Source organism: Cottoperca gobio, chromosome 22 (genome assembly GCF_900634415.1).
Source record: "Cottoperca gobio chromosome 22, fCotGob3.1, whole genome shotgun sequence".
NCBI classification, from domain to species: Eukaryota; Metazoa; Chordata; class Actinopteri; order Perciformes; family Bovichtidae; genus Cottoperca; species Cottoperca gobio.
In genome coordinates this window covers 19,206,352-19,350,530 of record NC_041376.1, presented here as the reverse complement: position 1 = coordinate 19,350,530, position 144,179 = coordinate 19,206,352, and the positions used below count along the sequence as shown (strand labels likewise).

The window sequence follows — 144,179 nt, the reverse complement described above, 5'->3', positions numbered from 1 at the left end:
ATTATTCAATTTATTATTGAAATATGTTGGAGCAACCTTTGCTGCAGCTGGACCATCTACCACATCAGCTGACAGAGATTTCAGGGCATTATAAAGGCTATAAAAGCAACAAAGCAAGTGTTTTGCTTCTTTTTTTAATTATTATACATTGTTTTTAAATAAAGTAAGAGATTTGTTGTTGATTACTTTGTCCATCTCTAGTGTGTGTGTGTGTGTGTGTGTGTGTGTGTGTGTGTGTGTGTGTGTGTGTGTGTGTGTGTGTGTGTTTTCATTTAGTTGTGTTTAAACCTGTTGTGTGACTTGAGCTGTACAATATAACAATTACTGAATAAATGGTGTTATTTGGTTCATAGCTCCTGTGTTTTTACAAGCGATGCATCACGTCCACATGGCATAATAATACTAACCTCAAGATTAGTTTACCTGTCATGGAAAGTGCTACGCATCCTGTGATAACAGTTGCATAATGTCTTCTGTGGCTCTGGGGCTGCTTTGTCATGTAGCCCTAATAATTAACTGTATTGAGTTGTATTATGGGAAGTGTAGGATCCTGCAGTTATGAGCCAAACTAGGGACTAAAAGTTAAGATTTCCCTTCCAGGAGACTGGAACTTCATTGTCAACTCATATTGTCATAGCTGTTGTTCATATGACAATCAAATCCTTTGAATCCTTTGAATCCTTTGAATCCTCTACTGGATCAGTTTTAGAAATCTATCTTTTGCAAGTCCCCCAATTTAGGAGACCTGGGGTGTCCTGAAAGGCGCCTCTAAATAAAAAAATGAAAAACCCAGTCCTAACAGTAACATGTGACAGTATCTTTCAGACATACCTTGTTCAAAGCGTGCAGCACACTGCTCAGCTAGCTGCTGCATCGTTGTGGTGGGGAGGACACCCAGAGTTTTTAGGTTGCTTCCAATCACTGGACAACACACTGTCAGAAAGTCCTGTACAACAGAAGTGCACAAGTTACTCAATTATAACTTTATGGACACATCTTAGCTTCTCTGTGTTAGTCTGTGTGATCACAGAATGGGTTGGATACTTCTGTGGTTTGTGGTTTTCAGTTTTGTTTTTGCATTTGAATTATATTGTGCTTAGAGCCATATTACTAAAACAGGCAGTATCAAATAGCAATCCTCATGTCTCTTTCAGCATGTGAGTCCCTCTGACCCGTTCAGCTCACACAGTGGGTGCCATTGTTGATCATGTCTTCTGTGTGTGTGAATGTGTGTGTGTGTACCCGAACAGATCCTTGGGACATGCGTTCCTGGTTGAGTGTGCGGCGTCTCTCCCAGCGGTGGATGGAGTCCTGAACCTCTCTGCTGAGCTGCCGTGTTGCTGACCTCTGCTGGTCAAACGTCTTAATGTGCTCCAGAGCCCCGTAGGTGGTGGTCAGATAATAGGAACCTACGGACACACGATCAATAATGTGATAAACATATAGATACAGACACAGAACAGGAAAAAGTGTTCAAGTATTTGCTGGGTACCTTCTCCTAGTGCTAATGATGGGTCCATCAACTCCATCATGTATTCAACATCCAGCTGCAGGCCGGACAGATTGCATCTAGCCAGGACATACATCATTACAGGCAGGAAGTCATCAGCGCCATGGGCCCGCCCTAAACACACACACATGTATAAATATTTTGACAGGGTACTCTCCAGAGAGGAAACTGTTTTTGATTTGAAATGGAGAAGTGTATGAACTTATTCATGTTAGTCTAAAAACATGTTTGTTGCCAATGGGTAGTATTTCTAAATATGACCAGTCGAAAAATGTTTTTCAGGGTAGAAAGGTTTAATTATTTTGAGACCCCAACATGCACACAGGAACAGCATTGGCCTGTGAGGTGACTTTGGTATAGTTGCCATAGTTGTAACTGCATGACTTGATGCCCACTGGCCTAAAAAATCATCATTATAAAAGAAATGCGCCCAGTGGGCAAAATGTATTGCCATGAATGGAGTGCCATCTTGAAGAAGTATATTAATATAACACAAGCAGGAAGCAGCAAACATGTCTCCTGGCAAATTTACTTCTTTTTTTATAAAAAAAAACCCAATAGTGATATTAGAATAGCATTAGGGGTTAGAGGTTAAAGGGCTGTTCTGACCTGGACAGCTGACAGACATGGAGTCATAAATGATCTTGCAGGCTTTTAGCATAAGCTCAATCTTTTTCTGTGGAGAATACTCCAGATGGAGGTTGTTCATTTTGATGCTGATCTTCTCCATAGCAGAGGCTTCTGGGACGGCGGTGGTTATTCCTAATGCTGTGGTGGTGCTGCCTAGGACGATAGACTGACACACATAACAAACACACACCATCAGCATCAACTGCTCCAGCTGCTACCTACAGTATGAATATAAATGTACTGTACATCACTGTATGTAGCCTCTTGCAGCTATAGCACGACATGCTCATGTCCCGTCCTACCTGGTTCTGTGCCAGTTGTTTTAGGCTGCTGTCGTTGTTATGCAGTTTCTCCAGACTCTGATAAATTGGCTCCCTCAGTGGCTTCAGTACACTCTTACACAGAGCAGCCTCCGCTATGTTATCTGCATGGACACACACATGTATAAATACTTCAATATGTTTATAATTTTCCGTCTTGCTGAATGGACAGCAACCCGGCAAACTGCACTGTTTTGAATTACCATAGCCTATAGTTGAATCAACACCTCTCTGAGAACAACAACTAAACACTATTGTATTGGCTTCACAAAACCAGACTTATTTCAATTATTAAAAAATGTATTAAAGTAATGTGAAAGAGATTTATGTCTAACAGGACAGGTCCCCAGTTAGCAGTTAGTTCGAATTGAGCCAGTGTGCTGGGATATAATAATGCGTTGAAAATAAATATAGTAACTAAAACACAGCATAGTTTTGAAGTTACCCAGTTTCTCTTGTGTATACTGATGTTGTGGCTCCAGCATAGCTTGCAGCTCTGTACTCTGCAGAAGGTAACTCTTCAGTTGAGTTATCATCTGTCTAATCTCCTGTAGCAGCTCAGTGGAGGTGGAGTGCTTCGACATGGTCTCCAAGGTGAATGCACGGTGCTCTTTTACCTAAATGCAAAATATGAAAGCTAAACGTGACTCCATATGTATTTTAGACTTATGTTTGATGTTGTTATCCAGATCAATTCAAATATCTCAGCTGATTGTTGAACTCAAAAACCTATTAGGATCTTTCTCCTTCAGTGCACTCACCAGGTTACCAAAGTAGCTCAGAGGGTCCCTTGCCAGCTCTACGATGCGCTGTGTGAGGCGGCGGTCGTGGCTGATGAGGCCGGTGATGACAGTGGACAGGCGGTAGCGAGCTCGGTCCAACATCACAGTGGGGGTTCTTCTTACAGCTACCTTAGGGCTGCGGCTCTCTGCTGGGTGACTGGAAAGAAATATTCGGTAAGTCTTTTTCTTTAGTTTTTTCCCATCTATTATAGGCTATGTCTTACATTGACTGGCTATGCCTCTCCACCACACTGTTTGAGTTGTCCTTGTGACACATGACACACTTTCAGAAACATTCAAATATAGAAACTTTCTGTAAAGCATGACTCTTTGGCCAATACATTGGTACCAATTGATTTTGAGGTCCAGTCTTCACCTGTCAGAGACCTTCTGTGCAGGGAAGTGTCATATAGAGAAGAATGTGTATGCAAAGCTCAAAACGTTCTGATGATTTAATCACTGTACACAGATTATTATATATATATAACCTGTCTGTGTTAATAAATATTCTGATATTTAACATGCCTAATCTATACATGAGAATGTAGCATGCATGTAGAGGAATCTTTTGATTTAACTTAACATATAACTGTGCTTCCAATAACAATCATACACTTTTGTATACAAAAACATATACTGTGATACTGCGATACTGTGATACGTTACTATTAGACACAACTACTGTGACTTTTATTGATTTGATTTAGTATTAGAGAAATATTTATTCTCCATTTACTACATAGATATTTTAAACTATAAACTGCAAATGTCTGGCTTACCATCTTACTACCCGGAGTAGTAATCAAATGTTACTTCCAAATCCAAGGAGCATTCCACAGTGCATTATTTCTGTACTTGCAGTTTATCTAAAAAACAGCCCTAGTCAGGATAACACATTTATTGTGCAGTATTCCCTGACTGTGTGGAAGCGGGTCTCTTGGTTGCTATCAGAGTTTTAGCTAGCATTAGAGGCTCTGATCTTACATTTTCCCTTATCATACTTATAATACAAAGACTAACTGACAAAAAAACTAACTAGCTAAAGAGACAGTTGTCATTTCAGCTGGTAAAATCCTTGTTTGAACGAGAAGCTGCTTTGCTCTGTCTAGTCAGACAGAACCCATTGTTTTAAAACACACTTTTTGAGTAGTACATTTGCCACTACTATAATATATAAATGTGTTGAGTGTGAGTCAAGATAAACCAGCTCCTGATAATCACATAACGCTAGTGGATCGCACATTAACTCACATTGTTGTTTGCTGATTCTCTTTGAATTTGGTCCGACTTTGTGCTACACTGGGACAGAAACCTGGCTATTTAAAACTTAAAATATTGCCGCGCAAGGATGGACAGCTCGACAGGCGTAGCAACAGTAACTAAGGGAGGCGGGGCTTAGCGAACATTAAATTTACCATACTTAATCAGTCTGTTCTGCATACTGCCTACTAATTTAACAATTGAGCAGTGGCGGGTCGTGCATTTCACACCTAGTCCTTCAGTGATGTCATACACAGTCCTACCGGAATTATTCCCCCTCTTAATACCATCATTATGACGCCATGGCTCTAGAAACTATACATTTAGACAGAAACGCAGTATAACCGGGCGTTGCATCACCATAACATAGTCAAGTACAACAGAGTTATATTAATATTTCCGAAACATTTAATTGTAAATAGCAGGCATTCCCAGCAGTACAATGTGCAGTGCCTCTCGGAGGCTATGAGCCATGGGTACCGCTCGTAGTTAGTGATTTGAAAGTGGCGGACAAACCCTTTTCCCGGCTGTGATAGGCTTGCTAATGTCGGGTATGGCCGTTCTCTTCTCACGATGTCTAGCTTTTCTTGAAAGGTTTGTCTTGAAAATGGCGTTGTAATTATATCTGCGACCAAATCGATCTCTTCTCCTCCTTCAGCCATTGTGGGTTGACAAAAAACAGCGTGTAGAAATCTACACAAATTAGCTCGTTCAAGTTCAGTTTGCTAGCTCTGCATAGCTCTGCCTCTCAATAGTGCTATCCAATCAAAATACGTGCGCATGCTGACGTTATCGTACGCATGCTGCTGACGTTATCGTACGCATGCTGACATTATCGTACGCATGCGTACGTTATCGTACGCCTGATAGCTGGCACCGGTCTCGCCAACTCGAAATCTGATTGGTTAATGCCACAGTTTTGTCTCCATTCACTTTAAGCTATAGGTGCCCTCACTGTTGATTCTAAAGGCCTATGGGCAGATTTCTTGGACCCTGGCAACACATTATGGCTGAAATATGATTGGATAAAAGCACTAACATAAAGGCCATCCCTCCAAATCTCTATCTGAGGCTGGAAGCTGCGCAACCCAGAGGAAAGCTATGAAATGAAGAAAATAGACTATGGGGAATAATTTAATACATATTTGTGGAAGAAATATATCAAAATTAAATTTATATTCTGATGATGTTTAGGCCAGCAGAGAAGGCCTTGCTGGCCCTGATGGCCCACCACTGCAATTAAGTATATTGCCAGCAGACTGTTCATGCTGAAGTAAACTAAAGTAATAAATCACATGACTATATTGTCATGACATTACCGGTTCAAGCTACTGTTTGTGGAAATTTGTTTATCACAAGTGTAAATCAACATATCGTCATATGTTTTCTACAGTACATTATACTCTATATGTGAGCTCTCGCGTTTTTCACATTTCTACATGTTCTGTTGCTGGCTAGTGCCTGAACCGTTTGCCTCGTAGTCTGCCATTGGACAGAATGAAGAGCCACAATGCATTTTGGGGAGGTTGAGGACGACCAGTGAACTCACATCTCATACTCTAAAATTCTTGCTAATCTAGCATATATCCGAGCATTTTTCACGTACACAAAATCGACATTCTAAGCTGTTGGAAGTGCCACATATTTAATTTGACATCATACTTAGTATGAATAGTATAACAAGTATGTTAGTATGTGATTGTGAACGCGACCCAGTACCAGCCTCTCTGCACCAGCCAATCAAGACCTACTTGTGGTTTGGCTCCTGTTCCTGGTTTGGCTCTCCGTCTTCCTCTGTGCTACTGGTGGAGCAGGAGTCGGGATCGGTTACTAGCACTGCACCCCCTTGTGGTGAGTACAGCGACACATCCGGGCGCCGCGCTGGGGAGGGAGGGGGCACTCTCACCCCAGAAGTCTGATTGGTTAATCCTCCTGCAGCCTGGTTGGGGTTCACAGGTGTGTCTGGGGAACATGGTTTCCTCCTTGGTGGAGGGACAGGACGGGAGGGTTTCTTTAGTAATGGTGGACAGTGGGGGCTGGATTTCTGTTTTTCATCCTCTTTATCCATTTTCACCTCTTCTTCCTCCTTGTCATCTTCTTTCTCGCTCTTTTCCCTATCCTTTTTTCCCTCATCCTCTTGATTCTGGCTACTGTTCTCTTGTTCAACCCCCTCACCCAGCTGACCTGATTTACTTCCGTTTTTCTCCTCTCCTCTCTCTCCTCCCCCCTCTCTCTCAGTTTTCTTTGTAGGATTTTGTCCCTTCTCTCTCTCCGTCCCCTCTCCTACCTCTCGGTCAGTGCTTTTCCTCGAGGAGGTGCGACGGAGAGGAGCAGGAGGTAGTGGGGGAGCGGCTCGGCTCTGCAAGGGGACAGGAGGCCTCGATGGAGTAAGTGACATTGACATTGACTTCTTCTCTTCTCTCTCACCTACTCCACCCTTTCCTTCCTCTTTTCTCTCAGCTGCTGGAGTTGCAGAAGATGAAGTGTTAAGCGAGGGGGGATAGGAGAAGAGGAGGCCCATCCCAAACCCTGAGCCCAGGCTGGGGGGACGTGGTGGGGGACGCTTATATTTAATCTCTGGGTTTGGCATGGTTTTAGTCTGACCTTTGACTTCCGCGCTCTTCTTCTGTGCGGCTTCTCCATTCTGCAGGGAGGAGGTGATGTTTTGATTGGTGATGAAATGTGATGTGGTGATAGAGGAGTGGTTCAGGTCGTTGTTGGGGCTCTCCTCCACAGTGACTGGGTTAACATACAAGTACAGTCTACTGTGGTTCTCATCCAAAACCAGGTCCTGGTTCTTTGCCTGCTGGTTCAGATGGGACGTCCAGAAATCTGCAACACATGCAGTCAGTGTTAAACCTGATAAATGAGTACAAAGCGAGGCAACGAGGCCACCAGTGTAGACTGTACCTATGTACCAAGGTATTACTCTAACTCTCGGCTAGAAAGCAAATCACATATTTCCAAATGTCAAAACTATTCCTTTAAAGATATGTGTCTAGAAAATATAAAACAGTCTACGTCTAAGACGACATATTACTTCCTTTACAGTGCACCTAGGCAACTTTTTATGCCCACGAAGATCGGCAAATATGATATAATGCATAACTTACACATCACATATTGTATATTCACTGTTTTGTCTTTAGTTTTATTTTTCATTGCTTGTCTAAGTGCGTAATACTTTTCATATTCACTGAGTTTTTCAAAGTATACATTCATTCTGTGTCTATATATTTCCATGCTGCCATTGCTATATATTTTAGTTTCAACATGTCTTTCAACAGTAGTGGTATTAATGCAATTAATTTTATAATTGCTGTATCCTGCTCTTTGTTACAGTAATGACCCAACTTCAATGCACTAAGGATTTAGATTTATCTACCTGCACCCATAGCAGAGATGACCTCCAGATCCTCTCTCTTAGTTGCCGTGGTAATAGCCCAGGGTAACCTCAATGGGGTTTCCAGAATGTCCCTATTTGGTGGATTTAAAAATGAAAAGCCAGCATTGAGTGTAAGCAGAGAGTTTTAATAATATGACATACCACAGTCTTGCTATGGTGTGTGTGTGTGTGTGTGTGTGTGTGTGTGTGTGTGTGTGTGTGTGTGTGTGTGTGTGTGTATGTTTATGTCTATGTGTCTCATATGTTTTTATGGTGTAAATGTGTGTGCATATTGCATGCTAAGGATGTTTAGTGTATGTACTGCATATATGTATGTGTGTGTGTGTACATATGTGTATTGTATTTATATGTGTGTTTACTGTATACTGTATGTATGGCTTAAGTGTTTATGTGCATTTGTGTGTTCATGTGTATGTATGCACACAAGTCATGTTTGTGTTCACTATGTATGCGTTACCTGCTGACACAGTAAAAGGAGATCAATTTGAAGATGTCATCAAAAACCAGAGAGGAACCATCTAAGTGGAGAACTGGGACAGAAAACAATTTTGAAAAAAATGCTGCAAAAACTGCTTTTCTATCTGTGCTCTACCACTTAAATCTTGATTTTATATTTCAACACTCTGGAGCTTTGGTAGGAGCTCTTTGAGGCAGGAAGCTGCATCAGTGTAACACGTACATGTCTGGTGTTGTTTGACCATCAGGTTGTGTACGAGTGGCGGCCCCTGCTCATCAGGCACGCGTACTGACAGTGTCAGGCCCTTGCCCTCTGTGCTGTAAACCAGGAATGCCTGTAAATGTCAACATGTGGTTACAACTCTGGGGTCTGAATGGAAAACATGCACAGTAAAATGCTGAATCAAGACTCAGAAATACACTATGTACACAAACACCACAAACATAAATTTTATTTTGTTTAACAATTTCAAGATATATTATATCACATTTTCATATACCACAGGTTGAGCAACAGCAAAAACCCAAGCACTACTACAGCCTGCCTTAAAGTTGAACCAATATGGGTTTTAAAGCTTTTTTACATGTCCCATAGTTTCCTACAAAAAATATATATAACTGTAAATTCATAGGAAGAGTTTGACATTTTAGGTCATATGCTTTTATTTGCTTTCTCTCAGAGAGTGAGATAAGAGGATTTATAAAACTGAGATTTTACTGTTCTGTTTGTGTACGGATCAAACAAGTGAGATACAACGGGTTAATACCTGAACTTTAGTGGCGTGAAGTGTATTTTATTTTACTTTGGAGAGAGGAAGGCTAACAGTTTGACCTTGCTTTCAGTCGATATGCTAAACTAAGCTAAACATTTCCTTGCTCTACATACTTATGGTTTTTCTACATAGGAGGCGTTTTAGTTGTTTGTCTCACATGCTTCGGGGTATACGGATGTTACTGCAACCCGATGCGTATTTTTACACTTCAAGTTTACTTTCTTCCATTTTATGCACCTAACTATAGTGTAATCGTCAACTGCTTATAAACAAAACTAACTAAACTCCATTAGATTTTTCAGAACTTTGTCTGCATTTTTCCTATAATGATCAGCAAACTACATAGTTCTTTCCTGAAAACTTCCACGGCATTATTAGGAAATGATGGTATCGTAAAATAAAGTTAGACTTTAGACTTTTAAAACTTAACAGAGGTCTAATTCAAAGGTTTGAGGCAAGAAAAAAAAGTGTGTAAATGTGTGTGTGTCTCACCCCAGCCGTCTCTTTCTCCATTATACTAGTGGTTTGGTCTTGGCTGAGTCCTTTGAGCTGCCATACAGAGACACTCCCAACCAGCCCATCTATAGAACTCAGCAATGGAGGAGTTGGAGAAGATGGTGGGATAACAGGGGGAGTTGGAGGAGTTGGAGGAGGAGATGAGGAGGATAGGATTGTTGGTGATATTGGAGGAGGAGGTGAAAAAGAGGGAGTAAGATCAGAGGAGATGGTTGGCTGCAGAGAAAGCAGGGGAGAAGGAGAGACTGGAGTAGGGGAGAGCGGAGCAGGAAGAGATGGGGGAGGAGGGTTGGAGGAGAGAGGGGGAGGAACAGAGGGAGGAAGAGGATTGGATGAGGGTGGGGGGGGTGGTTTGGAGATAGGAGGAAGGGGAGGTGGAGGTTTGGAGACAGGAGGGAAAGATGGAGGAAGGGTTGGAGGAGTGAACGCAGGTAGAGGAGGACAAGAGGGGAGCTGGGAGGACTTCGCCGGAGGAAGTGGCTGTTTGGGACGACATGGCCGGACCGGAGGGTTGGAGGAGGGCAGGGAAGGTGGAGAAAGGGGAGAAGATGGAGGTGTGGAGGCAGGAGCGGGAATGGATGAGGTGTCAAGTGATCCTTTCAGAGGGTTTGTGTGGCTGTAAAGGAAACAAAAGGCTAAAGGTCAGGGATGGAAATAACAAGCAGAGGATTTGTTAAAATCTTGTCTCTGCTACAGTTTGACTCCAGAAACAAGCATCTGATCATTAGGATTTGACTCATTCTCTGCAGAAGCACTGACAGGAGTTAAAGTGTAGCCTGTGTAATGCTTGCAGTTTGTGACACATGATGTGTTTCATTCCTGTGAATAATTGAAACTGTTGTTGAGAGGACCAGAAACCATTTTTTATTTGCTTAAGGAATCTGCTGCATTGCAGTGCAGTTTCATTTACCATACGCTTAATGGATAAAGCTGATGTTATTCTATACTTTTCTTTTTGTCATCTATTTCCAAGAAAAGATCAAAACTAGCATGTTGGCATCTCTCAATACTTCTCAAGTCCCCACCTTGTCTGTGGCACTCAGCCCGTAGCCCACTGGGTACTACCTAACTCTTTAAAGCTGCACTAATAGATTTTCGGCCACATTAAACACTGTTTTGCCATACTATCACCTTGTAAAGTTGATATGGCGAGTATGCTAGCAAACATCCGCCTTTATTAACATTTACCCAATGAATATAGGGCCAAGGTATTAGTGGCAACAGGACGGTGTATATGCGACTGAGTCAAAAGGAATTACAGTGTGTGTTCATGCTAATGAAGGAACAAGTCACCCAGTGTGGCTGATTGATGTGTTTTAAACAGTCGCAAACAACCTCCTGTATATTAGTCAGCCACATAGAGTTCTGTGCAATGTTTTGTTTGGTCATCCTTTTTGACAGTTGTTTTCTTCCATTTCTTCTGCTCTTTTTGGTAGACAACATCCAATGCCATCCTCAACTCTGTCAAACCCATACACAGCATTGTCTATAAGTTTATTATTTATTGCAATACTTGGTCGTTTGTTAGCGATATTAACGTATTAGTGATGTTAGCATGTCAGCAGTGATATTAGCTGACTAGGCACCGGATACAATTTGGGATGAACTCGCAATGCATCGTTTCTAAGATTTGTGTATCGGTAAAATCATATTTATTTATATATACTTATTAGAAGAGGTTCTATGCCAGTATAATTTAGAATTTTGACCAATCATTTAATATTAATATTGATTCTTCTCTTCTCTCTTCTCTAAACTCTCTCTAAAAATAGCTAGTCAGTTTTGTGTCTATGGTTATCTCCCCTGCTTGCCTTGTGCCTCTTCATGACATTACATGTCATTTAGCTGACGCTCTTATCCAGAGAGACTTACAGTGAACTAACTACAGGGACAGTCTCCCTGGAGCAGCTCAGGGTTAAGTACCTTGCTCAGGGGCTCAATGGTGGCAGCCCTGGTATTGAACTCACAATCATCTTGTGTTGTATTTAAAAGCTGTACCACTAGATCACTAGGCCATCACCACCCTGCTGTTACAGCAACCATACAGTTGTTATCTCCTTGGTTGCGCTTTGAAAGGTCAGCGGCACTCGAGGGGCGCAGTGCTTAGTGGCAGTTTCGAGTGGTGCACCACGCCAAAGGTAGCGCTTCCAGCTAGTTGGGCATCACTGCTGTCTCTATAGGAAAACAACGGCACAGCCAGCGCAGAGCACTTTTACCGCTGATCATGTGAAAGTAGCTTTAGGCTACTACAGAGGCCGATGCGTGTCCGGCTTATTCCTGAGCATCCTTAAACTGTTAAACGAATACAAAAGAGTAACTGGAAACAGAGAACAGGAAAGAAGGACTGGTTTAAGGCAAGATCCAGGAGACTTCTTTTTTGCACTAGCAGGCTACTTGTGAAAAGGCTTGTTCCTTAAAGTATTTTTAAAGGTAAAACAAACCCAGCAAAATGAGATGCTTACTAAGTTGCAGTTCTAGAGATACAAATATGTGAAGTAAAAATGGCACTTTTTAATTAGTTATTTAATTTATAATTTATTGTTTGCTTTAAGAAAAAAACAAGAAATAAAATCAAACTCTCTCTGTCATATAGAATTGTATTGCATTACATTCTTCTTCACTAGCTAGATTAACTAATAGATAGGCTAGTGGCTGTTTGTGTATCTCATCCTAATTTCTGCTCTTCAAAAACAATGGGCTAACACCAAGAATGGAGAAGAAGGTCAAGTGCAACATTGCCATTGTTAGAGGAAGCAGTGTGGTATGTGGAACAAGTAAAATGTGGTTATAACTTTGAGCAATAACGCTATCAGCAGGAGAAAGATGCTACAATAAGGCTAGTTTGAAAAGGATGTCATATTACTGCAGCATTTCCTACATTTTGCTGCAGTAGCAGGCACGCTACAACTAAATGGACTGCTTTTATGTAGCGCTTTTGCAATCTTTGCGATCACTCAAAGCACTTTACACAACACATGTCAGCATTCACCCATTCACACACATACATACACATAGTCAGAGGCTCCATACAAGGTGCACATCAGCTCGTCAGTAGTGATAAACATTCACACACACACTGAGCAATTTGGGGTTCAGTATCTTGCCCAAGAGCACTTCGACATGCTGACTGCAACTGGCACCGACTAACTCTTCAGGTTAGGCCCATGGGTTAGCATCATACTTATGATCTGCCTCCTTTATACTATGTGTTACTTGAACCACTGCATATCTTTCATCCTTTTAAGATACATAGAATCCAGATTTGATTGAGATCACTTTTCTATGAATTTAAAAGGAATATCTGGTCAAATTGAGGAAATCACATGTCTACAGAACACCCCCCAAAAATCCTGTTTGTGCTACACACGTCATGCTCGCTCACATGTCATGCCTGCTCACAGGAAAAGGAAACCATTAGGTCAACTGAATCTTCCCTGGGATAGCTATTTATAATTGCAGTTGTCACCACAGTCATTGTAGATCATATTGTATTTGACTTTATCTTCATTTGGTTCATATGCTCATTTGGTTCATATGCTCATTTGGTTCATATGCTCATATTTACCACATTATAGTATAGTCTGGTTAGAAATAATATTCATATGGTTACAATGGGTCAAAGAGTAATTGTTTTAAATGTGTGATCTAAGCTTTCTTTGCAGTCCTTGGGATAGCACACCATCACTTTACTGAGTGGTGGAAAGTAACTAAGAACATCTACTCAAGTACTGTACTTAAGTACACATTTGGGATACAGCAGTTGTACTTAACTTGAGTATTTCCATTCCATGCTACTTTATACTTCTGCTCCACTACAACTTAAAGACAAATACGCCTATTGTACTTTGTACACCACTTCATTTATTTGGCTGCTTTAGTTGATAGTTACTTTCCAGATTAATCACAAAATATGATTGTTAAAAATTAAACTACCTAACAGTATAAAAAGCTTAAAATAAGCTCCACCTCGAGCAACAACAATAAAATGTTACTTAAAAATGAATGTATCATCAATAATAATTCAGTAATCAAATAGATCAGTATTACTCTCAAAGGTAAATGTTCTGCTTTACTTTTGATACATACTACTACTACTAAGTACATTTTGCTGATGTTCAATGCAGTACTTGGAGTATTTGTATACTGCAGTATTGATACTTAAGTAAGGGATCTGAATACCTCATGCCCCCCTGCCCTGACACTGCTTCACCTAACTTAACCTTCAGGATAGTCACATTCTCATGAAAGTATAAGAAAAAACAAACACAATTCTGGCACTACCTCTTTCACCAAATAAGTGGAATATATGTTTTACTTCGTCATAATATTTTTTTTACTAATCCTATTCCTAAAGAAAAAATATTATTAGCAAACGCAGCAGCCTCAACATGTTAACTGACGCAAAGTCTCACTCGTAATACTAAAAAGGATCCTACTGTAAATTACATCATCACCAACATTGTCTAAAGTTTAAAGTTGAGGTAGTTATACTGTAAAAACCGACATTTAAACTCTTGGCTTTGTTCATTAAAAATCAAACATAACAAACTCCCACATGTAACCTTGTAACGGTCTGATCTGCCTTTTTCAAGTGGTCAGTGGCAACTTTCAACTACTCATACATACAAGTGGGATGAAAGAAACTCCAAATGTCAGCATTTCTGTAACAAAATGGTTACCACTCTCCTCTCATATTCATGTATTAGAAATCTGATTTGACGAAACACCATGAAATCAGGATCTGGTATAATAAAAACTCCAAGAATCTTTTGATCTAAATATTAGTCGGTGAGTCATCACATCTGTTTTTCCTGCTTTGGCTGTCTAACTTTCAACCCCCAACTCCCTCCCCCTCCCCTAACAGTTACAACACCCCCTGTCTCGACTATAGACTATAGTTTCTGCTCTGTATTTTCACCCAGCTACTTTATCACAGACCCCTCACACACTCACCCTGTGTCCTTGGAAACAACGCTTGCTTCCATCATATTTCCACAGTTTGAGTGTTCGACTGCTCTCTGTCACTCTCTCTCAGCTCCATCGAAAACCCCGCCTTTTTTCTCAGCCCCCCTTTTTCTTCTTTCTGTTGATCGGTGCAAGACTGAATAAGGGAAAACTAAAAGGCAAAGGGAAAATATGTTTCTCAGTCAGCCCTCCCCTCCGTTTCTGCCTCAACTTCCTGAGCTGATCGTCAGGCAGGAAGAGGCTGAACACTTTGGTCAGACTTCCCCTGCTCTCTGTCTTTTTTGTCTATGTCAGACACTCTCACAACTTCTGTCTCATGCATTCATGCTTTCTGGCAGTACTGTTGACAGTCCCGTTTAGTGTTTGAGCAGTAAAGTTAACAAAGCATGCAACATATTTGATCAGATCTTTTCATTTAAACAGGATTACACACACCTTTAAACCTTAGAAGATATATAAAGAATCTTATATAGATACAACCCTGCTCAAATTCTGTATATGTGGCCTGAATATTCAGCAGATTCTCTGTTAGCCTCCTCCTCTCCTTCCTTTCTTCTCCCCTCCCCTCTCCTTTAAAGATTTCCAGATGCTTCCCTATTCAAACTGTGGAATGTACAACTTCATGTTTCCCATAAGCTTCCCTCTTTTTTGAGCCACCCCCACCCCTTGTTTCCTCTTTTCTCCCTGCCTCCTCACACCTCCCCCTTTTTTTACATTCTCAATTAAAACTTGCTGCCTTTAGTTGTCTTGTCTTTCAACATCTTCTAATTTGTAGTGCCTTTTTTTTAATTACCATCTCACTGTTGTTCTGCTAAGATCTGCATAGATAACTCTTGGGGTTTGACTGATATGTTGTTGAGCAGCTTTCAGTGTAAAGTCTTAGTGTCCGTGCACTTTTGGAAGCTTTTCTACCCTGAGAACAATCAAAATCAGGAGGAATGTCTGAATACTTTGAATGCATGAAAATACTCAAAACTCAAGACAAAATCTGAATATATGCACAAAATATTGATGTTAATCAGAAACTAACATCAATTCAATTCTAAAGCAATTTACAAAAGCATGGTGTTAAGGTCACTGTCTTCCGTTGTATAATTTACTTTTGCATTTACTGTGAAACCTACAAATGCTAAATTACATGGACGTGTGTATAGTCAAGGACACACACAGCCATGCATTCACAATTCAGCCAAGCGTGGTGACTGTGCAGCTGCTTCCTGTGCAAACATAGCTGGTCATACTTGATTCTGCAAACTGTACTCTATTGAGCCGAACGTGACGATTAGTTTTCACTAGCAGCAAGCAACCACTGGAGGGAGCTATGGTACAGAGCATTACACACCATAGTTACAGTAGCCATGGTGGTGGACTGTTATAGAATCAAGCCATTGCACACCAGGAAACATGGTCAGTGCTATTCCAGGCACTGTTTCCTTACCAATGATGCCACCAGTGGGGAACTTGGATTATTAAAATATCATTGTGATCACAATTGTTCACAGAAATGCTCATCTTCACAAGAAATCTGACCCAACCAAAAGCTGACTTAAATGATTAAAGGTGTCTTAATTGATTTTTCTTGGCCACTAAGGAGCAGTAAAACTAGCAGAAAACACTGACTGATATCATCCAAATATACAAATATGTATCAGTCACCTGCTACTAAGAAGAAGTGTGCATCATTCCAACTCTACAAACCGCAAATATGCACAATTCCACCACAGTGTTGAAATTCTGAGAGCAAAATAACACTGCTCTCTTATTTTCTTGAAATGTTTACTTTAACCATCTGTGTGTTTCCTGTGGCAGTAACCTGTGACTGTGAGGCAGACTGGTGCTAGTGACTGACTTTTGCCTCACGAGGAATAAGTGTTATTACAAAACAGGAAGGGCTGGGGCTAGTCAGTTAGCATGTATTACACATTGCACATTTAAAGCTGCAATTGTTTTTATTAGTCACTTGGGGCAGCATAACAAACCTTAAACACAACATTGACATTGACAATATTGACATTATTATCACCCTATGCAGTTCTTATGGTAAACGTGTGTTAGATGTTAGTTGCCTATTTTCACATCAAAGTTGAGTTGAGTGCTAATTCTCATTCACATAAATGTCATCCATTTGTAATATTAAAATGTGCATCTTTTCAGGTACACTACATAGGACAACATGACCACATTTTATCTTACAGTTCAGCAGGTATGTTGATCCGTACCCGTCATCGCAGAATAGGCTGGTAAAAATATAAATTGTTCTTAAAAGCTTTATTAATGTTCCCCTATAATGTATAGTTATTGTTCTATGTTTTTTACTAGACATTTCTGATACATGTACTTGGCAAGCTCTCTGCACTATGAAAATGTGATTTGTGGTATTTGTGTCAGTTACAGGCCACCATATGCTGTGCCTACTGTGGTGCTTTTGAATATATTCCTAGCCAGTACTTTGTCTTTTATCTTCTTTCTGAACACAGCTCTTTTCTGTTTTAGCTAGAATAGACATTGAGCATTTGGTTTAGGTCATTAATTAGTTTACCAGGAGCTGACTAAAGGATTTGACTGGCTTTCAAAATTCCTTAGAGATGATTATAAATTAGGAGCAATGAACGAGGAGAGCAGCTGTCTGTTCATCATCATTTCCTGACAGAGTAGACACGACTGATGGACATAATACTGTACCATTCACATGCACATACACAAAGTAACATACACTATTGAAACATATACGATACATACTGAAATGTGTTATGTTCAAAACAACTGAAACATAGACTATTGAACACCTTTGCCTTCTCACATGCACTAATACAACGTGTATTCCTTTTCTAGATCTTTCCTACTGGCATATCTAAGTGAGGACAGGGTGGTGCTTAGACTATTGATAGAATACAGAATATGAAAAAATAGATTTGTGGAAAACAAAGTTGTCCGTAGATATATAAAATGTACATTAAACAAGACTAGAGTCTGCAGGTATGTGAGGCTGCCCTTTGCAGTGCTTTGAGCTAAATGCAAACAACAACATGCTAACATGAGTGGAGGTTCTGGTATGGACAAATCTGGTAATTACCTAATATTAATGATAATTCATATTAATATAACTAATATTCATAAAACAGGGGTTGATAATAACTGGTAGTACAATGAAGGAGGTGCATTAACTCAAAAAGCTTTAAAATTGCTATCAGAAGGAGTTCATATTATAATGATTATTTATTATTGTAGTTAATATAATTATAATTATATTAATGAGAGTGTCTTCATTTGTTTCAAGTCAAGTCAAAACGATAGCCAGTTCATATAGTCTCATAAAAAAGTCTCATAAAATATACTAGACTATGAATTAGGAACTCTGATGAATAATTAAATAACAATAAACGAAATGCACATATCAATATTTATTAAAGGTTGAAGGAATTAGGAATCTTTTGATAGAAGAGGTTGGCAAAAATCACTTGTGTACAACATTAAAGGTTCAATGTGTATGATATGCTAGAATTCAAACTTAAAACATAAACCAATAAACTAACATTATCAACAGAGTGTGAAGAGGTAACAGTGTTGACGTTGTGTTAAAGACGTCTCTGTGTTGTGTTGCAGAGATATCTACTGAAGTTAGCATGCTAACAGCTAGCTGCGCTCCGTCCAGTCTGTAATACCACTTGTTCCTCTAGAGGTGATAGTGAGTCACTGTAGCTGCAGTCTGCCTCAGTACAGAGAGAGAAGAGGTACAGCTGTCTGACTCGGGCCGACTCAAGGCTTGTCAACATTACATCCATGATCCCTGCACGTTTTGATTGTTTGTTTTGATTCAATCCAAAGGGGCAAAAAACGAGAAAACAACTCACACCCTCGCCTCGTCCTCACCGGCCACGGAAAGGCTGGTTCGCCAGAAGTTGAGTGTGCGGTGGCTGGGAAATGGACATATCTTCCGTTAGCAGTGAGCAGTTAGCATCGACTATCCGATGGATCGTCAAACTTTCTGTTTCTGCCGTTACACAGATTAGACCCAGCGCTTCATCAGCCTGCTGTGACTCGCTGGCCGAATCCGAGCCGCCAGAGCCGCTGCACTCTCCCCTCCGGGGAAGTTGTACTATCTCGACTCTCTGCCACCCGGACCCAATCCAACATACAAACTATCAAAACATAACATTACACGGACCATACAGACCCCAGTGCAACAGTAAACACACAGATATCTAAACAACAAACGATCGTCAAGGATAATTGTGAAGCGATGTGTTGTATGGGGATGTGGGGCCGTCTCCAAATCTAGTTTTCTGTGGCCAAAAGATGATAAAATGTCGCGTTTATGAACAAGACAAGTGCGTTGATGAAACCGACGATTTGTGGGCAGCACTTTGAGAGATCGTGTTTCAAACAAACTATGCTCGAGATGCATTCGCCAAAAGGGAGAGAGCAAAGGTAAGCCGTGCTACTTGTTTACTGTATTTATTGTTTCAAGCATAAAGCCATAATACAATACAAATACATACATACAAATGTACACTGTAATGTAAATTTTTCCTAAATTTCCCTCGGGATGAATAAAGTACCTACCTACCTACCTACCTACATACCTACATATGTTATGTTATTGAGTCTATTTAACTTTTAACTATCACCCTATTATTACAGAGGTATTGAAACATTGGTGAATGAAGCCACTGACAGAACTGAGGATACCTGTATGATCAGCGACCATCTATTGGACATCCACACTGAGGAGGAAGCTGTGTGTACACCAGTAAGTATACAGACTGTACGTCATCTGTACATTACAGTTGCAGTACCAGTAGACCGGTACATTACGTGTTAAACATACAATCACCACATGCATGTACATAATTCATATATTTGTTTAATTTGATATCATTGCTCTCTCAATCAATTCAACCACATCTTTTATTATGAATGTTATTAGATATTTTCCTTACGCAGACATGTATAAACATGCAATACAATTTCAAGCTGGTTTGAAAGATTTATTAGTAAAGTTGTGTTTTGTACATTTCAGACATGTCAGAAAGAAATTGCTGTGCAGATGGATCCCCCTCCACGGACACACCACAAGTCCATGCAGGCGCGACCACGTGTCAGGTCAGCTGGACTGCAAGTTCCAATCCAAGTTGGTTGTTCCAAAGGTCAGCATCATAATATACATACATATATATATATATATATATATATATATATATACATACACATACACACATACATATATATATAATGCTTGATTATAAAACATCTTTTTTTGCAGAGTATGTTACTGAACTCTTGACCGAGACTCTACGCTTTGTGCCAAGACAATGTTGATGAGGAACCTTTCGAAGTCCCAGCTCCACTCAGCAGTCGGTGGACGAACCAAACAAGAGGGATGTTGTTGTGCTGTATAGAAGCAGATTCAATCACTGAACTGACATTGTGTTTTGTTATTGACTCTAATAAAGTGCTGATACTTGAACGACGTGTAGTTGTCAGATGGAAACGTAGCTACAGATCTTTTGAATGGCACATGATGGCATTCTGTGGTTCTTACCAAGTATTCCCCAACAAAATCTCACCGGCGGTACATTGGATTGGATACATTCTGTAACATACAAGATAATACATGTCAATGGTAATCACTTCAACCTTATTTGCTTATTTATCTATGTATTCTGTAACTTTGCCAGAGTGACCATTCGACTCCCCAAAAATACATCAAAGTTTCTGAGCTCTACACATTTGTGAACACAAGTAACTTACTCATTACGTGGCCGATCACCTGCTTGTTGTCTGTCCCTCTTCGAATACCTTTGGTAGGCTGTCTGCAACACCCAAACATCCAGACAATTTGATTTGAATCCTGGTTGATCTGTTATGCAGGTTATGTTTGCACCATGTCCCTCATATTCATTGAATTCCTCCATGACATCCTTTTCTTGGCAGCAGCTCTTCAATTGCTTGCATAATTGTACAGTTTTCACATGTACACCTAAATGTACAAAAGAAGAGTGGTAAGGACATGTACACAATATGCAATATCCAGAAAAAATGCCAATATTAACGTCATCTTAATTTCATACTTTTTATATGCCTGTGTTTAACAACAGGCTCGTAAGCACTATAGGTGAGACGGTCAGTATACAGACTATACTTTATAAAACATCGCTGTCCTCCGGTCTGTTTGTTAGCTAATAGCTAATGCTTTATATACAGCCTCGTAATATATGACGTTTGATATCAGACACAACGATAGAACCTCAACCCCAGAAACTTCGAGAAAGAATCAAGTTATCAAGCTTTACAGACGTCGATGTGTCCAAGTAGAGAAGTAATTGAATATTTAGGGATCGAGCAATTTGCGGACAACTAGTCGGGTTCATAACAATTCAAGGAAACCAAGCTATCGACTCGCTAGTAAGCTATCGATAGCTATCGATCTATTTACGATCGAGGATAATGTTACGTTTTATTATGATGTATTTACTATATATTGAGAAGTTCTATGAACTATAGTCAAATGTATATACCTGTCTGTGTTCTGTTGTCGCACAGGATCTCCGCCAAATCCAGGATCACCGTCACCATCATCCGCATGTTCGCTCCCGTCTGTGTCTCCATCTTGAATACTGTGTCTCGAGATGCTCTGTTTCTACCACGTTAAACTCACCCGCATGATCTAAATCCACGACACCGGCATCCTCTTCAATAAACTCCTCTTCTTGAAGGTGCAACGAGTCTATTGACAACTCACTGTCACTCGATTCTGTCGAAATATCTGAGCCAGAGTCCGACATCGCCACGTCTGCCGCTTCTGCCGTGCTGTCTGTGTATTCAACTGGTGGACTATTTTATACTTGTGACATCAAAACACGGCGTCGGGTGTTTCCGGTGGTCGACATGACTCAAACCTCTTAATCAATCCTAAACCTAAACTAAACTATAACTCTTTTGAAAGCATTGTTCTTACGCTCTCAAACCCAACATGGAAAACAATAAAGCCAGTTTTATTTGTTACTGTGTACCGCCCTCCTGGTCCGTATTCTGAATTTCTATCTGAATTCTCAGAATTTTTATCAAATTTAGTCCTTAAAACAGATAAAGTAATTATTGTAGGTGACTTTAATATTCATGTGGATGTTGATAGTGACAGCCTTAATAATGCATTTATCTCAATATTAGATTCAATTGGGTTCAGTCAAAATGTATATGAACCAACTCACTGTTTAAACCACACTCTGGACCTTGTTCTGGGATATGGTGTTGAAATTGAAAGTTTATTAGTGTGTCCACATAATCCTCTTTTATCAGACCATTTTTTAATAACTTTTGAAGTCCTGTTACTGGACTACAAGCCAGTAGGCAAAATATCCTACGCTCGATGTTTATCTGAAAGTGCTGTGACTAAATTTAAGGAAGTGATTCCATCAGCACTTAATTCAATACCAGGACTCAATATCAATATAACAGAGGACTCCAATGCTAACTTTAGTCCCTCCCAAATTAATCATCTTGTTGATAGCGCTGCAGCCTCACTGCGAATAACACTCGACTCTGTCGCTCCTCTAAAGAAGAAGATCATAAAACAGAAAAAGAAAGCTCCATGGCTTAATTTACAAATCCGCAAACTAAAACAAAAGTCGAGAAATCTTGAAAGTAAATGGCGTTCCACTAAATTGGAAGAATCTCGTTTAGTCTGGTTAGATCATCTTAAAACGTATAAGAAGGCTCTCCGTAATGCCAGAGCAGCTTATTACTCTTCCTTAATAGAAGAAAATAAGAACAACCCCAGGTTTCTTTTCAGCACTGTAGCCAGGCTGACAGAGAGCCACAGCTCTACAGAGCCTTCTGTTCCTATATCTCTCAGTAGTGACGACTTCATGAGTTTCTTTAACGATAAAATTATAATTATTAGAGACTAAATTAATCTCCTCTTGACCTCAATTGGTAATGACTTAACTTCAACTGTTGGAATTTTAAAAACATCTGTAACTCTTGAAATATATCTAGACTGTTTTACTCCAATCAACCTTAACCAACTAACTTCAACAATCTCATTGTCTAAACCATCAACCTGTCTTTTAGACCCGATTCCAACTAAACTGTTTAAAGAAGTTTTACCCTTAATTAACACTTCGTTATTAAATATGATCAACCTGTCTCTATTATCTGGCTACGTACCAAAATCCTTTAAAGTAGCTGTAATAAAACCACTTCTTAAAAAGCCTGGTCTTGATCCAGAGGTTTTAGCCAACTATAGGCCGATATCTAACCTTACCCTTTCTCGCTAAAATCCTTGAGAAAGCAGTCGCAAAACAGTTGTGTGACTTTTTACATAATAATAGTTTATTTGAGGTTTTTCAATCTGGATTTAGAGTTCATCATAGCACAGAGACGGCACTGGTGAAAGTTACCAATGACCTTCTATTGGCATCAGACAAAGGACTTGTCTCTGTTCTTGTCTTGTTAGACCTCAGTGCTGCTTTCGACACTGTTGATCATGACATTCTACTACAGAGACTGGAACATTGTGTTGGCATAAAAGGAACCGCACTAAGCTGGTTCAAGTCCTATTTATCTGAGCGATCTCAATTTGTACTTGTTAACGATAAATCCTCCATGACAGCCAAAGTCAGTCTTGGAGTTCCGCAGGGTTCTGTACTTGGACCGATTCTATTCACCTTATATATGCTTCCTTTGGGCAATATTATAAGGAACCACTCTATAAACTTTCATTGTTATGCGGATGATACCCAATTATATCTATCAATTAAACCAGATGAAACCAATCAATTGGCTAAACTTCAAGCATGCCTTAAGGACATAAAAACTTGGATGTCTAGCAACTTTTTGATGTTAAACACAGACAAAACTGAAGTTATTATACTTGGCCCTAAACGCCTCCGAAACGCATTTTCTAATGACATAGAAGCTCTGGATGGCATTAACTTGGCCTCCAGCACCACTGTAAGGAATCTTGGTGTCATCTTTGATCAAGATCTGTCGTTTAACTCCCACATAAAACAAATCTCAAGGACTGCCTTCTTTCATCTACGTAACATTGCAAAAATAAGACCCATCCTGTCTCAAAATGATGCAGAAAAACTAGTCCATGCATTTGTTACTTCAAGGCTGGATTACTGCAACTCATTGTTATCAGGTTGTCCCAAAAAGTCGCTTAAGACTCTTCAGTTGATCCAAAATGCAGCGGCACGTGTATTGACTAGAACAAGGAAACGGGATCATATTACTCCTGTATTAGCTGCACTGCACTGGCTCCCGGTAAAATACAGAATAGAATTCAAAATCCTTCTCCTGACTTACAAATCAATTAATGGTCAGGCTCCAGCATATCTTAAAGATCTCATAGTACCTTATAAACCAACTAGAGCATTACGCTCCCAGACTGCAGGGTTACTTGTGGTTCCTAGAGTCTCTAAGAGTACAATGGGAGCCAGAGCCTTCAGCTATCAAGCTCCTCTCCAGTGGAACCAGCTTCCAGTTTGTGTTCGGGAGGCAGACACACTCTCCACATTTAAGAGTAGGCTAAAGACTTTCCTTTTTGATAAAGCTTATAGTTAGGGCTGGCTCAGGTTTGCCCTGGATCAGCCCCTAGTTATGCTGCTATAGGCTTAGACTGCCGGGGGACACCTCCCTGCTCTCTTCCTTCTCTTCCTCTCTCTTCCCCTCCCTCTCTCTTCTTCTCCCTCTCTATCTGTATGCATTTATGTAAATGTATGTTACTAACTCACCATCCGGGGTATCATCCCCGGAGTGTCTGTCTCTCATGTGGCAGGTTGCCACTGATAAAGTTTATGTCAGGATCATGAATCGTGACAGCGCCTGCTGACCTGGTCCTGCTGGACACCGGGAAGCCTTATTGACATTTTCCTGGATTCATCCATACTTTCTATTTCTTTTTTTTTCCAACACAACATAATTTCTGTCAAATGTTGTATTTGTACTATGTTGTTTATCCTGTACACACGACATCTATTGCACGTCTGTCCATCCTGGGAGAGGGATCCCTCCTCAGTTGCTCTCCCTGAGGTTTCTTCCATTTTTTCCCCTTTAATTTTGGGGTTTCTTTTAGGAAGTTTTTCCTTGTGCGATGCGAGGGTCTAAGGACAGAGGATGTCGTAACCTGTACAGTCTGTAAAGCACACTGAGACAAATGTATAATTTGTGATATTGGGCTATACAAATAAATTTGATTTGATTTGATTTGATTTGACACTACTAAAATCATGATTTATTAAATACTGCGATCATTGTGTCATAAATAACACATCATTTTACACCACAAATAGCATTTACTATCATCAGTAGAAATTCATGTTTATCATTTCGTAGGCCATTTAAACGGTGGGCGGGACACCCGCTTTCCACTGGGATCATTCCCAATGGAAAACGGGTGTCCCGCCTATCGTATAGGACAGGGGTCGGGAACCTATTGCTCGTGATTCGATGATGCGATATGGCTCGCAGACAATTTTGAGCTGACATTTTAACAAGTAATAAATAATTATGCGGTGTCATTTTAAAGTAAAACATTTAGCAGAGGTTTTGGTTTTAGTTCTCCCCTCTCCTTTCCTCCACCCTGTCTCTGATTAACTGTGTGCGCCCGTGTGTGTGTGTGTGTGTGTGTGTGTGTGTAGGGGGCGGAGCCCTGCCCTTCGCAAAACATCTGAGGAGAAACTTTACAAAGCAATCAGTAGACCAGGGGTGTCAAACTCAATCACAGAGAAGGACAAAATTAAGGCATCGTTTCGGAGGTGAAGCTTGGAAACTGCAGCGCCCACAGAGTCACACTTTGCCTTGAGTGTGTCGTTACACTGGAGGTCAATCAGCTCCATTTGGATGTTCACATGTGTTGTTTCCACGTCAACTGCAAACGGATTGCTGAGCAGTTCATGCGCAGTCGGGAACACTGTGGTGGAGATGGTTTGTCAGTGTTTGGAAACACGTAGTGACAGACAATGGTAGGGGAAACACTGATACCGCTTTTAGTACTCAGATTTTATTAAATATATGGCTCTCAAGGAAATACATTTAAAATGATTTGACTTTTATGGCTCTCCCAGTCAAAAAGGTTCCCAACCCCAGATATAGGGCTTTAAAGTTTGGTTATGTTTAGGTACAAAAATAAATTGGTTAGGTCTGGAGAAGTAGTTTGGGTCAAAATAAGTACCTTCGGTTAGAAAAACATTGTGGTTTGGGTTTAAAGGTTTCTCACCACGGAATTCAGATCAGAGGAATTGCCTCCACATAGCTCTTTAAATCGTGGGGGTAGCCGGCAGCAATCAGCTAACAGTAAAAACAGTGTTAATAACGGCAAAAGTGCTGATAGAGATAACAGTGTTAACTTTAGAGAGGACTGGAGGAGGTCGCTACGTTTCTGCAACAACGCTGTGGGTCGCGACAACTTTATTAGCGGTAAACGTCGTATGAGGGAAGTGCAAAGCGGTGACCATTAGTTAACCACACAGGGACTCAAATGCACTAAATTGCACGAGTGGCCGGCCCGGTTACCAAAACAAAGAACAGAGAAGCTCAGAGGATTACAAGTGTTACAATATTATAATTACAGGTAATTTAGCCGACGCTCTTAACCAGAGTCACAGTGAAATAACTACAGGGACAGTCCCCCTGGAGCAACTCATGGCTAGGTGCCTCAGGGGCACAATGGTTGCAGCCCTGGTATTGAACTCACAACCATTCATATCTGATATCTTTACATAGGAAATATTGCTACTGCTGCTGTATTAATGCTCTGAATGAGGTTAAAACATTTTCACCGTAATGGCAAATAAGACCTCAGGAAACAGGAATAAACATGAGCTTAAACTTAATTACTGTCATGTTTCATGTTCTCACAGCTGTTGATCTTATCAAACACAACATGCACAGCTGTCCAATGTGGACACACCAGGCTGTGCAATCTAAAGAAAGAAAATCCACAGATTTTCAGACCAACTCACTGTTTTTCTTTTAGACAATGTACTTTCTACGGTGTTGACTAAGACTTCTCTCCCTGTCTCTGCTTGCCTCTCTTTATCTCCTGTCTGTCTTTCTTTCCAACACATACACACTCACAGAGTCAACACCACTTGAGCTCACATTTGAAAACAAGCATATTAAATGGGTGTGAGTTAGTCTTTGTCTCTGTCAATCACACACAACAGCATTGAAATGACAGACCAATAGTATTAAGATCCAGGTACAGCTTGGAGTTGAAACCCTGGAGTTTCAGAAATCTAATACACATTTCATGGTATTTTTCTGTGTCTATAATAATGTAATTTAACTCAATTTAATGCAAATTGACCTAGTGAACCACATGTATCCTCTATGTTGTTGTAACTCGGTCTACTGCCTTAGCTTTGAGTGAGCCTAATGTTTGTTGAAGGAATATTTGATTGAAGGACAAAAGTCAAACGTTTTTATAACCACTAACTGGCGACCAAGTATGCTTTGATAGTTTGTTTATTGAATTAAAAGTGGCAGAAAAGATAAAACGACCAGCACATTCGTCTCCGCATACAGGAGATCACCCCGCCAGGAGGAAAGCAATCGGCAGCTTTGGGAGACGGAGCCCCAGCCAGCAGCAGCAGCAACTCGATTTTAGCCAGCGCAAACCTCGGCTCTGGGACTCACAACAGGCTGGTGGATCACTGGGTCTAACCTGTGTTATAGCAGCAACAGAGAGTTTACTGATCCGACGGGGAGTCGGGATCAGACCCCTGTATTCGAACTAACTGCTAACAGTTAAGTAGGGAACCGTCTCCCGGAGCTGCACGCTGTTTTCCCGGGCAAAGTAGTCTCCTGGCGGCGGGAAGGAAGAGGCTGTGAGTCGTTCTCTTGTTTCTTACACTCTGGATTTAATCCAATAAACAAACTATCAATGCACACGTACCATGGATGTGTTATTGACAAGACCTTGGGGCAGTTGTACTTCTTTGTCCTCTCATGTTAGATTGAGTGCAGTCTAGACACTAGAGTTACTCACTATCACCTTTAGAGGAACAAGGAGTATTACAAGGACAGTCAGGCTTGTAGGTTAGCATGTTAACTTCAGTAGATATCTCTGCAACACATCACATAGATGTCTTTGACTTAACGTCAACACTGTAACCTCTTCACTTCTGTTGACAATATCAATTAAATGTTTCAGTGATTAATGATGTAAACTATAATTCTGGCATAACTTAACATGATAGGAAATGTTTAGAGGTAGGATGGCCTTGCTACTAAAAACAGTAGACTTGCTGTTAAAATCAGCTAGTTAGTTCTGTTTCTATGGTTACATCCCCTACTTGCATGTGCCACTGTATACAGTTAGTTATCTCATTGGTTGCTCGTTGAAAGGCAATCGAGGTCAAAGTTAAAATAATTAGAACTTTGAGTGCAGCGCTCTGTGGCACCGCTCTCTCCATAACGAAATAACGGCACAGCCAGCGCAGAGCTGTTTTACTGCTGATCATGTGAAAGCACCTTAACACATTGCACTATTTAACCAAGAGACATGGAAACAAATTAAACATAAATATACATATTTATTCTAGTCTACACTTAACCTCTTATGGGGTGGGGGACTTTACTCGAAAATACGAAAAATACCTACAAACGAAATACCCAAAGTAAATTGAAAGCTGATCTTCAACCATTTGCACCAGATGCATGATTTTGGTCTCATTCAAAAGATAACTCTCTTATTGTTCTTGCAAAACATTGATTAATCACTCCAAGTGATTCTGGCACTGAGTAATAGTCTGAATATACTGAATTTGAAGAAAATACACTCCGCCTGAAGTTTGTTGTTGAAAAAGATGCCTGAAGATGGGTATAGCTGGTAGGTATGGACTGGAAAACACAATAAAAACATAGCACCAAGTGTTATGAAGTAAAACTTCCAATTTCAGATAAAAGGGAATTTATTAGACATATTTTTCTAAGAGTAACACCAGGCGTACACAAATTTGTATTGCTCATAAATAACTATTATGTACCCAATTATCCTTGCCAGTAGTAATGACACAAAGTAAATGAAGTACAAATACATTTCTTGTAATATTTTTGTGTTTTTTTTGTATTTTGTAATTAATAAATTCAATTATGAAAAAGATTGCAACATTTGAAAAAATAAAAGCATGAGTGTCAGATGTGTAAAAATAGAGCAGTTCATTGCCTACACAATAAAAGCGTCACCGGAGGTTGAACTGCTGTAGGCTCCATCAATAAACAGAAGAAGAGGGCTGGCACTTTCTTATCAGGTGGACACTTATTGGCCTTGATGGCTTTAGGAATCTTAAGGAAGCTCCGATTGGCTCAGACCAAGTGTCAATCGAACAGCTGATGCCCGCGCTCCACGCGGGCATCAGCTGTTTGGCGGCGCATGCAGACACTGCTCAGTGTGCTCAGTGTGAAGAAAAACATCTCACAAATGATTAGCTGATTTCAAAGATTGCAACAGCTGTTCATGGGCTTTTATCAATGTGACTATGTTCAAGATGGAAATGTTTTGTACTGGAAACAATGTGTGGACATCGACAATGAACCCGGAAGTGTTTTGTTTTTTTAATCATTACTGCCGACAGGACAATAATGAGACCTAATAGGTAAGTTATGGGTTTGATTGAGAGTGTGCTTGCTTATGTGATATGCCTCCTGTACTTGCTGTTGTGATTTTGATCTCAAAACAGTTTATCTCACTAAATAGATTCGAAGCTTTCTAAATATATTCGACATTGCGCAATAGCTCCAACTACAGCTGACTGGGCACAGCAGTAGTGCCTCTTAACATGTGGACGGCTTGCCACCTGGTAAGAGGTTTTAATAGATGGTCTGGTTGTTTCACTGGATGCAGTTCCAAACATTATATAAATTATATAAATTGAGTTTACGAGAACCAGCTTGCGATCTACTTCTACAACCCATTACAGGAGGCTCTATTTAAGCATGGTGGCTATAAGAAGATCAGGGGGTAGATCTCGAATCACCTCTGCCTTCACTCCCATATGTGTATCTTGTCAGGTACAACAGACACTAGTTTCCAGATTTGGGCAACTAAAGACATTTCTAATCTATGTGATTTATTTGATGGACCCACTTTAATGTCTTATAGTCTGTTAACCAAAATGATCAATATTTAATAACGGAATTGTTTGCTCTAAGAGTACGATACAACAGGCACCCTTCACCTAAAGGAAACATGGGAATTGGAATTCAATATTAATATTATAGATGCCTGGGAGAGTGTGAGAGCGTTAAGCGTTTGCAATAGAAGCTATACAACTGAACATTTGAGCCCTCCCAATGCCATAAGTTTGATGTGGATTTCTCTCCTCTATGCCTCAAGTGCAAAATAGAGTCAGATAGTCTTACCCATTTTTTGTGGAGCTTCTGGCATAATATCGGGAGGCCTTGGCCGAGTTACAATAGGTAGTCTCTTATGCTTATTTTACTGCTATGGATTCCCAAGAGATCAATCTCTCAATGTGTCAATCAAACTAGCAGCATGGTGATACCGTCGAAGTTTGTGTTTCTGTACCCATACATGGTGGCTGCTGCTCAGGCAAACTACTCTGTTCTTCCTTTCTGTTTATTCGATTTATTACATATTAAAAAAACATCTGTGCACCAGTGTATTTCATTGTTTGGTACGGTAAATGTAATTGTAATCATTCAGAAAGGTAGGAGCAACAATTAATTATGATGATCATTACATTAACATCTCTTAATAAGCCTGTTTTTCCACACAGCTGTATATGGGCAAATGATGTTGCATATGACGACGCTTTTAAATTGCACTGTACAGTATGTGAGTACCCATTGTTGCGCTTTCTTTCTCTGCTCTCTCTCACTCTCCTTGCCGCCTCCACAGTGATGCGTGTTGCATTAACGCTGAGGTGAAGAGTGGGAGGTAGAGGGCAAACTGAGAGGGCTACAAGAGGGATGGAGAGAGCCAGAGAAGAAAAAGAGTGTGGGAGACTGAAACATGGAAATGTGGGATAGATAGATAGATAGACAGATAGATAGATAGACAGATAGATAGATATATAGATAGATAGATAGATAGATAGATAGATAGATAGATAGAGAGAGAGAGAGAGAGAGAGAGCGAGAGAGAGAGAGAGAGAGAGAGAGAGAGAGAGAGAGAGAGAGAGAGAGAGATAGATAGATAGATAGATAGATAGATAGATAGATAGATAGATAGATAGATAGATAGATAGATAGATAGATAGATAGATAGATAGATTCTAGAAGGGAATGAGAGAATGGGGGAGAGAGAAATATATCAATGATGAGTGAGAAATGAGAAAGAGAGAGATGAGATGAGATGGAGGAAGAGAGAAAAAAGAAGCAGCTGGAGAGGAGAAGTTGGTCTCTTTGCAGCTCCAAAGCTCTTAAAGCCCCAAAGCTGTGTGGAGTGTAAATGGGAGAAGAGAGAGAGATAGAAAGATAGATAGGGGAAGAGAAGGAGAGAGTGAGCGGTAGAGGCAGGCTGAATTAAGGAGAAGAAAAGGGAGAGAGAATGAAAAGGAGAGGAGGAGGATGGTTTGCGTTGGTGTGTTGGTTGGCAGAGAGAGCGCTTGTCAGAAAAACCTTCCTCTGACAGAAGGCATGATTCACAGCAGAGAGAGAGGGAGAGGGGAGAGAAAGAGGGGGAGAGAGAGTGAGACGAGCATCAGAATAAGCAAAAAACAGCAGAGATAAAGAGAGAGAGAGAGAAACGTCAGGGGCAGAGATGCCGGTAAGAAAAACAAATGAGGATGCTGATTTGAGGCAGAATGACAAGACATTAACAGGATGGGACTGAGATCGACGGACTGGATTGACTGATGCCTTTTAATGACTGTGACCATGTTGATAAGGTTCTGGCTTTTCTATTGATCGGGGGGAAATAGAGCAGGTGGCAGCGGCAGTGATGAAAGAGAAAGAGAGAAGGAGAGGATGCTTAAGAATGATGTGACACTGATAGACAAGATAATAGTGTGACTAGGAATGATTCAACTATCAATAGGCTCCTGTGATGGAGCTTAACACATTTGTCTGGAAGGCATCCCGAATACATGCAAATTGGATAGTTCTGACTCTTTACTATTACATTTAAAGGGATTAGTATGAATACTTCAAGACTACTGAAAGATTTTTTTTCGATTTGTGAATGTCAATCTGTTCTTTCTTTATGTGAGAAAAAGAAGTCTAAATTGAGTTTTTGAACAAGAGTATGATTATTCATTCCTCTATTAATTTTATTTCCCTCTGAACCAGTAAGTAGTAAGTGTGGTGAAATTAGTCAGTGTCGTCCCGAGGTTTCGAGATCTCTCGGTATGTGTGCTGGATGCCAAGCTTTTTTGGTCAAAATTTGGTATGAAATGTATTTTTCTTGTGATGATAGGTGACTTTCTGTAAGCTAATGTTTCGAGCTAATCATCAGACTAAGTTCTGTTGTCATCTCCTACAAAGCTGGACTTAGCTTGCTAGCTGCTGTAGATTAACCAGTTAGGTACATTCAAAGCTGAAACATCAACATCAAACTAAATTTTCACAATGTCGAATTTTGCTTCTCTCATATTGATGGATGGAACAGCTTTGAAGGAATACTGACGTCATCTTGGCTTTATTTTTGGCATCAAATTTGCATGGGGCTTTAAGGCTGCTTGGTGCCGGCTATCGCATTAACATTTCTCCAACTTCAAAATGCTTGACTTTTTATTATATTTTGTTGTGTTGGCTATGGACAGTTTTTTTCACATTTTAGATTGTCAGAACTGTTGGTATGTTATATGTTCTTAGATAACTTTTACAAAAAAAGGGGGATTCGCCAACAAGTGCTTCAGTATTTAGCTTGATGTTTGATCCTGAGGAGAAAAGTTCTACATAAAGTACATTTTAGTCATTTAAAAAAAAAATGTCTTGGCTCTGAACAGTTTTTCACTATTTAGGTTGGTAAGACTAAATTAGTATATGTCCTAATATATAACTTCTAAAAGGTCCAAAGGTAATATCTAAGCAGGACTTCAGTAGCTTAATTTTCTAGCCCAATTTTTAGGGGAAAAGTACATTTAAGGTTTTTTATCTTTTGTTGTCTTGCCTTAGAAGTGACAACCCTTGAGGTTATGAAGACTGTTGGTATATTACATGTTCCAACTAAAGCTACAGTTCCTAACGCAGTATTCAGGGTTATTGACATTATTGTTATTTTCTCTGACTTTATAAGGATCCATTCAGAGCCACAAAGGACATTAAACTATTTTCACAGGTTGAGTAATACTTCTTGTGGCAAGTAAAATGAGATTGGTGGAGTTCTCCTTTAATTGGACATGCAAGAATATCAGTGATTGTTAACTAATATCTTAATACTGTATATGCTAATATCCACAAACTTGGCATTTATGGAGAGACATTTTCATGCGGTCTTCCGTTCAAATCTTGTGCTGTTTGCTTTGTTTTCCACAGACAGACCATGGTAATCAACACACACAGTCGGAATGAAAGGTGAAGCTTTGACTGGATTCAACCCTCCATCTACTGTGCTCGGCCTTTCTGTCGCTTTGTGTCTGACTGACTAACGCTCCACTGGATAAAGATTTAATTGGCTCTAAACAGACAGCCAGAACTATAAACAACCAGAATAAACACAAATACAGACATGCTGGAAAGAGAGTTGGAGAGAAGATGAGCTAAGGACAGTAACCCTGTGGACATAAAAACTGCACATATTTTATTTTCATGTTTTTCTTTCAAATCCGTTTGGGATATTTCATTTGGCGATTTTATCTTGTTTACATTGTTTTTATGTGATGGATCTTTTGAGAAGCGGATTTTTTTTGCAGCAGTGCCATACTTTGATCATAAGAATGTCCTGACATGTCAATGTCATTTCAATGGAAGGAATATGCTTCAGTTTTTTATCATAAATGAAAAAGCAAAAAATTGGAAATTGAAATTTCTTCATTTTCTTTATTTTGGCCCTCTCAAAGCCAACAGCCATGCATCCTGCACATTCAGATTTTTTTTTTGCAAGTAACATTTTTCAGTATTAGTAAAATTAACAATTTCACAATTCACTCTTCAAACTACAAACGTGCCTCCCACCAACCCCTCCCACCATCAGCCATCCGACCAATCATGGGCAAGCCTCTTAGCCGTCCTGGGTGTTTCAGGAAGAGCTCCTGCTGCCTTGAGAAACATGGAGCTGGGGATGGGGGAGTGGGAGGGCGAGCCGCAACAGTTGAAGGGGGATACGGAGACGGCTACATACCCCAACGATCCATCTACGATACCATGTGTATCAATCAACAGATTGACAGCCATCACCATCACTCTGGAGGGTCCGTAAGGCGAGATGTTGGAAGTGAGGGGAGTTTTAGCTATTCTGCAAGCGGTTCCCTGAGGGTTAACAGGTCTCCTGCTGACATGTTCGATCCGCAGCCCCGCTCTCTAACTCCAAACCCCTCGTTTGTTCGCCGACTGGATGAAAGAGCCATCTATGATTCATTGAAGCTTGGGGGTCAGGATGTTGATGGTGGTGGCTGCCATTCGCCAGGATGTTTCACCCGATCAGTTTCTCCCTCCATGTCGTCATTCTCAGTGCCGGGAGTGTCGTCCTCCTCATCTAAAAAACATCACCATCACCCCCACCATCACCATGGAGACAGTACAAAGAGCAGAGATGGCCGACATTCCTGGAAAGTCTTGACGCCTCCAAAACACCTGGAGTGTCTGGAGCTTACTACAACTGAAATGATGGACAGAGGAGGGGGGTACCTAAACCCAGGGCACTACCCTCCCCCTGGGGGCCAGTCCTCCTCTCTTACCTCCCCCCTCATTTCCCCCTTCTCCGGCTCACCTCTCTCCTCCGGTTACCATACTCCGGTATTTTTCTCCCCTGCCAAACCTCGCCCCAGTCAGTCCCAGAGTTTGCGATGTTCCCCTCCCCATGCCATCCAGCCAAGGCATTACTCCCAAACCCAGAGCCTCAGGCTGTCGCCACCCCTCGAGCTTAGACGATCCCCCTACCGTGCCCCGCTGGTGCAACTGTCTGCTCATGACCTTGAGCAGGACATGAGGGATCGTGGAGGAGGGTGGGGCCGGAGTGAACGAGAAAGGGAGTGGGAGAGGGAGAGAGAAAGGGAGATGGAGCGAGGATGGGCCCAGCGAGAGTGGGAAAGAGAGAGGGAGAGGGGGAGGCTGGAGAGAGAGAGGGCAAGAGAAAGGGAGAGGAGGGAAACATCAACTTTTGGGACCTTCGGGTATGGTCGACCAGTTCCCCTGCGTACAGACAGAGACTCTGTCTTTTTGGAGCCCGACCAAGTTTTAGACACAACACCCCTGTTGCTCCCTCAGCCCTCACCTTCACCCTCCCCCAGTGCTGCCCCCAGAATGGGCACTGGCGCTGTGGGTAGGAATCGAGCAGGGTCAAAGGTTGGCTCTGAAAATGTAGGTGGAGGTATGGGTTCAAAGTTTGACAATGGGAGTGTAGGTTTAGTGTTAGTTGACAGCAAATCTGGATGTGGGCCGAGGTTAGTAAGTGAAGTTGGAGTTGGAAACATGTCAGAGGCTGAAATCAGGGCTGCAATACAAGAACACCATAGAGCTGAAAGTTGGAACAAATATGACAATGGATCCAGGGCTAGCATAAAAAATGGGTCTGAAACAAGAATGGGCTCCCAGGTGACAACACGACCAGGGGGACGGGATTTGGAAGGAAATGTGCAGTCTGGGGTGGGGATAGAAAATATAGCTCCAACTGTGAACAAGGAGGGATACAGGGGAGGGACAAGGAGTGGAGAAACAACTGTAAGGGGTGTGGCTAAACATGAACCTATTGCTGAGGCTATATCTTTATCTGTGATTGACATTAAGAACAGGATTGAGCCTGGAGATAAAGTTGATCTTCGACCTGGACATGGTATGGGGATGACACCAGAGATTGAGGCAAGGGTTGAGGCTAAAGCTAGTTTAAGTCAGGTGGAGAACAGGACTGGAACAGAAGCTGGAGGTGTAACTAAAGTTAACAATGAGGTTGGTTCGCCAGCAGAGTTCAAAGTAGAAGGTAAAGTTGAAACAGAAGTTAAGATTTCTCCTACATCTAAGCCTGAGGTAGTACCAGAGACTGGGGTTAGTAATGAGACAGGGACTAAAAGTAACACTGATACTGGGGTTGTCAGTAAAACCCAAAGCAGCAACAAGACTACAGATAAAGCTCAGATAAGTGTTGTGGCTAGGGATAAAACTGATATTGCCCCTGCAGATCAGGCTGAGAAAAAGCCTTTGGACATTAATAAAATTGAATCTAGCCATGTAGAGAAAGGTTCCAGGTCCCACAAGTCCAAATCATCCAAGTCCAGCTCTAGGACTCGACCTGGCACGGCCACAGGGCTCCGTCCAGGCCTTGTCAGCCCTCGCCTAAGCAGAGGATTTGAAGACCTTGAGTCAACAGGCCCTACTGAGGGCATCGAGTCCACCTGGCCTCGCCGAATCATTGTCAGAAAGAGGACTGTTCGGCAGGGTGGGGCACTCCACAACCTCCCTATTCTCCCCCCACTCCCGGCTGTCCTGTCAGCATTGGAGAAGAGGCGCCCGCATATTCACCTCCACCCATGTCCAGGCCACTTTTCAGAGAATCCGCTAACAACCATTATGAATGCCACAAGTATTGTTGGACGATGTTCCCTTAAAGAGCCCTCCCATCCAGAACCAGGACAGGGGGGCAGTTTGGTGGGTAGAGCTTCCTTGAAGGAGCAGAACTTGGAGCACTGGAGGGTCTGCAAAGAGCAGGAAGAACCCAAGAGATCCAAGAGCAAGGAGAAACAAGGAGAGCTGAGTAAGGAAAAGACTGAGATAGAGGAGAGGAAGGGGAAAGAAGAGAAGCGAGACAAGGAGAGGAGAGAAGAGAAAGACAAAAAGGAGGAGAAAGAGAGGACTATTGTCAGTGAGGGGCTGTCGGATAAAACCAGGAAACGAGAGAAGTCAGAGAGAAGGGTTGAAGGGAAAGTGCAAGAAGATGGAAACATAAAGGAACATGTGAAAAAGGAAAGGGATGTAGAATTAATTTGTGAAATGGTGCAGGAAAGAGGAATGAAGATTAAGGATGGAATACAAGAGCGAAGCGACGAGTTGAAGCAGTTTGTGGCTAAATCAAAGAAAGAAGAAATTGATGTGGCAGGCAGAGAAGGAGAAGGAGGTACATTTGGAGATGAAGGGGGAATAGAGAGTTGGGACACTGTCCTTGACATGGTCAACACATTGTGGGAGGATGGCTGGGAGAAAGGGGGAGCGGGTGGAGGTGGTGATACAGATTCCTTTTCTGGCTCCCTTCAGCGGTGGCCTCTTCTTCGGCCCCCAATTGGCTTTGGGGGCTCCCACCCCCCCTCCTCTGCAGCCTCGGAGCTCAGCCTCACAGAGTTGGAAAGGAGAGCCAGGGAGTTGGACTCTGACCTGGAACACCTAGACCTGTCCCAACCACAAAGGCACACGCAGGATTTATACCAAACATTGCTGGAGCCACAGAGAGAACGAGCTGACATGTACCAAACACACCCTGGGCCGCAGAGAGAGAAAGCTGCTCTCTTGACAGGTAGACATTATTTGGATTTTATGTTTATGTTTGTTTTAATTTTCCCCATATATATTTCCCATTCATTAACATCTTCAAGGGTCAACACAGGGTCCTCTATTGATTTTACTTATAGGGGTCAGTTTATTTGTCATGGAAATTGTGTCATGTCTGGGAATAAAGCCACTGATTATGTCATAGTGATGTCATGAAGAAAATTGAAAGCCCCATTGAAATACTTATCTGTGATCTATCTGTAAAACATCTTTACCAAAGTGCAAAGATTGAATCACTTGAATTGTTTGTACTGTGGTTACGAACCAAAAGTCAGTAAATATAACACAGTTCAGTCTGTCAATGTGGAGTGTATTAATATGTGAGCATAGAATATGTACAATGTTGATGTTTGGCATCTAGGCTCTGACCTAGTCACTCCCCACAAGGAAACACTGAGCTCAGCACAGTAGGGAGTGGGGACGAGAGTTTCATTGTTCCATCAAGGGAATTTAAAAGAGAAGTTTGGATTTGTGAAGGAAATTCTTAATGAGCAGAGTACTTGAAACCAAAGAAGCTGATGGAGACCAAAGGGATGTCTTACGCTGAATGTTTATTAGAATCTTGTACAAGAAGAACAGATCATAAACAGTACAAGCAAATACAGAGATGCAGTCACATTGTATGCTACCATCCATTCTGCTGACCAGCCGCTCTCCCTCCATATTAATCCTAAACAAGGCAATCCATCAATTGTTTACCTAAAGATGGATCCCCTAGATGGCTCCTGGAATCCCAGTCAACAGATTCTAAGTAAGACAGTCATAGATAGCATTAACAGTCTCATTTAGGGCAAGGGTCGTTATCTCCCTGACCTTGCCAGTCTGAACAGACAGGGCCCATCTTAACTCTTATCTTGCAACTGTGGGCTGTCAGCTCCCGTAGACTAAAAGCTGAGCTATATGTTTTGGAGAGCTGATCTGACGAGAAAAAGAGACACTCAAGACGTTAGTGTTTGACCTCAGGCCTACTTAAATATCCTCTAACATGAGAGGCATAGTCTAGGATCAAATTATGTATAGAGTCTTAAGGTATGAATATATATTAATGTATGTATGTATATACTAATAGATAGTAATTAGTCCAAAACTTTTCCTACCTCAGCTGTACCCACTCTCCACCATATTACTTAGATTTGGATTTGATGGCTTAAGTACAGCAGCTGGCAATATTATGCTTTCAGAAACCTATGTGTGTGTGTCACTTTTCTAATCCCACTGAAAGACCTCAGATAAAAAAAACAAAAACAAATAAATGAATGAACAAACAGCCACTAGATCAGTGGTTCTCAACCTTTTTTGGGCCAGCGCCCCCCTATCCATTATCCAGGTCCCTTACCGCCCCCCATCAAATAAAATGTAGGCTAATTGTATTTTAATGTTGAGTATTATTCTGTTTTTATTATTCTGATTATTATTCTTAGTATTATTATTTATATTACATATTCATTATATTAATTTTGTATTTAAACTCTAATAAAAAAAATCTTATTATTAGGCTGCTATATTATGTTATTATAAAAACTCAAATCCTGTGAGATTGAAGTTACATAATAACAATTCTAAATAATAATAAATATTATATTATTTTTAAAAATATGTTTTGGTTGTTGTTGTTTTTAGGTTCAACTGACTAATACGCCATGTACCCAGGGAACAAAAAAAGTATGACTGTAAACTGCTTCTTCAGGTCCAAATGCTCTGTAAAAGGGTCACATGGGGAGCGCCACGCCAAGCCCGTCAGAGGAACACCCCTCTTGTAAATCTGTAACCACGTCATGGTGTATCCTTGGAAAAACATTCATTCTTTCGAGCAGTGGCGGCTGAGGGGGGCGGCGCTATTTTTGTTCAAGCCACACTTTATCGCTCAGCAAAATAAAGTCTAAAAACAACTCAAAGTTGCCTGATCACTGGTCAGAATCAATTCAGAATTTGGTTTATTGCCAAGTAAAATTACACTTACAAGGACTTTGCCTCGCCCTTTTTTTCAAATCTCAGATTTAACAACATAGCATAGCGATAAAGCAAACACCCTCCAAAAACACGCAAATGCCTCCCTTTCAAAAATATTGCTACCCCCCCAGTTGAGAACCCCTGCACTATATGTAAAGGCTTGGCCTGGAGGGGATTTAATGGTGTCATTTCTTTATTATATCTCCCATTTCTCATGTTTAATTGTGTCGAATCTGTGATCTATTTCACAGGAGTGGGGAGCAGATCCCAGGTCAGTTTGGAGCTCAGTGCTATGGCCTCACCAGCTCCAGACACAGACAGACCTTCTGTTGACTGGTCGACCAAATCTGCTGGGACTTCCACTGTTGGTACAAGGTAAGTTCACGAAAATGGTTATTGTCAGCACTACCTCTGAAATGTTCTCTACCAGTTTACATACAGTAGATCCTGGGTGACTGAAGGTTCATCGCAAAGGGCAAAAATAAAATTCAGGTTTGATTCAGCCAAGATATACTCAATAAATGAATAACGTCACCTTTATATTTGTTTATAAATGCAGTGGGCCACAATACCATTGGATCTTCAATTCAAATCTAAGATAAAATAAGAATGAAATTCAAGCCATCATTTTTGAATTATACATTGATATTTACTGGCTTTTTGGGTTTGCATTTTAAGTTTTTGAGAATTTCAAAGCTGATTTAAACAACAATGTTTGAATTTCCTTTTTTATTTTATTTCTCTTTTTTTTTTTTTTTATATATTTTGATATAGGCTATACTAACAGAGCAATTAAATATATCAGCATCCAATTTTGACTTGCGGCTCTGTAGTGTAGCTGTAGCTCATGCAGTGTGGTGTCAAGATTTCTAACTGTATAAAATTAATCGTGTTTGGATTTTACATATAAAGTAAGTAAATGCAAATGAAATGCACACAATGTCTTGAGGTTTGGGATGATATAGATCAACTTAATTGTAGTGGTCCAACACTATAATCAGTAAATCAGAACAGTGAATGAATTAGACAAGAAAGATGGTAAAAAATCTTGGTCAGTCCTAAAATAGATTCTTAAATCTCACAAATAAAACAACATAAACAGTAGTACAAAGTTTCAAAAACCATTTCCAAATCTGGTTTAAGCAGATCAATATAACAATCAACTTGTTATGGTTAGTTATGTTGTTCCTGGCTAATAAAGACACCAAACCATGCCAAGTTGTCAGCTACATTAGAGACCTAATGTGTTCATAAATATGTCCATCACCCAAGACATCTGGGCTAGCATTCAAATAGAGGCATAACAAATGAAAGTCCTCTGTGGGGCTGAGAGACAAAAACATATCAATGGCCTTGATCTGAAAAAGTTGATGGAATTTGTGGTAACCAATGGTAGAGAGAGAGCATTAGTAGTCAACGGAGGCATATTGGGATGTAGCAGTCATTTGACTGCCTTATCTTTTTTCTAGCTCCATTAAGGAGGACAGCTCTCCAGACTCCAACCTTACGCTGGAGTCCGACTCCAGTGGCGTCTTCCTCTCCTTATCCAATCAAAGCCAGGAGGAGGCCGGCTCTGACAGCGACCAGCCAATCAGTGGCTCTGACCTAGGCAGCAGCAGCACGTCACTGGAGAAAGACGGGGAGGAAGGAGGGTCAAAGGAATGGGGGAGGGAGGAGAGTGCAGAGCTACTGTGGTGCTACCCTACACTTTTCAATAACTCCTTGCAAGAAGACATAGAAGGAGATAGTGGAAAAGAAGAAGCAGGGCATGGAAAGATTGGGAGATATGAAGAGAGAGGGAAAGATGAGAATGTAAGAAGGGTTGGTAAGATAGGCACGGTTTCAATCATTAAAAACCCACTCAACTATACAGACATTGAGGAGTCCACGGCTTTAACTGCCCCACAAAGTGAAGCTATACCACCCAGGAAAAAAGTGACCCTCATGGGAAGTGACTTCCCTCTTCCTCTGTCTCCCTCAAAACAACCATTCAAACACCTTCTAGATCCAAATCAGAAGCAATTAAGAAGCTCAGGACTGGACTGTGGTGACTTAGATCCCTTTGTTCAGTCGGACAGCTTTGTTTACCTTGCTGTGTCTGCAAGACCTGCATCCCAGGGTGACGTCACTACAATGACAGAAGTTCCCACCCATGGTATAAAACACGTCAGTGTACAGCAACATTCGGACATGAAAACACACTTTGATCAGTCAAATACAGAATGGAAGCCAACTCATCTTATCCCACAAAAACCAGAGGAAGGAGACTTTCTGTGTACTGACAGCTTTGTCTACCTGGCTGCTCCAGCCTGTCACCTACTGGGCCCTGCAGGAACCGCACCGTACAGCGGCAGGTAAGTGTATTTTTGTGTTCACTGTAGCTCTGCATTACATTGTTTGTAGTTCAGTGAGGGTCAGAGAAGCAATTATGTTAATTGAGCTACAAATCCATTTATCCTTTTTTTGCTCCGCGTATCCTAGTCCTGGTCGTAGTGGCAGTCGGCTATGTAAAGTAGCCCAGACATCTTCCTCCCTAGCCATGTATTCCAGCTCTCCCTGAAGGATACTAAGAGGGTTCAGCCCAGATAGGATGTGTGATTCCTACAGTGTGTTCTGGGTCTTCCACAGGCTCTCCTCCCAGCTAGATGTGTCTGGAATACCTTTATCTTAATCAGATGCCAAAAACCACCTCAACTGGCTCCTTTCAACACAGTGGAGCAGTTAATTCCTTCTAGCTGTCTTGGCTATTCCCCCCGTCTCTAAGGGTGACACCCACCACCCTTTATCAGTGGGGTCATTGGCTTTGTTTGGTCATTACCCAAAGCTCATGGCTATAGGTAAGGGTTGCACTGGAATTTAGATCGACCAATAAATTGTGTATAGGGCTCAGCCCGCTCTTCACCGTGACAGTCCAGTACAGCATCCAAATTACTGCTGATACAATCCATCTGTCAATCTCACATTCCATTTCCACTCTGGGAATGCCAGATTGAGATCCTTGTCTGCAACGATTCCAACTACCACTTCCAGAAGACTTTTTCCTGCATCCCAGTAAGGGTTAGGCATGTGAAATCCAAGTGGCCCTTGTTAAGAAAGGAGTCTTTTTTTTTTTTTTTTTGGATTAGGGGACTGAAGCAGTACAAGTATCAGGAAGCCAAAAGGACTGCAAATGCAAAAAGTTAATATGTTGGAGAAGTTCGGGAGGGCCCTGGAGAATGCAAACTTACAGACAATCTCAGGAAGGGCAGATAGGGTTTAGCCCAGACTGTTTTGAGCAGGGGAGAATAACTGCTGACCAGGACTGGGGGCACTCTCAGATGTGTTTAATCTGAATACAATGACTCCCAATTTAACATACTGTTAAATTGTCCATATATCCTGATTATATTTATATTTCCATATAAAAGCATGCTTTGATTCACAGCTATCATTCATCTCATTTCCATTACTAACTCAAAGAATGCTTTTAATTCAAATGTGAGTGTGTTTTCCCCTCCCCCTGTTTTAAAAATGTAGCACTAATAATAAAGCTTTGTTATTTCAATAATATAAAGAGTGCTTTGTTCAAAGTTCAATCACCGATTGGTGATAGCCTGTGAATGCCCGTGATTTCTTCAATAATACTGGAGTTCAATATTTAATCAGATTCTGTGTATTGTGTTTTTCCAGGGAGTCAGACTCAGAGAGTTCAGGATCTGGCCCTGTTGATATTTCAGTACTGGGTTGTGGCTCGGTGGCAGGAGACAGTGACTGGGATTCAGACCTGTCCGACTCCGATCCCAGTCACTCCTCCAAAATCTCTTCTGCTGGTAACAAATCTGGTGGTGTAGCACGGTCCAAGCGGCTGCCAGCTGAACCGCGCTGGGACTTGTTTAGCGATACCACCGAACATGAAGTGCTGAGTGAGCTCTTCGCGGAACAGGACAAAAACAACACTGGCATAGCAAGGAAAGTTACCGGGGTAACCACCAGCCTGGCAGATGCATCAGCTATTCCCATGGCAACTCAGCATGTCACTACACCAGTGAAACGGGCAGCAACAGTAGAGCAGTCGTCAACAACAAAGGTGACTTGGCAGTTTAGACCAGCCCAGAGGTCAGTCTGCACAGGAAGCAGAAAGGAGAAAGAGAAGGAAGTGACATCATCACCATTGGTAAGGTTCACAGAACTGAGAGGGGGCGACACCCACAGACCCTCCCCTTCATCGTCTTCATCATCGTCACCCTCTTCATCGTCTTCTGGTTGATTTGTAAAGGAAATTAATTTTGTGCAACCATTTGGGAGGGTGTGTGTTGCCAAAAGGTAGACAATATCTTCTATTTGATCTGTAGAGACTGATAGGCTGAAGGAACTACAGATTATTTGCTTGAATTTTGCATCTAGCTGCTGCCATTGCCTTCTGATGACCTACTAAAGGCTGCATAAAAGACTAGTTAATTGTTGCATTTACACAATATCAGTATAATCCATTTAAGTTTAAAATGATGTGAGACTCAGGCTGAACAGAAACCTTCAGGTTGGGAGTATGTGGAAATATGGTCACTGATAGAACACTAATGGGTAATCAACAGTCACATTTTGAAAAACAGGGTTGATTTAGTAGTTACATGTTTACATTACTCTCTATCTAAATAAGAAGCAAGAATAGTTCTATGGGTTTTTTATGCTATTGAATGTACTGTACAGGATAAACACAACTACAATGAAAATCCACCATAATACATATTTCACATATGAGGCATTCTCAATGATTTGGCTTGGTTACCTGTATTTAAACTTTATTTCAATGTTTGAATTCAGTTACAATAACACATACAAATGGTTACAGATGGAGAAAAAAATGTCTGTCAAACTCCACCGTTGTGTTAACCTTTTACAAAGATCAAACAATGTAAATGTGTCTCAGGCCTTATATCAAATTACACCTCCTTGCCCATGTAATGCCTCACTTTAACACCTGCTCATACTACTTCATATATATATACTGTATACTTTAAAAACTGAAAGAGGTCCAACTATACAGTGTACAATGTATTTTATAATCACATCCAGCTTTACAGTGTATTTAACAGTGTGTCAATAATATATTTTGAAAGACAATTATAGAGTGAAATATAGAATATAAAATATCTATACAGTATATGATGAATGTGCAACATGAAAAAATAATGGAAGGATTTAGTAATAACATTTAATTTAAATGTTTTATTTATCAATTAGATTTGAAATTGTGAATGTAATAATTGAGCAATATGCTTATAGATTGATGCTATACTATATGTTTCGTATGTGGAAAGTGTTGCCTGAGTGATGTGCATAATAATGGCTGAGTTTCATTTTATTTATAGGCCTACCGCCAAATACTAATTGTAAATGCAGTCTTTTAGAGGTTCCAAGTGTAACTTTTTTAAACATCAACTTATCATCAGGTATCTTGGTATACTTGCCATAAACAATGAGACCATGGTTGAGATGATTGACAGCCTTTGTCTCACACCAGTTGTATTTTTAGTGCTAGTGACTTCATCTTCCATAATGCTCTTTGCTTCCTGTCTCTCCTCACCTCTTTGGCTTTAGTGAAGAGGATAAACATGTTGGAGATGATATTTTTTACCATTTGCCTTTCATTCACATCCACCATTCGTCACAGTGAAAACATTTGAAAGTGTTAGCTCTGTTTTCGCTGAAAGTGAAGCAATCCAGAAGATTATCCTTCAAATCCATGTTGGTGGCACACAATGTAAAATGCAGTGTGGAGACTGGTAGAGCTGCCAATCATCCCAGCGGTGGTTAAGTTGTTAAGTAAGTATACTAATGTCACTGTGGTAATCATTTACTGATGTTAAAGGGTAACTTGTGTATTTTTAAACCTGGACCCTATTTTCCAATGTTTTTGTGTCCAAGTTACTAATGGGGACAGCAATTTTTTAAATAAGTCCAGTATAGAGTGAGAGCGCTGCAATGTAATCGTTTGTGGTAATTGTGCACAATAATACAAAGTTTTTCTTTACCGTTTTCTGGATATGGTCTGTTTGTTATTATGTCTAACCAGGTCTCGCTCAACGAGGAGTCTTGTTCTAAAATCTCACGAAAGGCGACTTGTTGCCTGAAGACAATGGTTCCCTGAAGAGTTTGTTCTGTCGGAGTACAGAGGGCATAGCTTAGTGTTATCTAAAATAATTTCAATGTCATGGTTGAATATTTAGCTGATTTTGACTATGTGTATGAGGCCTAACCCTTTTGCGAGATTCAAAACGAGACTTCTTCAACAGTCTTGATCCAGCAAAAGCTAAAGAAAAGCGTTTCTCTGTAGGGTCCTTTCGATAATGTTGTCAGTTACTTATGATAAAAACATGAGCCTGTCAGTGGCAAAAACAAGCACTTCTGTTGTGAACATACATTAAAGCTGGGCAATTACCCAGGATTACATTGCAGCCCATTGTGCGGCTGCCAGCTGCAGTGCTCATGTTAAGCTAAGTGTTGATACTGGACACTTTACTTTACTTACTTATCTTAGACCTGATTAAATTAACTTGAAAAATACAGAACTTCCCAGAGCACAGTGCTATCAGATATGTTATCCTATTATAAATGTGACAAAGGGAAAGTGGCAGGTTGACAAATTATTGTCAGTTAAACAATAATAATTCTTCTTGCAATGTGATGTGGTTATGAAAGACTATGTGGTAAGTTATGACCTGGTACAAATTGCTTCTTAAGCAGGTGTAGTCATGCTATTTTAAATATGCTCTTAAATTTCAAATTGGTCAGTGAGAGGTAACTGTTTGGATTATGACAAATTCCGAGTCAAGTAAATGTGTCTTAGTGTGTGTTTATTGTTGAGTGAAAGTGATGGCACTATAATTTGTGTGAATCTATTGTGGGGATGCTACAGCCATATTTCTTGATTGCGAATGATGGGGTAAAATGGGTGGGGTATTCTTTTTCAGTTTTTTACGCAAAATGAGAACTGTTGCCTTGTGCAGCTTTAACTGCCATTATGAACATTGAAATGCTCCCCCAGTCCTTATTCTTAATGATGATACTCTGTGTAAACCATTTGGTAGAGCCGTAAATGCATCCATCTGGTTTAGTGATAGATTTATTAATATTTATTATTTAATATCATCTGCTGATTTCGAGCACAGATTTACAAGCACATCCATGGATGAATAATGTGCTTCATTAGCATGCATCCGTATTTTTAAAGCTAGGAAGTGAATGTTAACCAGTACTGAGCTAATGACTGACGAAGGTTTAAAATGACCACAGTCTCTGACTACTTGTAACATGTCAAAATGCATTAAATATACATTATTAGATATTGTTATAACACCCAATAGCACCCCAAATTCCTGTTGAAAGTCAGCAGTTTCAAAATCTAAAAAGTGAGCTGTGAGGACATTTTGGCATGTCCGGATGTCTGTTAGAGGGTCCCCGGGGCACACATTTGCCCCTATTAAGCTCCCATTACAGGAGAAACCAAACAGTAACCCTGTGCTTTTTATTATTTCCAGTTTGTTTCATGTATATCAGTTTGGTGTAATTTAATTAAACACATTTATGCAGGAAGATGTACCAATACCAGATGTACACAATAGGATGTTGTTAGCCTTCGCCAAATCCATTACAACTTGTAAGTCACTTGAGACTGAATCATTACTCACTGAAAAAGTAATTGCAATACCTTTCTAGTTACTGAGCACCAAAAGTTAAATGTTACATTACTCATCAATGAAGTTAACGTCCACCAACAAGCAGAAATTGACACACCATCCCAGACACTCCAAAACCGATGCTAGAGGGTACCTAGAGCTTCATAGTGTGAAGCGTAGGGCCTTTTATGCTTTTATTGGCGAGTTGGTTGTGAGGATCTATTCGTCCCTCAGACCCACAGACTATCATCTTCACCAAAGCTAATGTCGCTAGTTTTAAAAGGCCTCTCTCCTCCACCTACATTGCCATTAGTTGATCACATACAGTGAACCTGAGTGCAATATTAAAATCAAGGAGTGTATCTTGTAGAAACATGACAGAATTAGCTCTTATTTGAAAGTAGTAAGTCTCTGTCTCACGTGTCATGATAAACATGATTTTCACTGATGAAATCTCATATCTCCTACTTTTTATTCTATATGAAAGATTGCATTGGAACATGGTTTTGTAGAGCCAGTTTCTTCCCTGCAGCTCAACATTGGGGCTCCAGGCAGTTTCTTGATGGTTCTCTGCCAGCTCTGGCATCTTGATCAGCTGTGCTGTTTATCTGAAGCTGACTGCTTCTTGTTGTAGAAATGGTGAAGCACATTTATTAAACTACTGAGATCTCATTCTAAAAAAGCCGTTTACATTAAATGTAACCTGTATAACCTGTCTCTATTACGCTGGCACTACGCTGTGTAGCACTTGGAAACCTGGTTTCTATTGGAATTTTCTAACCCTACTGCTTTATATGTCTGATGGAAGGAATGTTTGTCTTTAGCTCACAAACTGGACCAAAAGAGAGAATGAGCCAGTTATGTACAATTTCTTATCAATAAAATAATATTTGATTTCCGCTTGTATTAAACTGTGGCAAAGCATCTAGTTTCACTGTGATATATTAAGGATAATTACTTTACTGACTTGTAAAAGTCAGTAATATCAGGCCATACGTGTAATACTTTGCTGTTCATGTAAGCGCTGATCACTGTTAAACTTTAGTGGTGATTAAGAACTAAGACCTGAGAGGACTTTTTAGTATATAAAGATAATTTATGTGAAATCTTATTGTTTGCCATATTCCCAAGCCTTGTTGAAATGCATTAATGTACAAATAAAGACTAAACTTGATGTTGAATGTGACTCACTTTGGCCTGTTTGGTGTCTGTCTCAGCTATCTTAATTCTGTTCTACACATGCTTGGATGTTACTACACTACTATAGAGGCTACCATGTAATAATATACATGAATACAATCAAACGAAAGAAAAGAACCCTGAACAAAGCTTAAAGCTGCAGTAATCAATATTGTATATATTAACAATGGATACAATGACTTTGTGTAATGTGAAAGGGTTTTCTAGTACTCAGAAAACCACAGAAAATGACCACAAACTCTACAATCCGCCCCAGCAATACTGAAGTTTTATTGTCTTTTAATTAATTGGTTTGTTTTACACAGTTGGTGACCAGCTGGTGAACATAGTGGAGCATTTAGCAGCTAAAGAGCCAGAGATTTTTCTCAGGAGTTGGTGGAGACCAAAACAGAGCTAAAAGGAGAGAGAAAATTGGAAGTTCATTCATCAGGTAGCCAGAAACACAACTCCAAATGAATGCTAATGTTGCTCTGTGTGTGTTGAATTTGTACATAGGCCATGCCTGTCAACTCTCCCGTTTTTCCCGGGATTATCCCGTATTTTTACTTCTATCCCGTTTTCCTCCCGTTTAAATATTTTCCCGTAATTATCCCGTATTTTTAACCTTTCAAAAAAAAAGAAGGCCTAATTAAAGAAAGTGTAAAGTGTCCTCCGGTAGAGCAGGTGGCAGTATTATGTTTAACTTTAGCTGAAAAATGTTATACGCCAGTAAACACACAGAAGAAGACGAAAGCATATGGATGAGAGTCAAGGTGACCGGGAGATAGATGGAGACGCAGTTGTACCTGCCAAACAAGTTAAAACTTTATGCAAGTACCTGAACAAATGAGAGGAGACCTTCCCTTATTTATTAAAAAGCAGAGTTGGGCAAACTCGTGCTTTTTGTAAAGCGTGCCATTCAGATGTTAGCATCGCACACGGCGGAATAAGCGATGTTCGCCAGCATGAACAATCGTCCAAGAACAAGCACGCCAAGAGGCACAAAAATATTCACTGTCAATGACTTCATGTGTGACAAGAACTGTGTCGGAGGCAAACCATGTGACCAAAGCTGAGGGAAAGATGTCAATGCTTTATGCCAAAAATAATGTAGCCTTCAGCTTCTGCGATGATTTCAGTCGCAGTGTTGCGGACATGTTTCCCGACTCTGTCATCGCAAGGAAGTCCTCGTCGGGGGAAACAACAGCCACACAACTCATCAATGATCAAATAAATTGATGATATTAACTAATAAATAAAATAAATAAAATACATAAATCTTATAAACATGTCTGTACAAGTAATACATACTTTAAATAAACATGTATTTCCTGAATATATACCCGTCCCTTATGTGTTTACATTTACATTACATGGGTAGGGGCTGGGTGGCTGAGAGCTGTTAAAATGTGGGCGAAAAATACATTGAAAAAAATGTCCCTTATTTTGAAATTCCAATGTTGACAGGTATGACATAGGCAACTGTTGGCAAACATGTTAGCAATAACAACTTTACAAGGTATATGTCAATGTCGTGTTTAGAGCTTGTCCGGCTGCCCCCGAATGGCAAAATAAAATAAAAAAGCAGCTTTAATCTTTGCTCTCAATAGCAACATATGGGAATTATTTAAGGACCACATCGTTCCTACTGGTAGTAATAACATTGTACTTAACAAATAAATTGATAAGATCTTGTAAGATCGCTAAAAAGAAGTCAGGTCTATAAACACAAAGCCTGTAGTAGTTTTTCTGTTCAATTATAGCAACATTTCAGATGTGTGGACTTTCAATTTTTCCTTCAAATAAAGGAGAGCTAAATGGTTTCCTTGTTTAGAACCTGTATGAATGCTCATGTTTCTTTCCCTGTTGTAGTGATGAAATATTGTTCCCAGGTCTCAGCAATTGCTAAGGTTAGTAAAATGTTATCAATGTCATCATTACTGATGGCAAAAAAGTGTAAAACCAAAGTTGTTATCCTATCTATCCTAGATAAATGAAGAATCCAAAACCTGCTTTTTATTTGGAAAGTTAAACTCCAGTTTAAGGATTAACTTCTTTTAAAAGGTCATGCGTTTTCACTGATATCAAAAAATAATCTGTTTAACGCAAGTTAATTGCCCAGCCATGTTACAAAACTTCTATAACTACAACCTTTCCATCATGTATTTTATTTTTCTAAGATTACAGTACTTTTCTAAGACACACACACACACACACACACACACACACACACACACACACACACACACACACACACACACACACCAGTACATGCAGCCTGCGGTGCCATCTGTGTATTAAATAGTACATGGTGTATGAGTAGTTGTATTGAGTCAGTTATGTAGGTCTGTCCATCTATTTAAGGCTGATTAATTAGAACACTTTGAATAAGGCCAGAGAGAGAGAGAGAGAGAGAGAGAGAGAGAGAGAGAGAGAGAGAGAGAGAGAGAGAGAGAGAGAGAGAGAGAGAGAGAGAGAGAGAGACACACCACCATTATGAATAGTTAATCTATGTGCCAGTTCTACAGCCACCACAGGGATTGTGGTGATTTATTGGGCCAGATGACACAGTCTGTTTGTCTGTAAAAAATATGCATCCAGATTTACTGTAATTTCTTGAACTAATTTGAACAAATGTTGCAGGATCAGTGCACTCTGTGAAAGATGTGAGACTAAATCTTTAGACCTTTTCTGGTTAAATATAAATGCACAGGGTACTTTATTTGTGTCATTTGTCACTCTCGTCACATGGACATAATATGTCTGCAGGGAAGAAGCCGTAAGTGCATGTCATTATTTTTCTCGTCTTATATGACATAAAGTAGACAAGAATAAGTATGTTATACCATTAGTATATGTGTATACTCTAACATCTCAATGACACCAGAGACAGATGTAAAGTGTAAAATAACATACTTTACTTGCAAAAAAGGTAGCACAAACTCAAAACGCTCACAAGGAGGATATACCAAAAAATTTTAAAATACTGCTAAAACACTGGTTCAATACACTGGGACATGACAAGACGAACTGGCACAAGACAAGGGAAGACAGGACTATTTATACAGGGGTTGAGCGGGTACAGGTGGAAACAATCAGGGGCGGGGCAGACACTGACGATGGCGAGTGTGCTCTCAAGCATGGGTTTGACCTTGCGAACGTGGAATATGGGGTGAACTTTCACAGACCTGGGGAGACATAGGCGCACAGACACAGAATTAATAATCTTAGATATGGGAAACGGACCCACAAACCTTTGAGCCAATTTCTTGGAGGCGACGTGAAGAGGTAAGTCCTTTGTGGAGAGCCAGACCTTATGGCCTGGTCTGTAGATGCGAGCAGCCCTGCGATGCACATCAGCCATCAGCTGCGGCCTTCATCCGGGCTGAGCTTCTGAGCAGGGCCCGCCGAGCACCGTCCCATATCCGGCGACAGTGTCTGACTATGGCATGGGCCGATGGCACCGTGACCTCTCCCTCATTGGCCAGAAACAGTGGGGGCTGGTAGCCATTAGTACAATGAAAGGAAGAGAGGCCCGTGGCAGCTGTGGGAAGTGTATTGTGCGCAAACTCAACTCAGGTGAGGTGGTCGCTCCAGGTGGCCTGGTTCTGATAGACGAGACAGTGTAGGGTGGTCTCCAGCTCTTGGTTAAGCCGCTCTGACTGGCTGTTGGATTGAGGATGGTAGCCGGAAGACATGCTGATGGTGGCGCCAAAGAGTCGGCAAAACTCTTTCCAAAAAGTGGAGACGAACTGTGGACCCTTGTCGGACACAATATCACAAGGAAAACCATGAATTCTGAATACCTGGTTCATCATGACCTCTGCTGTTTAGTTGGCCAAGGGAAGCTTGGTGAGGGGAATGATGTGAGCCATCTTGGAGAACCGGTCCACTACCGTCAGAATCGTAGTATTTCCTTTTGAAGGTGGAAGTCCAGTCACAAAGTCCATAGAAATGTGAGACCAGGGGCGTTGGGGAACGGGCAGCGGCTGTGGCAGGCCCACCTGGGCCCGGGACAAGGTCTTGCTCCGGGCGCACATCGGACAGGCTGCTACGTACTCCGCCACCTCCTTCTCCATGGCAGGCCACCAGAAGCGCTCTCTGATCACAAACATGGTCCGCCTAACACCTGGATGGCACTTGAGCATAGATGTGTGAGCCCAGTGGATTACCTTGGAGCAGAGAGACAAGGGGACAAACAACCTGTTGCTTGGGCACTCACTAGGCGCCAGGCTCACAACATTAGCCTGCTTCACGTCTGATTCTATTTGCCAAGGAACTGCTCCGACCACACGGTTCAGTGGAAGGATTGTTTCGGGTTCTTTGGCAAGTGGTTCTGGGTCATAAAGACGAGACAGAGCATCTGGCTTGCGGTTCTGGGAACCTGGGCGAAAAGAAAGTGTGAAGTGGAACCTACTAAAAAACAAAGTCCACCTGGCCTGGCAAGAGTTGAGGCGTTTAGCCTTTCTGATGTATTCTAGGTTTTTTATGGTCTGTCCAGACTAAGAAAGGCTGCTCTGCCCCCTCTAACCAATGCCTCCATTCATAGAGTGCAGCTTTCACAGCTAACAGTTCTTTATTGCCCACATTACAATTATTGTCCGCTGGTTACACGACAGGTAGGCACACAGGTGCATATTGTTGTCTCTGGAAGGCAGTGTCAGCCTGGGGGGTCCATTTGAAGAGAACCTTTGAAGAGGTAAAAACATGCAAAGGGTCAGCAACAGAACTGACATTTCTAATGAATCTCCTATAGCAGGGTTTCTCAACGGGGGCGTTCAGAGAACGTTGGGGGTGCTTGAAAAAAACAAAAACAGCGCTGCCCCCCTCAGCCACCACTGCTCGAAAGCATGTTTCCCAGGATACACTATGAATAAAACTAATCGGAATTAATCATAAATAACTAACGCTTTGGTCGGGACTTGGACCAGCAGCAGACGAGCTGCACTCTGGCTCCTCGTAGTAGTAGAACTAACATCTGCATCACTGGTGCTGGATTCAGGCTGTGTATTTAAAAAACGTGGATATTTTTGCAGCTCCTCAGACTTGTTACTTTGTTGACTTCTCATTTTCCGTTGGAACACTTAAGAGGTATTATAATTGACGATTCTCTTTCTTTTAAGCTTCACATTTTAGAACTTTAAAAATAATTAAGAATAAAATTAGGTTTTTACTTTAGAGACAAGTCCTGTTTTTCTTTCAAGACCAGAAAGAGATTAGTCTCTGCAACGTTTCTGTCTGTGCTAGACTATGGAGATGTCGTTAATATGAAAGCATCGTCTCAGTGCCTTAGCTCTCTGGATACCGTCTACCACGGTGCACTGAGATTTATAACAAACATAAAAACCCTTGTGTTGGATGGTCTTCCCTGACCACCCGTAGACTGAAACACTGGCACATCCTTATTTATAAGGCTATTCTTGGTGCTCTTCCTCCTTACTTAAGGATCTAAATTAATCGAAAATGTAGTGGATGTTATCGGCTTCACTCCAAAGACTCCAAGTCCATACTTAACTGGGGAAAAGGGTGTTTAGTTACTCTTAGTGGTGGGCGGATCGATCTAAAATATTGATGTATACCAACGTTGGTATCGGTATTGATCAATACATGCGTGATGAGATCGATACTTAAGTTTCAGTTTCTCTTCTCTACGTTCAGTACACAACTCCCGTTATATCATTGTGGTTGTGCATGTGCAAACACCACTCCTCTCAGTTACTTCGCTCATGGTCAGTGTTGCCAATTTGGCGACATTCTAGCTAAATCTGGCGACTTTTCAAATTCTCTTGGCGACTTTTTTTGTCAAAAGCTACTAGTGACAAATCTAGCAACTTTTTATTTTGAGAAGTGAAAAAACAAAAAAAAACAAGAATCAACAGAAGAAAAATAATTTGTAGTTCTAAACATATTTTGGGTGTTTTTTACACACTTTTTGTCTCTCCCGCAACGTTATTCCTCTCTCCTACAACGTCCGTTACAATTACATGCAAATGATTATGCAAATTAGGCGAAGACGTCATTTAGTGACTTTTAGGACAGCCAATAGCTACTTTCCTTACTGAGGAGTTGACAAGTGCAGTCACGTCACTCAGCGGCATACTGCTGGCTATATTATGGCAGAGAAGAAGAGGAGCGCCGCTTGGTGATATTTTTTTCGGCTGCAGACCAAAATACTGCAAGCTGCGATGTCTTCAGAAAACAAATAACGTACTGTTGCATCACCACAAATGTATACAAACATCTAAAAACACACCCAAAAGAGCAATCCGAGCTGCAAAGTAAACGGAGGGAGGAAGAGGTGAATCCCCAAACCACAACCAGACCCCCATCACCGAGACAGAAGTCACTGGCAGAGGCTTTTCAAAAACAGTATCGTATCGGTATCTGCAATACTGGCCCTGTATTTACTTGTTATTGGATCGATACCAAGTTTTGCAGTATCGCCCATCCCTACGCTGCTCCTGTTGCTTGGAACCAGCTGCAAAATGAACTGAATCTCAGAAAGCTGTTCTCTCTAAACAGACTTAAAGCGACTCTGAACGACATTGAAGCAGGCCACTGTGTGTAAATGCTTTGATTAATGTTGTGATTGTGATTGTGATTGTGATTGTGATTGTGTTGTGATTGTGACTGTTTTGATTTGTCTGTAACTGTGCTGCTGCCTATCTTTACCAGGACTCTCTTGAAAAAGAGATTTTTAATCTCAATGAGACCTATCCTGGTAAAATAAAGGTTAATAAATAAATAAAGAGTTCAAATTGTTTCGCAATGCTGATAGGCGGCTGTGTTTAACACCAATTAAAGTTTTAATCTCAAACTTCTTACCGTTGCATTTGTTTAACACTCCTGAATAACATTTATATTTACATGGCTTTGTTTGCTCCCTGGGTACATGGCGTTTTAGGGAAATTGAAGGTAAAAACAACAACAAAAAATAATAAATAATAAATAATAATAACAGTATGTTAGGTTCTACCTAAAAGACAGGTCAGCTACACAGTAGGGTGCCTCAATGATTGGGTGCTGGGTCCAGTTCTCTTTTCCATACTCCCTCTCGGTCACCTACGTGGACATATCAGTTTTAATTTTTAGGCAGACAATACTCAGATCTATCTAGGTTGTGACACTACAAACAACTAGGCTATTTAAACAGAAAATTATTATAGGTCAAGAAGATCATCCAAATATCAAACAGTCTTGGGTCTCTGTCACAGTCCTTAACTCAGCATTGCAGCAATCTTGGTGTATTTTTTGTTGAATCAATGTTTTCATCTGGTTTTCATCATCTCAGAAACAATTCAAAGCTCTCTCTCATTTCTTTCTCCCAAAAATCTGGACTCCGTTATTCATGCCTTCCTAAATAGTCAATTATATTACTATAAATCCTTGATCTAGGATTTTAATTCATGACCACATCACACCAATCCTCACTTCCTTACACTGACTACCTGATTTTAATTTTTTTCTTAAGATTCCCTTCCCGCATCCAGGGTCCAGATACATACATAAAAGTGATAGGACCTTTGCAGTCAGGGCTCCTACACTCTAGAAAGTCCTGCCTGAGGAGATCATGGCTGAAAGCGCTTTTAAATCCCTTTTAAAAACCTGAAACCTGAAACCTGAAAGTAAGAATAGCTGTGTTTTCGTTAGCTTAGAATGAGTCTTTTATGTCTACATAGGGAGTTGAGTCCGCCATGTTTCTACCGTAGCCCAGAATGGACAAACCAAACTCTGGCTCTAGAGAGGGCCTTACGTGTTGGAGCCACCTGAAGGACTGTAGGTTATCCCAGACACTTGGAAAGGGAGGGGTGAGCGGAGGGCTTTCAGTTTGTTACAATCTGCAGGGGTGTGGAGGTGTGAAAATGGGCAAGGTTTAAATCCCCATTTGTATGATTAATTTCATCAAGAATACAAAGAGACGCAGCTACACAGAGTTCTAAGATAGAGATCAGCGAAGTAGTGGAATGCAACCAGTTAGAGGCTATGACAGCCTTCAAGTGTGACCACACTAACCCATTGCAGATATACCTTTTAGTATACAATAGTTTTCTTATAACAATGTATCAAATGACAATGTAAAGAAAAAACATGAAAGGGGTAACTCGTATGGGATGAACCTACAGAGAATTATCACCTGAATCTGCAGCTCCCCTCAGCTTTTCATTGTTTGGTTGTCCGGCCAACATCATTATTGTTTTGGTCCCTCTCACAGCTCTCATGTTGTCGTTTTGGCTGTAGCAGGCAGCTGTTTACACTGAAGAAACACTAAAACCCAAAGTAGACTACCTGCCCAGCACCTAACAGAGGACAGTCACACTAGCTGGTAAACATAGTGTAACATTTAGCAGCTAAAGATCCAGATATTTCCCTCAGAAGTTGGAATAGACCAAAAACAGAGCTAAACTAGAAACCATCTTGCGTTTGGATCACACCACCTTCTCTGACTGTTGTTTGTGCCTATGCACCAAACAGCAGTTTGGAGTATTCAGCCTACTTGGAGACCCTGAATGGAGTCCTGTATGGAGCTCCAGTAGGGGACTCCATAGTTCTGCTGGGAGACTTCAATGCGCACATTGGAAACAATGGAGACACCTGGAGAGGCGTGATTGGGAGGAACGGCCTCCCTGGTCTAAACCTGAACGGTCGTTTGTTTTGGACTTCTGTGCTAGTCATGGAATCGCCATAATGAACACCATGTTCGAACATAAGGATTCTCATATGTGTACGTGGTACCAGAACACCGTAGGCCAAAGGTCAATGATCGCTTTTGTGATCGTATCATCTGATCTGTGGCCGCATGTTTTAGACACTCGGGTGAAGAGAGGGGCGGAGCTTTCAACTGATTGAATTGGATCAAGGGGTGGGGGAGAACTCTGGACAGACATGGTAAGACCAAACGGGTAGTGCGGGTGAACTGGCAACATCTGGAAGAAGCCCCTGTCCAGGAGATCTTCCATTTCAACCTCCGGCGGAGCTTTTCAGGCATCCCTGTGGAGGTTGGGGGCATTGAACCTGAGTGGATGATGTTCAAACCTCCATTGCTGAAGGTGCGGTGAGGAGCTGTGGTCTCAAGGTCTTAAGTGTCTCAAGGGGCGTTAACCTTCGAACACCTTGGTGGACCCCAGTGGTCAGGGAAGCCGTCCGACTGAAGAAGGAGTCCTTCCGGGATATGTTATCCGGGAGGACTCCGGAAACAGTTGCAGGGTACCCACGGGCTCGAATGGCTGCACTTTATCACCAATTCTGTTTGTGATATTCATGGACAGGATATCAAGCCTTAATCGTGGAGGAGAGGGGTTGCAGTTCAGTGGCCTGAGGATCTCATCGCTGCTCTTTGCAGATGATGTGGTCCTGATGGCACCATCGATCTGTGACCTTCAGCAGTCACTGGATCGGTTCGCAGGCGAGTATGAAGCGGTTGGGATGAGGATTAGCACCTCGAACTCTGAGGCCATGGCTCTCAGCAGGAAACCGGTGGATTGCCTACTCTGGGTAGGGAATGAGTCCTTACCCCAAGTGAAGGAGTTCAAGTATCTCAGGGTCTTGTTCACAAGTGAGGGGGCAATGGAGTGAGAGATTGTGAAGAAAAATAATTCTCTCAGACGGGTGGCTGGTGTCTCCCTTAGAGATAGGGTGAGAAACTCAGCCATCCGTGAGAGACTCGGAGTAGAGCCGCTGCTCCTTTGCATTGAAAGGAGCCAGTTGAGGTGGTTCGGGCATCTAGTAAGGATGCCACCTGGGCGCCTCCCTCGGGAGGTGTTCCAGGTACGTTCAGCTGGGAGGTGTTAATTTCAGCTGCTTACAGTCCGAACCACCTTGACTAGTAAGGAAGGGCAACCTGTATTTAGCCTAAACGGTGAAACCCATGACAAAAAAACTATGTAAAGCACTCACTGAACAACCTTCTGCAGCTGATAAGTTCATAGCCACAGTAGATATTAAGCCCTTGGTGAAACTGCTTATAATAATAATAATAATAATAATAATAATAATAATAATAATAATAATAATAATAATAATAACAATAATAATAATAATAATAATAATAATAATAATAATAATAATAATAATAATAATAATGATGATAATAATAATAATAATAATGCATTTAGTTTATATAGCGCTTTTTACAATAGTAGGGGAGGTGGAGTGGAGGGGTTGGGACGAGAGAAGAAAAGAGAAAGAGAAAAAGAAAGAATAATACGATTAACAGGGGGCTAGTAATTGACAGTTGAGAAGAGGTGCGTCTTGAGGCGGGACTGAAATATAGTGAGGGACTGAGAGTCATGGATGTCTTGCGGGAGGGAATTCCAGAGCCTGTGTGCTACCCTGGAGAAGGCTCTATCTCCAAAGCTGTGCAGGTTGCATTTTGGGGTGGAGAGGAGACCAGCTGAGGTGGATCTGAGGGATCGAGGGGTTTCGTAGGGGGAGATGAGGTCAGTGAGATAGGAGGGGGCTAGGTGGTGGAGGGTTTTGTAAGTGAGGACCAGGAGTTTGTAGTTGATTCGGAGGGAGACAGGTAGCCAGTGGAGTTCTTTGAGGACTGGGGTGATGTAGTGTCAAGATTTGGTGTGTGTGTGGAGTTGGGCGGCAGAGTTCTGGACCAGTTGGAGTCTGTTGATGGAGCTTGCGGTGATGCCATATAGTAGGGAGTTACAGTAGTCAAGGCGGGAGGAAATTAAGGTGTGAATCAGTCTTTCAGCTGCTGGGCGGGTGAGAAAAGGTCTGATTTTTGCGATATTGCGGAGGTGGTAAAAGGAAGTTTTGACAATATGACGGATATGGGGCTCAAGGGAGAGGGTGGGGTCGAAGATCATGCCAAGGTTGCGTGCCTGAGGGGAGTGAGAAACAGTGGTGCCGTCAATGGTGAGTGTCAGGTTGGAGGTTTTGCTAGGATTTGGAGCCGATAAGGAGGAGTTCGGTTTTGTTGCTGTTAAGTTTGAGGAAGTTGTGTTGCATCCAGTTTTTTATGGCTGTGAGACATGATTCGATGTGGGAGAGGGTTGGGTTATGGGAGGATTTGGTACTGAGGTAGATCTGTGTGTCGTTGGCATAGCAGTGGAAGTCCAGGTTGAAGTGGCGGAGTATATGACCGATGGGGAGGATGTAGATTGTGAAGAGGAGGGGGCCTTGGGTGACTGGCGCTGTGGTAGAGGAGTGGTTATGATGGGAAATGAAGTGGGATTTGTTGGACAGGTAGGTCTATTGTCTATTGTTGGTAAAAGAAACCAACAAATTACCTATTAGGGCAGTGTTGCTTTTCTGGAGAGGACAGTCTCACTGCATAGGCTGGTGAGAGGATAAAAAAAAAAAAAGAACAGAATTTGGCTGTAGGTCCTTTTTTATGTTCACATACAGTTCTATTCATGGTGCTTTATCAAAATATTAAATGGAAACAGATGAGAATAAAAGCTGTGCCAAATGAAAATGCCACAGCAACACCATAGTGTCATAAAAACACCGTTCTTTATCTTCCCACTGACAAGATGTTATTCCTTTGTGTATCTGCAGTGACCATTAACATAACGTCCATATTTAAACTCACCTACTGCAGAGAAGCAAATCATTGATTGTAGCTGTTTGCAACTGTGGCCTTATGTCTTAATTCTTTCAGTGATTATCATACATGCAGCATTAATGTTAACAGAACATGCAACTACTCTGCCCATCTCTCTCTGTTAGGCGTCTATCCTTCATATTGTTGTGTATTTGACTTTGTGGGTGTGCGATTGTGGGTGGCTGCTGTCTGTGTGTGTGTGTGTGTGTGTCTGTCTGTCTAAGTGTGTGTGTGTGTGTGTGTGTGTGTGTGTGTGTGTGTGTGTGTGTGTGTGTGTGTGTGTGTGTGTGTGTGTGTGTGTGTGTGTGCGCGTGTGCGTGTGTGTGTGTATATAATATTCTGGAGAGATTCAGCAGCTCCTTTCGTCCTTCTTTCTTCACACATGCAGTGCATACAAACAGCTAGCACCCACACAGAACAACACACACACACACACACACACACACACACACACACACACACACACACACACACGCACACACACAGAAAGACAAGCATTCAAGAATACAAAGTAGAAAGAATGAGGTTTCAAAGTTGTATCTCAGGCTGCACGGTAAGGAGCCATACATACTGTAAATTGTAATAATAATCTGGGTTTCTTTTCACTGCCAACAGCAACACTCCAAAAAAAAAAAAAAAATAATAATAATAATAATAATAATAATAATAATAATAATAATAATAATAATAATAATAATAATAATCAACATCATCATCAGTATTTACAGGCACCTACTTGTCCCAACTAAAAATGTCCTGAAATATGCAATGCTGAGATAGAATAAAGAAATGTGCAAATAGAGTAGGATGTCAAGATGTTTCTTAAACACATAGCAGGAATATATTGGCTGCCAGGAAGGAAGGAAGGAAGGAAGGAAGGAAGGAAGGAAGGAAGGAAGGAAAAAAAAAGAATAACTTGCCATTAAATCTTTCGTCATGGAAGTCCAGAGATGCTAGATGCTAGCTGGATTGATGCTAGCTGGCTGATCATGGTGATCAAACATTAACACCGAGCAAAAGGAATCGCTAATATGTGATCTCAAATTGATAATTGAAGTGCACAAATTAACTTCATTACTTCTAACAATATTATTAACATTTTAACACATTTTTACTCAAAGAGTAAATGGAGTACCGAGCATTTTTTTATGTCTAATGTTACAAGTTTGTTCAGTTAAGGTTTTCCAACAAAAGCCACTAAGAAAAGCTTTATTTTCACAGCTTGAGAGCAAACGCTCGAACCTTTCTGTTTTTGGTCATGAATTAGTGGTAAAATAGCTTGAGACTGTAATAAGAGAGCTCTGCAGCATGCATGAAGTTGATAAGCTACTTGTGGGGGATTGCAAGAGGTGAAATTGTCACAAAATAAACAGGCTCATTGGTGAATGTAAGTAAATAAATGTAAATAAAATCCAGGACCATTAGCACATTAACACCCTTTACATTTCATTCATCAATTACCGCGTCACAAAAGCTCCAACAAAACCCGAAAAAAAGGAGGATTTTAATGTTTGCCAGTTTGTCTGAGCTGGAGCAGACCGGCTACATTTGCCATGAAAATTACTGACAATCTTTTTTCTCTGTCAAAGCTACTAAAGAGAGAGTGAAAAGAAACAGATACAGGCAGGCATAATGGGATACAAGCGCTAGGATGAAGAGGAAGAAAAGATCAGGAGGTGCCGATTATATAAGACCATAACAAATATCATGGTAAAGACCTGAGATGGAACGGGAGCTATTTTAAACCTGGAGCACAGAGAAAGAAGCAGTGTGGGCTGATATGTTGGCCATTACAGGAAACTGTGTGTGTGTGTGTGTGTGTGTGTGTGTGTGTGTGTGTGTGTGTGTGTTCCCCACCCTGCAGAAACCTGGCAGATTGCGGACTGAGACTTTGAAGACATATTACATAATGCTGACTGAGGCTTTTATCACAGTGAGGCACCTCCAAATTTGGCTCCTGTTCAAATCATTCCAAAAAATCTTGACTGTTGTTTCAGGATTTTGTAGAAAATGGACAGTGCTGAACAAATCCAGACTGGATTGCCCAGGGTTATAGTGACATGTACAATATGATAAGGAATAACACATGTCTTGCTCACTGACCAGGTAGTGGGGTCTCACGTCTTTTTCACATAGATATGTTCTACACTGTATTTCTGGACTTTTTGTAATGCTTTTGTTTGCATTGTCACATTTGGAATATCTCACTTTGTTGGTGGATTTATGGAACAGAAAACGCAAATCATAAGCAATCAAATCTCGGAAGTGAATCTAAGACCGTGTGTCATCAACATATTCTAGGTCATTTCTTTGATTGCATGTTTGAAGTGCTTTTTCCATTTGTTTATTTTATTAAAGTAATATAATTATTTGTCTGTGTTTCCAAAAAGTACTAATTCTTCCACTTGACTGAAATCTGAAATGTTGAATAACAAGTGATTCCAATACAGCAGTGAAAAAAACCTTTTAAAAAAAGGTATATATATTTCTAATTTATGATCATAAACAATTATTATAACAACAACTCATAACATTCATTGTGTGCTTTAACCTTTGTGGCAAATGATCAAATAAATCCCTCCTGCTCAGTGTTCAGTTTTCACACACAGTTCTGTTTACGTATGTAAATCAGCAAGCAGTGCCAGGTGATAAGACCAATATTAAACATTTATATAATAATCTCCCAAGACTATGCCTTCAAAATAAGAATGACAAAGGTTTGTCTGCAGGGTATTAGTAGCCTATATTACCCAGGTGTTGTTAGTTAGAACCAGTGGCTGAACGGTAGGAGGCTGATAATTATGAAATGTGAAGCAGCTGAGATCGACATATTCTGACGTTCGTTTTTCTTATAGGTATAGCATTCCAACAAAATATGAACTCTGATAACAATAAAGTCCAATAAACTGTCTTTGCTTACTTTTTTTGTGTGACGTAGTACACGTGGACGAGGTGGCCGAGTGGTTAAGGCGATGGACTGCTAATCCATTGTGCTCTGCACGCGTGGGTTCGAATCCCATCCTCGTCGGACATTTTCACAGCGGGACATGGTAGACAAGTCACGAGAGAAATATGTCGAAAGATTTTATCAACTGGGAGGGATTTCTACGTCTTTTAAAGACATATTTTCTAGAAGTACTTGGAGTCAGCAACGTAGGTTTTATGCCTAATATGGTTGAAGTACATCCACTGTCCACATCATCTGCTGTTTAAATGCACGGCACCAGCACGTGATTTTATATACACGCTCCACGGGTATTTGTGGTTGTTCTTACCTTGATAATTGATCACTAAACAGTCAGTGTGGCTGCGTTTTTTACCCTTTGGACAAAAGCACCAAAATGTCTATAGATAGATAGATCGATCGACAGATATAAATGTGGTTTATAACTTGGAGAATGCTCTCCAATGCTACCATCTAGTGGTAACAGGGTTGAAATTAAACATAATGAAATGAAAAAAAAAAAAATTCTGTCCAAATTTTCATTGATGATGTCTTTAACCAACAAAAGAAATGCATTCATTTGCACAATATTCTATGTATTATAAATGTTATTTTGATTAAGCCTTCCCTTTCTCTATTAAGTTTGTCACTGATATTAGGAGCAGCATCAAATCCTTTAAATCTGTGAGGAAAACATAATATAATAGACCTTTTTGCAAAGAAAGAAAGCCTGACACTGAGCTTGATCAGCATTTTTATTTTACAAGCACTTAAATATAGCACAATGTGTGTCAATAAAAACAAGTTAAAAGAAATTGAAACACATTATGACATTCCAGTTGACTCATCAGTAGATGTCTTCTCTGTGTCTGGGGATTTGACCAAAGATGAAAGTACATATGACTTTGTCGTGTGACATCCCCCTGTCAGCTCAGCTAGTGTCCAGTCTGTACAATAAGATGGTTAGAAATATCCTCTTACCAATATCCAAATCTAGATAGAGACCATCTTCCATGGTGCAAAGAGATACACCTTGATGGATAACTCAACGCTTGATGTGGGGCATCAGCTCATCAATTTCCCAGCGGCATTTTGGCCCCTTTAGTAGAAGAAATATGAACGCACAAGAGGCAATCTTCTCATTCACACAATTAATAGAGTTATTAACAGTGTTAAAGATAACGAGTGCTGTAATTCTGTAATTTACCATAGTGTTACATACAATTAAATTGACATATTGATGTATTGATGTTGATTCATGATAAAGAATCAATCAACAAACACAACATCTGATTCCGTGTGTGCTATAAAATCCAGCTCCTGGATGATTGTCCTTGTATATTCCACCATAAATTGATGAGATCTATAGTACAAAGAAATAAATGTGATATCCAAACATAGTAATACCAGTCGTCCTCTTCTTTAACAGTGTCCTGCAGCATACAAGCGGTCAGTGTTGGAGATCCTTCCAACGGAGAGTCATGAATATTTCATCTACAGCTGTGTCACAGGATCAGCCCTTGAATCAGTCTTTTGGTTTGTTAACTTTATTAGGTAACTTTTGGTCCTGTTGTGTGGTCACCCGTTAGAAGACAGACCCGTCCTACAGGGTCGTACTTATACCACCTTCTCTGATCTTCTCCCTTCTGTTTAAACTCATTTGGCTGTCTGACAGCGTTGGATCAGTCCTACAATACTGGGACCTGGGTGGGGCCATGTTGGTGAGCTCGTGCTGCTCAGCGAATAGGAGCCTCACATTGTCTTGGCGGATCCTTACCAATTTGGCAATGCGCTTGCCGATGAGATAAACCATCTCGCAGATACACATGAAGATGCACAGCGTGCTGGAAACCACCATGAACAACATGAAGATCTTTTTCTCTGTTGGACGACTAATGAAGCAATCCACGGTGTTGGGGCATGGTTCCAGGGAACACTTGGATAACCTAAAAGAAAAGAATAGACAAGATTAAAGGCGGAACAGGAGAAAAACAAAAACAAACAGTAGATAGTCAGTTTGTTCTGTTCAATGTTCATGTTTTTCTGTAATGATGAAAGTAATGATATGAGCATTACTTGGGCAAGTCATATCCATGGTATATCCGATACAGAATGTAGAGAAATGCTATGTCGAATCCAGCTTTGAAGACCAAACTCAGCAGGTAGGTCCACCACAGCCCCCCTCTCTTCTTGCCAGGGTTGGCGTACAGGTGAGAGCCTTGGTGCAGCTCAACATATTTCTTGTCCTTTCCTTCGCGGTATTTAACATGAGCCATCACCATCAGTGACGGGCAGGTGACAAAAATCAGCTGCAGCGCCCACAGACGGATATGAGAGATGGGGAAGATGTGGTCATAGCAGATGTTGGTACAGCCAGGCTGGAAACAAAGTAATATATATATATTTTTTAAACGTATTGCAATTGCTTTTACTATAATTATTGTCTCATATGGATAAGATGAGGCTTAGGTTGCATTTGTGAACTCAAGAATTTGCAGAATAGGCAATCATTTTCTTTAATACCACTGCTAATGCAACTGTCAGGAAATAATGAATACAAAAAAAACACCACTAGTGTTGCTCAAATTAAATCTGGAGGATGTGATGGAAGGCTATAATACCTCTAAAAAAAAAAAACATTTAAACCTGCAGCCCTATTTAAGTGATCTGTAAAATAGACATAAATCTTAACAAAAAAACAGGGACATTCCAAAAGCAGAACTTTTCCCAGCAAGACTTACAGACAAATATAAAGTAGACATTTTTCAGTTGATTTCAATTGGGATTACAGACTAAAAGAATGCTACATTAATAAAAGGTTTGCTTTAATAAATAGTGCTGATTGTCCTTACCTTGTGTTGTATAAAACACATTAGCCCATGAACTTAATAAATTGGCAAGAGATGACTTACCAACCCTCTAGCAACGGGGGCAAGTTTACTAAAGTATCAAAGTCCCAAGTAATCACGTTTCTTTAATAAGGCTCCTTCTCCATCAATTTGGTGTTTCGCTTTCATAAAGTTGGGGGACTCACAAGAGAAAAACTTCACTAGTAATTGGATTAATTTGAAAAAAAATAGTTTCCAACTGGGAAGATTCACTTGAACGTGAAGTCGGAACAACTCGAACATTTTGATACAAAACTTGTCAAGTTGATGTCATATTACGCAGAAACAAGGCGGACAAAAGTAGGCTAAATGTTAGGTTGATGGTACAAAATGTTTTATAAATTCACGTATTTCGTATAATCTTTTTCGCTTACATGTCATTTGTAATATGGTATTAGGGTTGTATTGTAACCGTCCATGTAGAGTGACCTAGATTCTAGATAGAACACACCAAAGTCGGAAAAAAGACTTCCCAACTCAGGAAATGGGACCATACGGGTACCTGAATGCACCATTAATGAGGTGCGAGTGGGAAACGAATTTCCCCAATAAATTAAGTAACATTTAAAGGTACAGTGTAAGTACAGAAAAATAGTGTGTTGAGCTTACCTGTCGAGTATTACACACAAAGTCTTTGCTCTCATCGCCCCAAACCCTCTGTGCTGCCACCACAAACACCATTACACGGAACACAAGCACCATCGACAGCCAAATCCTCCCAAACGCAGTGGAGTATTTATTGACCCCACTCAACAGACTCTCAAGCCCTGACCAGTTCATCCTTGCTGCTGCACTGGCCTGGGTGATAGACACATGTGCACCTGTAACAGAAAGGGAGAAAGAAAACAGGGTCATGTTTCCAACAGAAATCAATTACAGTTGAATAACTTGTGTGATTAATTTAGATATTGCTTCTAATTGGCTTAGCTCTTTATTACATTAATAAGGTCAAACGTAGGCTTGCTATGTTTAGCCACATCTGGCCCAATCCAACAGATGCAAGCAGGTTACATGAAAATAAAGGAGCTGCACCCGAAACTGCTCTGTCTGACACAGAACCTGCATGGGCTTGTTGGAAATCTTTATTACAAACTAATCTCAGATCTGGCAGGAGAGGAAGCTGACGTTTAGAAACTGTTTTATCTGCCTGCAGGTGTGTTTTTCACAATACTGTTGAGTAATAGAGTGTAAATCCTGTGGACTTTGTGTTCATGCTTCATAAATTGTTATTCAGGATTAATAATGTTCTCAGCCCCACTAATGAAAGCCCATGCTTCAGTAGTCATAACAAGATGTGCACAGGCCAGAAAAGATAAAGTCATCTCAGGGTGAAAAATGAATGCCTTTGTCAACTGGCTGCAGTGTCTGGTGGATAAATCAATAAGCACCATCTGTTTGTTTCTTTTGTTTCATCTGTTTTACCGACAGAGATGTAGACAGGATAGTTTTGCTATCTTTAGAATGTAGCTTGACAAACCAGCATTTCTGAGTTCATGTAATCGACACATCAAGAAAGTCCAACACTTTTTGAACACACAGGACAGATAACAACCTCAATTTTAAAGAAACAGTTCAACATGTTATGGAAATACCCCTATTGTTAGAGCCAGCAAACCAAGTTACATTACAGGTCATTTAGCAGAGCGACGTACATACATAATAAATACAGGGAAAGTCTCCCTGGAGCAACTCAGGGTTAAGCACCTTGCTCAAGTACCTTACAATGGTGGCAGCCTGGTATTGAACTCACAACCTTCTAGTGTTTTGTTTAGAAGGCGTAACCACTAGACCACTAGGCCATCACCACCAAGTCTGCCTATGTTTATGTCCAGTCTCCACTGGTTGCCTGGCAACTGCTCTTGACCAAGAAGTAGTTATTTTTTCCCTGCACACAAACCCCAGTGAAACAGTGAAACAGTGACATTTGAAGTTTTTACTTTGGTTTAAGCTAGCTGTGTCCCGCCTTGCTAAAGTCTTTATGCTAAGATAAGCTGTACGGCAGCTAGCTTCAGTTGCATATTTACCCTGACATGAAAGTGGTATCAATATGCTCATCTAAATCTCAAATTCAAATTTATATAGCCCTTATAGGGCTATCCCCTATAGGGATTGTGCACTTAGAATTGTGGACCATGAATAAAGTTGTCTATTCCATAACTAAGTCCTAAGTAAGACTAAGTAAGTCCTAATAAGTCCTTTTAAGTCATCTATAACATTATTAGTTACACTTCTCACACTAACACATTTCAAAATGTCTGCAGAGGAAAAAGCCCTATTATTGGGAAACTGTTACAAAGCAAATCCGTAAAGCTCTGTTTTCTGTTTTTCTCTGTGTTACATAACATAAAATACTGTCTGAAGTTGTCAAGTCTTGGTGTAATGTAACGACACTAATATTGTTCAGTAGTAATTGCTACTCAAAATGGCCTTATAATGATATCACATAGCAAATACCTTTGTTTGTTTGCTGGCCCAACAGCATTTAGTGTATGATGTTTACACTTAATCGTTGTGCATTTGGACACAGGGGATGCACATGTTGTATTGAAGCATTAAATAAAAATACTACTCAACTTAAATTCCACCAAATGTGGCTGCATGTTTGTGTGCTGTGTTTTTTAAACCCCAAAAAGTTATTTAGTTCTCCATCTTGGACGCTGTTAATTGTGCACAGCTGCTGTTGTTATGTTGTATGTTAAGAGTAATCATTGCTGCTGTTGCTGAATGAACAATGTGTGCAAAGGTAATGAGACAGCCTAGTGCCATTAGTCCAGTATAAATATAACTTCCTGGCACGTGTGATCTCAGAGTTTATGTTACCTAGATACTAAGTTGTTTGTGTGTGTAGGTGTGTGTGTGTGTGTGTGTGTGTGTGTGTGTGTGTGTGTGTGTGTGTGTGTGTGTGTGTGCGTGTGCGTGTGATCCTTAAGAAATAAGTCTTTGTCCTTGCAAACAAAATCAAATGTTTACAGTCAGTTTTTAGTTTTACATTGAACTCTCATAGTTTCCAATGGTACATGAGGCTGGCGTACAGATTATTCTTATTTTTCTATTGTGCAATACAATAATTTTCATTTGGTGTAAAACACAATAACAGACATCTTTGCGGCTATGGCTCAAGAGGTAGAGTGGTTGACCAACAATCGGAGAATCGGTGGTCGATCCTATTTGCTGTATTTAAATGTTGAACCTGGACTTGAAGGAATAGTTTGGATTGTTTGAAGAGGGGTTGTTTAAGGTACTTATCCACAGTCAGTGTATTATCTCCAGTAGGTGGCGGTCGACACGCCTCCAGGAGACAGACAGGATTACCAGCACGCAAGATAAGGTATGTTCTGCTATGGACGGGGGTGTTTAGAAACAGGTAAAATATTTAGATTTCACTAAACAGGAGTGACTCAGGAGTGACTCAGCACTGACGGCTTTTCGGTGTTAACATTTTAAACTCTGGATTAACTCCATTACCATTTAGTTATGGAATAGAGGCTGAATAAAATAGGTGGTGATATTACTCTGACCTTTAATTAAACGTGACATCTGGTCCAGTTAGTACCACAGACTACCCTGCTCTGATTATAATGAGACAGTTTAAAAATACCAAACGTTGGTGAAAAATATTTGCATGGTCAACTGAAAATTAAACTGTAGATTTATGTTATATAGTAAACAGAGCCAACTGTTTTCATTTTAGGAAAGCATTAAAACTACCATAGAAAGCCCAATCCCATGGTACTTACTATAAAGTAGATCTAGTTGATATACATGTACTTTCAAGAGGGCTACATTCCACAACGCCTGTCTGTGGGCTGAATCTACAGTTTACATGAAAACCACATTTTCTTTATACTGATTGCGCAACATCTTGCCGTCATTCTCCTGTCTCCCACCACCTCCACAGTGTCCAGTGGGCTCCCCAGGACAGAGCTGGCCTTCTTCACCAGTTTGTTCAGTCTCTTCCTGTCAGCAGCCGAGATGCTGCTGCCCCAGCAGACCACTCCATAAAACATAGCTGATGCCACCACAGAGTCAAAGAAGGTCTTAAACACTAGTCCTTTGGACTTATCTTTAGATGGAATTAACCTAGTGTTTTTGTACATAATTGGCATAAATAACAACTCTTGTTTTAGGGTAAATAAGAAAAATAACATCTGTAACTCAGCCTGTATTCAATTTAAACACTGCTGGCTACAGTCTGTTTACTGTTCAGTCCTGCGTGTGATACAAAATTAATGAAAATCCAACAAAAAGAAACTTACCTAGTGCTGAAACCCGGCTCAAATACACAATATGTAGACACCAGCAGGAGAAGATTAATATACAACAGTAAAGTTAGAAATAGTTTAGTGAAAACTATAGTTTAAACTATGCTGCTGCTTTTCCTCTCTGTCTGTCTCTGCTCTCTCGCCCTTCCCTCAGAAATCCTGCTAAACCAGATTCAGCAGCTGCTACGTCATCACACACACAAACGCACACACACACAACACATATACACACTTTACAGGTTCTATCTTGTCAGTTGCATACAGGAAGACTCCACTCCCTGTTAGTAATGTAACCTAACACCTTATAAATAGGTAAAGAAACAGACATAGTATGCTTTGTTGAGGTGACAAAAGATCCATCCTGTGGACCAGAATGTGTGTGTGTGTGTAGGAAAAAGAGAGTAAGAAGGGAGAGAGAGAGAAAGAGAAAGATGCCACACCCAAGAAGCCTGGTGGGAGGAATGAAAATGTGTTTTTACAGTGAGCAATGTGTTCACATGGTAACACACTAACATAATTAAATCGGATTTAAAGGAATAAAGTTTGACAGAAAACAAATAAAAAAGAAATCCATTCTGTTTTTAGGTTTTGTGTGTTTATTTGTGAAATTCAGGTAAAACCCTCATACAACTTAAAACCCTTTTAAAAAACATTTATATACCGTATAAACCTTTAACATTTGTGTTGATCGACCGTGCCTTTCGCAAACAGTAGATGGCAGCAATAGCTTCAACATCAGTCTAACAGTTACTATTTGCCTGCTTGCAGCCTTATTATATCACATAGTATATTAAATAAATATTACAAGAAAGTTAGAAATTTCCATTTAGTCTGGATTTTGGGGGCAGAGAACATCAAAACCAATCAATGAAAGTTTTGACTACTTTCCTGAATAAACCTAATTGTTATGAACGTAACACAATAGGTTGAACTCAAAAGCAACAACTCAAGATCAAACTCAAGGTCTTTACTCAAGATCGTTTAAAGTACAACAAAAAATCACTCACTGAGGAAAAAACGTAGAAAAAAGGAATTTGCAAAAAAACATGAACAAAACTAAACTTGACTTGACTAAGGCAAAATTCTACAATGGTTCTGGATTCAAAAACACTGGCTCTCTTGGTGGCAAGACACAAGACGAACTGGCACAGGACAAAGGGATACAAGGACTATATATACCAGGGACTTAGCTTTTCTTGTTGACATCACACAGGAGCTGAATGTACTGAACAAGACATTACAAGACCAGGGGCAGTTGGTCAGTGTTGCCTATTACAACGTCAGAGCATTCTCCACAAAACTTGTGTTATGGAAAGCCCAGCTCTCTCAGACAAACCTCTGCCATTTCCCAGCATGGAAGGCACTCATGGATGTGGGCACACCATTCAGTGGTGAGAAGTATGCTGATGCCATTGTAAAGCTACAGGAGGACTTTGACCACAGGTTTGCAGACTTCAAGACACACAGAGCCAATTTTCACATTTTTGCTGACCCTTTCTCCTTCGATGTGCAAGATGCCCCTCCTGTGCTTCAAATGGAGCTCATTGACCTGCAGTGAAATTCTGAACTCAAAGTCAAGTTCAGGGAGGTGAGTGGAAAAGCAGACAAGCTTGGACAATTTTTGAGAGAATTGCCCCCCACCTTCCCTGAGCTTTTCAGGATGTTCAAGCGGACCATGTACCTTTTTGGGAGCACATATCTGTGTGAAAAGCTCTTCTCCACCATGAACTTTAATAAGTCAAAGTACAGGTCCAAACTTACTGATGAGCATCTTCAAGCCATACTGAGGGTCTCAATTGCTTCCTTCCTCAAGCTGAATGTGGCTCTCCGTGAGACACCGCGGGTGAAGCAGCCTGTCACTGAAGGAGCTGCACAGTGCGGACAAAGTGTCCTTGAGGGGTGGGACATATAGAGAGGACAGCTTGGCCGTCATTCTCCTGTCTCCCACCACCTCCACAGTGTCCAGTGGGCTCCCCAGGACAGAGCTGGCCTTCTTCACCAGTTTGTTCAGTCTCTTCCTGTCAGCAGCCGAGATGCTGCTGCCCCAGCAGACCACTCCATAAAACATAGCTGATGCCAACACAGAGTCAAAGAAGGTCTTAAGGAGCCCCCTGCACTCCAAAAGACCTGAGTCTCCTCAGCAGATAAAGCTGCTCTGTCCCTTCTTAAACAGATAAGGGACAGAGCAATCCGTCAATCAAGGTAAATTAAAAGTTGTGGGAGTTAAAATCCATTGTGTTTTAAAAATACATTTTCAAGGGAGCATGAAGGAAAACGATTTTTATAACTTGCTTTTTCCAAATGAATCAATGGGCCGTTTAATTAAACGGTTTTGTTTGGTATCAACAAAACATGTCGACCTCTTAATGATGATGCTGCCCTCACACGCGTACGTTAGACAAGTTGCACTTCCTCGTGGCATTTTAAAGTGTTAATATACCACAATTATGAAATGGCTTTTCTTTTAATTTACGAAAATGTTCAAATGGTTATAAAGACTAATGCCTAACAAAAATGAACTCTCGAATATAACGACCATCAGTCAACACTTCATGCAGACAGTTTCAGGGAAAGTATTTTCAGAATTCTTTAAATATAAAAACACTTAAATATTTTTATAGAAAATACAAAACCATCTCCATCAAGTCCTTGAAATAGAAATGTTAGAAATAGGACTGGCAATAGTAGAAAAAAATATTTTGTATTTCAAAGGCTTATTTCAAATATATTTATCAGAAATACTGCCCATTGGTGACTATATTACTTACTTAATGTTACTCATCTATCATACAGCAGAGACAGTTTTAATACCAGCAGAAAATGACCAAAAACAACAGTAATCTGTAAATGTTAAGATTATAAATACTGCAGGGGAACTATTTAAACAACCAAATTAACAAAACAGACACATATTTGGACACGTCCCGTGTGTTATTAGCATTTGCATACGGTGGCAGCCAACATAATGTGAAATAAACTTCAACAGAGCAAATTTTAAGAATTACAGTGATTATATATTTTTATTTGTCAAATTAGCAAGAGACAGTCTGAACAATACCGGAAATGTAGTTACAAATTAAAACCGCAATGAACCCAAAGACAGATCAAGGTGTATTAAATAAATTCATTTTATTGTTGAAAGCTTGCGACCGGAAGAGGCGTTGTTTATTGTGGTTAACGTGACATTTCTGATCAACATGTCTCCTTTGCAGACTCTTCTCTGTCATTAGACGCGTCTGGACTTTTCGTGAAACTACTGCGTTTTGTAAGTAGCTAGCTGTGCCAGTCGTGTGTGTTTGATGTCGATGTAGTGACTGTTGTGTACCTAATGTTGGCTGTGATAACGACACCAATGTATCCGCTGTCATTTGACTGTTATTGAAAACCTGCCAACGGTTTAGCCTGGAAGTGTTAGCTTTCTGTTTATTCTGGGAACATGGTTGTTGACCTGGTTTTACACGATCTGGCTGGCGGCGAAGCTTTTAATGACAGATGGCGTTGCGGACAAGTCTAACGTTAGCGAGGAGTTTCTAAATGGTTTGTCTTAAACTGGGTATGTTATAACCTTCGTGGTATAAAGAATCATTTTGTGTGTAATCTTTAAAAAAAAAACAGCCACCAGTCACGTTAAGCTAGCTGGCTGTAATTGAACGTTAGAACATCGCCCGAGCTAATGTTAACGTTTTAACGTTTCTGAACATACCATGATTGTTAGCGGTAACGTTACCTATATATTTAACCTCTATAATGCGGTAGGCTACTGTACTGTTGATGCATTAACGTTAGGGTTGATAAATTGCAGGTGCAACATCTATTCTTTGGCACCGTTATTAGAGTATGTACGAGCCTTCAGTTTAGCTAGGTGATTACTGAGTTAACAACTCATCAGCTAATATACTGGTCACGTTTGGAAGGGGAGGTTCGTGTGACGACGTTTTCTCATAAACACGCAACGTTAACCTAATGCAGGGAGCTAGTAAAGTATGGCAACGTTAATGTTTTTCTTTACAGGTTAGCGGCACGCTAGCGGGCCGTTGTCAGCCAGGACCCAGAAAAGCAGCATCATCATCAATGGTGTGTCTACATCCCGGAGCCGTCACATCTTCCTGTGTCCGCTCAATGAACAATCTCCTCAGCTCTCATCGCAGTGAGTATATTACCACGAGTCACTGCTACAGTCCCATCTCTTAATACTGTGCAAACTACTGTACACATCACATTTGCAAGTCATCACTCTGTCTCTCACAGGCTGCACATGTATGGCGTTTGCGAGGCTTGGAGGGGAGTTTTGCCAAGCCCAGCACCTGCTGCTTATTGTGGACAAGTGAACAGGAGACATCAGCTAGGCGCAAACACTGCCATTGACTTGCACAGGTGTGTAGTACAAATGCCGTTTGGTGTCTTTATTCAGGTAGATCATCCATAGCAGCAGAGAGTAGAGGTACACTGAACCAGTGGCGATACAAATACTTATTTAAGTACATGTCCGTATATGTAGCTAATCATTTACATCATCCAGTGTTGTCCTATAAAAGAAAATATGTTTATCTGATTTTATTCACACTAGAATTACAGATAAAACAGTAGAAAAAATACATATTAAAGTAACAAGCAGAAAACAATATGGAAGGAAGGATACCTTTATGATCTTCTCCATGTCCCCATAGGTCCTTACTGCCATCCTGTTGAACCCATATGAAAACAAGCCAACCTTCAGCCTGTCACCTGTCCTGGGGAGTAGGAGAGGCTTTGGTTCTATCCCGGGAGTTTCCTCACAGATCTTCTCATTTCCTGCGTTTCCTTTCTTCTACTCTGATTCGTACAAGTCTTCTCTGAATGGGCTAGAAGGGTCTTCATATTGTTTGGCTGGACTTTGAGTGTCTTCTCTCCATTCTTTTTGATTGCAATCTACTGGAGTTACATTTTTGTTTTTAACAAAGCCAATTCTAGTTTTTCCTTCATTGCCAAGAAAAGGTTAGAACCCCCCCCCATTTTTATCCCAGGAAATTTGTCATTATCTTATTTTTTTTTCAGACAACAAAGGAATATAATATTTACAGACTTTACCCATAAATCATACGGTTGCGTTAGTTTGTGAAATTAATTGCAAAGTGGTTTTGCATTTTTGTGCCGTATGCATTTTCTGTTTTATTGAAAACCTTTTCTTTTTTCTTCTTTAGTTTTAAACATCAGAACACTTTCGATTTGATTCCTTTGAAGATCCTGCCTGTTACTCCACTATTTGAAGCACAGAACTTTTCTGATCTATTTTTCTGTATTAATAAATCTTTGAGGATCTAAAAATGAACCGGCCAGCCCCCGTGGAGATCTCTTATGACTGCCTGAGATTCCTAATTACGCACAACCCTACCAACGCACAACTGGGAAGGTTTATAGAGGTAACGTACTTTCTTAATAATTCATTTATACCCTTTATTCATTTTCTTTTAGTTGTAGAGGAAGCAATATGCTGTGTGAAAAAGTGTGTTTTGATGTGCAGGATCTGAAGGCATATGGAGTAAACACCTTGGTGAGAGTGTGTGCTGCTACATATGACAAGACACCAGTGGAACAAGAAGGTATACAAGTCCTGGTAAGTGGCCGATACACACCAGATTAATCCTACGCATTAACTTACTTACAAAGTCTAAACACAAATGCAAATCTTAAATCCAACAATGCAATGTTGTGCAATAATAACATGTACGTAATTATCAAAATATGAATATTCTGCAAGATAACCTAATGCCTCCGTAAGTAGTTTGAATATTAGGTGGAAATAGAAAAATATGTTATTCCAGTACATCTGCAATGAAAACTAGGAGCAAAATGCATAGCAGGCCACCAGTTGATCTTAACTTTAGGTTGCTGTTATTATTATTACGCAGAGCAATGACCAAGTGAATATTAGTGTTCATTATTTCAGCTATTTTTTAAATCAGTCTTACTTCTGTGTCAAATGTCCTTGTTAGGTTTAACACAATACTGTTAAGTCAATATTTAGTTGACTAAAAGTCTGATCTTGAATTGTTTTTATTTTAGTCTTTTCTAATCATCCGATTATATTAAACATTTATATCACTTGCCTTGCCAAAATATCATCTTGTTTCTTTCTCCCAAGCCCTTCTTTTGTCATTGTTCACTTTAATTTCAGTAAGTAAGTTATTCTGTGTGTGTGTGTGTGTGTGTGTGTGTGTGTGGGTGTGCGTGTGTGGGTGGTAGGTACAGGAAATTAAACTTCTGTATTGAGAAGAAAAAAACAACAGTCTCTAATATTTTGTCTCTGCTTTTTTGTCAATTAAAATAAAGACAGATTATGGTGAAATCTTTATTTTTTAAACTACATGTTAGTCTTCGTCAACAATATTGCATGTTGATATCGTCACAGTTAGTGTTTAACTGTTGCCGTTTTGTCATTGTTTCATCTTAGTCATGGAAGAAAAGGTCGTTGAAGAACATATTTAGTCATAGTTTTCATTAACAAAATGAACACTGGTGAAAATACTTTAGACACTTCTGGAACATTCTGGATCCAGGAAGCGATTTTACTATCTTTCTGCAAAACAGAAATCTCTTGGACTCTGGGCAGTAAATCAGTCTAGGTCTAGACCTAACCATTAAAACAAAAATGTTTACATTTGAAAACATGTTGCAACAAATTGAAGAGATCAAATAACGACTTGATCGCCCCTCCAGGATTGGCCATTTGACGATGGTTCCGCCCCCCCAGACCAGGTGGTTGACGATTGGCTCAACCTACTGCAGACAAAGTTCAGAGAGGAGCCTGGCAGCTGTGTGGCTGTGCACTGTGTTGCTGGACTAGGACGGTTAGTATGCACAAGACACAGGATTTAACATGTTGACTTTATTACGTATGAACTGCCTGCCAAGATGAATTAATGTCCAACCAAGTCCGTTTTGTTTCTGGGTTTTTTCAAATATGCACATAACTTGGCATTCAGTGTCAGTTGTACTAGTGTTGCACTAGTGTTGCAGTTGCACTAGTGTTGTACTATCAAATCAAATCAAATTTATTTGTATAGCCCAATATCACAAATTATACATTTGTCTCAGTGTGCTTTACAGACTGTACAGGTTACGACATCCTCTGTCCTTAGACCCTCGCATCGCACAAGGAAAAACTTCCTAAAAGAAACTCCAAAATTAAAGGGGAAAAAATGGAAGAAACCTCAGGGAGAGCAACTGAGGAGGGATCCCTCTCCCAGGACGGACAGACTGTAATAGATGTCGTGTGTACAGGATAAACAACATAGTACAAATACAACATTTGACAGAAATTATGTTGTGTTGAAAAAAAAAAGAGAAAGTTTGGATGAATCCAGGAAAATGTCAACAAGGCTTCCCGGTGTCCAGCAGGACCAGGGCAGCAGGCGCAGCCACGATTCATGATCCTGACGTAAACTTTATCAATGGCAACCTGCCACATGAGAGACAGACACTCCGGGGATGATACCCCGGATAGTTAGTAACATACATTTACAATAACATGAGTTAGTAACATACATTTACATAAATGCATACAGATAGAGAGGGAGAAGAAGAGAGAGGGAGGGGAGGGGAGAGGAAGAGAAGGAAGAGAGCAGGGAGGTGTCCCCCGGCAGTCTAAGCCTATAGCAGCATAACTAGGGGCTGATCCAGGGCAAACCTGAGCCAGCCCTAACTATAAGCTTTATCAAAAAGGACAGTCTTTAGCCTGCTCTTAAATGTGGAGAGTGTGTCTGCCTCCCGAACACAAACTGGAAGCTGGTTCCACTGGAGAGGAGCTTGATAGCTGAAGGCTCTGGCTCCCATTGTACTCTTAGAGACTCTAGGAACCACAAGTAACCCTGCAGTCTGGGAGCGTAATGCTCTAGTTGGTTTATAAGGTACTATGAGATCTTTAAGATATGCTGGAGCCTGACCATTAATTGATTTGTAAGTCAGGAGAAGGATTTTGAATTCTATTCTGTATTTTACCGGGAGCCAGTGCAGAGCAGCTAATACAGGAGTAATATGATCCCGTTTCCTTGTTCTTGTCAATACACGTGCCGCTGCATTTTGGATCAACTGAAGAGTCTTAAGCGACTTTTTGGGACAACCTGATAATGAGTTGCAGTAGTCCAGCCTTGAAGTGCATGCATGCATGGACTAGTTTTTCTGCATCATTTTGAGACAGGATGTGTCTTATTTTTGCAATGTTACGTAGATGAAAGAAGGCAGTCCTTGAGATTTGTTTTATGTGGGAGTTAAACGACAGATCTTGATCAAAGATGACGCCAAGATTCCTTACAGTGGTGCTGGAGGCCAAGTTAATGCCATCCAGAGCTTCTATGTCATTAGAAAATGCGTTTCGGAGACGTTTAGGGCCAAGTATAATAACTTCAGTTTTGTCTGTGTTTAACATCAAAAAGTTGCACTAGTGTTGCACTGGTGTTGCAGTTGTACTAGTGTTGCACTAGTGTTGCAGTTGCACTAGTGTTGCACTAGTGTTGCTGTTGCACTAGTGTTGCACTAGTGTTGCACTAGTGTTGCACTTGTGTTGCACAGTATAAAGTTCTGTGGTACTATATTTTGTAAATGGTACAATAACAGCCCCTCATGTGCCACTTTGATCTGTAGCTACAGGGGCCCAAGGTAAAAATATGTCCTTAACTTGATAAAAAGGAAAGCTAGAGCATAAAGTGAGTAGAAATAATGTTTAAAAGTCTGTGCTTCATACAGGGCCGTAGGATTGTTGCGCTAACAGATGGTTGTTCATGTTTATGTATATGTTGTTTGTCCCCAGAGCTCCTGTGTTGGTGGCCCTGGCTCTAATTGAGTGTGGGATGGAATATGAAGATGCTGTGCACTTCATCAGACTGTGAGTACTAAACACTGATTCTGTTCTCAATTTAATTTAACTTATTCAGTACAATGACAGCGTGTATTTGCTCACACACGCTGTCATTGTTTTTAGAAATAATGTTTGTTTTGATCATAATGTCTCTTTCATGTTGTCAGGAAGCGCCGTGGAGCGTTCAACTCAAAGCAGCTGCTCTACCTGGAAAACTACAAACCTAAACTGTGTCTGCGCTCCAAAGATGCCAACGGACAGAGCTGCTCTATACAGTAGGAATCTACAACCCCATGCATCTTCACTGCAGCTTCATTGGAGACTTTCACCTTTTGATGTTAAATGGAAAGCTGACATGTTTGGGTAAATGTTTTGGTAGCATTAAAGCCCATTGACAGGAGAAGAGGGAACTCCTACACACTGTTGTTTACTTGCAATAACATTTATTAGTGACGCAATGTTTCGGCCTTTAGACCTCCTTCAGGTAAAGCATTATTACAATTATATTATTTGAATATATTTTAAGCATTTCATGTATATTCCAAAAGTTTAAGGACCTCATGTCAAATTTCTGCAAATCTTCTAATAAGACCTAGACTGACTTTACATAAACAATGTACCGAAGTAAATGTGTATTTCTGCTCCTTGGTCTGTGACCAGACATAATACATTTGAACTGTCAGTGTCACTGTGAAATCATGTTGTTTGGCTGTAAAAACAACAACAACCATTTATTCCAAAGGTTACTCTCACATCTCATCCTCTGTGAACAGACTTGTTCTGATTTGAGTTTACTTTGACATCAGACATTATAGAATTGTTGATTCATTCTTTTGATGTTAAGATGGTCTGCAGCTTGACTTTTATTCTAAGCTCCAACACTTCAAATTGTGAATAAATAGTTGGCAGTATGTTCTTTCAGAGGCTTGCTGGTTTATTGCACATCAATCCACACAGTGGCTCAGACTGATTAGTTTATTCCAATATTTCCTCATTGATCAAATCGATGTCCTGCAGCCAGAATGTGGGTACATAGTTATAAAGCATACAATATTAAAGAAATTAGCTTAAAGAAGATTTTAAAATATTTATAGATGTGACGTGCTGTATTAAACAACAATACAATCTAGCCACGTACTCTAAGTCCCAAGTCAGAGTCATAGTGCACAGTCTGCTTCTCCAGAACAAACTTGTGTTTGCTGTACATGTTTGACACTGTCCTTCATAATGTCGCCAAGGCAAGAGGGCCAACATGTACAAATGTCAGTTGTTGAATGTATTCATTGATGAACACTTAAAGCCTTTGGTAGATTGTCCTCTACGCTGTGTAGAGAACATGATCAAAGCATCAATATGTCCACTGCACCATGCACAATGTTGACAGACAAAGGGTATGATGGAATGGCAGAATATGAGATGTGATATTAGTTTCTTGCATAAATTATATTGAGTGGTTTTTGCGTGATAACATTCCAGAATGTACTGTTGACTGATGGCCGGCTCTTCAAACACACGAGCATGTACTGTTTAAGATTGTTAAGAAACAAGTCGGCATTTAACAAAGTAGGATTGAGCTTTTAGTGGTACCAACATGAAGGTTGTTTTGATGCCCCAGGTTCTCATCACTGAGCAGTTAAATGTACTAATGGGACAATCCTCTGATTACTTTCTGTGTTCCTAATACAACCGCCATAGAACAGGACTGTGGAGCCAACATAGCTGCCCACTGGAACCTTAGTGGCCATCGCTGGCTCTGTACCTACTGAGCTGTCTTGTCAGCTGCTGTGTTTGTAAGATGCTGTTGGTTCTTTGTGAAGTTATTATGTTTCTGTAGGTTTTATTTTCTTTCTCTGTACCCTTGACGTATTTGTACTTGTTATTTATTGATTGATTCCAGTGTTTCGTTGTGAAATGTCTCTCCGCTAGAAACACATCTAGCAGTCTTGTTGGTAAATTAAAGTGTTGAGTAATGTTACTGTTGCTTGTTGAAGAAACTATTTTGAAAATCATCCTAATTTTAGTTAGATGTGTGTGTGTGTGTGTGTGTGTGTGTGTGTGTTGTTAGTTTAGAAAAGAGTTGCCATACTTCCTTATTTTATTTTCAAGACTTTGCATAGAATTGATCAAATTCTGAAAATAATTTCCGATTATTACTGATCAGTTCCACGCTGAAAACATAATCAGTCAGACTACATAATATCACCAATGACATCACATTTTTTGTTAATATTTTTTTCAAATGAAGCTTTACAGACTGTCTGGTTGCTTTTACAACATTTCCAGGTCACAGTGATTGGACTGCATGTAGGGCTGTAGCTGTAACATGGCAGCCACCCAACATGCTGCTTTGCCTGAACTGACCCCAGTGAACTCTCTCTGTCTCTCTGTCTGTCTGACTGTCTCTCTGTGTGTCTCTCTCTATCTGACTGTCTCTCTGTCTCTATCTCGCTGTCTCTATCTCTGTGTGTGTGTGTGTGTGTGTGTGTGTGTGTGTGTGTGTGTGTGTGAGAGAGAGAGAGAGAGAGAGTAATAAATTGCCCATGGCTTTGTGACTGGCCGTCAGGGTGGAGTGTCAGCATCACGTGGAGCCCATTCAAGGTTGATTGATTTTATTGACTGACCCGACAACACATGCACACGAACTAACGTGGGACAAAAGAGCCACAGTGGATGAATACAATAAATGCGACTTGGGTTTGAGACTAGAGATGTATCGACAATGTTGCTTTTCATTACTGTCTTCTTTCATGTTCATGTCCACACAAAGACACAGCTGTCTGAATTTCACATTACATCCTGGAGCAGGTTTTTAAGACATTAGGTCAGTGAACTGAGTGAATACAATTATTTAGGTGGACTTCATAGTTGGAGGAAAGTACAATATTATTTGCTCAAGTTTATTTTTTATGTAGAGCACCATCTTCAGTTACAATTAAAGTGCTGTACAGTGTGATTCAAAAAGGAAACCTAGATTATACAACTGATACAGACAACACACAAGAAAAAGAAAGCTTTTCTAGCAAAACTACCAGTGTTTTTGTTATCTTGGCAGTTTTATATAGTGCTTACTGAGTGTAAGGGGTAAATGCAAATTGGGAACTATAACTTTAGCCACTCGTCAAAAGGCAATCATGTTATGTCTGCAACATGCCCCTGTGTACAGTTAACATTTGTTTGACACCATGAACTGTAATGTTTGAATTACTTAAACTAATAATAAGAAGAAAGTGAATTATTCCCTCCTGAGCACTGAGCAGTCAGTGGAGAGAGGTTAAATTCAAACTCCATGTTTCCTGAGTGTTGGTTCATTCTGTGGACAGTAGAGGGCGGTAACGTCCTGCCAGATACTGAACTTTATAATTGAGTTATTTGCACTTAAGATGTAAAACACTTTCTCAATATGTTAACTATTTTTTTAGGGGTGTTGAACTAACTCATTTCTGTTCTCAAGGTAAAACACATGTCAACAATAATGTCCTGCAGTACAGTGTCAGACAAGTACTTAACAAACGTCAGCAAAGGTACTACTGTAATGTTCCATATTATTATGGTTTTTACATTTCACTTGATCAGAACACACACACACACACACACACACACACACACACACACACACACACACACACACACACACACAGAAGCCTACAGAGGACAGCTCTGTGATAATCTGCTGAATATATGACAGTTGAACATCTCTAAACTCGCTATAAACTACACAGCACTAAGTGTGTGTGTGTGTGTGTGTGTGTGTGTGTGTGTGTGTGTGTGTGCGTACGCGTACGCGTGTGTGTTCAATGTCCTGTGGAATCAAAAACACTGCTACCTTTTTAAAACCATGTTTTTATTACATATGGAGGGATATAAAGAGAGAACTGGAGTCCTGGTTAGAAATGCATGGGAGTGGTGTAAATATATATTTTTTATTATCCATTTAGAAAATACTATAACATAAAATAACGTTAAACTAAAATCACCATTAATTGCCACGGGAATGGTGAAATAAAAAAAATATCAACATATTATAAGTGCCACATGCTTTAAGTTTGAACACTTAACTGTCACAAGTTAGTTGTAATATTGTAGGAAAGCATTGTTGCTGCCCACACAGCCGAGGGAGGGCGCGCTCACTCAAAACAATATGAATTTAATTATCCAGAAAAAAGTATTGATTTTTATGATGGTGACAACAGAAAATGTTGCTACATATATTTCTGAACCTGGAGGCTATTAATCGCGAGGAGGTCGAGGAGGAGGAGACCGGGGGCAGATGGGAGGGAGGATCGGGACGGTGACCCAGTTCACCCTGCAGACCAAACCGGAGCACCGCCTGCTGATGGTCGTCCGAAGAAATCAGTGACATTCTGATAATGAAACTACAACTGGTGTTTCCAGCTTTCTCACATCCAGTTTTATTTCCAGTCCCGGTGTAAAACAGCAGAGAGAGACTCAGTGTGTGTTTGTGTGTGAGAGAGGAAGGAAGAGGGAGGGATTAAAAGAGGAAAGTGGATAGGAGCTGAAGCTTCAGTTTTCTGAGCATCTGGATATTTGGTTGGAGATAGAAGAAGAATTTGGATGTATGGACTATTACCTGAAAGCAGAGGAAAACACCGAAAAAGTTCTGTAGAAGAAGAGTAGAGTAGAGGAGAAGTTATTTTTCTAACGGGACAGGAGGACTGACCAGCAGGAATGTTGCCGGTGAGTTTACATTTAAGGAATGTTTAAAACTAAATGCTTCGTAGAAAATGTTTCGTCTTAGCTAACATATGCAACTAATCACTGCTAAAGACTTCAAGTCCTACAGTTGGGGGCTTTTCGGACGTGCAGCTAAACGAAAAGATGACATTGTTACCAAAGTACATTTTAGATTTTGAAGTAGGCTTATTCATTGTGACTTTTTAAAAATGTTTTCTTTACAATTAAAAAACAACAACTTTTTAATAGCTCGGACCATCGGCTTATTGTCACGTCAACAATTCCCACAGTTGACGTACAAGAAAGCAGGGCGCGTGAAACTTTTACAAAATCATTTTTCTTTTTCAAAAGGTAGTCCGGGCTAGAAGCCTTAAAGTGATAAGCATGAAATGACTATAGAGAAACAAACGTTTCAACACCATTAAACCCCGTGATATGTTCAGTGACTGAGTTGTATCAATATGTCAAATTTAAATAGAGCAAAACTGGAAGTTGTGCGCTCTGCTTTCAAAATGGCAACCAACCATGTAGGGTTTACTAAGTATTGGAGTTTGTGTTTTGAGCCTTTCCTTAATAATCCTTCAAAGCTACTTTCAAAGGACAATGGTGGGAGCCTAGTGTGTGGTTCTAAGCGTGCAAATGATGGACAATCATTCAATATTTTAAATCATCACATCCGCCTAATTTAGAATAATGTTGTACGGTACTTACCAATAATAACACTTTTCTATTATTCTGGCTGGTTAAGGTTGGTTCTAAAATTGGGAGGAATCAGAAAACTCAATGCCACAGTTTAGGTTAAATGTCCTAAACTTGCAAAGTTGTCTGGTAGGCTATATGACAAGTATGTTTTGTTTTGTGACATACTGTACATCAATGCATTACATATACCTACTCTCCATATATCTACTGTTTCTGGCAATTAATCTATGCATTTTTGATTTTCACTTATTTTGTATTACTCAAAATAACACAAGCATGCATTTTATGAAGTTTTTCAAGAGTTTTAACGATGTCTTACTGATTCATGATCGCACAAAATAAATTATTGTAAAAATCTCTTATCCCCTTCACATCATAAGAGAGTTTCTACCTTCAAACCAACAGTAAAATCAATATTCATGTTTCCATCCATCCTGTCCTTCCTCTCTCAATCTTCCTCTCTCTTCATCACTCCCACATACACATTGAGAACTACACTGCTTTGTGGCTGGGTTGGGCTGCTGTCAGCTTCGGACAATACACTGAAGATATAGGGAAGTGTTTACTGGACAGAGAGAGAGAAAGAGAGAGAGAGAGAGAACACTTCTACCTTGACCTTTGACCTCACCTTGAATGTTCTTCCTGGTTCAGGCCTTCTTTTCATCCTTTTTTCCAAACTACAGGGAGTTTTAGCTTCTACCATTGTCCACTCAGCGTTCACAGCTTTGTACTGTTCAGTTCTCACTCCCCTTGTAAAAGTATTTTCCTAAAGCTATCAACAAGTCCCATTAATTATTCAGACTGCTGGAGAAACTGTATTGACTGACTCCTAAAGCACCTTTCATACGGCTCTTCTCTCAGCCTTGCCCTTTTGAAAACATTTTTTTGTACCAGGCTGTAAACATGCTTACTTCCGCGGTAAAGTTGGGCATTTTAACAGTATTCACATGTATTGTCAGCCTCAATCGGCCAAGGAACTGCAGTTTTTCAGCACTCAATGTTGCATTCAAGGAAAGAGTTGTCCTCCTGGTCAGACTGTTGTTATGACTACACTGCTTATGTGTTACATTACATTATTACAGGTCATTTAGCAGACGTTCTTATCCAGACAGTGAACTAACTAGAGGGACAGTCTCCCTGGAGAAACTCACCACCAATTAGGAAAATATTACATGCTGAGGAGAAAATAGCTCTGCAATACTGTCCTTACCAGTGAGGCAGCTTCAAGTAACACCTGCTCAAAAAACTGGAGGGATTTACAAGCCTAAATATGGAGTCACATATGTGGTAGCACTCATTGAAGACAGACTGATGAATCTTTATTGCATTAAAATTGTCCTTTTGGAACTGGGCTGTGACTTTAATGAAAAGTGATGAGCTTTATCATTTACTGAAGTACATGTTGTTCCTAAATCACCGTAATAAAATAAATGATACTCCCGTGGTATATATCTCTGACTACAGAATGATCGTGACAAAACAGGTTTATTTATATTATATACTATATTATAAGACATTTAGCTCATGAGTGAAGCAAGAGTCGAGAGAACCAAATCCCAAAGTAACACCAACCATGCTGTTTGCAGTGTGTGTGTGTGTGTGTGTGTGTGTGTGTGTGTGTGTGTGTGTGTGTGTGTGTGTGTGTGTGTGTGTGAGACAGAGCACAGTGGAACAGTGACAGCTGAAGGTGATTTGCGTTTCAGACACCCCAGCTCCCACCGAAACACACACTCACACACAAACAGGAATCAGTGAGTGCTGTCTCTATAGGAACTGCATGTGACCGGTGAAGCACGAGCTTTCAGCTCATTGAGAAAAAAACAATCCATACACTTCTGAAGAAGTATACAGCACCTCCTACTGTGTATGTCTCTGAATCGTTTATGTTCATATGAGATTTCTACAATATACGTCTCCAGATCAGCCTCCCAAAAAGTCCCATACCAATCTTAATTAGCAAATACTTAAGCCTATCAATTATTGAAACCATTGTGATATAACATATTAAATATCAGTCCACCTTAAGTGAACCTGGGCCGGTGTTGTTGCTAACTTCACTTTATCAGCATGTGGCTATCAAGAAATGTGAGCTTGGTCTGAAGGAGTTTAGCTTTTATTCACCAACAAACAAACTGCACAGACACAGCTACACACAGCTATAATGTTACTGCTCAAAATAAGAGAGAGACTCTCTTATCAACCGCACTCACGGCAATTTCATGCCGCCAGCACCGTTTGCTAGTGGTGATATGTATTGATGCTTTCACTTCGGATCGCTGACAATTGAATTGTTAAATACAGGACTGTCTCAGAAAATTAGAATATTGTGATAAAGTTCTTTATTTTCTGTAATGCAATTAAAAAAACAAAAATGTCATACATTCTGGATTCATTACAAATCAACTGAAATATTGCAAGCCTTTTATTATTTTAATATTGCTGATTATGGCATACAGCTTAAGAAAACTCAAATATCCTATCTCTAAATATTAGAATATCATGAAAAAGTATACTAGTAGGGTGTTCAACGAATCACTTGAATCGTCTAATTAACTCGAAACACCTGCAAGGGTTTCCTGAGCCTTGAAAAACACTCAGCTTGGTTCAGTAAACTAAATCACAAGTATGGGGAAGACTGCTGATCTGACTGCTGTCCAGAGGACCATCATTGACACCCTCCATCAGGAGGGTAAGACACAAAAAGAAATTTCTCAAAGAGCAAGCTGTTCACAGAGTGCAGTTTCAAAGCACATCCACAAAAAGTCTGTTGGAAGGGGGAAATGTGGCAGGAAACGCTGCACAACCAAGAGAGATGAGCGCAGCCTTAACAGCATTGTGAAGAAGAGTCGCTTCCAGAATTTGGGGGAGCTTCAAAGACAGTGGACTGAAGCTGGAGTCCAGGTATCAAAAGCCACTGTTCACAGACGTGTCCGGGAAATGGGCTACAATAGCCGTATTCCCATGGTCAAGCCACTTCTGAACTCAAGACAACGGAAGAAGCGTCTGACTTGGGCTATGGAAAAGAAGCACTGGACAGTTGCAGAGTGGTCCAAAGTCCTCTTTTCAGACGAAAGCAAGTTTTGTATTTCATTTGGAAGTCAAGGCGCCAGAGTCTGGAGAAAGGCTGGAGAGGAGCAAAATCCAAGTTGCTTGAAATCCAGTGTGAAGTTCCCACAGTCAGCGATGGTTTGGGGAGCCATGTCAGCTGCTGGTGTTGGTCCACTGTGTTTCATCAAGCCCAGAGTAAATGCAGCTGTGTACCAAGAGATTTTAGAGCACTACCTGCTTCCGTCTGCTGAAAAGCTCTATGGAGATGAGGAATTCATTTTCCAGCATGATCTGGCACCTGCCCACAGTGCCAAAACCACCAGTAACTGGTGTACTGACCATGGCATTACTGTCCTCGATTGGCCTGCCAATTCCCCTGACCTGAACCCCATAGAGAATATGTGGGGTATTGTGAAGAAGAAGCTGAAAGACACCAGACCCAACAATGCTAATGAGCTAAAGGCCGCTATTGAAGCATCCTGGGCATCCATAACACCTCAGCAATGCCACAGGCTGATTGCCTCCATGCCACGCCGCATTGATGCAGTAATCCGTGCAAAAGGATTCCCAACCAAGTACTGAGTGCATTAATGGACATTTTCAAATGTTTGATTTTGTTTCGCTGTTATAAATCTTTTTTTTTTACTTGGTCTGAGGAACTATTCTAATTTTTTGAGATAGGATTTTTGAGTTTTCTTAAGCTGTAAGCCATAATCAGCAATATTAAAATAATAAAAGGCTTGCAATATTTCAGTTGATTTGTAATGAATCCAGAATGCATGACATTTTTGTTTTTTTAATTGCATTACAGAAAATAAAGAACTTTATCACAATATTCTAATTTTCTGAGACAGTCCTGTATATGGATCCATATCGATGGAGCGTGACACTCCAAATGTCTGCATATGAATGCAGAATCTGTTGGCAACGGGACAAGATTTTGGAAGTATTGGAAGCGTTCTCGTTTCCAATCTTAGTCCGTTTGTAGTCTGAGTATTATCAGAGAGAAGAAAAAGTGCAATCTCAAAACCCATCTGTTGTCTCTGACGATGATTTAGCTTTTTATTAGCTTGTATACTGGCTACTTGTGAAGCAATCAGGTCATGACGTCGCATCTTAACTTCATTTTGACATTTATCATGTGCTGTTTCGTGCAGAAACCTGTGCTAAAATATGAGAGATAATTAACTGTAGCAGCTGCAATGTCATTTGTAAATTGAAAATATGTGGCTAATTTTGTAAGTCTTGTGAAGATTGGTTAAAAGCAAGAAAACACATCACTGCTTTCAGCTAATTGCTAACAACAGTATGCCAACATGCTTCTGTTTAGTAGTTTAATGTTTACCATGCTCACCTTTCAGTGTGTTCACTTGGTAATGTTTGATAATTAGCACTAAACACAAAGTGAGGCAGAGGCGTTCATTTAGCAGCTGTTTGCTGATAAACAGTATAAGTATAATACAGCTGAAAAGTCCTGAAAACATCAACTTAAACCAGGCAATGTAAACCTCTCAACATTCTCTACACGTATCACTGTCAGACTTTTATTAAACGTTCTTCAATATAACTGAAATTAAGATTGCAACAGAGCAACAGAATGAAGGTTATGTTCCACACACAAGCCTTTTACAGTTAATCCTACAGTAAACATGGATGTGTGTGTGTACCAAATTTCATGGGAACTTATTGTCAAGACATTTTACCCAAAACCACAAACGTGAACCTCATGGTGGCACTAGAGCAGGGGTGGGGAACCTCCGGCCTCGGTAATTCGTAAAATGCACGCAAAAAAAATCCACTAGAAAAAAAAACTAGAAGCCAATATTTTAAACGGGCGACTGACTGTTTTTCCTGGCCAAGGTCAGGGTTCTTGAACACAACACGAGTGGAACATGTCATCACGTGGTCACGTCATGTCAAACTTCAATATTAAACGAGACATCATTGACATCAGTGAACGCAGCGCGGCGAGTGTAAACAAGAAAAAGGTGGATGCGGAATGTCACACTTTCCAGGAGAAATGGACGAACGATTATTTCTTTGTGGAAGTAAAAGGCCAGTGTGCCTAGTTTGTGCGTAGTTGTAGTTGTAGACTAGTTTGTGCGGACGCGCTTGCGGTGATGAAAAATAATCTCAAGCGTCATTACTGCACGAAACATGCCGAACTGCACGAGCTGAAAGGACGAGTGCGTTTGGATAAAGTTAACGCTCTTTGGCGGAGTTTGGCCCAACAAGCAGCTCTCTGCAGAGCGGAACATACAAACATGTAAAGATAGATCGGTAGACCACCACACCAAGAACAGACTATTCCACCACTGCTGTGCAATTATCACTGCCATTTACAATACTCACTTTATTTTCTATCATCAACCACTTGGTACTTATATTATTTTTTATTCTAATTATTGCGTACTGCCACTTTACTTCATATGTTCTTTTGCTGTGACAAGATACATTTCCCCGTTGTGGGACTAATAAAGGATTTCTGATTTCTGATAAAACAGAAAGATACATGGATAAAAAAGTAGATTTTTTGCACAGCATAAAAGAAAAGTGAAATGAATGGGCTGTGTCTTAAAAACAATTGCAGAGGTTATGAGTTCAATAATTAGTACGGCCCTCGAAGGATGTTGTAAAAAATAAAAAGGCCCTTGGAAAAAGGTTCCCCACCCCTGCATGAGAGGAAAAGTCAGGTGATCACCAAAGTAAGATTCATCATCTGAGAGATACTGAAAATACTGTGAGATACCTGGGCTGAATATCTACAGTACACACACACACACACACACACACACACACACACACACAAACCCAATATACATCAGTCCTTTATGATGTTCAGGCCATTTTAGCACCAACTCAGCAATCTTCTGGACATTTGATATTATGGACTTGTCTCTTTTGTCGACAGTGACTTCAGCCTGAGATGGTCCAGAACTTATGGGAAATGGTGTTTGTTGAAGGTCGTTAAAAACAGAAATAGTAAATAATGATATTGAATCGTTGTAAACATGTTCCAAAGTTGGATGCTTTTGTTATTAGCTCTGTTACACATGTACACACGTACAAAATGGGCTTTTAAAGATTTTCTTACTTCTGGAACAGAAGCTGGAAGTGTTGGTGTGACTGCAGCCTTCTATACAGCCGGTGACAGCTGGTGACAGCTGATGAGCATGGTGTCATGCCCATGTGACTTGTTCAGCACTCATAGTATGCCATAGCAGCAAGACACACATTCACTGTGGTCAGCTGACCTGATTTTCCTCTACAAAAAACCCAAACTGTTCCAAATGTACTGGTTTTTTTTCTAACTTTAATATATATATTCTTAATTACAGTTTGAACTCAGTGTGTGTATGTGTGTGTGTGTGTGTGTGTGTGTGTGTGTGTGTGTGTGTGTGTGTGTGTGTGTGTGTGTGTGTGTGTGTGTGTGTGTGTGTGTGTGTGTGTGTGTGTGAGAATCTGACTCTCTGTAACAGTATGTGGTTGTATTATCTGCAGTGGGTGGACGTACAGTGCTGTCCCTTTGAAGAACTTGGAAGAACATTTTGTTTATAACAGTCCAAGTTCCTGCACACACACACACACACACACACACACACACACACATGCACAAACGCTCTTACAAGGCAGTATATCTTAATTTCCTCTGAGGGCCATAAGAATAAATATGAGTGTGTCCCTCGACCATTGTTTCTCTGATAAACTCAATTTACTGTTTTGATATGAATATAATGATAATCGTTACCCCACCCTAAAATGGCTAAAGATCCTCCAGATTCCTTTTCCCCCTAATTTCTTTAAATGAAATCAGTGATGTGCTTTAGGTAAATGTCATGGTTTAGTGCTGCGTCTCCTGGACATAAGTCAGTCAGATCCAGCAACAAGTAATTGACTGAAGATGTACTATCGTGTGTGTGTGTGTGTGTGTGCGTGTGTGTGTGTGTGTGTGCGTGTGCGTGTGCGTGTGCGTGTGTGTGTGTGTGTGTGTGAGCAGCAGCGACAAAGAGGCCCAGGGGGACGAGAACAGAAAACAAAAAGAAAAAGAGATTAACTTGTTTCTTATTGTTGGTGTGTTGACAAATGTATGTAGTAAGTATACAGGGCATATTAATGTTATGACGAAGACAGTAATTCATAGTCATGATATCACACGTCTTCTGTTGCACCTCTCCTGTATATCCTGTTTACTTTGCACTGTCTACTGATTTTATGTGTGTGTGTGTGTGTGTGTGTGTGTGTGTGTGTGTGTGTGCGTGTGCGTGCATGTGTGTGTGTGTGTGTGTGTGTGTGTAACAGTGCAGTCATGCTGCTGTATATCAGTGTAGCCTCTCTAATCTCCCCTCCAGCTTCACCACTGCTGCTTCTGGACAGCTTCACTTCCCACCACAATAACCAATCAGTATATTTATATTTATAACATAATATTAGTGCGGATACTTGTGTCGATATTTAGAATATAAAGTAGTAATGTTTTCATGATTATTATTTTTTCCGGTACATTCCTTAGTCCACTCATAACTGGTGCGTAATGTCAAAAAAGGCTGTTTGTCATTTATCAGACGCTCTCATCCGAGCGACTTACAGTGAACTAAGTACAGGGACAGTCCGTCGGGAGCCACTACACCACCACCAGCACGTTCTACAGTAATTGTCCCTGAAACATATACTACATACAATAAAAGCACTGTTAGAAATAGTTAGATGCTCTGCTTATTGTTTCCTACAATATATTTATCAGGCATAATCAAGACATGATTACATTCAAATCAAAAGCTCATGAATCATCATGCATCGTGTTTACAAGTAGTCGTTGAACAAAGTACCTTATAATGTTTCAGTATTGGGCCATTAAGGATTTAGTAAATGAAGGTGTCAGTGTTGACCCTAAGTGACCTAGCTGGCTCCAGCTCTGCTGGACTTCTTTAAGACTCGACCACACAGTTGTCCCATGCTCAGACTATTCAAGAAGTTAGTAGTTTTATAATCTACATCTCTATCTGGTGATTTGTGGACTACTGCATGACTTATTGAACATTATTCTATAAATGGAAAATATTGACATTTGGTGTCAGGCAACTTTAAGACTATTTAAAGTATAGTATATAGTATACACTTAGAATACACTTGACGAGTTGATTTCTTTGCAGCTGCAAATATGCCGGCTACATTAACATTTAATTTATATAACGCTTTTCAAGGTACACAAAGACGCTTAATAACAATCTACTCCCACTATAGACACAGGCAGGAAAAGTGTCCAGATTCCCTTATTTATCTCCCACCATCCTCCCCTTCTCACCCTCTCTCCTTATATCTACTGAAAGGCGACTCCCCCTCTCCCCTCCTCCCTCACTGACACTCTCTTATATTTGTATTTCCTACCTTGCACACACACACTCTGACATTCAAACACACTTTCTCCTAACAAGACACCACTTACTCTATCTGACACCACTAATTATCTTATTACCAAACAGTCTCATGCACACGTACACGCATACACACACCGTGTGTGTGTTGGGTCGATGGTTTTCCAATGAAGCGTTTCTTTGGGTTGGTGTTGGAGCGACTGGTGTTTATGTCTAAGAACCTCAAACTGAGTCAATGCCACAAACAGAAGAAGAAGCTCAGAACCAGGAAAACCAAACCATCGGTGAGTGAGGACTAAACAGCTTTGCTTTATTTTGAGTCAGATATATTTACAGTATATATATCACTAAAAGATTGGTTCTTGCATTAGTGAGGTTTTGTTTTCTTTTGTAGAAGTACTTTTACCAACACAATTGGTCAAATGAACATTACAGTGACATGCAGTGTATGCTAGGAAAGTGCAGTTTGTGTGGGAGTTTACTGTTGCTTAGTTCCAGGCTGGGTTTTAGTTCAGAGGCTCTATGCCCACCACTGTGCCATCTCACCACCATCCCCTAAAAGGAACACACTGTTAAATCCCCCTGGAGTAACTAATAAAATGAGCATTGATGTGGTTTTTGTAGACACACTAACAGGGAAGAGTAGGCTGTTTGTCCCTCTTGCCTACACAGATTCTCCCTCTCTCCCTCTGTGTGACTATCTCTTTCTCCCTCTCTAATGCCTAAAATAGCCAGAGTCAGTCCATTCGGCACCAGGGGCAATTTAGGAACCACAACCCAATCGGTCTCTGTGTCTACGTGTTTCTGTGAGTCCTGTTCACTGATAGACAGAAAGACGTCCTCATTGTGAGTCCATTATGTTCAAATGTACAATGTTCAGAACTAGAATGCACTGGTGACTTAAGTTTGTCATGATTAACAGAACGTTCTTAAATTGATATTTTATGATTTGTTCTGTGATGTATTCTTAATATCTATTATACATGCCTAGATATGGACACGTTCAGTCTTATTCTAGTTAGTTCCCTGCACATAATGAAATACCTACAGGATATGCTGGTAATGGTAGGCATCCAACGACAACATAAGGTTTGGTGCTTAAGTCTGGCCTGCTTTTGACCGATATACTCTGGTCTATCTTTGGAGGGTTTTCAGGTGATATACAGTATTGTAATCTATACTGTAGTGGCCTGTCCACAGTGGGTGTTAACAGCAGGTTGAGCTTCTAAAATGAATTAGGAGGAATGTAATGTATCAGCCTCAGTGTCCGTGTGCTGGTATTGTGCATGCTGACTCACTGTCATGACTTACTCTCCACTTGAACAGAACAGAGCCTTGTACACTTGTACTTCTCTTTATATGACAAGTCAAAATGTCTGCTTTGATAAAGGGTATATACATAGTTAATTTACACAAGTCATCATTTCACAAATATCAAATTGGATCAATTGTGTACAGATAGCGCTTCATAGTGGAGGTGCCCAATATCATTTATCAGCTTGTAGGCATCAATAGTTTGAAGTAGAAGAAGTAATTCATGTTTAACTCCTTTAATGATTGTTAACACTTGGAAATAGTATGGGAATAAATCAGGATACTGAAAAACAATAGATTTGTCATACATCTGCACAATGCAGCTCATTTATGTTACAAAAGGTGAAGGCTCTCATCCCAGACTCCTCCTGTCCACGTGTTGAAATGTCCTTGAGAAAGAACCCAAATCAGATGACGCAGGGATGACGCAGGCCAACTCAGACAAAAAGTCAATAGCATTTTCCATTGGATTTTGGATTATTGTGGAACATAAAATCTGTGGTGATTGTTATGTTCTGCAGGATAATCTTCACAAATAAACAACCTCTGTAGTCCCATTCACACACTTGTTAGCAACCGCCTTTTTTAAGACACGTAAAAGCTTCCAAATGGAGTTGGGTATTTACTGTCGTATTTAATGTTGTAGAACAAAACATTCAAATCTCTTAAGATTGCGTTTACCACAAACCTTATTTCAGGCATCTAACCAAAAACATATTCAAAAAACAAATTGACTTTTAGACTTGGGAACTGGAAGTTTGAAAATGCTAAGTCATTTCTGGGCTTTAGGACTCATTCCTGCAGCACTTTATTGCTCCCAATAATGAGGCCAGTGCCTTTCATGGGAGCTCTGCCACTATTGGTGTGGGTGTGGGTGTGTGTGTGGTGTGGGTGTGTGTGTGTGTGTGTGTGTGTGTGTGTGTGTGTGTGTGTGTGTGTGTGTGTGTGTGTGGCAAATGTCAAGTACTTTTGGTAAAGTTCTACGAGAATGCAGTCCAGTGAAATGAAGAACATCAGAGGGTGTCCAGCTCAGGTTTGACCCTTTTCATCTTGCTATTGTACTTCTGTTACAGAGAATACAACCACAGTAGGGGTCGTATGTTTTGATCGTCAAGTTGTGTTTGTGTTCCACGTACATAATGATCCAGCATCCCATTTAGTACTTCTAACAATTCCAGTTTAATTCATTTCAATTTTATGTGCCTGTTTCTCACACAGCTAAACTTTTCCCGCTGTTCTCCTACCACTGGCCCTCTATGATGGTGCCGGATATTAGAACATGTGCTGCATTTTCAGTGACTATTTTGGATAGCGTTTTTAGGGATTTATGTGTATCTTGTTGATATCTGCCTCAAAGGAGAAAAGCACTCTCAATGATTTGATTATATAAAACACCCTTTCATCTCTGCCAACAGTCCTTCAGTGTAACAAATGTGGTTTTCTACCATGTAAAGCAGAAACATTACAGCCCTCGTGAGGCCACGATTAGCCTACTTTAAATGATTTGTGGACTATTAAAACCCCTGCTGTGTCTGCAGGGTTTGCTTGTGAGTGTGTATGTATGTGTGTTTGTTTGTTTTTCTATGTGTATTTGTGTGTGTCTAATCCAAGCTTTAGAGAATGTGTCCATGCTGTCCGTGTCCGTCTGCATGCAAGCACAGATTATTACTTCACATGATCTGGGACAGGTGTATAGAATACTGTGGATTAGTGTACAGTGTATATTTTGAGTGTGTCTGCCTTTGAATGTGGACAGTGGACTGTGTGTGTGTGTGTGTGTGTGTGTGTGTGTGTGTGTGTGTGTGTGTGTGTGTGTGTGTGTGTGTGGAGGGAGAGAAAGAGAGAGAAAAAGCAACATAGAGATTAAAAGTGTATCTGTATCCGTGTGTGTGTGTGTGTGTGTGTGTGTGTGTGTGTGTGTTCCTATCCCAGATTACCCTAAATGTATCTTTTAACTGCCGACTGACTATCTGACATGACATGGAGTGGAGCAGTGACATTGGCAATGACATCACTGCCGATAACACAGGATGTCCTTTTCTGATTTCTATTTTAATCTTTTGCCTGCAGAATTTGGAGGATTTGATAACAAAAAATGATTTCAGAGGAGATCACTCCTGCCCAGCTGATACTTTGTAGTTATGTATTGCTTTTTCAGTTTGTCATGTTAAAAGGGATAAACCAAACTGAAAACTTCACAGTCATAATGTTGGCAATATTACACAATACTATACCGTATACGTCTGAACTAAACTAACTGAAGAGTTTAATAAACCTGATTTTGGAACCTCTCTGACTGATATGGAGAGATAAGATCAATAACATTTTTATTTTATTACTTTTAGTTAAACCTTTGTCCTAAGCCCAGAGGGAATTGTATGTGTGTGTCCGTGTGTATACAAGCAGTTATTGATGGGTAATTAAAGCGGTGATCAATGTGTTGTTCAGTCAGACGGATGTTGTTACAAACTGCTGGTATCAGCGTCTGTTGAACAAAGCGCTTCTTTTCTCTTCCCACAGATCTCAACGGCCTTCTTATCACTTGATAGTATGTAGTATCTTGATGACTTGAAGGATAATCAGATCAATATTCACATCTTCAGCTAAGGTTTCTATGTTGCTTTCCAGGCCAAGTTGCCTTAAACCTCCCGGGTGTCAGTGGGCTGGTCCTGATTGGACTTCATGCAGTTTCTGTTGGTCTATGTGGCTGTGCAGACACGCTGCATTCACAAACACTTTGTTTGTTAATGTACCTCAATGTATCTTCAGCTCTCTGCTGGTCTGTCTTTATGTGTTCATCTTGATTTTGCACTTTAATCTGTGATCATGTTGCTTCTTGTTACTGAGATTGGAACATGACTGAGTCCGTTATCATTGACAACATTGATTTATTGGTTAACCAATTGTTAGCAAAGCTTATTAGATAATCATATCTGATCCCAATCAGCAATCGGTGAAAAATACTTCATGCTCATTTTCCAGAAGTGCTAATGTGATAAACATTAAGACATTTTAAGACATTTGGTATTTTTGTTTCTATGGTTACAGGTGATCCTGACGGTTTACCTCAATGACACCCAGCAGATGCTAACTGAGGTCCCAGTTACTCCGGCAACCAGAGTGATTGACGTTGTTGAATACTGCAAAGAAGCCGGAGAGGGGGAGTGTCACCTGGCTGAGGTGTGGAATGGGCACGGTGAGTCCTTCCGAGAATTAAGAATTCAACTCATATGACTCTAATATAGTATTCAACACAGTTTGGGCCTCATGCAGCGTTGTATATTATTAGCATAGGTTGCGCCCTCTAAACACTATTTAAGAGTCGGTGTTGTGCCATGTGCAAATTCCTCTGGCACATGGCAGTAATTGGAGAGATTCCATTAAAACTGGCTGTAAAAAGAACTTCAGCAGCAGTGAAATTGAAGAACTGTAAACATGTAAAGTAAACAAGTAAACATGTGACTTTACAGAGAGTCAGTACTTGTGTTACAGGATTATATGATATTCATGCGTTTTTATGTTGCTCAAATTAAAAAGTTATGTTTCCTTGTGCTGATCAAACTATTTGTGAAATATGAAAAGAAGATGTTTTTTTCTTATCTTGGTAAGAGTACTCCCGACTACTCGTACAATTAAGTCAGACAACAGGTGAATCCCAGAAGTCAGTTGGTACGTAGTATATAAGTGGAGATGTTGTTCTTACATAACTTCCTGCATGAGGCCCACGTTGTATTTGTGTGGGAGTCGATATATCTACATATTCCTCATTGTTAGTTTGTAGAACATTGATACAGTGAAGCATGAACCCATCAATGTTCCTTTAACACAGTATGATGATAATAATTAATATGTTCTACATGCAGACATCTACATGCTCACACACAATACTCCACCATGTCCATTACTAATATGATTACTATGGACACTCTTTAACAGTCTTTTTGAGCATTAGAGTATTACATGATTATAATGACAGTGTGACTCGGTGCTTTGAAGCTGATTATAAACACAGTCAGAACCATATCACTGCTACACCTCGTGGAATCAATAGAGTGCTAAGTGTCTACTGTGTCCTGCATCCCTACGCAAACTTGAATAGACCAGTCCGTCACATGCAGACACTGAGAGCTACTGTGTCCATTAAAGCGTGGCCTACATTCGTTCAATCATAGCAATGCACACGACAACACAGTGTGTTTGTGTAGCTCTGTGGTGTGACTGAGAGGTCAGACAGGCTATAAATGGCTCTAATGCTACACTGTTTCTCAGAGGGTGACGCTGTGAAGCAGCACATAATAAATGGTGCTTTAAATTGTGTTGCTTGTGTGACGAGAGGCCATGCCTCAAGGCCACAAGTGACCTCACGACTGGTGTGTGTGTGTGGCCACTAAGCCATTGTCTACATGTGTGTGTGTGTTTTGTTAGTCGGGGTGGGAATCAAGATTCTTAGCTTCTGAAATTCTAACTCTATTTACAACTTGTTTTGTTCTACAAAAGAACTTAAATGTTTCTACTGGTGGACAGTAATCCTACACACAAGGTCAAAGTAGTGTCAATTATTAATCATTATTGTGGGACATACAAATTACATGTTATTTTGTGAACAATTTATTTTTGAAATTGGCAAATGTGTGAGAAAAGAAAGTCAACTAGCTTAAGCCTGGCATATAACACGCATAATATGTAGAATTCAAACTTGTTATTAAGTCACTAAGAATTGAGAAATACTATACTATATTTTATTTGTGCAAGTTTAGCATGAATAGTTGTTGCCTTTGTGTGTTTACATTATTGCAATCAGTTGAAATCACTTTTTCTAATATGGAATCTCCATAATCTTATACACACTTTACTCTGCATGCGTGCCATCATTTGCCACGCCACCTTTAATAGTGCACAGCTGACTGGAGGAGCTCCTGAAGTTAGTGTGGAATCGTCATAGCAAACACATTACACCTAATTGTTTGCTATGGATTGATGTATTTTGCTGGGAGAATATTGCTGCTGAATTTCTGAAAAGACTAGAATACAAAGACATTTCCTTCTTTTCAGATTCTCTGCTTTAATCATTTAAATGTTTAAATATTCACAGACATTTATAGATTATAGATATAGATAGAGTTATAGATAAAGAATATTCCAATACATTTTACAGTGTCAGACATAAATGTATTGTTTGTGAATACAGGTGGATCTACAATTTAGTTTAGTTTTTTTTTGCAGGGGTGGATTAAACCCTAATGAATAGTTCATTCATGAATGAATAATGAATCATTTGAAGATTGACTGACCTTCTGACAGGACAGTGCGACATAATGACAGAAACAGAGGAGACTCATTGAAATTTCAAATCAATGTCATCCAAAGCAGATCAAAATAGTTGAAAGATCATTCCATAAATTCACTTATAACTCAAATCATCTCGTAAAACACTTCTTGAATTTTAAGATGTGTTTTACAAGATAATATGATTTTAGCCATGATAAGTGAATGAATATAATCATCTAATTTATAAATCACAGCAAGGCTCAATCTAATAGCTTGGCTCACCTTTTGTCACCCTCTGTCTCCTCCAGAGCGTGTTCTCCCTCAGGAGGTGTTATTGTTGGATCTTCTCCAGCAGTGGGGAGCCAGGAGGCCAGAGGTCAGCTTCTACTTAAGACACTGCCCCTCCTGGACACAAGGTACATCAAAACAAACCCACAAACATACAAGCCGATTACACCCAAACATCTTATATAAGTATAATAGCTGACTGACAAGAACAGCTTTCAAATAGATTCATTTTCTTCCAATATTGATCATCATTAATTCACATGTAGAAGACACACACAGAACCAGTGGTGTGTGTGAGGTGTAGAGGTGAGTTCAGGGGCTCGGTCAGTAATTAGCCAGATAAGATGATTAGTGTTACATAACATGACCAGGGTAAACCAGACAGAGGGCATACAAAGGTTTGCTCTGCTGCAGAGATACAGTGTTCGATGATATTCTGCCAAAATAGCAGTTTCCCCCATTCATTAAAACCCCATTATTACCATATGCTTGAGCTATGTATTAATAACACTATTTTAGCCAGATTTGTTTAAACTTCACAGTCATAGTTTTCACATGTGTCTGTTTTGATTGATTACTCTAATATCTGAGCTTTAGTATATGTATCTGAACCTTTATTTAAATGCTACACCTGCTCTCATCTATCAAACCTTCTGTCGACGATGAACAGATTTTAGAGCAAATGTCTATCCCTGTCATTTCCCATCCAGTCACAGTTCATGTGCCAGCAGATCTGTACTAGGTTCAGGAGCAGCAGGGTGAGATCAGAGTCAGTTCATTTGCTGCTGTGGAGAGAAGAAACTGCTTTCCCCTGGACCCTCAGTTCCCCCTACAGCAGCAAACTGTCCTTGCAGTTTGCTGCCAACTTGTCTTTGGCTCTTCGCCTAATATCATAAAACAAACTTCTTAAACTAACTGGTCTCCATGGAGCAGAGCAGCACATTACCCTCATGTACTACTTCTCCCAGGCTAATAACGCTCTGCCCTCAGTGGCTCGTTGAAGGTGCCTGTGGCGAGTTTGCACCTCCCACACAAGGACACCACCTTCCTCTTCCGCTGCTCTCCGACCAAATAATCATCTCCGTAATGGAGAGGGGTACCTTTGTAATCGGATGCAACAGAGGTAATTCATCATAAGTGAATCCTGGCCCACCACAACTAATGATGCAATATTTCTTCCTGTTACATATATGACTCTTGAATATTAGCACGCTATTTTAACTGTCCTAGTGTAATAGATTCCCTTTTCAAATCTACAGGAATTAAATAAATTAAATTCAAGTGAATGTAAATTGTGTTTTAAATTCTGTATTGATTGGCAGATACTAATTCATCAGCTCAAGCACTGCACTGACTGCTCTATTGACTGGAGGTGAAACTTGGAGCTGGCTGGGATTAGCCCAGATTGAGCCTGTCTGGTTTTAGTGGAATTAAAACGAAAGAGGCTATTTATAGATTATACACAGAGAGAAAGGCAGAGCTAGGTATAGATAAGATGAGGGAGATTCCACTTGTTTCACTTTTTTTCTCTGATATGTTTTGGATCTTCTGTGGGAAACATATAGCAGTGCATATAAAGTCAAAGAAGTCAGTCTTATTGCAACACCTTGTCCTCTGTGTTTCAGGGCTATTATAGCTGGCAAGTTGCCAACAACGTCCTCTGTATCCTTAGCAGGAATACATTGATATGAAATATATAAAAATATATACGTACAATATGAACAATTCTAAAACGGTTGATTGGTTAGGGTTGTAAGTAACAATAAAGGCCAAGACTAAACAAGAATATTTCATGCTTAGATCCTTTTCATTGTTCATCTGTATGCAGGAAGTCCGCAGCCTTTGGAGCCGAGCTGGACCACAGAAGCAACAGAGAGTGCTAATGACAAGGTAGACACACACACAAACACACACACACACACACACACACACACACACATACACACACACACACACACACACACACACACGCGCACACACACACACACACACACACACACACACACACACACACACTGGAGCAGGGCTTGGTTGGGCTGAGGGAGCAGGACAGGCTGTGTTATGCATCTCTAAATAGCTCCACATCCAGGATCTGCTGTGCATTATGTGTACAAAGATCTCTACACTACAACTCATAATGATGTTGTTGAAGCTCCAGTTTCTCTCCAACACCTACAGAATACAACCAATGAAGTAAAGGCCTGTTCCTGAATTTATCCTTGCGTGATAAATGTGATAAATATACTCATATGTACAGTATATACAGTGCCTTTAGAGCATGAGAAAGACCACATTTACCAAATACTGTTGTATATCTAAACCTTCATATCAAGAATACCAGTATCTTTCAACCCTCAAAAAATTAATATTAATCAAAATCCCCAAAACTCAATACACAAGCACCTTAAAGCTGCACATACAACTAAAAAAAGAAAGGTTTTGGGAAATACATGCAATGAATGTACAGCAAGGTGATGGTGTTAGCTTAGGATAAAGGCCTAGCTCTGCCCAAAAACCTTCAAAACCACCCCTGTAAACAAACGTTTTCACACCTCCTTTTTTTGTATGGATGAAAACAACAAGATATAGCGTTTTAATTGATGAGCTTTTGAGGTACTTTAGACAGATCCGTGCTATTCCTTGTTTCCCATAATATTGAAACATTCCTTCCCCACACACACACACACACGCACACACACACACACACACACACACACACACACATGCACACACACACACACACACACACACACACACACACACACACACACACACACACACACACACACACACACACATACGTAAGTACATACTCTAAAAGTCTCTTAAATTACTTTTAATGAATGCAAGATTATCTAAATGTGAACTTTAGGGGGGCCAAACCTTTTCAGGAAGATTACTGGATATCAGAATTAACACACAGACATGAGAAACAACGCTTTGCATCAATGTGTGTTTATTAAAAAATTAATTATCAATCCAACTAGAAGAAATCAGATGATATATATTCTCAATATTGCAATTTTAGTGCTTTACAAAGTCTTGGAAACTGGAAAGTCATCAGTAGCATGCCCCACTTTGCCTTTTGTTATGTACATTTTTCATTCTTCATATTTAGAGAAAATCTTTTTACAAAAGCATGCTTAATAAGATGAGGCTCAATTTCACTTTTGTACAATTACTGACCTACACATCTCGCACCAACTGATCTATATCACTTCTTTATAGGAGAACTGTTTTCACGACAAGTTGAGCCTGTGCATTTCAAGCTCACTTGTGTACACTGACATACACTAGCCTGACTAATCGCCGCTAGCTAACCATGTTTTGTTTTGGTACCTTGCATTATTCTCTCCTCCCTACAAAATAATGAGTAATATGGTAAAAGCAGCAGCTGACCTCATGCTAGCAGCTTTTTATTTATCACTAACAGCTATTTTCAACCATGTTAGCTATTGTAATAAACCACAGACTAGACTGCTTTGTACATCTTGGTTAGGCCTCGGTTAACCAGTCACCCACCATGTTTGTGTGCGCGTGTCTGTGTTGGTCAGTCAGCCAGTGTGTGTGTGCATGTGTCGGTCAGTCAGTAAAGGTAGGATTAGCTTGGTCCCATGACATAACCAGGCTAAGAGGATTGTTAGCTAGCCAAGCAGCTCCTCCTCCTCATCCCTCTCCTCTTTCTCTCACCTCGCGCGCTCCTTCACATTCGTCTTGATGTATCCGTGTTTTGTTCGTCCTCTACCTTTAAACATTTGCTTCTAAGCAAAAACAAAGAGTTTGAGACAAGACAGGAGCGTGGGGGTGAGTTCTGGAAATGTGTTTCTATTCTGTGGGTGTATGTATGTATGCGTGTGTGTGGCTTAGTCTTTGTGAAGCTCAACAAATTGTGTGCGTTCCCGTTACACTTTCTACCCACCTTACACTCTTTTGCCTTCTTCTCACATCAGCTTGTCATACATAACAGAACAGTTAAAAAACTGCAAATATGAGTGTAGAGGTGACTTGGAAATGTGTTTTCGTGTGTGTTAATTAACATGTGCTTTTATGTCTTTTCCCTTTCAGTTTGTAAAAGTTGTTTGATTGACTTCCACAATCCAAACTACACACATACACACACACACACACACACGCACACATTGGCAGACAACCAGTTTGTCTATGTGTCAGGGCGGGACTGTTGGCAGTGTGTTTCTATGTGTGTGTTAGTGACACAAAATCAGAGCACAGTTTGTGTTTAGGTCGGTGTGGGGGCTTGAATGTTATTTTGTGTGTGTGTGTGTGTGTGTGTGCGTGTGTGTGTGTGTGTGTGTGTGTGTGTGTGTGTGTGTGTGAATGAGATCAGATGCATGAGTCCAAGTCAGGGTGTGACTCTCGGCTCTATATAATCATATCCAACAGCTCTCACTTACTCTCTCTCTCTCTCACACACACACACACACACTCACACACTCAGATGCTGTTCTTCCCAAATTTTGCAGCTACATTTATTTTTTATATTATTTAAACAACAGAAATTTGTATCCACCTGTTTGTTGTGTGTGTTTCCCTTTGCTCTGAGTGACAGCGGCCTGGGTTGGATTCCAGCCATGGAAACAGATTTAGTAAATAAATGATGACATACATGTGACTTCATCCACTGCACGTCCACTGAAGCCTCTGCTCAGCTGAAGACACACACAATTACTGCAGATTCAAATATTCTTCTACGTGCTTCTTACAGATCTGATGTCATCTTCCTCACATTAATACATGAAACATACAAAATGAGTTTTCTACATTGCTTTTCACCGTTTGAGCTTCGACTGGCGCTCTATTGATGACATCAACTTGTCTTCTTCTGCAATAATATAACGGTTTTCTGACTGGAGAATTGGCTCCACCTTCTCCTTATCTCTATGAACCAACTCCTAATAACTGCATTAATGATATTGGATGGAATATCCATTCAATCACATTTTCTTTTGCCAATTTTCACGAAATCTGGAAGAAATGTACTGTACATTTGGATGGAAACCTGGCTTGGGTTTCTTAATTCTCTTAATGTGTGCACAGTAAACATCAGAAGTGTCAATTTCCATACATGTGCCAGGTAGCTAGCTAGGGCTGACACATACAGTAAAAATAGCTTTGAAAACGTGCCACATACATATTTACTTTACTTACTCACTTTAGCCTCAGCTATACAGCACTTTGTGTTTACCATGCTGACAGACTACACTGAGATGATAACTATGGTCAATATATTATTATTACATGTTAGTATAGTCACTGTAAGCATGGTAACATTTGCATTTTGCTAACATCCCTAAGCAAACTTGTAAAACTAGTTTTATGATGACCAAGTAATTATGAAGAAAACTAAAAAGACATCTTTACTGTTATATTATGGAATCATTTTATTTAGCATGCAATGTACGGCCCAACACCAAAACAGCAGTCCTATCCCAACACTCCCTCCTTCCCCTCTCCCGATTCATATAAACCTCGCTCTAACCTCAGAACGGCCACAGAGACACACGTGCACACGCTCAGTCAAGTCTCTTGATCCAACTGTGTGTAACCTTACCCCATCCAGCTCTGTGTGAGAGCACTGCTGAGGTATATATTAAGAAGTTGTGTGTGTGTGTGTGTGTGTGTGTGTGTGTGTGTGTGTGTGTGTGTGTGTGTGTTCATGTGCTCTTGACAAAACACACGTGTCAGGAGTTGTGTTGATGTAGATAAAGATGAATATTTCCACCTTATGTCATCACTACCACTACCTACTATCAATGGGTTCGGGGGCTTCAGCAGGTTTGAATCACTCCAGATGTATATTATTCATACATCCAGAACATAGAATTTAAAACATACTTGTATTTTAGAAGGCATTTATTGTTGAATCAATTTATTTGGGAATTTTGTAGAAATGGAGGAAATATTTAGGAGTTTTTGAAAGACATGTTCTCTATTTTCATATTTCTTAATATCATATTCTGTAGTTGTAGGGAAGTCCCTCTTCGGATGAAAAGTGGGTGGTATTGTGTTGGATTACCTAAATCCAGCTGGCCGTCCTGTTTTTTTTCCTAAATCCGGCCGAGGGTCTTCACTGCTTTGCCCTAAGACACTGGCATAACACATGGCTGTTGATGGACAAGCTGTCAGTCGTGGGGGTTCGAAGATGTGACCTTTCCATAAATCGGTTCTGATAACAGAGTTTCTCGTTTGGTTCGGTCCAGGCTGCAGGAATGTCTGAAGTTTGTTATTGTAGATTAGGAGGAATATTTTTACTGAAGGCGTACAGCAGATGGGAAAGGGATTGGCTTCATCACTGGAGGGACGTATGATCAGAACAACGTGTGTGTGTGTTTGTGTGTGTGTGTGTGTGTGTTAGTGTGTGTGTTAGTGTGTGTGTGTGTGTGTGTGTGTGTGTGTGTGTGTGTGTGTGTGTGTGTGTGTGCCTAGTATTTATGTGCATAACTATGGGAACATACACACTGTTGGGAAATGAAATACTCACACACTAAGAAAGTCACATTTCCCCATGTGCTTCAGATTATAACCTTGATCGCAGCATAATGTGAAACTGCTGCAAAGACAGAATATGTGAGCAGCTGCAACATTCAATAGTTGTGGTGACCGTTACAATGTACACTTTTGTTGCACAAGTATAATTCAATATTAACAGCACTAAATAGAACTTGTTATGCAACAGTTGACATGTTGTCCTGCATGTTACTCGGTGTTCATCCTGAGTTAACCCTCACAGTAGGTTTCTACATGCTGAATGCATCAGTCCCACTAAGAAACATAGAAAAGCAGTGAAGAGACTTTTTGTGTCACATGCTCTGTTCAGGCCACACAGAGATGGTGCAACATGAAAGCCTGCAAGCAGCTCGACCAGCCAGAGCCTAAAGTAACCCAGCTTCTTTGTTCTTTGTATTTATGTAATAATATTAGTTTTTAAGTCTGTGAGATATGATATTTTAAGGAACACACATGCACATTTGTCACAACTCTGCCTGCGTCTAGAAAACATACTTACAGTATGTCCATTATTGGATATGTCCTGTGGTTCCAGGAAGCAATTGGGCGCCTCAGATATCTATATAATAACCTTATTTCTTATTGATTTTTTTTCTAAATAAACGCTAATAATTGACAGTAACTGTGTGGGGCTATTAGAACTGATATTTGTGAATTGGACTGATTTTTCCAACAAGATAGAAAGGGCCTAATGTCTGCAGTTTAGGAGCACTGAGAAGCTATTTGCTTGGCAGCGCAGTGAGGGGAGCATTTCATCCATTGCAGTTTCTTTGAGAATTACACAATTTATTTTTGTCTTATTTGTGCAGGTTTAACGCCTTCTAAAGCCATTCAATCCTTTTGTGAATATGCCCCTGTCAGTGCCCTGTTTATGTCCTCATCTTTGTCGATCTCTATGCTAACAGATCAGAGTAAGAGCTGATTCACTTGACATTGAATCAAAGAAAACTGACTATGTAGCCTAAATTATCACAAGCTGTCCAAAGTCATTTATATCTGCCACATTTCAGGGGGAAACTGTCCGATCCAGCAACACTGAGCTCCACCAATATCAAGTAGTGTTTCCCATTTCAGATGTAATCCTAACCTGCAATAAATTGAGCCATTAAGAGGAAATGTTTAGGTCAGTTGAAGACATATGATCCAACTCCAGATGTTAAACCATTAGATTAATGCTATGTTGTGAGTTAACAGCCAAACAATTACAGGGATGTTTTCAGAAGTGAATTAAGTGAAAGAAGTGAAAGAAGGCTTCCTGAAAACAATAGTGTAACAAATCCAATAGTGTACCAAACTATTATCAGACTTGTGAAAATGCAATGTGCAAAGTTCAGCCTGATCAACATTAATAACAATGTTTTTTTCCATTTAAAGAGCTGCCAAATTTCTCAAGATACTTGCAAAGCCATTCCAATGGTTTTAATGAGTTTTATTTCTATTTTCAGTTTCAGCCTTTAAAACCTACTGAATATGAATGAAAATGTATTTCAATATACCACCACAACTAAAACGTTATGTTTAATTATTAAAACATGTCACTTTTAATTGTCCACCGTGCAATGTTTGCAACCGACACACACAAAGGACACACACAAAGCCCTCTCACACCCACTGATGCCTGCACCCAGAACAGCAGCACTGGCAAAAATTCCAGTCTGCTTTCATGACTGGATGTGTGTGTCTGTGTGTGTGTGTCTGTGTGTCTGTGTGTTATCTGAGTGAGACAGATGTGTGTCTGTTTCAAAGAGTGAAAGAGAAAATGTGTGACGCAGCAGATAAGTCACATGTCACTGTGTGTGTGTGTGTGTGTGTGTGTGTGGGTGTGGGTGTGTGGGGGTGTGTTGCAGAGAGCAAGACAGAGAAAAAGAGGAGGACAATATGACGCAGCAGGAGTCAGCTGTTATTCTAGTGTGTGTGCACATGCATGTTCTGTCCACACGTGTATGTCGCTGGACGCATCCGGCGGGAATGTGTGTCACGAGATCGCCACGCTCGCTGCCATTGCCGTTAATCTGCCGGCATCACCGCCATCATCTTCCTCATAACACACATCTGGAACAGGAGGCAGAGGTTGATGGAGAGCAGCTAGTAACCCATCAGGCTGTGGTGCAGTGATTTCCCTTCTGAGAGAAAGTGGGAGAAAGAAAGAGGGAGGTGTGGGGGGGGGGGGGGGAGAGAGAGAGAGAACGGGATGTCTCTGCAGCAAAAAGCCAGCTGCAGATGGATGACAAGGATTGAGAGAAAAAGAGATGAAGGAATGCAGATATATAGTAGAAAGAGATTGGGGTTAAGAAGGACAGAGAAGGTGTGGAAGAAGGAGGGGTGGAGGAGGATACAGAAACAAGATGTGAGGTGTAAGAAGAGAAAGATAGAAGGATAGAGAACATGAGGGAGTAATACAAAAGGGATTGAGTTATGACTTTCCCTCTCTTTTTATACCGGTTTATAGGTTGTTTGTTTACTGTAGTAATTGAATGCAATGTAACATTAGTGGGCTTCACACGTCATATGAGAACGCACCAATGCTGGAGAGAGTTTGCATGAGAGAGGAAGAGCTGAGGTGGGTGGAGGGAGGGAGCGAGAGAGAGAGAGAGACAGAGAGAGAGGAGCAGTGTCGTAAATCACAGCACATCACCGGGCGGACGAGAGGGAAAGTTGTGATAAGGATCGCTCTCGCTCCAAGCTTCTCCCTGTCAAGCCTCTGGCAACATTTTTCTATCTGAAACCATAAAGGTTGGCTGTTTCTCTGAGCGGCTGTGAGGATGGAGTGGAATGAGGTGGATCTGGTGCAGGAATTTACTGTTGAAGGACAATGCAGCAAAATTAAAGTCCGCTCCTGCAGGATCACATGGGACAGCCTGCAGGTAAATACAGCACGGCGGGACGCTGATTGAAAATGCATGTTAATGTCAGCCGGGGCACTCTCAGCAGCGCAGTCTGCAGGCTGTTGTAAAGGTGTTAAGCAGAATTCATGACACCGTTGTTAACTTTTCTGTAGCTAGAGGATGCATGTCATCATTAGAAAGATTAGGAAGCACCCAGAGTCACACTACTGACACACTTGGTACTGACAAGTGATCTTTAGTCCAATCAATAACAATCTTTCAGATTAAGGCTTTTAAACCAAGCAAATCGGAGATTGCTGAGGGTTACAATGCAAATGAGGATATTTTGCTTTTCAAAATCACATATAGCCTTTTAGGGTTTCAGATTGATGACCAAGCCTTTTTCAGGCTGCCTGTAAAAGGTAGTTTTGAAAGCTCCAAGAATCAAGGATTTGTTACTAGTTGGAGTCAGAAGCTCAGGTTTAGTGGAGGCTTCTTCAATATTCTGTTTACTCACCTTTTAATACATCTTTATAAAGCATGTATGGAAGCAAAAAGGCCATAAAGATTTTAATCTGGCAAGACACTGAATACCTAGATGTGAAATGTAGTCACTACCTAATATTTATTAAAATACAACAAACACAGGACTTCCTCCCAGGAGACATCTTCACCTGTGTTACAGATACTTGACAAATTCCATTTTTGAAAAAGAAAGTTTGAAATTGCAAAACTTCAAATGAGCCTACCTCCCAGAAATTGTAAGCGGGGGGGGGGGGGGGGGGGGATTCCTTCCACATAAATTCAAATATATGGTTTTCAAAGTAAAATATTTCAACGCTATAAATTCAGTTAACTTGGTTAATTTTCACGATTTTGTTTGTTTTTAGCTGCCTATAAATTCAATGGCAACATGGCCTTTCTTTGCTTCCATACCAGTACATCTACAATTGATATTGTAGACTGAAATAAATGGTATAATGATAGATGTTGAAGGAAAACACATGGACTGAATGAATTCTCTGAAACTGAGTTCCGCTACATTGCATTTAAGGTTGTCATTGCCTTCTAATGATCACTCTCAGGAGTTCATGTTGTCTTATCTATCTATTAACCGCTGTATCACTTCTCACAAAGATGACATGATAACGCTGATGTTAAAATCGTGGTGTCCTTTAAGGTGAAACCAGAGTGCATTAGCAGATCAGTTTGTATCTGCAGAGTCTTCATAATGCATATGAAAGTGAGAATCTGCAGAATCCCACAGGTCAGCAAATAGCTAATGACATGTGGCACCACTGACTGGAAAACCAGTGTAATGTGCATAATGTCATCGTCTAAAACATGATGTAGTCTGCGTAATGTTGGAAATACAATGTGCCTGCATTATGTTTTAAAGAATGAAATAAGTCAGCCTGGAGGCAAAGATGCTGTCTATCGCACAGTGTGGCTATCAGTGTCGTTAATCACTGATACTGATATTTAGCATAGCGCTAATGCTGCCAGAGTTAGAGTTCCACTCTCTGTGTCGTGAAATGGCCTCTGTGTCGTAATTTGTGTCACTAATTTCATATCTAAGAATTGCGATAACCCTCAGGGCTCAGTCTAGGGTAATGGAGTTCTTCATCAGCTTCTTCCTGAGTCATGGCCTTAAAGACTCCAGTCAGATATGTGAAGACTTTTTTGAACATATACCTAAATTGACTGAAGCCTAACTACCTAAATAAAGTCCACACGATGTTGTTCAAGCCTTTAAACCTTCAGGCCTGGACCCCGTATATCCCAATAAATACAGGCCTCTACAAACATCTCCAGCTTCCACCTCCAACGGATGTTTCAGAGCAATGCTAAACAACAGGCAGTTAAAGTAACTATCCAAGTTAAGCAAGATTATGATGAAAGCTCTGTTCACCCAAAAAACCCAACAACATTTGGAAAGTTTTACCTTTAGTACAAAATGAAGCATTTTGACAAGTCGTGTAACTGGGACATTTCTTTTAGATAAAGAAGATTGTTTTGTTTTTTAAATGTACTTTCTCAATGCATCACATATTAAATTACAATGTATTGCTACTTGCTTATTTAAAACTTATTGACTTTGGAGTTCCTCAGGGTTTCACTTAAGGCCCCTTCATGTTGCTATTTACATTCTTAACACTTGACCACATTACATGTAAAGAAGATACACATTGACTGACTGACTATGCATCAACATCAAAAACTAGACTTATTTAAACTTAAAACGTTTTAATACACATTCATGTACCGGTATATACAGTATCCTGTAGTTCATGGACTTTTTTATCCTGCCATCCATATTATTATTTATTTATATAGTTTTAATGCTTAAAGCAAGAGAATATTATAAAATGTTCAGTAAAACTGACATTAGCTATTAGTCAAAATCTAATTTATTTATATAGCCCAATATAACAAATGACACATTTGTCTCAGTGTGCTTTACAGACTGTACAGGTTATGACACCCTCTGTCCTTAGACCCTCGCATCGCACAAGGAAAAACTTCCTAAAAGAAACCCCATAATTAAAGGGGGAGAAACCTCAGGGAGAGCAACTGAGGAGGGATCCCTCTCCCAGGACGGACAGACTGTAATAGATGTCGTGTGTACAGGATAAACAACATAGTACAAATACAACATGATGTTATTAAATATGAAAAAGATGGATCCCGGAGGATAACAAAAAAGCTTCCCGGTGCCTCCAAAAAAATGTATTAACGGGGGCGTCAGGCAGGACCACTCACATAATGACTCATAAAATGAAAGATACTTATACTCTAGGTGCCATTCATTAATCAGAGTTACTCTGGGCTGAGACACAAATGAAACTGTACACCTCTTTGAGGTCATTTGGCGATGCAGTAGTATGTTTTAATCCCAGGTAGAAACTACATTTCCGCAGTTCTGGTCCCAGGCATGTTTAAGTAGGTCTGGAATGTAATACATTAATATATTATGCAATCAGCTATACTGATAATGTTACATCACACTGAGTCATTTGCACACACTGTATGTGCTGATGGTCAAAGATCTGCTTGGTAAAGCAAGGCTTGATATAACACAATAGAATATTACGGAAGTTATTATTTGCAGTGAGCGTAATAAACCCGATGCTGGTATCTGACGCACATAATTCACGCTCATTATGTCAAACTTTGAGGAAGTGTCGACATATCGCAGCCCTACTTGCCATGTAACTGACAATCGAGAAGTTTTACAGTTGGATTTTTGAACAGATGCATAAAGTGACTGCCGTATTGTTCTAAGTTTGTTTTGCCCTGTAACTGTCAAAGTCTGTTCTTTTGGACTAACCAGTCTTTAATCACGGCCATAGCCCATACCATGTTCCCTCTAGTGTTTACGTCATGCCCGTCTTTTTCGTCGGTAGCAGCGGTCTGCTATAAAGAAATAACAGACCGTAGAATGCTGTCATTGACCAATTAGACTGGAGTATTCAACAAAGCCGTGTAATAATACAGCTTTATTTGATGCAGTATATGGTCATATAACATGCTTTATAGGTGTTGTAACTAGTCACAGTCTACAAGGAAGCTGTTTTCCATTGGACAACAAGTGGAAGCAGCCAGTGTTAATCAATCAAATACCAAATCAAATTTAGAAACTTTAAAATATGAACTGATGACTTCATAGAGGAGAGTCATTTGTGTCACTTTTCCTGCATTATCTTCACTGCATACTGAAAATGAATGTAACAGACCTGATGCAGTGTGTGTGTGTGAGCATACACAATAGCAGGATGTGACAGGGCAGATACCTTCCGCTGTACTTAGTACAATCATAGAAATGTTTGTTCTGAAGGACATCAGCACACAGACACAGCTGCATAACAAAGTGTTCTGATGTGCGCCCGGTTGGATAAAACTCTCCTCTCAGGTAAAATACGGGACATATCATCAGTGTGATTAGATTTTTTTCCAGCTGATGTTGATGTCTGTGCCATAGCCCTGAAATGACCATAGCGATTTCCCCCTAAACCAATACTATAATTCTGTCACTCTGCCAAGGCCACCAGCTGCGAGACTAATAACATTTCTGTAGCACACTGAAGGTGCTCCATGACCTAAAGTGTGAGGTGATATGTGTGTGCAGCTGTGCGCTGTAGTCCAGCATTTATCTCCTGTCACTGTTTGGGTTTTTCATGAAAACAGGGATACACAAGCTTTTTTCGATAGATATACTGTATTTATAATATATATATGTAACGTTTGTGTTTGTGTGTGTAGGTTCCCCGTGTGGAGCTGACCCTCTCTGAGCTGCAGGAAATGGCCACAAGACAACAGCAACAAATAGAGGCTCAGCAACAGATGTTGGTCGCCAAGGTAACTTGTGCTTGCACACACACACATGCAAACACACACACACACACACACAAATACAAACACAAACACACGCACATACAGAGCTGTTAGATTGCCTGTCAGTTAATGTAAGGTTATGTACATTAGAGTCTTTCTGAAAAGGTCGGCTTTGAGGCCCCAGGAGCTATGGCCTTGAAGGAACTTGTGCGTGCGTGCCTGCGTACGTGCGTGTGTGCGTGTGTGCGTGCGTGCGTGCGTGCGTGCGTGTGTGTGTGTGTGACAGATCAAGGCTCATACGTCTTTGTTGAAAACAGGACATATGATCCAGGTCAGGGTTTAAGGTCTGACCAATAGAAAACCATTCAGCTCTAGGTTTGTGTGTGTGTGTGTGTGTGTGTGTGTGTGTGTGTGTGTGTGTGTGTGTGTGTGTGTGTGTGTGTGTGTGTGTTTGTGTGTGTGTGTGTGTGTGTGTGAGAGAGACACACAGATCATGGCCATTCCCACATTAGGAAGTGACCTTTGAGTTGACAGGAAATGAGGTCATTAGGGAGCTGCTGGGAAGTTGAAGCTGAATTATACTCCAGGAAAGACTCAAAAGGACAAGCCAAAAAAAATTGATGTTTAAGTGTCTTCTTGGTCTAAAAATAATAAAAATGCTTTCAGCGGGGAACTGGGATATTTGATTTGGCCAATTTGGGTTTCTCAAGGCCAACTGTGGTACTATTTTTCTTTTTATTTGGCAATGTTTTTCTGATATTCAGCATTTTTAAAAGCAGCAATTGTCCCTCTAAATGGCAGCTATTAAGTCTTTCCTTCCAGTGTGTAAGTGTTCAAGCATTTCCTTGTGTTACTGAATGGAAAGGTCTCCCAGCTGCCCTGTAGAGGCACTTTCTATCCTTGTAACATTTATATAGTTGATTGATGACTTCCAAAACCCAGCTACTGTACTGGCACCTACCACATGCACTTTTACTCCTTCACTGTCTATGGAATGAAACAAGCTACCCTTATATAACGGGTTATCAGTGTGTGTGTGTGTGTGTGTGTGTGTGTGTGTGTGTGTGTGTGTGTGCTTCCAGTGAATTACGGAAGGCTTCTTGCCAACATTCCATCTCCCTCTTCCTCTGAGTGTGTGTGTGTGTGTGTGTGTGTTGAGAGAGACACACAGGTCAGCTGTACTACGTGCCAGCACAACACAGAGAGAGGTGCAAACTGCCTCAGTCAGCATCACACATGACAGGCCTCCCTCCCTCTGTCTGTCTGTCTGTCTGTCTGTCTGTCTGTCTGTTCCTCCTCTGTTGGCTATTTGCTTTATAATGTGTGTACAGATATGTGCATGCAAAATGAATATATATATATTTTAAAATATTATGTTTTTAGAATTGACATGAAGTATGACATTTTTCTCATTAGTTGTGCGAAAGGCCCTGCACGACCACACAGGTGTTTTCAATTACTGGCTAATTAGCCCTCTGGTCAGGTTGAAGGTGGGAGGAGCTATGATGGGATGTCTCCTTCTATGTGAACTAATAGCCATTTAAAGGTGGAAATTGACTTTTCATAACAGGAAAAGCACAAGTGACACAAATCAAAAGTTGTCCCAGTGAGCCAGCATGTACTACACCAGGAGCTCCCCTAAATAAAATGCATTATTGTCATGTGATTATTAATATTATCCGTTATAACTACTATAGTTTTCCTACTATCACAAGCTATGTGCTGTGAAAAGAGCTTGATTGTCCTGCCCTCTGGTGCAACAATTAAGTGAAAGTAACTTAAAAATAATGAAAGTGAGGGAACTATTAATGAATCAGTCTGTACAGGTCTCCTACATACTTAATCTGTATGAACGATATCTCCTGTCCTGTTTTTCTTCCAGGAGCAGAGACTGAAATATCTTCACCAGGGAGGCAGATCTCACCAGGGACAGACACAGGTGGGGTCCATGTGTCTGTCTGTAAAACAAGTTCTAAAGGGCAGCAGAACATAAACGTTGTACATTATATATGCTGTAGCGTGGTCAGTCATGACACTCTTTAGCAGGCTTACCCAGAAGTTAGCTCCACCAAGCCTTATAGGTTAAAGCCCCATTGTTAAATGCTGTTAAGTGAATGTTTATGAGTTGGTTATAGGAAGGTAACTTTAAAATGTTTATTCAACTCAAGTGTATTATTTATTTGTGTCACATTAAAAGCTGAGTACAAAGGAGATGGATATCTAAGCTTGTGTCTTTGCTCCTGTTTAGTCTGAAGCTGAGAAGCTGCAGCGGCTGAAGGAGCGAGTGGAGACACAGGAAGCCAAGCTGAAGAAGATCCGAGCCATGAGAGGACAAGTCGACTACAGCAAACTGATCAATGGAAACCTCTGTAAGCCTCCACACTCTGTAGACACTATGGGTTACAGGCGCTGCAGTTTATCACTACATATTGATAGTATAATAGTGAATATTATGAGGGGGGCCGGTGTACAACTGTGGCTGAAAATACACTTTTCAAAATGAGCATTTGAACTTAAATGTGTTGGTCACTGGATCCTTTCTAAAAGTAATAATATGACATATATATAATATAACATTGCAATATGTGATATGGACCACACATCTTTGGATCTTACTCTTATTTTGTTGTAGATGCTTGCAGGCATGAAAACATAGAGACAAACCTAAATAGACTTAATTAGTATAGACAATGGCAGTGATATAAAAGTGTAATTTGTACTGTCCTGGTGTGTGTGTCCAGCTGCAGAGATTGACCATGTTAGCAGCCTGTTCCAGGAGAAGCAGGCCGAACTGCAGTCTGCTGTGGTCCGAGTCGACCAGGTAATGTTGTTTGTCACTGAGGTCAACCGTCAAAATCAAGCAAAACTGAGTTAAAGTCGGGTGTGTTGTTAAGTTCTCTCTCAATGGTTTTACCAGTTGAGCCAGCAGCTGGAGGATTTGAGGAGAGGACGCCTTCAGCTCCACTCTGCTGCTCCAGCTCAGGGGGCACACACCGGGTCCCAGGGGGCACACACTGGCCAGAAAGGCTCACCTCTGTCTGGTCCTGCAGCCCTGGAACTGAGGAAACTCTACCAGGAGCTGCAGGTGAAATTCACCATCTCATAATCTTTCAGCATTAGAAAGCATTAATGCAAAATTAACAAATTCAAGTTCTTTTGGTCAGAAATAGTTTTCACAAAATTAAGTTTATACTTCTTATGCTGTGCATTTCAGGCTCGTAACCGTCATAACCTAGAGCAGAGCAGCAAGTTGGCCCAGAACAAGGAGCTGCTGAACAAGAGGAACACCCAGGTGACGGTGATGGATCAACGCATCGGAGACCTGAGAGAACGACTGCATAAGAAGAGAGCAGAAGTACAACGGACATTGTCTTTTCTTTACAACTAATCATTGAAATGCACATCAGTTGCATTTCTTTTGACAGTTGGTTTAAAGTCAGCTTGACAGTTGCTGTAGGTCTTATTCTGTCTCTCTCTGCACCTCTCCAGTTGAGTCGTATGAATGGAGGAGGCCTGTCCTCGCCTCAGACCTCTTCCCACCCAGGCGCTGGAGTGTCAGGGCGAGTAGCGGCTGTCTGCCCCTACATCCAGGTTCCAGCGGAAGGAAGACAGGAGGCGGGGTACCCCCTGCCAGCTGACCCACCGGCCAAACCCAACCCGCTCAGCCACATCCGCTCCCTCTCAGGTTGGTAGAATTACATTTTGTGTTTTTGTTTGATATTTTAAGGCACTGTACAAGACTTGGATCAGCTACTTTGTCGTGTTTGACTTCAGAGTGTCCTATATTTCTGTCTTGGCTCTAACTTGCTATCTATTTCCTTTTCCTGTCTGTTGGCTCCTTTTTTCCCTCTTCCCTTATCTGTTGTTGTTGTTATCTTAAATGTGATGTTTTGATGTTGTTGGGTTTTTTGTTTTGTCACTTGTTGTTGTGGTGCTTGCTTGTCGTCACTGTTCCTGTTCCTGTTGTGTGATGTCATCGTGATGATGTTCATGTTGTTTCGGTGGTTGTTACTGTCGTGGTTGGTTTTGTTACTGTCTTTCGTGGTGGGTGTGGCCATGCAGAGGAGGACAGAAGTGGCATCAGGAAGCCTCCCAGCCAATGGAAAGTGTCAGATTTAGACATCGTTCTGTCAGAGCCCACTGAGACGTGGGAGGGACCTGGGTCCCCTCAGGGGGGCCACAGTAACAACAGTGAGTCCCTACAAGGCGTTAGAGAAAATGACTCACCACTAGCTCCATTAGTGATAGATTAGCACCACCTGCTTCCTCACAACTTCATCTAAACCCTAAGGTGTAGTGGGTCTGTTGATAGTGTTTCCTGCATGATTCCAACGCAAGTATGTTTTTTTGAGCCTTAATCCAAAGGCGGACATGTTCTTAGTTCGAGTCCTGGGCTGAAAAAATCGAAGGGTGAATTTAAACCAAGAATGCTGTGGAGTGTATTTGTCTAACTATACAGAACAGATGGTTAGGAGAACATAATTGAATGAGCTACAGAAAATGACCTCAAAATGTAAGGGTCATGTGTATGGGACACAGACATGACATCGGATAGCCAGTAGCTGCTCGTAGTTAGGAAGCACAGCATAAGAAAATAAACTGAGGAAACCACAGTCTGGACTGAGGTGAATTTGAACTGTATCATCTTATTTCCAGTCCTTGTGCTAAGCTAAGCTAGCCGTCATGTAGCGGAATGTTCATATTACTGAACAGACATTGTAGGAATTGGTATCAATCTTCTCTCTCAACTACTTTTGGAAAGAAAGTGAACTGTGAAGTGTATTTCCAAAATTGGGAACTATTCCTTTTAATGTAGTACATTATTGAGTCGAGTTAATAATCACTCTAGTTTAATTTATTAATGTCAACATCCATCCACATAGCTAGTCAGCTTTGTCAACATAACATCACCTTGCATCATTAATCACTGACTGCAGTATGCAAACACTTGCGTATAGTAATATATCAGTACACCCAGGCTGGAAGTAGCAAAACATTTCTACTCACTTAGCTTAACTACTGAAGTGCCATGAACCAGTACTGATACAAATTCCATTGTGCTCTTGAATGCCAAAGCAAATGCCACAGATCTATTTATTGCCCCAGCTTATGTAACATGGAAAACACATAGTTGTAAATCATGTCAACAGACTTAACAGATGACAAAAAACATGAATGAAAGGAAGTCTGAGGTACGCTTGTAGCTACAGTATATACAGGGCAGTGTGTGTGTGTGTGTGTGTGTGTGTGTGTGTGTGTGTGTGTGTGTGTGTGTGCGTGTGTGTGTGTGCGTGTGTCTGCGTGTGTGTGTGTGTGTGTGTATGCGTGTGTGTGTGTGTCTGCGTGTGTGCGTGTGCGTGTGAGTGTCTGTGCGTGTGTGTGTGTCTGCGTGTGTGTGTGTGTGTGTCTGCGTGTGTGTCTGTGTGTGTCTGCGCGTGTGTCTCTGTGTGTGTGTCTGTGTGTGTGTCTGCGTGTGTGTCTCTGTGTGTGTGTGTGTGTGTGTGTGTGTGTGTGTGTGTGTCTCTGTGCGTGTGTGTCTCTGTGCATGTGTGTGTGTGTTTGTGTGTGTGTGTGTGTGTGTGTGTGTGTGTGTGTGAGTGTGTGTGTGTGTGTGTGTGTGTGTGTGTGTGTGTGTGTGAGTAAGATAAGAAGAGATTTTAAGTGGGGCAGCTGTTGTTGCTGTCATCAGAGAGAGATTAAGGCTCTCTAACAAATGTTATCCCTGAATATCTGTTATACTGTATGAATGCTAATACAGTATAAGCTTAGCAGTCTACAGTGTTCTTAGAGGAAACAAAACAGCAAGACATTTTATGCATTTCCATTAGCATTATAATAGAAGTGAATCATTTATTTATTCATTTTAAAGGATTGAGAGACATGGTTTCATATTCCACTGACCTAAGCTGCATGCTGTGGTGGAGCCAGGAGCCAGGTTTTCTGAAACTAAAGCTCTCTTTTTGAATGTCCTATGAGGACACTTAGGGCCTTTTCACACCTGAATGTTACATTGTATACATTTTATCCAGTTGGTTTTGGTTCACATTGCAATTGTGCGAGCGCACTAAAGAACTCTACATGACATAGCTGCGTCCCGTCTTTATCACCTAGGTGAGCTGTGTCTCCCTATACTTGACATTGATTGGTTTGTAGACGGGCATGTGTCTGACGTCGGCGGGCAGGTAGCCTTCTATTACAGTTTATATGAATGGAGAAAAAGGAATGAACAGATACATTTTATTAAAGCTCTAATAATATAATTATAGCATAACTATCTGCAGCTCCTTTGTTATCTGCTGCCGGAGGTGATTTTCAGGTAGCGCTGCTCTCCTGTCCTTTTGTGTCCTCTCTCTCAAGAAAATAATTGAAAAGTGTAAAACTCTTTGGTCCAAAACATCCCAAAAAATGTTTTCACACTAGAAACAAACTGAACTGTTTGACTGTTTGGACCGTGATCTGGGGGATGTTGGATCATACCTGTAAATTTGGTTCAAATTACACTGAAAAGTTTGAACGTCTGGACCAAACCAGTGGGTGTGAAAGGGCCCTGAGTTAATGACTAATAGCGAATTCTTTAAAAATCCTGATGCTTTTGTTTGAGAGAAAAATATTTTCAATCAGCTTGATTGATTACAGTACGCAATATTAAACATGGTATTGGTTAATCTTTAAATATTAATTGATTTTGTAGGAATTTTGAGAAATATACTTAATCGCCTTCTTGCCGAAAGTTGGATGACAAGATCGAATCTACTCTTATGTGTGTATGCTAAATGCTGTACGCTACAGCAAGCAGCCAATAAGCTTAGCTTAACTTGTATACCTGTGTGTAAAAAACAACAATTTGCCATTTCACAGGGACTATGTGATGAATTATTTATTGACAGTGTTGAGCTAATTCCTGGAATCTTGTCTTGTTAATTAGTAATCTTTAGGTGGTGCTGATAGGAGTTATTTTCTTACCTTTGGACAGAGCCAGGCTAGCTCCTTCCCTCATTCTAGTCCTTATGATAAGCTAAGCTAACCAGCTCCTGGAGTATCAGAATCAGAATCAGTACAGATACTTTTAACTCTGTTGATGAGCTGAACCCGAGCCACCCTTTGTCTTTTGCATCAAGGCGTATTGTGATGGTGCCAGTGCTGTACGGGCTACTGTCTTTCCTCTACAACACTGAGTAACTGCCTCTAATCTGGGCCCTCAGGCAGATGACCAAGTCTCCGCCTCTCACAGACTGTTTGTGTCTTGTCGTGACCATTTTCTTCCTGAGGTCAGCAGGTTACAGCAACAGTCAACATGTTGCACAGCACAGTTTACTGAGTCCAGAACTCCCAGGTTCAATAGTTAATCAGTATTAATCTGGTATGTGACGGGGCTGTACCACAGAGAGCTAGGCCAAGTGGTTAGGTAACATCTTAAAATGATACTGTACTTTGACAGTGGAATTTTAATGTCCCACAATAGACTTTTTCAATTACGTCGTAAGGTCTGTCCGCATGCAGCATGCTGACGTTAGCGTTTAGCTCAAAGCACCGCTTTGCCAAAGTACAGTCTCACAGAGCTGCTAGCGTTGCTGTTGACTCTTTGTCTTGCTAAAACATCTTTTTAGCATGCTCACCCACAGACATACTAGATATTAAGCATTTAAAGTGCCAAAATCTTCAGATTAATAAAGGTAGCACTAGTATGTTAATATTATTATTTTTTATTGAAACTAAACAGCTGCAAGCTAAGATTTACAAGGCTGCTTCCTTTCAGCTAGGCTTTAGTTTATATGGAAGTCATCTGAGGTTAAACTGCCTTGAAACTGTAAAGCATTAACTACGGTAGGTCTCCAAATTAACTGAACTCCAGGATTGTCACTAGTAAATAGGTAAGATTTAGTGAAGGTTTAGCTTTTCTTAGTTATGTAACAGCACCTCTGTGGAGACAGAGGCTGGGTTAAACTGCTACCTTTCATAGCTTGCAGGCTTCGTTTGCTAAGAGCTAAGGATTTTGTCACAGTCAGCAGTCAGGCAGCAGCTTTTTGTGATTTGGGGTTTGAGATTGCACTCACTGAGTTTTCCTCCATTTGAACCAACAACTCTTCTGGTAAAAATAGCAGAGCAGAACCCCCTCGTAAATGTTATGACTGCAATTGCCTGTTACCATGAATGTTTGTTTAATTATCAGATACATACGTTACCATGACAACAACTACCGTACACTACCCATACATTTGCAACCAAGCTCATGATCAGAGATACTTTAGTCCCATTGCCACTTACAGGATGTAAATCATATGTTTGCAGTGGAGAATACACTGTAATCATCAATTTAAACATGCAGAGTAGTTGTTAAGCAATTTAGCAATTGTCATGTTGCATTACAGTATTTGCTATGTTGAGACAAAACAATTAAAAGCTATAGTATAGTTAAAAATAACTTGATGACTTGGAGTTTGTTACAAATATATCATAGTTGTTATGTGGTACTAAATGATGGTGCTTGTTGTTCTTGGACTAAACTATATGTATTTATAACAATATGTTTTTATTTTAGTCATTTGTTTTGCCTTATATATTTGTATTGTGTCAATGGAGGGACACACTGTAAATGGCAGCTAGTGTTTAAGCTACAATTTAGCGTCCATTTAGCTTCCAACTTCTTCTCTGTGTAACATATGAGCTTATTACCTTCATATCAACATTTCTCCTATTTATATATCTCACCTTTCACCTACTTTAACCTTTTTTAACATTCATGGCACTTTTTCCTTTATGTTTGTGTCTGTCTATCCTCTTCCTCTACTTAATTGCCTCCTTAACCTTTGTCCCTTTTCTCAACACTTGCTCTCTCTCTGTTTAGCTAATGAAGCGTCATGGCCGAGCATCAGTAAGAGTGTGTCAGATTGGAGGACCAACAGTCCAGAACAGGTAATGTACTGTTCTACACAAGATATGGGGAGATAATAGTAAAAGTTATCATAAAAGTAGTCAATCTCATTCTCAGGCTTTAGAAAAATATTTTTCAAACTCTCTCGCTCTCTCTTCATATCAATGTCCCCCTCTTACCAGCTTTCCTCTGGTTATGGCACCTACCCCAGTGCCACCCACCAGGCAGCCGGGCATCACTGTAGCACAAGCTCCTTGCCCCGTTCTGCCCCCGGTACACTGGGCTGGCCCCGATCCAGTGCAAATGCCCCCTCGTCCGCCTCTTCATCATCTTCCTCTTCACAACAAATACAGCATCGAATCTCCGTCCCTCCAAATTCAAGCCAAGGTAAATAAGAGTAACTTAAAGGGTAACTTAGGTATTTTTCAACCGTAGTGCCTGGTGCTACCGTAAGGGCTCGAGACATTTGTGGTGTCGTGACATCCCTCGCGTCCACTGACAGTGCTTGTTTTTGAAGCTGACAGGCTCATATTAATAACATATGTGTTTCTTTACCTTTCATTTGGATTACATGGGGGATTTTTTGGGAAACTGAAGGATGAACTCTGCAAATAATATATTTCTGTCATGGAGATGTATGTGTAGCATTTGGAAATTAAATGTTTTCCTGTCTCTACTGTCAGGCTCCACCTCCCAACCATCTCCCTTGTCCCCACAAACAGAGCGAACAGATCCCCCTCCAGCAGTGGCTGTACGTCCCTACGTCCCGGACCACCCCTCCAGGCCCCAGTCCCCCAGGAAGGGCCCCGCCACCATGAACAGCAGCTCCATCTACAGCATGTACCTCCAGCAGCCTCAGGCCAAAAACTATGGATCTCTCACTAATAGGACTACTGTCAAAGCAGGTCATTTAACAATAGATTACAATACATTTTACAGATTGAGCCACATATAACAATAGTGTATGTTTACTGTTGATACAATGTCCACAATGGAAAATCCATCTAAGCACTATCTGTCCCATTTCCTCTCTCTCTATAGTCTATGGTAAACCCATCCTCCCCACCTCCTCCACCTCTCCGTCCCCTGTCCCTTTTCTCCAGGGAGGAGGCGTAAGAGCAGGAGGAGAGGATGTTACAGACAAAGAAGGAGGGAAAGGAGGAGGAGAGAGTAGTGATGGGCAAATCCTCCCACCACCCACTGTGGACAACATCCCTCGTCCTCTCAGTCCCACTAAACTCACCCCAGTTGGTAGGTACCAGATAATAAATATGCTGTAGCCGATCATTGTGCTGCCATACTTTTGGTTCCATGTGATATCGTAGATTTTGCATTTTGAATTGAGCATAAATCTGTGACAAATGTCTATTAAGTTTTGATACTCTCTGCGTTTGCATTATTTTTTAATTGAATCTTTTTTAAATCAAGATATAATTTGAATGACATTTGCAAAACAAAAGACAAAGCCTAATAAAGCAACGCAAGGAAGACAAAAAACAGTGAATACAGTTATCCAAATATTGTTAGGGAACAAGAAAACAAGGAGATGTTAGTTTAGGTGTTTGTACTAAATTTGAGAAATAAATCTTCTGTGCCAACTAAGTGATGGTTTGGGACATGGGGATCAGATTGATAGCAACATTTCAATAAACAAATACCAGAAGAAGAAATGTGTAGTTGTAAACATTACAGAATGCCACCTCTGCCCTCCACAGCCCACTCCCAGCTACGTTACCAGAGTGATGCTGACCTGGAGGTTCTCCGCCGACGCCTCAGCAATGCTCCACGGCCCCTAAAGAAACGGAGCTCAATTACAGAACCTGAGGGCCCACAGGGGCCCAACATCCAAAAACTACTATACCAGAGGTCTGTGCTATTACAAAGGTGCTGGATTAAAATGATACAATTACGGATAATGTCCCGAATATACTGAGAAAATACATGTTTTTGTCAAGGAACTACATCAGGGGTGGCCAACCAGTCAGAGGTTAAGAGCCAAAAATGTTACTATGTTACTGCAAAGAGCCACATCATACACACAGTCACAGTCACAGTCAAATCTGGCTTGTATTCCGTTGTGGTCATTCGAAGCAATTCTTTCACGTGTCAGAACAGATCGATACTTTGATTGCACGTGCTTCATGGTAGAAAACACCGACTCACAGACGTGTGTTGACCCAAACATTGATAGTAGCTTGAGTGCAGCCCGTTCGACATTGGGATATTTTTTCCATTGGCAGTTTTCCAGAACTCAAGTGTCCCTTCCCTCAGAGCAGGTTTCAGTCGGTCTTCCTCAGAAAGTTCAATCATCTCCAACTGGGCCACCGCCTCGTCCGTGACTAGCGCATACCTGTATACCCTCCCGTTTTCCCCGGGATTATCCCGTATTTTTAACCTTTCAGAATAAAAAATATAGGCCTAATTAAAAAAAGTGTAAAGTGTAAAAGTGTCCTCCGGTAGAGCAGATGGCAGTATTATGTTTAACTTTAGCTGAAAAACGTTATCTGCCAGTAAACACAGAGACGAAGAAGAAAACAGGAACAATAACACAGAGGAAGACGAAAAGAGATGGATGAGAGTCACAGTGAACGGGAGATAGATGGAGACGCAGTTGTACCTGCCAAACAAGTTAAAACTTTATGCAAGTAACTAGACAAATGGGAGGAGACCTTCCCTTATTTATTAAAAGCAGAGTCGGTAGCTCAACCGGTAGCACAAGCGTCCCATATACAAAGGCTTAGTATATTGCCTTCCCACAGCGGCCACTGGTTCAAGTCCGACCTGTGGCATTTGCTGTATATCGTTCCCTCTCTCTCCCCCTTTCACAACCTGCATGGTTCTATCATAAAGGCATGAAAGCCCAAAAATATAACTTAAAAAAAAAAAAAGTAGAGTCGGCTAAACTCATGCTTTTTGTAAAGTCTGCCATTCAGATGTTAGCATCGCACACGGCGGAATAAGCGATGTTTGCCAGCATGAAAAATCGTCCAAGCACGAGGCACAAAAACATCCACTGTCAATGACTTCATGTGTGACAAGAACTGTGTCGGAGGCAGACCAAGTGACCAGAGCTAAGGGAAAGATGTCGATGCTTTGCGCTAAAAACAATGTAGCCTTCAGCTTCTGCGATGATTTCAGTCGCAGTGTAGCGACATGTTTCCCGACTCTGCCATCGCAAGGAAGTCCTCGTCGGGGGAAACAAAAGCCACACAACTCATCAATCATCAAATAAATTGATGATAACTCATCAAATAAAATACATAAATCTTATAAACATGTCTGTACAAGTAATACATACTTTAAATAAACATGTATTTCCTGAATATATACCCGTCCCTTATGTGTTTACATTTACATTGGTGGCTGAGAGCTGTTCAAATATGGGCGGAGTAGATCATGGAACCGGGTCACAAAGTTTTCGTGCAGGGTTTCAACCAATGTTGCATTTCGGCTTGTCCGCTTGCTTTTAGCATAGAGGGAAAATGTGCTAATTCTCCCTTTTGAAGAAGTGTCTTAAACAGTTTCAGTTCGTTAACACACGCAAATACACTTTGCACTAGGTCAGGCAGCATTTGTATATGAATATGAACTCTCCCACTCTAATAAAACGTCCTTTGTTGGTCTTCATATTTTCGCTTAGCTGTGCATTTTTTCCCTGCCATTTTAGGATCGAACTCAGATGGTCAGATAGTGTTTACTCAGCGATAGGTTTTTCCCCCCTCGAAGGTGATTGGTTCACTACATCGCAGACATTTTTGTGATTGGCTCTTGGGCCACATCAAAATTAGACGCACTGTCATGCTCTCATACTGACAGCACACATACACACACTCACAAATAAAATTCGATATGAACTGAAGAGCCGCATGAAACTGGGCAAAGAGCCGCATGCGGCTCGAGAGCCGCGGGTTGGCCAACCCTGAACTACATTGATTCACTTTGCAAGGTTTGTTACAATGGTTGTAATTTGTAGTAGTGCTATACTGTACTGTACCCCACCATTAAAACATTCAATTTTTATGAAAGTGATATGAAACAGAAACTTAATGTTGCAATAGCTGATTTCTGTTGTGGATTGCAGGTTCAACACGTTGGCGGGAGGCATGGAAGGAGGCTCAGGTAAGACACTGATATGATGATGTGGCCTTGCCTCAGGACAGTTTAGTTGGATTCAGTTGGTCTATGTAGCATTTTTCATTGATCTTAATGTTTTTGACGATGCTTACATCAGCCGTTTCACTCTAAATTCCAGGTAATACTTTCTACCAGCCTGACTGCCTTTTGGGTGAAGTGGACAACATCCATTCAGCTAATGGGAACGTAGAACCTGGTGACAAGCAAGTCAGTACGGCTATCGTGGAGGGAGAAGTTCAAAACCTGAATTCGGGGTCCCATCGCTTGTCCCCTCCTTCTGTTGCCATTGAAACACCCAAAGAGACGACAGCAAAAGCAGAAACTACCAATAATGTGCCTCCACCGACCCAAAGCAGCCCAGCCCCTTCAGCTGATAGGCCAGAGGACCAGAACAATAACAACAAGAGAGGCTCTAGTCCTGCACACAGTTCTGTAGGCCACGCCTCCCCTTCAACATCACCTCCTGCACCGCCTTCACTGCCTAAGGTACGCATAGATTGTAGGTACACACATTAAAGCTACGGTTTCTGTATGCTAAAATGGAGACTAATAATACTTGTGCCCTACACATTTGAACACTGCAAGTATTCTGTTATTCTGTGCTTTGTATTATGTTACCAATAACCTAAACACAAATAACTGTTCTCTGTAAAAGCTAATGTGTCAAATTAGGCAGTATCTACTTACTTAGCAATTCGTATTCTGCACTGTCAACTATTTTTCTTGTTCTCCCTGTGTGCTGCAGGTGAAGAGAACCAACCTGAAGAAGCCGTCATCAGAGCGAACAGGTCATGGTCTGAGAGTGAAGTTTAACCCTCTAGCTCTGCTGCTGGACGCATCCTTAGAGGGAGAGTTTGACCTGGTGCAGAGGATTATATATGAGGTAACACAATGTTGTTACAGTATTTGTATTATATTACAGTCTCATATTTCAAATTTGGAATGCTTATTAACTGTCTGCGAAGTTCAAAGTCTAATTGAGGCAAGTGTATTTGTACTGCTCAATATTACGGTGAGTCAAAGGGCTTTACAAGCGTACATTAGTAGTGCTTCCAAACTCAACTTGTACTTTGGAAGAAAAGAAGGAAAACTACTTTCCAAAAATCCTATGGAGACACTTCTAGAGATCCACTCTCAGACATCTGGGACACATTGTTTCTATCAAGATCTTTAAAGCTAGGGTGGGTAATGTATTTAGGAATATGTTTTTGTTTTATTTGTTGAAATACTCTTTACATTCCGACAGCAATCAATAAATCAAAAGTTGCAGGACTGTAATAAGTCTGTCCAATAATTTCAATCACTCCAAATGAAATGATTGGACAGCTGACCTGCCTTTCTACCTTCCTGCCTGCATCTTTTGAAGCTAGTGCTGCTAGCCATTTTCATTGGAAAAGAGTTGGCAACATTGGGCTGGGTTTTTCGGTTGGATAATTTTTTTAATCTTCTTCAATGTTATTTACCTAAGTTTTAACACAAATGTAATGAATCTAAAAAGATAAGTCAAGTATCAGGTTTTCACACATTCAGGTCCAAGGGGCAAGGAGGTGTAGGGAATAGAGCAAAGAGTCATACAATGGGGCAGCTCGGAGGATGCGTAGCATGGAAGGCAGGGAAGACAGCTTAACAGGTGGGGGAAGGAGCAGTTTGAAGATGGTTGGTGGGTCAGCTCTTTCAAACAACCAGGAGGACAACTTGGACTCCTGGAACCGCTGAGGGGATCGTTAGGTTTGATGGCAACGTAGAACAGATTGTCGTCTGCGTAGAAGTGGGATTTATGCCATCGCTGCAAACTAGGTCACAGAACAGTAGCACATACATGGTGAAAGGTATTGGAATGAATACCAAGCCTTGAGGGACACCATACCCTACTGTGTGGAGAGACTAATTGTTATCATCAAGCAAGACAAATTGTGACCTGTCTCTTACAAAACAACATCGGGAGTGCTATTTTCTTTACAGTTTTTAAGATGATCCAGTTAAATATTATGGTTAATAGTATTATATGATGGTATTAGGTCAAAGAAAATTTTAATTTAGGTTGACTCAACTACTGCCCTAACTACTACTTTGATTTGGCCATTTTCAGCACTGTGGTGTGGTCTAAACCCTGACCCAAAGTATCAATAAGAGAATGCAGCACTAAGTCAGCTATGGAGATTGGTCTGAAGCAGGGGTCACCAACCTTTTTGATACCGAGAGCTACTTCAAGGGTGCTGAATAATACGAAGGGCTACTTGTTTGATACAAACTTCCTGAATAACATAGTTGCACGGTTCACCTTTAATGATAATATTATCATTATTAATAATAATCAGAATAAATATAATAAAGGAAACAGATATATTTAAACATGCAACATTATTTATTTATGTTCTCAATCAGTTCAACATTTGAAAGTCAGAGTTATCACATCTCTGATATTTTTGTAAATATCTTTGACAGTTTTGAATGAGCACATTTGAAGCATTTTGTTCAAAATTACACCAGTTATATTTTAGCACAAAGTATCACTTCTGTAAAACAATCTTCAGATCATATCCTGTTTGTACAAACACTAACTTTGTAACATCAGAGAGTGGAGATCACATCGGAACCTTTCTTCTCGTCTTAGAACACTGTTTTCAATAACATCATTGCACCTTTCAAGACCTCTCCGTCCGAAAAGGCTTTCTTGTACATTATTCAAAATGTGCAGCTCTAAATAAAGCTCCCGGTGCTTTCTGTGACTTGTTCACCGGCCTGGTGAAAAGAGATGCTGCTGCCCAAAGCTGCCTTTAACTCTCGGCTTAGTTGGTTAGTTAGCATTGCAGCTTTGTGACACGTACCGAAGTGTCTCCACAATGTGCCGCTTTGCCGTCGCCCCGCAAATGAGACATACACACTTTTCTTTCACTGTTGTAAAAAATAATTCTTCCTCTCAATCATTGTGAAAATAGTTTGTTTTCTTTCGCTTTTCTGCCATGTTTAGCTTAAAAAACGCACCTCGCGCCCCATCGTAGCTGCTCCCGCTAGCTTGTCTCAGCGAAAAGGGAAATGGAGCTTGCTCAGGGTTAGAGTTCATATATACATAAAACTTTTTTTTTTTCAATATTGTCATTTTAAAATAAAGAATAATTCAAGTGTTATTGATTTTTTTTTTAAACAGCAAAACAATTAAATACAGATTTTAGACGGAGCTTCATGGTGACTAGTGCTATTTTTAGAACATGCTCTGAGGGCGACTCACTGGTCCCTGCCGGCGACCAAGTGCCCGCGGGCACCGCGTTGGCTACCCCTGGTCTGAAGCCACAGAAGATTTCTAGAATAAGTGAGTGTAATATCACAAGATAATCTTCAAAGTGTGGGCTGTCTGTCAAATAAAGTGGACACATCCAATTTGGTTACATTTGTTTGGCTTATTCGAATCTATTGTTCTGCACTTAAAGGATTTCACCTATTTGAAGCTATTGTACTTGCAAGATTCTTCAGAGAACAGCGTCAGTTAAATGAACTGTAATGGAATGCTTCTAAAATGTGCTTTTGATACATTTCTGCGTTTAATGAAAAAAACCCATTTCCTTATGCAATAGAAGATATTTGTACAAGCCAACTGTGCACCCACACAACAGATTGCCTTAAGAGATAACTAGAATATTTTTCAATACCTTTATGACAGCACTTATTAATTATAATATCTTTGATCCTCAGTAGCTCTGTCAGGGGAGATGTGGTCTCAGTTGTCAGGTGGGGAAAGTTATTGTTGAAGACTCACTCACACTTTGTATCACAGAGGTTTTTTTCCCAGAGCTCCCGAGAACAAAGCCTCACATCTTTAAAGGCAAACCCCATCTATCCCTGACATCTTTCACTTGGAGACTGGACAAAAGTGCTTACTGACTCGTCAAACTCTAGCTGATACTCTGAAGGAAACATGCAGATGCTTCACATCCAACAAGCTCAGTTTGACGTGGTCATACCTCGAGGCAGTAACACCCAACAGCTCAACAACTTCCAAGCTGTTCAAAAAACGTTGCATTATCCCCAGTTTTGCAGTGAATTCAGCCATTTGACAGGAGTTTTAAGTGAAAGGTTTCTCATGGCTGATACCAATACGGATATGTTTGTGATTCTTCCATTGTTGCTGTGGATAGCCAATCAATCTATCAGTCTCATATCTCTATGTATATTTTCTCATTATCTTTGTTTTAAGGTGGAAAATCCCAGTATGCCTAACGACGAAGGCATAACTCCTCTTCATAATGCTGTCTGCGCCGGCCATCACCATATTGTGAAGTTCTTGCTGGACTTTGGAGTCAATGTAAACGCGGCTGACAGTGACGGATGGTCAGTACCTTCAGCCAGTCATTCAATCATGTAATAGTCCAGACTATTAATAGAACAGTGGCTGCTGAAGAGCCTAGAGGGTGTTTGGGTAATGAACACGCTCTGTGGCAGTGATACTGGAGCTCAGCTCAGAGGCAACAATGACACAGATAATTGCATTTCTAAATTCATTTTTGACTCCGTTGCCTTAGCAGTATTGAAGGAAGAGATTTCAAAGTCTAATGAGGATCCGCAATCAGAAGCTACTTGATTTAATTACCGATGCATGTGACTGAATTCATGTTTAGTTAATGTCAGCCTGTTTCATGATGACACTAATTGTGTTTTCAATATTTGATTGAAGTTTATTACTGGAACATCTTTTCTCTTTCTTGAATGAAGCTAGCAGGGACATTTTGGAGTCTGTTTTAAAAGCATATTTGAATGTTGTGCCTCCCAGGACTCCTCTGCACTGTGCAGCTTCATGTAACAGCGTCCACCTCTGTAAGATGCTGGTGGAGTCGGGGGCTGCCATTTTCGCCACAACAATTAGCGACGTGGAAACAGCGGCAGACAAATGTGAAGAAATGGAGGAGGGCTATACACAGTGTTCTCAGTTCCTCTATGGTAGGTACAGACAGACACATAGTGAGCCATCAAAAGTAAACTCAATAAAGTCTACTCCACAGGGGAAGAGACATTTTACTGAAAGCAACACAATCCAAGTCGTTGTTTAACACTGGATACTCCATATCTCTCCCAGGTGTCCAAGAAAAGTTGGGTGTGATGAACAAAGGCTTGGTCTACACTCTCTGGGACTACACGGGCCAACAAGCCGATGAGCTCTCCTTCAGCGAGGGTGACGCCCTCACCGTGCTGCGTCGTCGTGACGACACTGAGACAGAGTGGTGGTGGTCACGGCTTAACGACCGCGAGGGATACATACCCAGAAACCTTTTGGGGGTGAGAGAACACTATGACATTACAGCATGCATAAATGCGTGCACACATAGAGTGTTGTCTACTTTAATGACCGCCACAAAAGTTGGACAGGGGACAAGTTTTGGCAAAATCCAAAGCTTGAGAGACTTGCTGTGACTAGTTATGGTTGCAAAGCAATAACTGCACAATCATTTTTTGAGAGGAGGGGGTTAGCGAACAGTCGGCAAAGTAATCCTGTAAGTAGTTCCAATCAAAAAAAAGAACATTTCAGTATGCAATAAACATAGTGATCAGCTCTGTAATTATGTCACAATAAAGTAAGTAAAATAAGTTATTAAATCAAATAAATCTGGAAAACATATATAAAATGAGAATACATTGAAGTTGATTTCAGAAAAATATCCAAAAAAATTCTGTACACATTTATTTATAAATTTAGTTGACAGATCAAACTTGGGCCCAGGAATTAATTTCCAGATGATCATTATTTTTGAGCCATAGTTATACAACTAGTAACTAACATCATATAATCCTAAATTCAAAAAAGGAATGTTAACCAGACGACTAATGTATTTTATTGCATTGGCTTTAACACAGGGTAAGATAATTGTGCATTATTAGACAGGGCTTGTGCTTTAGTGCACAGTAGCATTCAAGCCTCAGGCAGGGCAGTGTGTACACACTCATGCCCAGAACTCAATTATTGTACCAGTAAAGCTGAACTATATATATATAAAACTGTCCATCACATTGCCTTTACAGCTGCAACTATAATGTATTACATGCAGTGTAAAAAATAACTAAATGTAAGATCTGTACATTTGCAGAAACAAGTACATGTGAAGTTTAAATGTCCACTTAAAACCAACGCTCATTTAGTGAGTAACCTGTGATTCTTTATCCCCACAGTGTCTTCAGGTCTGCCTTCATGATGTTCCGGCACCTTGAGAACAATGTTAACATGATGTAATGACCATGCCCTCTCTTTCTCTCTTGCTCCCTCTCCAGCTGTATCCAAGGATCAAACCCAGACAACGCTCACTGGCGTAAAGCCCAGATCAGGAGCCACGTGCACACGCTTGCACAGGGAGCATGCACACAGAGAAGAAGAGGAGCAGCAGCAGCATGTGGGCGGAAGCATTAGCCGAGGAAGAAAGAACAAAGGTAGTCAGAAGCAGAAACAAAGAAACAAAGATAGAGCTCATAGCTCTGATGAAGCAACTTTTTTCTGTTTGTTTGGACGTGATGCTGGAACCACAGAGCCACTTTATGGTAGATCCATAATATATTTTCACTCAGTTGCTGCAGATAAAGGAAATTGCCTGAATTTTATTTTGATCAACAGTAGCTTGGCAACTTCACACGAGTTCAGCCGCATGAGAGAAGCTGAATAGGAAAAAAAAAAAAGAAATATCCATAATTTGGATGCAGCTCTGAGTTCTTCCAGCTCAGAACATGAGCTAGGATTTAAAAGGCTGTATCTGACACTCATCCAAATAATCGATCTTTGAATGCAACTTTATTTTTGTATGGTGTTAATGAAAAACACCCAGATGGATCTTTATGAAGCCAAGCTCAACAACTGCACAGCAATGCACATAGTTTGTTGTCTGAAAACACTTTTGCACTGTGTGGTGAGAAGATTTGAATGCAGTACATTTACAGGCTGGATCAGGTAAAAGTATGTGTGAGAAGTGAAGCTGGAGACAGGAAGTGAGAGGAGAGAACAGAGAGTGTGTGAAAGGAAGTCAGGGTTTTGTCAGGTTGTAGATGGAGCAGCTATTAGCAGTGTTAGTCAGGGAAATGTTGGAAGTGCAACCACAAGACTAACAAAACAGAATCCAGCAAGCTTATGATGCATGGTGGCTGAGGTCCACATCAACCCACACAAGCAACAGATGTTGACAATATAATGTTATGGCATGGTAAAAAAAAGCACCGAAAAAACTTTAGTTTGAACTGATATCAGAAGAATATTTGAATTCTGATTCCACAAAATAATAAAAGAAGCATCTGTGAATAATTACAGACGTCTCAACCTTTTACTATTCTGTATTTATGTTGACTCAGCACTGATGCATGATTTCATATGAACATCTGTTCAACTGCAAAATGGTTGCTGCTGGTAAGAGAGGAGGAAAAGAGAAGGACATAAGGAAACCAAGAATGTGAGAAATGTGTTTGTGAAATATAAATGATTTTGTGAAACCAAAGCAGCCACAACATGGGAAGGAGGAGGTGACACTATTTTACTCATTAGAATAACGCTTCTGTCAGTTTTTATCCAATAACATACAATACCTTGTGCAGAGTAGGGCCGGGCACATATTGGTCCTCATACTGGGGCAATACTGATACCAGACTCAAACGCTAACAATATGATAAAGCTGTGTGTCCATCTACCGGAAGATCAGTGGCATATTTGTTTTAAACATGAGTTTAGAAGGTTGAAAATACAATTGTATGCATATTCCATGGGTAACTGCTGAAGTGTGAGATCAACCTTACTTTCTCACTTATTTTATTTTATTTGTTTTCATATTTACATATTTCAGTAGTTGTATAAAATGTATTATGCCCCTGATTTGTTGGTTTATTTAAACAATTGTTTTTTCTATTGCTATTATTGTTATTATTAGACACACTACTCTGGTTTCTTTGTGTCACTGCTGCCACCCAGTGTACAGAAAGGTTCTGACACAGAGCGTCATTTCCTTTAACATGCTGTGTAAAATATGAGGCAATAAGTTAAGTGATGTTTGATGCGAGAATGGCACATTGGTGTGAAGAGTGTGAACCATTACTTTGTGTATATGCAACCTGTAACTACAACATGTACAATAATAATAAAGAAATTATAATCCCTGCAGAGAATCAACGCTTTGACTGATTTACTCAAGATTGTGTGTAGGTGTGTGATAAAAACATGAAAAGAAATATCACACACACACACACACACACACACACAAACACACATCCAAGCCTTGGTAATAAACTGTGGACTTTAGAGTTCACAGGCCACTCAAGTGTCTGCACCAACAGAAGTTCTCTTCATATGTAAGTTTATTTCCATTTAAATTCCAAGAATTGTCACACTTTACCATTTGTGTTTTTGACTGAGTTTGTTTTGCAACATTCCGTATTTTCAAGAGCTAACACATGTTGACATGCTGGTACAATTTGACTTAAAATACAAGCAAGTGTCAAATTACCACATAAAAGATTATACGGAGAGAACAGACAACCAAGTTGGTGGAACAACAACATATAGGTCTGGAGGTTTAGCTGGGAATCACCCTGGCCATCACAAAGGTGTCACAGAAACATATATTTTATATATTTGTATATATAGTTTATATATTTAAGGATTTCTGCTCATTTTGTCCAACTTACTTCCCTTCTTTTTTTTTTTTTTACCTTTTATGTATTTACATTCTGTATTATCCTGCATTTATTTAAGATTGCCTCATATATGAGCAAAAAAATAAATAAAAAGTATTTAATGACCTTTACACAAAACTTAAAATCAGGAAAAAATGGGAGTTAAGCCATGTACACGATTATATTATAATTACCGGTCAAATATTATTATTTAATTTAATGAAAATTGGTGTGTACATTTGGTACAATATGATGTGAAAATATTGCAGATTATATTTATACTATTATTGGTATTAATGCTATTATTACTGAAAAACCAAGTGCCACGTTTATTTTGAAGTTCAACCGGAAGTGGTAGTGTTTTGACGGGAACTCTTCTGCTACATCCGAGCTACACCACTGAAAACATGATGCACTTTGTATCAAATCAACCACCTTATCATTTAAACATCAGAGGCTCGTGCTGGCAGATAGTTCATCCAAATGTAAGTCAACATTTAACACCTTAAAATACGCTGTTACCTAATGACGTAACGTTACAGAGTACACGTTATTAATGTACGTCATTAAATTGCTTTACCACTAACATTACGTCATGTAACTTTGTATTGATAAGGTATTGCTAAGTCATTCCTCAGGAATATTCCCAAATCTCACTTTGAAAAGTTTTCACTTGAGTTTTTCAAGCTGCACATTATGTACACAGATACAACACACTTTCTGACAAAATGCAACACAATACAGTAATTGTCCAAACAACTAAACTTTGTTAAAAACTACTTATGAATGAAAAATTAATAGAGTGTTAGTGCGCTAAACAACAGCATTTATCAGCAGGTAGCAGCACTTCCTTGCTTCTGAGAGACAATGGAAATTTGTAGACTTGCATAAAAACTAAATAAGTGGCCTTACCTGGTGAGCGAGGCATTGGACAATGCCGATGATCTGAATATGGCATTAATCGGCACAAATAATCGGTCTACCACTAATGTGTCTAGCTATTACTACTATTGGTGGTGAGCTAGCGGTATGGCTTCCAAATAGAACACCAGAAGGTTGTGAGTTCAATACCAGTCTGCCACCATTGTGCCCCTGAGCAAGGTACTTAACCCTAAGTTGCTCCAAGGGGACTGTCTCTGTAGTTAGTTAAGTCCCTCTGGATAAGAGTGTCTGCTAAATTAATAATAATAATACTATTACCGATAACTATGTTTGATATGTTTACTATGCTGCACTTGCAGGCAGCACAGGCAGTGCATAGCACACAATAGAACAGGAAACACCAGAGTGACTATAAATATAAAAAATCTGTAATAAAGTATTTTTTTTGTTGACCACCTGCTGACTCCTTCTAATACCCAAACCACCTCGCTGAAAATATCCTACTGGAGGCTGTTACTCACTTTCTATTTTGACCAAAGAATTCTTAACTCAAGGTCCTCTCATTAGCTCTTTTATTCCACTCGTTCTAACACATTGTTTGGTATTTTAGTGAAATTAGGTTGCACCATGGCAAAGCATTTCCACCTGAACACACCGCTGCTGGAGAGCCTCAGCATGACCAAATACGTGGGAACCTCCGTGTACCTGAAGATGGAGAATTCACAGCCCTCTGGCTCCTTCAAGATCCGTGGCATCGGTCACCTCTGCCAGCAGGTGGGAGCCCTCGGCCCGTGCTGTAAACAGCTTTTCCTTCACCTCCCTCATCTCAGACACTGACTTTCTGACGTGTAATTTCAATTACAGGCCAATGATGAGTGATTGTGGTGTAGATCTCAGCTAAGCATACAACAGACACTAACTTGCCCTTTTTCATTTCATCGCTCTCTTCTGAAGCTGGCTAAACAGTCCAAAGGGGTTGTCTGCTCTTCAGGTGACATTCCTACTGTGACTCAGCATGTTAATATGCACAATACAGAATCTATTTTTGACACATTACTGCTTTCTTTTAGGTGGCAATGCAGGTATGGCTGCAGCCTATGCAGCCAGAAAAATGGGTGTGCCAGCCACCATCGTAGTTCCCTCCTCGTCTCCTCAGCTGGTCGTTCAGAGACTCCAGGATCAGGGTGCCACTGTGAAGATTACAGGCAGGGTATATAGTATAATAGTATAATATCAAATATATGTAAGTGCTGTCTTTGTGGCTCAGACGTCACTTCTGATCTGATCATGATTGATCAACAGCAAATCTGAAATTGTGTTCAGTCTTTAGAATAGCACAAGAGGAGAAGAAGAGAACATTTATTCAAAGCTTCCTCTTAGGTTTGGGATGATGCCAATGCAGAGGCTCTCAGACTGGCAGAGACTGAAGGACTCACATATGTTCCTCCATTTGATCACCCCCTGCTCTGGTAAAAACACATATCACAATCACAATCTTTCCTGCAATCCAAATACAAAAATAACACAACTAACATCCAAACTACCCACCATACATCCAGGCAGGGCCACGCCTGCATGATCACAGAGGTCGCAGCCTCTCTGGGTCCCGGTGTGAAGCCCGGAGCTGTGCTGCTGTCTGTGGGCGGAGGAGGGCTCCTCTGTGGTGTCATCCAGGGCCTGAAGGATGTAGGCTGGACGGATGTACCCATCGTCGCCATGGAGACGGTGGGGGCCGACTGTTTCAACGCTGCAGTTAAGGCGGGGAGGTTGGTCACCCTGGATGACATCACCAGGTTAGAGGTTCAAGGAGTTCAAATGTTTTCTGCAGTTTAGTATTTTGAATGCAATCGGACTGACTTCATCCTCTGTGTGTCCACAGTGAGGCTAAATGCCTCGGAGCAAAGACCGTTTGCAAGAAAGCTTTTGAATACAGCCAAAGCAGCGAGCTCACAATCATTTCTGAACTTGTGACCGACCAGCAGGCTCTGTGTGCTGTCCAGACATTCCTGGGTCAGTGTGTGTGCTTGAACCTGCATTTTAATGTTCCTAAAAACTTTAGTTTAACTGGTGAACAGCCCAAATGAACAATCATCACTTTTGAGATGAAGTTGGCTTTGTGTTGGCTTTGTTTTATCTAACCCTTGTGCCTCACTTTCACAAGAATGTCTGTGTCAGAAACTGCCATAAATATTGACGTTAGAAATATTTTCTACTTTTCCCAAGTTAAATGTTTTAGCCAACTTCAGTCCTGATCATCACGACCAAATATTATAATATTATATAATATATAATATATATATCCCAGTTTGTTTACATAATGTCACTGTTGTTTTCTATGAAACCACCCCCCCACAAAGATTGAATTATCTTCTGTGTACAAAATGCTAAAGGATAGTAGCAAAAACATTGGTTTGATGCTTTTTTGCAAGAAACAAGGAAAGTAGCATGTATTTGCACCATAACATGAGAAAATGGCTCAATTCTGTTGGAAAATAGTAAAAAGTAGAATTTTAAAGTCGAGATTGAAGCCTGATATAATTAAATGCATTATTTTATGCTGTAATGGCCGTGTGATGGAAAACTGTGTCTTAATGCGCTTTAATTGTGACATTTTTGTCATTACATTACTGACATCACTGTCTGTATTTCTGCAACATGTATTATGGACTTATTATAGGAGGTTGAACTTCCAAAACAAAAAACTCACAAATTCGACAACATTTATGACATATGCAACCAAAAGGATCGAAAAATGTAAAAAAGACTAATATCCCTAGTGAGGCACGAGGGTTAAACTCTGTGTGTGTGTGTGTGTGTGTGTGTGTGTGTGTGTGTCATCTTGTAGACGAGGAGCGTGTGTTGGTGGAGATGGCGTGCGGAGCCGCACTAGCAGCAGTCTACAGCGGACTCATACGCGGATTACAGGATGAAGGTAACTGCTCAGGAGTCATCATCACTATAAACTATTCACCTCCATGCTTCTGTTGTGCACGTAATAAACCTCCTTATTGCTTCCTCTTAATTTACAACTCTTCTGTTTGTTGATACAACAGTGACACTGTCTTTGGGAGGATTTGAGATGCATCACAATGTTTTTACCAAGTAATCGGGTTGACAATTCATTGCAAACATGTCTTGTGGCAGTCTTTGTTTTTCTCGTGCTTCTTATACTTATGCATGTGCACATTATAAGACCTTTTCAGACTGCAGCCACGAATTGTCGCGATCTTGTTGTACTTGCTTCCTGTTTTATTTTGAAATGTTCACTCCCCCTTGTGTTATGTCCTTGTGTTTTTCCCCTCCTTCTGTGATTGTTGATTTGATCCTCCTGTGTCCATCCAGGAGTTTTTTGAGTAAAGCTAGATTAACAAAAAGAGAGTTTTATTTATAGTCTGCCGTTTTGCATTTGGGTCCTCACCTTTTCTCCACCGTGACAAGAATATGTATACTTACTGTATATTGTAATTGACTTCTAATGAGGGGAAACTTCTGGAGAAGATGATCAGTTTTGTTGCACTACTCTTTCTGTAGGACGGCTGCCGACTCTCCTGGGCCCCCTGCTGGTGATCGTGTGTGGTGGCAGCAGTGTCGACATGGAGCAGCTGACCCACCTTAAACACAAACTGCAGACTTAAAGTATTGTATGTGTGTTTATGTGAATGGCTAATGTTGGGCTGCAACAGCTAAAAAGATTTAATCAGTTCAGTGACTGATGTGTAGATGAATGGAAGGAAAATAAGAGAAAGTACAGAAATGTGTTCTAATATATGGTTGGTAATTAATACATTGGTGCTTCTTTCAATATGGCAGTGTCATTTTTAAGTTGCATAAAATATAAAAATGCAATTGAGTTTCTTAGAAAAACCCAATTTGTTTAGATGTAAGTAATAGAGTGAGTCAATGACTAGGTTTCCCCACATGGTGGTGTCACAGTTCACCTTTCAGAAATACTCCGATCCAGTCCTGATGCAGAAACCTTCATAGGAAAAAGCTTTTTCCTGCTGCAAACAGATATTTGTTGTGATTTATGAATAAATAAATAAATGGGACTTCAGCACTGACGGTCTGATGTATTCTGAAGTATTACACTACACCCTCATATTTGTGCTTCTCTTTTGTTTTCTTGTGCATGCAGCCTTGGGTGGTTTTCTAGTGCAGTAATATATTTTAAATGAAAACAACATTCCCTTTTAAAGCTGGATTGTTCCGTGTCATTTTCACCAACGCATTATATTTAGTAGTTCAGTCAACTTGTGTTGTGCGTAGGATGTTATTGCTATGGAAACGGCTCCTCACCGCCTGCGTCAGTGGAAAGTGTTGCATTAACAGCCGTCTGTGCCTCTCAGACAGTTCCACAAGATATGACAGAGGGTTCATAAAGAGTACATGCAGGAAATACATGGCTAACATTATAATCCTCTGCATGCTTATAACAGAACATTGTCTCATCATCAAAAGAAAATATTTATTTTTTAAATGCAGCCAAGAAGAGTCTTGAAAGAAAACGACCTCATATCCTGTATAAGTGACGACAACGACGTCTGATTCACATATTTGATACCAGATAATTAATCTAAACCTTGTCCCAGGTATTTGCACTGGTCGTTTGAATTCTTTACTCGGGGTAATTTATTAGGCTTCTTGCGGAGCCTTCAGCTGCAACTGGCGCTTGTTCAGTTGTCATGAAGATAGTTGGTAACAGGTGAACTGTAGAATATTCACTCATCTGAATGAATGAGTTATCTCGTAAAAGTAAATGTTTTATTACAGAAATACATAGTTGTCAGTAATTATTTAACTTGTTCATTCACATATTGATACAACCATTCAAGAAATTATTTTTCCACAGTGTCATCCTTACTGTTCACTTTTTTCTTTAGGTGCTATAGTTATCGCTTATTTATTCAAATATAATCTAACAAAGTTAGGTACATTTGTTATGTTTTCATGTTTTATTCTGTTCCAAACACACCTGAAATAAGAATTGCATCACTCGCAGTTTTTATTTATGGATTAGGATTTTACAGTAGAAGTAAATCTAGTAAATATTTTATGATGTAAAGCCAAAGAACGGGTTAGTTAGTTCTATTACTAAAACAAATACAATGACACTCAAAAAACACTTTTGTTTTACACACAGTCATTTTCATTTTCTGCTCCTGATTATTTGTTGTTTGCATTTTAGTTTGTTGTATTTATAAGAAAAAACAACAACAAAATAAGTAGAACTATAATTTAATCGTAAAAGGGATTTGTGTTGCTTTGACTACCAATTGGTTTGGAAGAAAGCACTTTAATATCCTCCTGGTCCTGCTTACTATCTTTACATCATAGACCTAAATGGAAATAAGTCTTAACTTAATTGTGTGAGATGTTAAATACAACTGAAGAAAATATACATGTTCTGCCTCAGCATTACTTTGTGATGGGAATTTCCAGATCTAAGAACTCCTGTGTTTTAATCATTTGCAAATCATAACCTGCTAGAGTCTTACTGAATGTCCGGAGACAATGATAAGATGTTCTGAATTACTCAGCTGTGTTGTAAAGATGCTGCTCTGTGTCAGCTTAGAGAACATGATTAATGTATTATCTCTTCCTGACCTTGCAAATCTGTGTGTGTGTGTGTGTGTGTGTGTGTGTGTGTGTGTGTGTGTGTGTGTGTGTGTGTGTGTGTGTGTGCGTGTGCATGTGTGTGTGTGTGTGCAGTATCAATGTGTATAAAAACCTAACATATCCTCTGCTCTGGACTTACTCGCTCAGCTCACTTGCTTCACTGAGCTTCATCTACAGATGAACAACCAGTGTTGACCTTTGACTTTGTGCTTTACAAACTGAACTTGCTATCACAACTTCTTAGTTCTTTGCTTTATTCTTTCACTCTTTATGTTTATCCCACACCAGTTACAGTTCATTATCTACATTCTGAACAATAAACATGAATACATTTAATATGAAAAAGGTGATATAAGTCAATACATTGCACTTATGTAACACCTCTCATTCAGTCACAATGTGTGTCTCCTCTAAAGGACCAGTTTCAGCACAAGGTCATACATGCAGTGGACATGTAGTGGACATGATTGTACGGTAAATACTACTCTCTCTTGTCAGACTGTGACACAACCGCCTCCATTCAGCAGAAAACTGAGACTAAAGGACTGAAGGAGAAATATGAGGTGTATAATGGGCATTATTGGAGATATTTCAATGATGAGAAATTATCTTTTCTGCTCATGTACGATGAAATAATTGTTGAATTCTTTGCCTCCTCTCATGGCTTAAACGATCTACCTCTTCAGGGGAATCTGGCAGACACACAGCGGTGCTCCTTCCTCTGGTGAGTGTGATACTGGCAGCCTGCAGATGGAGAAGTTAATGGACGTGCCAGCCCATTTCTATGACAACAGGAAGGAGCTGCTTTGATGAGCCCAGCAGAGGGCATTTGAGCCGAGCTGCAGCTAAAAATAGGACGAAGTAAACAAGAATGGATGAAGAAGAGATAGAAATGGAAACAGTACAAGCATGTGGACACGTGGACATGTTGGTGCATGTATTTGTTTGTGTGCACGTTTTACAATCTTCAACCAGCAAGCTCTTTTCCTAACACTTATCCAAATGTTGTGCCATCCATGTTTTGTGTTTTTTGGGATCAGTAAAATCTAATTTGATAAAACGTCCTTAACTTTAGAACACTAGCCTGTTCCATCCTGGACACAGCTTACCACATCTAGATAAAAGTCACCGTTACTATGTGTTTAAAAAGCTGTTTCTAACAAACACACTATAGGGGAAACCCTGTTTGTGCTCAAAGACAAAAATCAAATGTATTTATTTGATTTCTGGACACTTGCTTGGTATTGTATTTGTTTCCAATTGATCATTTGTTTAAATTTGGTGACTTAATACCTATTTAGTATAACCTTTTGAAACAATGTATTACATATTGCAAAAGTGCAACAACAAAAAAAGGTGAAGGTCATGGTGAGAGGTCAAGCCCGCTGAGCTAAGTTTACATTTCAAGCAAATGAATAGCATTAATCTAATATAGTTTTGTAAGATGTTCTTTTTTCATTTGTAAATAAGCTTTATGTGAACAAGCAGATGCAAGTGTTTCCTAACATGCTATTGGTATTTGTCTAAAGGTGTAAAAGTTCCCCGTTCATTTCAATGGTTCTAGGCCACACAAATTCTCAATGTGCATCTCATGGGGCTTTAGAGTGCTACGGGTCGGGACTCTTACAGATGAACCTAGCAGGATGATCGCACAGGTAGAAATTGAGAAATAAAACTCAACTTCTCATTCACCAATTTTGGTTTATTTTCAGACTTTTCTCTAATCTTTACTTCAGTCTTGTGAAATATTGTTTCATCTATTCAGACTACTGAAAATAATTGAAATCTGAGATGTTAAAATCCCTCTCACAAATCCCATGCAACCTATGACAAGTGGTTGCAAGGAGATATTGCATCGTATCAAGGGGTTACAAGCAAAGATTTTAAGAATGAGAGAAGAGATGTTTAACAGCCTAATGTATCAATAGTTGTAGTTATCCAATACAAAGGGGAATTGTCATTCTTTGTGTAAAATGATGTGTAGATTGCACCATGTCAGTAAGTGCACAAGCACCAGACTCATAAGGTGAGTAAACTGCCCAAGCATTAAGATTTCATCTGCCCTCCTGAGCATTGTGAGTATTGATCGGCCATCGCTCTCCTCTTTTACACAGCTTTACAGTATAGGTAAACTGCATGTCAGATTATATTACAAAGCAATTCTCTGATATGCAATCGACAAAGTACACAGTCTTTATAAGCATGCCAAATAATGTTGAACACAGCTCCATGACACTGAAAATTAGGATTCTAAAATTAGAGGCACAACAGAGTGAGAGTACAGAGAGTGTGTTACAACATGCCTCGATAGGGTAACATTTGTATTTGACAGGAAATCACAAGGTAGAGCTCAGCAGCTGGTATTTGTATCCATGGCAACCTCATGACGGTACAGGAGCGTATATTGAACCTCAACATGAAACTTAATGGGTTTTACAATTCTATTGTAACAACGGGTTCTTATACACATTCATACACTACAACAGCTGCAGAGGGCGCTGATGAACACAAGCAGGCAGAAGTGTTCTCTGACTGGTTTACAGAGACGGCAATAGCAGGATTAGCTTGATTACAGTTTGATTTGATAGAAATTAATGAAGGTTTAATGAACCTCAGCAGGAATTGGGATGACTGTAACAGTACAGAGAGCGAATTAGATCAGATTAAAATAAATACAGGGTACTGAAGGTAATTAGGTAATTACAGGATAACACATGTAGGTATAAATAGTCTTCATTATTAAGGCAGGTTCAGGCAGGGCAAAGGTAAACACTATTCCACATAGGTCGCACTGAGCTGTTTTTTTCATTTATGAATAACATATTGGGCTGTCCTGCAGCTGGTAGGATTCGATGTACAATAAAAAGCAAGTCCTATTTTTAAATATTCTCCAAATTCCTTTATGTTTTTTTATATCAACATCTCCGGTAAAAGCACAACTGCTATTGGAATTGACCCTGTGAATAGTGAACAGATATTCTCATTACTAATGATGCCTGCTTTATGAATATTTAATACCAGAGCTGTATTTAATACCTGACCTTTCAGATTGACACTACAGGGAAACAAATCACCACCTCATGCTTTTACATTCCTAGATATGGCCGTATCAAGCAGAGCAATTGAGGAGTTACATGGTGATGATGTGTTGCAATTTATGTTTTTGTTGTACTTCTCTTAGTGA

The 144,179-nt window shown here is 40.4% G+C and overlaps 6 protein-coding genes and 1 non-coding gene across 14 annotated transcripts in view; 5 read left to right on the top strand and 2 right to left on the bottom strand.

The window, feature by feature from the left end:
- rin3 (Ras and Rab interactor 3) overlaps positions 1–14,641 on the bottom strand; it is a 15,922-nt gene extending 1,281 nt beyond the window's left edge. Inside the window, exons 1-13 of the mRNA XM_029461100.1 lie at positions 14,607–14,641; positions 9,630–10,269; positions 8,588–8,699; positions 8,366–8,438; positions 7,888–7,979; positions 6,254–7,334; positions 3,222–3,399; positions 2,906–3,077; positions 2,443–2,564; positions 2,120–2,306; positions 1,493–1,624; positions 1,243–1,409; positions 832–946 (exon numbers count right to left, since the gene is read on the bottom strand). Of these exons, the coding sequence (XP_029316960.1) occupies positions 832–946; positions 1,243–1,409; positions 1,493–1,624; positions 2,120–2,306; positions 2,443–2,564; positions 2,906–3,077; positions 3,222–3,399; positions 6,254–7,334; positions 7,888–7,979; positions 8,366–8,438; positions 8,588–8,699; positions 9,630–10,269; positions 14,607–14,641 (3,106 nt within the window). The remainder of the gene's footprint in view (positions 1–831; positions 947–1,242; positions 1,410–1,492; positions 1,625–2,119; positions 2,307–2,442; positions 2,565–2,905; positions 3,078–3,221; positions 3,400–6,253; positions 7,335–7,887; positions 7,980–8,365; positions 8,439–8,587; positions 8,700–9,629; positions 10,270–14,606) is intronic.
- Positions 14,642–30,739: 16,098 nt separating this feature from the next.
- LOC115027182 (uncharacterized) lies at positions 30,740–48,012 on the top strand. 2 transcript variants are annotated; one of them, XM_029460303.1, is made up of 5 exons: positions 30,740–31,359; positions 33,069–37,191; positions 39,428–39,551; positions 40,646–41,530; positions 42,846–48,012. In XM_029460303.1, the coding sequence occupies exons 2-5, from the start codon at positions 33,741–33,743 to the stop codon at positions 43,420–43,422; spliced, it is 5,037 nt and encodes a 1,678-aa protein (XP_029316163.1). In that variant the 5' UTR covers positions 30,740–31,359; positions 33,069–33,740; the 3' UTR covers positions 43,423–48,012. The 2 variants fall into 2 exon arrangements, with proteins under 2 accessions (XP_029316163.1, XP_029316162.1); XM_029460302.1 differs by having other exon boundaries at positions 30,740–31,480.
- Positions 48,013–62,513: 14,501 nt separating this feature from the next.
- trnas-gcu (transfer RNA serine (anticodon GCU)) lies at positions 62,514–62,595 on the top strand. The gene has a single exon. It is a non-coding gene; the product is annotated as a tRNA-Ser (tRNA).
- Positions 62,596–63,253: 658 nt separating this feature from the next.
- Positions 63,254–69,881, bottom strand: gjb9a (gap junction protein beta 9a). Of its 2 annotated transcripts, XM_029460585.1 has the most exons (4): positions 69,656–69,881; positions 66,009–66,220; positions 64,588–64,889; positions 63,254–64,457 (listed from the first exon to the last, which is right to left on the bottom strand). In XM_029460585.1, the coding sequence occupies exons 2-4, from the start codon at positions 66,177–66,179 to the stop codon at positions 64,115–64,117; spliced, it is 816 nt and encodes a 271-aa protein (XP_029316445.1). In that variant the 5' UTR covers positions 66,180–66,220; positions 69,656–69,881; the 3' UTR covers positions 63,254–64,114. The 2 variants fall into 2 exon arrangements, with proteins under 2 accessions (XP_029316445.1, XP_029316444.1); XM_029460584.1 differs by lacking the exon at positions 69,656–69,881 and having other exon boundaries at positions 66,009–66,586.
- Positions 69,882–72,810: 2,929 nt separating this feature from the next.
- Positions 72,811–80,503, top strand: LOC115027544 (protein tyrosine phosphatase type IVA 2-like). 3 transcript variants are annotated; one of them, XM_029460931.1, is made up of 9 exons: positions 72,811–72,926; positions 73,673–73,808; positions 73,910–74,035; positions 74,329–74,635; positions 74,956–75,060; positions 75,162–75,254; positions 76,358–76,488; positions 78,447–78,521; positions 78,662–80,503. In XM_029460931.1, exons 5-9 carry the CDS (start codon positions 74,965–74,967, stop codon positions 78,771–78,773), a joined length of 507 nt encoding a protein of 168 aa, XP_029316791.1. In that variant the 5' UTR covers positions 72,811–72,926; positions 73,673–73,808; positions 73,910–74,035; positions 74,329–74,635; positions 74,956–74,964; the 3' UTR covers positions 78,774–80,503. The 3 variants fall into 3 exon arrangements, with proteins under 3 accessions (XP_029316791.1, XP_029316789.1, XP_029316790.1); XM_029460929.1 differs by having other exon boundaries at positions 74,329–75,060; XM_029460930.1 differs by lacking the exon at positions 72,811–72,926 and adding an exon at positions 72,957–73,214 and having other exon boundaries at positions 74,329–75,060.
- A 2,308-nt stretch (positions 80,504–82,811) lies between these two features.
- Positions 82,812–133,990, top strand: LOC115027346 (apoptosis-stimulating of p53 protein 1-like). 4 transcript variants are annotated; one of them, XM_029460621.1, is made up of 24 exons: positions 82,812–83,189; positions 96,671–96,818; positions 99,199–99,306; positions 101,007–101,068; positions 112,792–112,887; positions 114,746–114,802; positions 115,112–115,232; positions 115,605–115,684; positions 115,781–115,948; positions 116,078–116,218; positions 116,353–116,548; positions 116,926–117,054; positions 121,709–121,776; positions 121,918–122,122; positions 122,458–122,640; positions 122,777–122,986; positions 123,451–123,601; positions 125,817–125,854; positions 125,988–126,355; positions 126,615–126,752; positions 130,062–130,195; positions 130,635–130,801; positions 130,938–131,137; positions 132,125–133,990. In XM_029460621.1, exons 1-24 carry the CDS (start codon positions 83,181–83,183, stop codon positions 132,164–132,166), a joined length of 3,219 nt encoding a protein of 1,072 aa, XP_029316481.1. In that variant the 5' UTR covers positions 82,812–83,180; the 3' UTR covers positions 132,167–133,990. The 4 variants fall into 4 exon arrangements, with proteins under 4 accessions (XP_029316481.1, XP_029316480.1, XP_029316482.1 ...); XM_029460620.1 differs by having other exon boundaries at positions 122,419–122,640; XM_029460622.1 differs by lacking the exon at positions 116,926–117,054 and having other exon boundaries at positions 122,419–122,640.
- Positions 133,991–134,851: 861 nt separating this feature from the next.
- On the top strand, positions 134,852–139,436 carry sdsl (serine dehydratase-like). The gene is made up of 9 exons (XM_029460674.1): positions 134,852–134,982; positions 135,990–136,153; positions 136,334–136,370; positions 136,450–136,589; positions 136,760–136,848; positions 136,939–137,172; positions 137,259–137,389; positions 138,225–138,311; positions 138,911–139,436. The coding sequence occupies exons 2-9, from the start codon at positions 136,007–136,009 to the stop codon at positions 139,012–139,014; spliced, it is 969 nt and encodes a 322-aa protein (XP_029316534.1). The 5' UTR covers positions 134,852–134,982; positions 135,990–136,006; the 3' UTR covers positions 139,015–139,436.
- The last annotated feature ends 4,743 nt before the right edge of the window (positions 139,437–144,179 follow it).

Coding starts and splice junctions, on each gene's coding strand:
- LOC115027182 (XM_029460303.1), top strand. CDS start 33,741: ATGGGCAAGCCTCTTAGCCGTCCTGGGTGTTTCAGGAAGAGCTCCTGC. Junction 37,192..39,427: donor GAAAGCTGCTCTCTTGACAG/GTAGACATTATT, acceptor TCTATTTCACAG/GAGTGGGGAGCAGATCCCAG. Junction 41,531..42,845: donor ACCGCACCGTACAGCGGCAG/GTAAGTGTATTT, acceptor GTGTTTTTCCAG/GGAGTCAGACTCAGAGAGTT.
- gjb9a (XM_029460584.1), bottom strand. CDS start 66,254: ATGACCCTGTTTTCTTTCTCCCTTTCTGTTACAGGTGCACATGTGTCT. Junction 64,890..66,008: donor TTGTGTGTAATACTCGACAG/GTAAGCTCAACA, acceptor CTTTGTTTCCAG/CCTGGCTGTACCAACATCTG. Junction 64,458..64,587: donor CATGGATATGACTTGCCCAA/GTAATGCTCATA, acceptor CTTTTCTTTTAG/GTTATCCAAGTGTTCCCTGG.
- LOC115027544 (XM_029460931.1), top strand. CDS start 74,965: ATGAACCGGCCAGCCCCCGTGGAGATCTCTTATGACTGCCTGAGATTC. Junction 76,489..78,446: donor TGTGTTGCTGGACTAGGACG/GTTAGTATGCAC, acceptor GTTTGTCCCCAG/AGCTCCTGTGTTGGTGGCCC. Junction 78,522..78,661: donor GCTGTGCACTTCATCAGACT/GTGAGTACTAAA, acceptor TCATGTTGTCAG/GAAGCGCCGTGGAGCGTTCA.
- LOC115027346 (XM_029460620.1), top strand. Junction 99,307..101,006: donor CTGCCCCTCCTGGACACAAG/GTACATCAAAAC, acceptor ATCTGTATGCAG/GAAGTCCGCAGCCTTTGGAG. Junction 112,888..114,745: donor AACAGATGTTGGTCGCCAAG/GTAACTTGTGCT, acceptor TTTTTCTTCCAG/GAGCAGAGACTGAAATATCT.
- sdsl (XM_029460674.1), top strand. CDS start 136,007: ATGGCAAAGCATTTCCACCTGAACACACCGCTGCTGGAGAGCCTCAGC. Junction 136,590..136,759: donor CTGTGAAGATTACAGGCAGG/GTATATAGTATA, acceptor GCTTCCTCTTAG/GTTTGGGATGATGCCAATGC. Junction 136,849..136,938: donor TTTGATCACCCCCTGCTCTG/GTAAAAACACAT, acceptor CCATACATCCAG/GCAGGGCCACGCCTGCATGA.